Here is a 114,013-nt window from a genome sequence, read left to right on the forward strand (position 1 = left end):
TACAAATATGTACAACTTCTGATTTTTATTTCTACTAATCTTTATCACTATTTATGTTCGATCAAGTAAGAGAGGAAGAGGCAAAATGAGAGGTTTTACTCACAAAGTGAGGAGTTTTTGTACGGAGGTCAATGAGCGTTGAGTTTGGTCAGCTAACTGCTAATTTCCTACGTGGGGTTTATTTGATTGAATATTAGTTTCGTCATGTTTAGGTTGTTACGAATGCACTGATAGAAGTAAGTGGACGTAAGTGACATTTGGCCAATCTTGAAAAAACTACTATCTGGGAGTTGTTCCGGTTGTCATAGAGATGGATAGAGGACTCATCATGGATATAAACCTTCTTATTATGGACATTGCCATTGAGGGCGTCCACCATTTTAAAGTAGTCAACTGGGTGGGGATTCCCATAAATTGGGAGCAGTCAGCCAATGAAGAAAATTGACTAATTGTTTCACTGAATGTATAAATCTGAAGCATCCGGTTGGAATTTCCACTCACCACCAAATATGGTGATGAGAGGAAGTCCAGTGGCCAGCAGTGGGAGAAGATGCAGCCAGATGGATTTTGGCTGACATTCTGCTAATTTTCTCATCGATGGAACATTTGATTTCAATACAGTTTTCTGTTCCCAAAACTAGAATATGTTACGAACAGAGTGGGCTACGTTTTGTAGACTTTAGCCTTTGTCAACGTAAAAAAAAAATTGCGTTGTTTAGAAGGAGTGCAAGGGCGAATTGAGTTATTGCACACGGGGCTTCACAGGGAAGGCATTCCCTAACTGATATATGCAATACATGTTAGAACGCGCCAATAGGATCTCGCTAGTTCGTGCTTGGCTCTGCCCGCCCCCTTGCTTGTTCTGCTCACTGTGATTAATTTGCTTCCATTGGAAAAAACAGGATGTGGTCTATCTTGGGTTAATTATAAAAAATCTTTGGTATTAGCATGGGCAGGGCCATTGAGGGCGTCCACCATTTCAACGTAGTCAACTGGGTGGGACTTCCAACTTCATTGGCTGATCCTTCCTGGTGACCCTGTTGGAGTGATGTCCAAACGGGTCATCAAGAGGGATCAGCCAATCGTGAAGAAGAATATGTACTTCAACATGGCCCAGGCTGTCACAGATACAAAAATGAGTCCTCTATCTATCTCTATGGTTACAGTGCAGAAACTACCACATGTCCAGCCTCTAGTCCTGAAGAGAGCGTTCTCTTTGGATGTTCCAAGTATCACTCACGTCGTTTTTCATGGATCAGGAAGCACTTGACACGATGATTCGTAGATACAGCAGCAGCTTGTAGTGTAACGTTATGCGTGAAAGAAAAGCCTCATCTCACTGGCTGCTATGACCTAGCTAGTGAAGCGTTCTTTTCATATTGAGTTTAACCAACAAAAAAAATCAATTTTGGTATTTATTTAAGTAGTTATTTTACTTGTAACTGTTTATGGTTGCATTGTCGGGAGCCTATTATTTGCTAGCCAGCCACGCAGCGGCTAGCTGGCTAGTTGACCGACGTCTTGTGGATTGATATCTCAGCTCGCTGACGGTAACGTTAGTAGCGGGTAGCCGAGTCCAAGGCAAGGAACAGCTGCTTTTAATCTTAGTGTTTTAATCCCTGTTTTTACTTGTTAAAGAAGATGAAGATAACGGTGGAATTCGAGGAATGTCTCAAAGATTCTCCAAGATTCAGGTAGACCAAGTGTCCTCTATGCTTTGTTCCTACATGATCTAACAAGTTGGTCAATTTTAGCGAGCTAACATTACGCTATCTCATTTATTGTCAAAATAATTGGCTGGATAGCTAGCTAACGTTAGCTCAGGGGGTTCAGCTCTTGTCCCCTAGCTAGCTAAATTACCTAACCATTTATCTGTGAATGTGAGACGGAATAAAAAAACATAATGTCAATACAACGACTAGATTATTTGATTCTAGAGAGGAATGGTAGCTAGCTAAGTGAACACTGCCAGGGTCAACTCGGTTGTAGTTACCTGCATTGTAACCTCGATATCACAAGCACTTATTTTCTTTGGTTTGTTTGGGTCATGGGATGGGAGGATGTCATTCATGCTAATGACCAACATTAAAAATGAACATCCAGAGAGGTCTCAACTGGCAACCATATAGTTGCAAGTGTATTGCTGCTCATGATCCTACAGTAGTAGTAACGTTAGAGCTTGGTTCTAGGTTTTCAACAGTGCTGTCATTGACCTCATTACATTGTCTTGAGGAATATTAGGCTGTTAACAGCTCTAATATAATGCCCTGTGCTTGCTTTGAAGATGTACAAGATGCGTCACCCTGCCCTGCAGCCTATCAAAGGTTTGCCACCTTATGTAGTCAAATGTTTAGCCTTTGTTATCCAATTGTTATTTCATCGTATTCAGTAAAACTTGGGCTTGCCAAGCTTTGAGAAAGAGCCACCCCTTCCTCTCTGACTGCCCCCTCTCCCTCCCTCTGCGCTGAACAACATCCTCATCTCTTACAGAATGAGAAGCAGATGTTAGAAAGTTGTTGGCAGGAAATGTGGAAAGAGGCTTTTTTATGAGAACATTTCCTCAAGGATCAGCTTGGGGGATGAACGAAAAGCCTTCCAATCAGCTGAGCGTGAGACGATGACTGGCACTCTGGTTTGCACTGGTCGTGGTGGTGGCACCTGTGCATTCGTTTGGCTCCTTCACAAGACTTGTGATTCAAAATGCCTGCCATATCATAATTACATTTACATTTTCGTCATTTAGCAGACGCTCTTATCCAGAGCGACTTACAAATTGGTGCATTCTCCTTATATGATAGCCAGTGGGACAACCACTTTACAATAGTTTTTTAATTTTTTTGGGGGGTGGGGTAAGGGGGGGGGGGGGGGTAGAAGGATTACTTTATCCTATCCCAGGTATTCCTTAAAGAGGTGGGGTTTCAAGTGTCTCCGGAAGGTGGTGAGTGACTCCGCTGTCCTGGCGTCATGAGGGAGCTTGTTCCACCATTTGGGTGCCAGAGCAGCGAACAGTTTTGACTGGGCTGAGCGGGAACTGTGCTTCCGCAGAGGTAGGGGAGCCAGCAGGCCAGAGGTGGATGAACATAGTGCCCTCGTTTGGGTGTAGGGACTGATCAGAGCCTGAAGGTACGGAGGTGCCGTTCCCCTCACAGCTCCGTAGGCAAGCACCATGCTCTTGTAGCAGATGCGCGCTTCAACTGGAAGCCAGTGGAGTGTGCGGAGGAGCGGGGTGACGTGAGAGAAGTTGGGAAGGTCGAACACCAGACGGGCTGCGGCGTTCTGGATGAGTTGTAGGGGTTTAATGGCACAGGCAGGTAGCCCAGCCAACAGCGAGTTGCAGTAATCCAGACGGGAGATGATAAGTGCCTGGATTAGGACCTGTGCCGCTTCCTGTGTAAGGCAGGGTCGTACTCTCCGAATGTTGTAGAGCATGAACCTACAGGATCGGGTCACCGCCTTGATGTTAGCGGAGAACGACAGGGTGTTGTCCAGGGTCACGCCAAGGCTCTTTGCACTCTGGGAGGAGGACACAACGGAGTTGTCAACCGTGATGGCGAGATCATGGAACGGGCAGTCCTTCCCCGGGAGGAAGAGCAGCTCCGTCTTGCCGAGGTTCAGCTTGAGGTGGTGATCCGTCATCCACACTGATATGTCTGCCAGACATGCAGAGATGCGATTCGCCACCTGGTTATCAGAAGGGGGTATGGAGAAGATTAATTGTGTGTCGTCTGCGTAGCAATGATAGGAAAGGCCGTGTGAGGATATGACAGAGCCAAGTGACTTGGTGTATAGCGAGAATAGGAGAGGGCCTAGAACTGAGCCCTGGGAGACACCAGTGGTGAGAGCACGTGGTGCGGAGACAGATTCTCGCCACGCCACCTGGTAGGAGCGACCTGTCAGGTAGGACGCAATCCAAGAGTGAGCCGCGCCGGAGATGCCCAACTCGGAGAGGGTGGAGAGGAGGTCTAGAAGGACGAGCAGAGGAGAGGGAGTTAGCTTTAGCAGTGCGGAGAGCCTCCGTGACACAGAGAAGAGCAGTCTCAGTTGAATGACCAGTCTTGAAACCTGACTGGTTTGGATCAAGAAGGTCATTCTGAGAGAGATAGCAAGAGAGTTGGCTAAAGACGGCACGCTCAAGAGTTTTGGAGAGAAAAGAAAGAAGGGATACTGGTCTGTAGTTGTTGACATCGGAGGGTTCGAGTGTAGGTTTTTTGAGAAGGGGTGCAACTCTCGCTCTCTTGAAGACGGAAGGGACATAGCCAGCGGTCAAGGATGAGTTGATGAGCGAGGTGAGGTAAGGGAGAAGGTCTCCGGAGATGGTCTGGAGAAGAGAGGAGGGGATAGGGTCAAGCGGGCAGGTTGTTGTGCGGCCGGCCGTCACAAGTCGCAAGATTTCATCTGGAGAGAGAGGGGAGAAAGAAGTCAAAGCATAGGGTAGGGTAGTGTGAGCAGGACCAGCGGTGTCATTTGACTTAACAAACGAGGATCGGATGTCGTCAACCTTCTTTTCAAAATGGTTGACGAAGTCATCCACAGAGAGGGAGGAGGAGGGGGAGCAGGATTCAGCAGGGAGGAGAAGGTAGCAAAGAGCTTCCTAGGGTTAGAGGCAGATGCTTGGAATTTAGAGTGGTAGAAAGTGTCTTTAGCAGCAGAAACAGAGGAAGAAAATGTAGAGAGGAGGGGTGAAAAGATGCCAGATCCGCAGGGAGTCTAGTTTTCCTCCATTTCCGCTCGGCTGCCCGGAGCCCTGTTCTGTGAGCTCGCAATGAGTCGTCAAGCCACGGAGCAGGAGGGGAGGACCGAGCCGGCCGAGAGGATAGGGGACATAGAGAGTCAAAGGATGCAGAAAGGGAGGAGAGGAGGGTTGAGGAGGCAGAATCAGGAGATTGGAGGGAGAAGGATTGAGCAGAGGGAAGAGATGATAGGATGGAAGAGGAGAGAGTAGCGGGAGAGAGAGAGCGAAGGTTGCGACGGCGCATTACCATCTGAGTAGGGGCAGAGTGAGTAGTGTTGGAGGAGAGCGAGAGAGAAAAGGATACAAAGTAGTGGTCGGAGACATGGAGGGGAGTTGCAGGGAGATTAGTAGAAGAACAGCATCTAGTAAAGATGAGGTCAAGCGTATTGCCTGCCTTGTGAGTAGGGGGAGACGGTGTGAGGGTGAGGTCAAAAGAGGAGAGGAGTGGAAAGGAGGAGGCAGAGAGAAATGAGTCAAAGGTAGACGTAGGTAGGTTAAAGTCACCCAGAACTGTTAGGGGTGAGCCATCCTCAGGAAAGGAATTTATCAAGGCGTCAAGCTCATTGATGAACTCTCCAAGGGAACCTGGAGGGCGATAAATGATGTTAAGCTTGAATGGGCTAGTGACTGTGACAGCATGGAATTAAAATGAGGAGATAGACAGATGGGTCAGGGGAGAAAGCGAGAATGTCCACTGGGGAGAGATGAGGATTCCTGTGCCACCACCCCGCTGACCAGATGCTCTCGGGGTATGCGAGAACACATGGTCAGACGAGGAGAGAGCAGTAGGAGTAGCAGTGTTTTCTGTGGTAATCCATGTTTCCGTCAGCGCCAAGAAGTCGAGGGACTGGAGGGTAGCATAGGCTGAGATGAACTCTGCCTTGTTGGCCGCAGAACGGCAGTTCCAGAGGCTGCCGGAGACCTGGAAATCCACGTGGGTCGTGCATGCAGGGACCACCAGATTAGAGTGGCAGCAGCCACGCGGTGTGAGGCGTTTGTATAGCCTGTGCGGAGAGGAGAGAACAGGGATAGACAGACACATAGTTGACAGGCTACAGAAAATGGCTACAATAATGCAAAGGAGATCGGAATGAAATGAACTAAACATCTGGGAAAGCGAGAGAGCGGGGCCTCCCTCACTTACGTTTCACTGAAACACCCAAATATAACTCTCCCAACTTCCACCTCAGAAACTATAATTGTTGTAAACTACAGCGGTTCAATGTTTTCTAGAACTTAGTTTATTCAGCTAGCTAACTTGGTACAGTATTCTTCAGTGAAAACCGTCCAGGGCACCGAATCCTATGACGCCATAGCCAACTAGCATGCCAGCCTCCAACAACACGGTTTAGCACCAATACTCGGCCACAACAACCCACCAGTGTGTCAACACGCCAAGCAGATCATTCGTGTCCGTGTCTAAAGTTCTGGGTTAGTCCCGACAGCTTGAGCGAGTCCGTCGTCAACTTATTCAGCCAGTTAGTTAGCTAGAATAGTTAGCATACTAGCTAGCCATTGCTCTCTGCCAACGAAAAAAACTCCTCCCACGGCACGAACTCACAGAGAGAGCCAAGCTAACGTTAACTAGTCACCCATGTCCCGAATTCCCTTGAACGACTCTGGTTACCAGTAAGTAAAAACAAAACACAAATGTAGGTTATAACTTACCCCTAGCAGCTACTGTTAGCCAGCCAAGTGCAAAGCTAGCCACTGAATCGACTCACCCAGTTCGCGTCTGTTCGCTAGGTCGTTCCAGCTATTGTTTAGTTAGCTATCCAGGTAGCAACAAGCTAGCTACTAACTACCTAACGCCAACGCTTCAGACAATGAGGTTAGAAAAACAGCTGAATGGTAGGCAGCTAGCTGGCATAATTACAGGTACTCTCAAGCGTGAAACAACTATCCACAGTTGCTAATAGTTACCAGTAGCTACCTGCTAGTTAGTCCAGGTAGTGGGTTAGCTAGCCTCGTGCTTCACCGGGCTCAGCCGAATACAATAATTACATACAATAACCTACGATAACTACAATAACTACCTACAATACCTAACTACAATCTAAATACATGGTTTAAGCTTTACTCGACACCATATAAGCCACATAAGCCAAGCTTACCTCCCGCCAGAGAGAGAGACAACCTCACCCGACGACTCACAGCACCAATAATATGCCATTTAGCAGATGCATTTATCCAGAGCACCTTAGTCATGCGTGCATAATTTTTTTTACATATGGGTGGTCCTGGGAATCAGACCTATTATTTTGGGATTGCAAGCGCCATGCTCTACCAGCTGAGCTACAGAGGACGTTGTCATATCACACAGCCTAGTTTGCCTATGTGAATCAGGGTTCTCCCCAAACATTATGAGGTGCTGCTCTGCCTAGTGGACTGGCTGCGCCACTATTTTAAAAACTATTTGTTATCATATAAGGCATTTATTTTGCTCTTGATTGCAGGAAATGGCAGAGGTGTTCAAAAATGCCCCCCTCCGTGTCTCCCCCCGGCCGTACTCAGCAGCAAAACACGTTGTTAAAAAAATCCTGGGGAGAACCCTGTGAATGATGCCTACAGTCCCGCACAGACCCTCAAACAATATCTATAGTGATGATCTTTTCACCTCCATAGCGCCTGGTTAAAGGAAATACAATTATAAATAAATATTTCCATGCTGTAAACCGTCATCTGTCAGGAAGTTGGTTCATCTGTGAGCTTTCGTCAGACACCCACCAGCGCAGTCCACTGTGACAGGTAAACCTAAAGCCTAACAGCTGCCAGGTTTCTACTGACCCCTGCACTGTGGGGGGGGGGGGGGTCATCGCTTCCAGTCGCCTGACCCTAAGCACCGCTGGGGTTCAATCATTGTGGGTTAGAATTGACCAACATCCTTAAACAACAGACATTCTTTCCACTTTGACCACCATTACTTCACTCTGTTTTCCATGGTGTTTGATTTGGCAGAGAACAAAGAGAGAGCTGGAGAGTGATGGACAAAACAGGGATGCAGACCAGCAAGGAACAACTGTCTTTTGACATCTGTTTCCATTTGTGTGTGTCCACTTTCAATTCTGTACCAGTGAATGTGGAGTCCCCATACAGTGAGGGGAAAAAAGGATTTGATCCCCTGCTGATTTTGTACGTTTGCCCACTGACAAAGAAATGAGCAGTCTATAATTTTAATGGTAGGTTTATTTGAACAGTGAGAGACAGAATAACAACAACAAAATCCAGAAAAACGCATGTCAATAATGTTATAAATTGATTTGCATTTTAATGAGGGAAATAAGTATTTGACCCCCTCTCAATCAGAAAGATTTCTGGCTCCCAGGTGTCTTTTATACAGGTAACGAGCTAAGATTAGGAGCACACTCTTAAAGGGAGTGCTCCTAATCTCAGTTTGTTACCTGTATAAAAGACACCTGTCCACAGAAGCAATCAATCAATCAGATTCCAAACTCTCCACCATGGCCAAGACCAAAGAGCTCTCCGAGGATGTCAGGGACAAGATTGTAGATCTACACAAGGCTGGAATGGGCTACAAGACCATCGCCAAGCAGCTTGGTGAGAAGGTGACAACAATAACACACTACGCCGTGAAGGACTGAAATCCTGCAGTGCCCGCAAGGGCCCCCTGCTCAAGAAAGCACATATACAGGCCCATCTGAAGTTTGACAATGAACATCTGAATGATTCAGAGGAGAACTGGGTGAAAGTGTTGTGGTCAGATGAGACCAAAATCGAGCTCTTTGGCATCAACTCAACTCGCCGTGTTTGGAGGCGGAGGAATGCTGCCTATGACCCCAAAAACACCATCCCCACCGTCAAACATGGAGGTGGAAACATTATGCTTTAGAGGTGTTTTTCTGCTAAGGGGACAGGACAACTTCACCGCATCAAAGGGACGATGGACGGCGCCATGTACTGTCAAATCTTGGGTGAGAACCTCCTTCCCTCAGCCAGGGCATTGAACATGGGTCGTGGGTGGGTATTCCAGCATGACAATGACCCAAAACACACGGCCAAGGCATCAAAGGAGTGGCTCAAGAAGAAGCACATTAAGGTCGTGGAGTGGCCTAGCCAGTCTCCAGACCTTAATCCCATAGAAAATCTGTGGAGGGAGCTGAAGGTTCGAGTTGCCAAACGTCAGCATCGAAACCTTAATGACTTGGAGAAGATCTGCAAAGAGGAGTGGGACAAAATCCCTCCTGAGATGTGTGCAAACCTGGTGGTCAACTACAAGAAACGTCTGACATCTGCTATTGCCAACAAGGTTTTGCCACCAAGTACTAAGTCATGCTTTGCAGAGGGGTCAAATACTTATTTCCCTCATTAAAATGCAAATCAATTTATAACATTTTCGACATGTGTTTTTCTGATTTTTGTTGTTGTTATTCTGTCTCTCACTGTTCAAATAAACCTACCATTAAAATTATAGACTGATGTCTTTGTCAGTGGGCAAACGTACAAAATCAGCAGGGGATCAAATACTTTTTTCCCTCACTGTATGTGGGATGTTTTTTTCCCAAGTGGGTAGGCAACTGTCACGAGAATTGTTATCTCAATGGTTGAACTCAACTATCACTCAAGCTTTGAATAGTTCCCAGAGGGTGTAAGGCTCTGGTTTAATAATGAATTAAACAAAGTCCCGTTCTGCAATAGGTCAGTCTTTTTATTCATGAGAGCTCTGGCGCTAAAAACACACACACCCTTTTTATATACCTTCACACAAAGGAACTTTGCTCCGCCCACCTTTAGGCGACCTGTGACTTTCCACAGTATAGAATGTTTATGTCAGCAGTTTCTAGGTCCCCATTACTATGGAATGTTCGCCTCCAACAGTTTCTACCCATCTTCCCTGTTAGTGGTTTTATTGTCTTAAAACTCTAACACAGTTTACACATTTATACAGTATTGGGGTGGAAACACTTTAGTCGTTACTTTACACATTTTAGATGTAGCTAAAGTTATTAAATAAAATACAATTTTATTTGCCACATGCGCCGAATACAACAGGTGTAGACATTACCGTGAAATGCTTTCTTACAGTCCGGGACTCGGATGCCAAAAGGATGCAGATCCTGTACACCTTATTTGCAATATGTTATGAGATTGATTGCTGAAATATCTACTCTAGCTCACTGAAGGGTTTTCAGTACAGTTATACTTGCTCCTCTTCAAATATGCAATTTGAAATTCCCGGAAGAGTACCATAAGAATATTATTTTCTCTGATCTGTGGGATTAAGTTCACGTCTGCTTTTCAGATCCGGCTAAACCCAATGGAACTTTCCTACAGTCATTATTAACGTTTTCAGTGACAGTTAGGCCTAGACTAGGCAATATGTTGGTTATGACGAACTTTGAACCAAATGTAAGACTTTAAAGCTTGCGTCAAACACATTCTGCGGAGGGCTGAGTGTCTGCAGGTTTTCACTCTACCCTTGTACTTGATTAATTAAGCTCACTAATTAGTAAGGAACTCCCCTCACCTGGCTGTCTAGGGCTTAATTGAAAGGAAAAGCCAAAAATCCGCAGACAATTTCTTTTTTTGTGACAGTTTGGTTTTGCGCACAGTTGTTCGACCCATTCATTTCAGCTTACAGTATATCCAGGTTTGAGGAAGTTTGCCGTTTCATTTTGCAATTATGGATTGGCCTTATGTTCTCCTTCCTCCTCACCCTGTAACATTCTTGTAATTGAAAGTCGTGCAGAAACCGAGCTTGACTGAGTGTCATAGGCCGCTTGATAATGGTACCAATTTGACTTGCCACAGCTGACGCCTCAACACTAGCATTGATAATGCAGAGGACAGCGCCGGATACATTCACCACAGTTCAAGAACGTTGACGGTGGTCCGGCCAGACCCTGGGCTAACTTTAGTTAACCTTTTGTTAGTTTCTCACAGAAGTCAAGTGCTGGTTGTAAACAAACGTCTTTGCTTTCCTTCAGGTGAGGCCATTTGCACGCACGATGTAGCCTCAGCCTAATCTACGATTCCCTTGTGATTTTACGGGATCCCATTAACATTAGTAATGAACACACAGGACATGCTTGCTTAACAGACTATTGAGCAGCCGGGACTCTACTGGGTACAGTAGCGAATTCATCTTTATCACTGTCCTCTTTTTAAAATGGGTATGCTCAAGGTTGAGGTTTGTGGTTATAACTGACTTTTGGGTACGCCTTTTGGATCTAGCCTACAGTTGAGCAGAACACTTGAGACGTTTTCTATCAGCCGATTACACTGCAACAGAATAGTGGTATGGGGATCATCAGAAAGTTCTGGGTGAAGTCCGAGGACATGTGTTGATTGTGTTTCTCTCTTGATCTTGGTCCCTAGTTACTGTAACTGAATGACACAACCAATCACACACAAACACTTGCTTACACTCATTGAGTCCCTTAGCCTGCACCATCTGGGGGCATACTGTACTTTGCCTAAGATCCTTCATTTTAATTTGACCACCAAGGATTTCATCTTGTTTATGTTATTCCTGAGAGTTTGTGTGTAATGGTGGGTTTTTACCCCAGCGGGAACCCCCTCCCTCCAACACATCCCCCGCTCTCTAACAATTACAGGATATACGCCACGGCACGGGCTCGGCCCAGTGCTGTGGCGTTACAGAAAAGTATGAAGGAGACGTATCCATGTTGGGACTGTCATCCTTTCCCTCTCAAACCCCACTTTCTGCTTGTCTCGTAGGATCCTACAGGATATCGACGTCCCCACAAGTTGGCAGGAAGAGGCTGTGCGAGACGGCCTTTGATTTTGGGAGGTGTTTTTTTAAGTACTGCTCAGATCGGTGCCTCAGTTTCACTGTGTCGGGCCCCCTGAGAGGAGGCCATTGTGTTGAGGGGTGTGTCTGTGTGACTAACCAGTTTAAATGCCTCACTCCCACTCTAAGGCTAACACACAAACCCCTCATGGCCCACAGCCAGCAGAACACCTCTAAGTAGCCAGAGCCTGTCTCTGGCAACGCTCAATGAGTCATTGTTTAGAAACGATACAGGTCTATATCAGTGCTCCACCACCTCTATTATGGCCATTTTGATTCAGTCTGAGTCTTTTTTTGGTGTGGACATGGGTGAGAAGGTTGGCTAAGTGTAGCCTAAACAGAGTCCCCACTACTCTCCATCTTGACAAGCCCGTCCACACCCTCCCAGTTTTAGCACTGCGTTGTGAAACGGTAAAGCGGATGATGTGTGTCAGCCAGGGCGACATGACAGTGGTTTGGCCTAAAACCGGGGCGATATAGGGGAGTTGGTACTTCTTACAGATGAAGTAGGACCTACGTTGTTGGACTTCCAGATGGGCCCTGTTGATGTCAAAGCTTCCCCAAACACTGATCTAGAATCAGCTTTCTCTTCCCTAGTGAACTGAATCTAAACTACAGCAGCCTAACCCAAACATTACCTTGGACCAGTGCCTTGAGGCTGCTTCTACATCTTGGCCTAGACGGCCTCGCCTCTGCAATGCTGAGTTGGCCTCTCTGTTATTGATGTGGTTTCCCCAGACCTGATTGAAATTAGTCTTCATGGGCCTGTTTCAGGCTCCCTCACACAAGTCTGAATCTCAATCACACCCAAACTGCCCAAAAAATAGTTTTTCTCACTCTCGCAATACTTGCTTTTTCATACTGCAATAAAGGGCTATTAATCATGTGGTTTTTATTATCTCACCAGATTGTTCTGTTGTCTGGCCTCTTCTGAGAGGGAAATCTGTATACACATACTTTCGCACTGATTCAAATTAGAGGTTACTGAGTGTGCTGGTCTTGCTGGTCAGTCCCTGTCCTTTCTCCCAGAGTGGATTGGACCAGATTACCTCCTCTTCAGATGTCTGCCTTTTTGGCGGCAGCCGTCTTTATTTTTAGATGGCGAGAGACCGATACCTGCATTTTGGCCAGGATCCATTTGAGAGGAAGTAGGGACACCTCTATATGTTGCTTTTTATCACAGATCAGCTTGAGTTCTGGTGATGCAGGGATGGGAGCTGGACTTTTAAAGCCATTATGAAACGATGTGGTAATAACCAATGTATTACATCAAATCAAATGTTATTGGTCACATACACGTGTTTAGCAGATGTTACTGCGGGTGTAGCGAAGTGCTTCTAGCTCCGACAGTGCAGTAATATCTAACAATTTCACAACATATACCCAATACGCACAAATCTAAGTAAGGAATGAATATATACATATATGGACAAGCAATGTTAGAGTGAAATGAACTAAGATATTATAGAATACAGTATATACATATGAGATGAGTAATGCAAGATATGTAAACATTTATTAAAGGGGCTAGTGTTCCATTTCTTAAAGTGGCCAGTGATTTCTAGTCTATGTCTATAGGCAGCAGCCTCTAATGTGCTAGTGATGGCTGTTTAACAGTCTGATGGCCTGGAGATAGAAGCTGTTTTTCAGTCTCTCGGTCCCAGCTTTGATGTATCTGTACTGACCTCGCTTCTGGATGATAGCGGGGTGAACAGGCATTGGCTCGGTTGGTTGATGTCCTTGATGATCTTTTTAGCCTTCCTGTAACATCGGGTGCTGTAGGTGTCCTGGAGGGCGGGTAGTTTGCCCCCGGTAATGCGTTGTGCAGACCACACCACCCTCTGGAGAGCCCTGCGGTTGCGGGCGGTGCAGTTGCCGTACCAGGCGGTGATGCAGCCCAACAGGATGCTGTCAATTGTGCATCTGTAAAAGTTTGTGAGGGTTTTAGGTGCCAAGCCAAATTTCTTTAGCCTCCTGAGGTTGAAGAGGCTCTGTTGCGCCTTCTTCACCACACTGTCTGCGTGGGTGGACCATTTCAGTTTGTCAGGGATGTGTACGCCAAGGAACTTGAAGCTTTCCACCTTCTCCACTGCGGTCCCGTCGATGTGGATAGGGGGTTGCCCCCTCTGCTGTTTCCTGAAGTCCACGATCATCTCCTTTGTTTTGTTGACGTTGACTGAGAGGTTATTTAATTAAGATGTGTTGGGGCACAATCATCAGTCTGCTGCTGATTAACTACTGATCCTTATCAGTCTGCTGCTGATTAACTACTGATCCTTATTAATTAACAATATTCCTCAAGTGAGCGTCATTATTTCATTATTCAGCACCAACCTCGTAGTTTTCTTTCACATGCCTCCTATTTAAAGTCTAGCTTTAAAGACCCAAGTGTTGTGTCTGGTACTTTACCAATACATTGTAATGTTTGGAAATGCTGTGTGTGTGTGTGTGTGTACAGTGCCTTCGGAAAGTATTCAGACCCCTTCACTTTTTCCACATTTTGTTACGTTTACAGCCTTATTCTAAAATGGATTAAATTGTTTTTCCCCTCATCGATCTACACACCCCATAATGACAAAGCAAAAACAGGTTTTGCAAATGTATAAAAATAAATAAGAAATATCACATTTACATAAGTATTCAGACCCTTTACTCAGTACTTTGTTGAAGCACCTTTGGCAGCGATTACAGCCTCAAATCTTCTTGGGTGTGATGTTACAAGCTTGGCACCTGTATTTGGGGAGTTTCTCCCATTCTTCTCTGCAGATCCTCTCAAGCTCTGTCAGGTTGGATGGGGAGCGTCGCTGCACAGCTATTTTCAGGTCTCTCCAGAGATGTTAGATCGGGTTCAGGTCCGAGCTCTGGCTGGGCCACTCAAGGACATTCAGAGACTTGTCCCGAAGCCACTCCTGCGTTGTCTTGGCTGTGTGCTTAGGGTCATTGTCTTGTTGGAAGGTTAACCTTCGCCCCAGTCTGAGGCCCTGAGCGCTCTGGAGCAGGTTTTGATCAAGAATCTCTCTGTACTTTGCTCCGTTCATCTTTCCCTCAATCCTGACTAGTCTCCCTGCCACTGAAAAACATCTCCACAGCATGATGCTGCCACCACCATGCTTCACCGTAGGGATGGTGCCAGGTTTCCTCCAGACGTGGCTCTTAGTATTCAGGCCAAATAGTTCAATCTTGTTTTCATCAGACCAGAGAATCTAGTTGCTCATGGTCTGAGAGTTCTTTAGTTGCCTTTTGACAGCCCGCTTGGAGATTGCCATGTGCCTTTTCCTGAGGAGTGGCTTCCGTCTGGCCACTCTACCATAAAGGCCTGATTAGTGGAGTGCTGCAGAGATTTGTATTTTTTATGGATCCCCATTAGCTGCTGCCAAGGCAGCAGCTACTCTTCCTGGGGTCCAGCAAAATTTAAGGCAGTTATAGATTTTAAAAACATTTACAATACATTCACAACAGATTTCACAACATATTAAGTGTGTGCCCTCAGGCCCCAACTCTACTACCACATATCTACAACACAAAATCTATGTGTGTATAGTGCGTATGCTATCGTGTGTTTGTATGCATGTACCTATGTTTGTGTTGCTTCGCAGTCCCCGCTGTTCCATAAGGTGTATTTTTGTATTTTTTTAATCTAATTTTACTGCTGGCATGAGTTACTTGATGTGGAATAGAGTTCCATGTACAGCTCGGTGCATTCAACATGTCAATACCTCTCACAAATACAAGTAGTGATGAAGTCAATCTCTCCTCCACTTTGAGCTAGGAGAGATTGACATGCATATTATTTATGTTAGCTCTCTGTGTACATCCAAGGGCCAGCCGTGCTGCCCTGTTCTGAGCCAATTGCAATTTCCCTAAGTCCCTCTTTGTGGCACCTGACCACACAACTGAACAGTAGTCCAGGTGTGACAAAACTAGGACCTGTTGGACCTGCCTTGTTGATAGTGCTGTTAAGAATGCAGAGCAATGCTTTATTATGGACAGACTTCTCCCCATCCTAGCTACTGTTGTATCAATATGTTTTGACCATGACAGTTTACAATCCAGAGTTACTCCAAGCAATTTAGTCTCCTCAACTTGCTCAAATTCCATATTATTCATTACAAGATTTAGTTGAGGTTTAGGACCAGTTAATGATTTGTCCCAAATGCAACACTTTTCTCGTTTTTGAAATATTTAGGACTAACTTATTCCTTGCCATCCATTCCAAAACTAACTGCAGCTCTTTGTTAAGTGTTGCTGTCATTTCAGTTGCTGTAGTAGCTGACTTGTATAGTGTTGAGTCATCTGCATACATAGACACACTGACTTTACTCAAAGCCCGTGGCATGTTGTTAGTAAAGATTGAAAAAAGTAAGGGGCCTAGACAGCTGCCCTGGGGAATTCCTGATTCTACCTGGATTATGTTGGAGAGGCTTCCATTTTAAAGAACATTCTCTGTGTTCTGTTAGACCGGTAACTCTTTATCCAAAATATAGCAGGGGGTGTAAAGCCATAACACATACGTTTTTCCAGCAACAGACTATGATCGATAATGTCAAAAGCTGCACTGAAGTCTAACAAAACAGCCCCAAAACAAATGGTTGTCCTTCTGGAATGTTCTCCCATCTCCACAGAGGAACTCTGGAGCTCTGTAAGAGTGACCATCAGGTTCTTTGTCACCTCCCTGACCAAGGCCCTTCTCCCCCGATTGTTCAGTTTGGCCGGGTGGCCAGCTCTAGGAAGAGTCTTGGTGGTTCCAAACTTCTTCCATTTAAGAATGATTGAGCCCACTGTGTTTTTGGAACCTTCAATGCTGCAGACATTTTTTGGTACCTTTCCCAAGATCTGTGCCTCGACACAATCCTGTCTCGGAGTTCTACGGACAATTCCTTCAACCTCATGGCTTGGTTTTGCTCTGACATTCTCTGTCAACTGTGGGACCTTATATAAACCAAATCATGTCCAATCAATTGAAGAAACATCTCAAGGATGATCAATGGAAACAGGATGCACCTGAGCTCAATTTCGAGTCTCATAGCAAAGGGTCTGAATACTTACAGTACCAGTCAAAAGTTTGGACACACCTACTCATTCCAGGGTTTTTCTTTATTTTTACTATTGTTTACATTTTAGAATAATAGTGAAGACATCAAAACTATGAAATAACACCCATGGAATCATTTAGTAACCAAAAAAGTGTTAAACAAATCAAAATATATTTTAGATTCTTCAAAGTAGCCACCCTTTGCTTTAATGACAGCTTAGCACACTCTTTAAATTCTCTCAACCAGCTTCACCTGGAATGCTTTTCCAACAGTCTTGAAGGAGTTCCCACATATGCTGAGCACTTGTTGGCTGCTTTTCCTTCGCTTTGCGGTCCAACTCATCCCAAACCATCCCAATTGGGTTGAGGTCGGGGGATTATGGAGGCCAGGTCATCTGATGCAGCCCTCCATCACTCTCCTTCTTGGTAAAATAGCCTTTACACAGCCTGGAGGTGTTTTGGGTCATTGTCCTGTTGAAAAACAAATGATAGTCCCACTAAGCTCAAACCAGATGGGATGATGTATCGCTGCAGAATGCTGTGGTTGCCATGCTGGTTAAGTGTGCCTTGAATTCTAAATAAATCACCGACAGTGTCACCAGCAACGCACCATCACACCACCACCTCCATGCTTCACGGTGGGAACCACACATGCAGAGATAATCCGTTCACCCACACTGCATCTCACAAAGACACAGCGGTTTGAACCAAACATCTCCAATTTGGACTCCAGACCAAAATACAAATTTCCACCGGTCTAATGTCCATAGCTCGTCTCTTCTTCTTATTGGTGTCCTTTAGTAGTGGTTTCTTTGCAGCAATTCGACCATGAAGGCCTGATTCACACAGTCTCCTCTGAACAGTTGAACTCTGTGAAACATTTATTTGGGCTGCAATCTGAGGCTGGTAACTCTAATGAACTTATCCTCTGCGGTAGAGGTAACTTCCTTTCCTGTGGCGGTCCTCATGAGAGCCAGTTTCATCATAGCTCTTGATGGTTTGTGCGACCTGAAGTTGAAGAAACGTCCAAAGTTCTTGAAATGTTCCGTGTTGACTGACCTTCATGTCTTAAAGTAATGATGAACTGTCATTTCTCTTTGCTTATTTGAGCTGTTCTTGACATAATATGGACTTGGTCTTTTACCAACTAGGGCGATCTTCTGTATACCACCCCTAACTTGTCGCAACACAACTGATTGGCTCAAACACATTAAGAAGGAAAGAAATTGCACACATTAGCTTTCAACAAGGCACACCTGTTAATTGAAATGCATTCCAGGTGACTACCTCATGAAGCTGGTTGAGAGAATGCCAAGAGTGTGCAAAGCTGTCATCAAGGCAAAGGGTGGCTACTTTGAAGATTCTAAAATATATTTTGTTTTGTTTAACACTTTTTTGGTTACTACATGATTCCATATGTGTTATTTCATAGTTTTTATGTCTTCACTATTATTCTACAACGTGGAAAATAGTAAAAATAAAGAAAAACCCTTGAATGAGTAGGCGTGTCCAAACCTTTGACTGGTACTGTGTATATATATTATATTTTGTGGAGGCTATGGTTTAGCAGCGGTGGTGTGCAGCTGCTGAATGCATATAGGGGAAACACTGGCATTGCAGGTATTGCTATCGCTTCATTGGACCCACACATAAGTACAATACCCCATATTCCTCTAAGTATGCAGCTGGTGTTGCGAAAACAGCTGCAGTGTCTTGCTATGCTCTAACCTAAACAGTGAAGAAAATCAAATTTTCCCTCTCACAGATAGGCCTGCTTAACTATTGGCAAACGAAGCAATCCTAATGTTTTTGTTCATTATGTTGCCTTAACTCGATTCTCCGTACTGACTTGATTTAGACTCTTGGAGGTTGTTGATCTCTCAGAGCTCAGTATCATCCTGCTGTTGTTTTTCTTTCAAGCCACGCTTATAATGCACAGCCTGCTTATAATTCGACGCTATTCTATGACCTGTAGTTTGGTGCAGTAGCATAAGAGTAGCAGTAGTAACCCAAAGTCACTGACAACCGCAACGTAGCCAGCGTGTGGTGACCAGTACAGCTACTGAGTTTGTGGAAGCGGTATGTGGGTAGACTTAGCTAAAATTACTCACGCAGCAAATGTGCAGAATTAGCCTAGTAGGGTCGCTGCGTTTCCCCAGCTGTGGCAGTAGCCTAAATATATAAGCAGCAACATTTTAATGGTAGCTGTACATTTTTAGTAGTCTAGTGGTAACGGTAGCAGCAACATTAGTGGTAGGTAGCCGTTGTGATAGCTGGGCCTGTTTATTTTTTTTTATAGCTTTGTCAGTGAATTCCTGGTCTAAAGCGCTACCTTTTTGTCTCTGTGAACTTCCCTCGTTAGTGTGACTCGCTCTCTCTCTCTACTCGTTATACAGACATACAATGGAGGCCGTGGCTGTGAGACTACGTCCCAGAATCACACCTTTATTATCCTCTGTCAGCACGTTCACAAGTTCTCCCCCGAGGCAGAGTTTCATATGAAAAGAAAACATTCATTTTGTCTTGGCTAGAGAGAGCAGGAAAGTGGACAAATTCATTTAGATTTTAGTTAGATAGCAGCTATTGGGATTTTTCTAAGGAATTGACCAGAACAAACCACCATTAATTACCAGACTACTTAGCCCTAGATCTACATTATTATTCCCAGGGGGATATGAAGTTGGGCCTAACCTTTTTAAGTCTTATCCCTTAAAGTTGAATCAGGTCGAATATTGTTAGTTGTGTGAAAGTGGCCACTCAAACTTTGGATGTTGTCATCAGCGCAGGTGTGATTTAAACCCTTGTCATCTTCCATTGATATTTTCCAAGAGGCATAGTCATCCAACTTAACCTTTTATTATGAATGATAAATCAATGAAATGGCATTTGTCTGTGGCCTCCTAGACAGTCATTTTTATTTAACAGTGCTCTGTCATTGTGGAGAGCACATAGGGATAATTGAACCTGTTGAATCCATTTGTTCCTTTTCATTTAGTCCCAATCTATTCGTTTTTTTAAACAGAAGGGGGATGGTGGTCTAAGGCACTGCACGCAGTGCTTGAGGCATCTCTACAGACCCGTGTTCGATCCCAGGCTGTGTCGCAGCCGGCCGCGACCGGGAGACCCATGAGGTGGCGCACAATTGGCCCAGCGTCATCCGGGTTAGGGGAGGGTTTGGCCGGCTGGGAAGTCCTTGTGGCCAGTTGTACGGTGTTTCCTCCGACACATTGGTGCGGCTGGATTCCGGGTTAAACGAGCAGTGTGTCAAGAAGCAGTGCGGCTTGGCAGGGTCGTGTTTCGGAGGACACATGGCTCTCGACCTTCGCCTCTCCCGAGTCCGTAAGGGAGTTGCAGCGATGGGACAAGACTGTAACTACCAATTTGGATATCACGAAATTGGGGAGAATAAGGGGTAAAAAGGACCCAAAAAAACAAAAGGCGAATATCTAATGCTAAATAACTGGTATTTTGGGCAGGTGGGGTGGAATCAATGGCTTCAGCAGCTGGAGTGTGCAGTGTACCATCATTATCATATCTGACATCTGTCTATATTGCACATTGCAAGTAGGAATCAGTGGCAGCCCATATCAACCTAGAACATCCCATATTAACCTAGAACATCCCATATCATCCTAGAACATCCCATATCAACCTAGAACATCCCATATCATCCTAGAACATCCCATATCAACCTAGAACATCCCATATCATCCTAGAACATCCCATATCAACCTAGAACTGCCCATATCAACCTAGAACTGCCCAGCGGAATTGTGAAACAAACAACAAAGGAATGTAGCCTATGGAGTGACTTGGCTTCTTGTCTGAAATATAATGGGTGGCTGGAGTGACAGCTCAATCATAGCTCTTTGGCTTCAGCCAGCTCCTGATAAACAGATGTCATTTGGAAAGCTGTCAGACTGTGAGGATGCATTATGTCTGTAAAAAGGCTTTTACAACGCCCCACAGTTTGTTAGCTGTTAGTTCGGTGTAGGTGCATTGATAGGTTGTTCGGCTCCATTTTTGTGCCAGTAGCCAGACAACATTTATTTGATAACATAACTCCATTCTTACAATTTAGTGTAATTGCGATCTGTCTGTGCATATCTCCCACAAACACACACACACACACACAGCCCAACACCGACAGGCACACACACACAAAATCAGTGAGATAGAAAAAAGTTGTGTTCAAGGGGAGAGTTGGGGGCTCATCTTCAAAGCATCTTCTCACTGCTCTAAGTGTTTCGACAGCAACATGCTTGCGTCTTGTTATTCTCACTCCGCTGCCAGATGTTATGGCATGTCGGTGCCGTGCGGGACGTGGTAGCCATAGAAACAGCTGGAGGGGTTTTGGATGGGCCCTCCCGCCTGGTCCTCCCGGGGTGTCACTGTAATCCCAACGCCCCGCCACCCCCTCGCAACACCGTCCTCATTTCATTATGCCGGATGCACCAATGGCATCGCGTCAAACCCACAGGGGATTATTCCAACATCCCCAATCGCCACTACCACACTCTTATTCAGACTGTCACTGATCCCTATCGGTGGCTCATTATCTCCATGAGGAACCACGCTATGATGTTTGGAGGAAACAAGATAAGCTTTCACTGCAGTATGTGTTCACAGTACTGCGGAAAACCCCAGACTGTAACTCTGCACTCAGTAACATGCAGTGCATTCGGAGAGTATTTAGACCCCTTGACTTGTTCCACATTTTGTTATGTTACAGCCTTATTCTAAAATTGATTTTTTTTTAAATAAAAAATCGTCATCAGTCTACACACAATACACCATAATGAAGTAGTGAAAACAGGTTTTAGAACATTTTCAAAATGTATTAAAAACAAAAATCCCGGATACCTTATTTACATAAGTATTCAGACCCTTTGCTATGAGACTCGAAATTGATCTCAGGTGCATCCTGTTTCCGTTGATCACCCTTGAGATGTTTCTACAACTTGATTGGAGTCCACCTGTGGTAAATTCAATTGATTGGACATGATTTGGAAAGACACACACCTGTTTTATATAAGGTTTCACAGTTGACAGAGCAAAAACCAAACCATGAGGTCAAAGGAATTGTTCGTAGAGCTCCGAGACAGGATTGTGTCAAGGCACAGATCTGGGGAAGGGTACCAAAACATTTCTGCAGCGTTGAAGGTCCCCAGGAACACAGTGGCCTCCATCATTCTTAAATTGAAGCAGTTTGGAACCACCAAGACTCTTCCTAGAGCTGGCCGCCCGGCCAAACTGAGCAATCGGGGGAGAAGGGCCTTGGTCAGGGAAGTGACCAAAAACCTGATGGTCACTCTGACAGAGCTCCAGAGTTCCTCTGTGGAGATAGGAGAACCTTCCAGAAGGAAGGTTCTCTGCAGCACTCCACCAATCAGGCCTTTATGATGGGTTAATGTTGCATAGGCCCACGTTTTTTAAAGTCATGTAAAAAAAAAAAAAAAAAAAAAATGAACATTTACATTACATTTACGTCATTTAGCACACAAATTGGTGCATTCACCTTATCGGTAGATATCTGCTTGGATTTTGACTCTGTGATCTCGACTCCAAAAAAGGTTGGTGACCACTGTTCTGAAGTGACGCCTCTGTTCATCATTAAGTCTTCTTCCTCCCTGGTGGCATTCTGCCGCTGCTACTCCAAGGGTGTTGTTGCCGGGAAGGCCAAGCTGTGCTTTGTTACGTATTAGTTGAGCAAAATGCTAGATATAGGCCCATGGCGTTACCCAATGTGGCATCTCTCAATCTGGCCCCTCATGATGTGTGTTCCCTTTTCCTCCGCTTTTCGCTTCCTTTCTGCGTCAACCCTACACATAGCACCACCATCACGTGGAATGACTCGCCTTCCAGTGCAAAGCAATGCATCGACCGTCCATTTTCCCTTGTAGCCTATTTCTATTGACTGTTATCTGTTGAAATGAAGCTCCCCCTTCTACACGTAGAGTAACTGTGTCATGTTTTTCTTCTCTCAGGGCCACCATAGAGGAGGTGGAGGGGGATGTTGGGGAGTTGGAGTCCAAACTCGACAAGGTGAGTCCATATGATCCACATTTGGAGCAATGAACACAGTGATGGAACTCTTGTTGTTTGCATGATGAACCACTCCCTCGCCATAGTAACCCAGTGTCCCGGTCCCCTCTAACTGGCCTGAGATCAGAACGAGTTGACACCGAGTGAGGAGAGCGAGAGTCTCAAACTGGAATGCATGGTACATAAGAGGAGTGTGATGAAATTCCACTTGTAGTTCTATAAAGACCCTGCAGCCAGTCACCAGAGCATTTGTAATGGGTTTTTTTGGTGGAAGAGGTGGGATTTTACTTCATTCACTAATCCTGGATCTCCAGTGATTTGCGGCTGCATTGTTCTTAAGATTGTGTCTCCCACCCTTTGGCCATCATTTGACTCACACCATACCCTGTTGCGGAAGGATCTGCTGCAGGGGGGTGTGGTGTGACTGCAGGGTGGGGGATGCAGGGGGGCCTGGAAGAGGAGTTCAGGCTTTTCTTAGAAACTAGGCCTTGCCATTGAGAAAGAGAGCCCACCCACACAACCAAGATGAATCTTAAAACAACACAGGCTTTATTGTGATAATACTAAATCTCTTTTGAAGATCATTTCCCCATAACGTCGAATGACCGGTCATACAATCAAGGAAATCTAGTTTTTTTCTTTGGTGTGTTTTTCTTTCTCCAGTATTGAATCTGCTGAAAGACAAACATTTGATGTATCTAAATTAAAGATACTGCTGATTTAAAACACAGCACTGTTGATATTAAATACATGTTATTATTGTATAACTTGCCACAAGTTCAAGAACAGTTACACCACCTTACATTGAACCCAGTAGCAAAATGGATTCTTTTGAGGCTTTGTGAGCTCTTCTCGCCTACCTGGCTTGATCAATATACGGCTGCATTTCATTACAGAAAGTGTTTTCTGCTCTGCCCTTGTTGGCTCTCCTGCACTGATCTGAAATGGCTGGATGGGTAGCAGCGAATAGCTCCCCCGAGGCCTCTAGGAATACTGGTTGAGTTCTGCCACATTGCTTTCACCTATCCAGTCCCATCTCTAGTTTCGTGAGCAGCAGTCAACGATGGCAGTAAGGGAAGTGCGCAGCTTTCTTGGGGGTGGGGAGAGAAATGCGTCCTTAGCGAACCAGGGTTTTTTTCTGGATCAAAAAGGGACTTAGATGGTGGGCGTGGCAGGGGGAGTGGTCGGCCTGTCGGCGAGTGTGAATTTTAGAGAACATTTTAGAGGCCCCCATCGTGACGGCGTATAGGCATTTTTACATTTTGTAAGCCAATTCTCCTGCAATTCTACACATTTCTCCATGGAGCTGAGACATTTTTTCAGTTTTAAAGGGATACTTTGGGATGCTAAATTGTGCTAATGCTAGTTAGCATTGGTTCACGAAACTACCTCAAACTTCTTTCATACTGGACACAGAAACATACAAATGGAATCCACTAATTAATCTGTCTCTGGGGAGGTAGATAAAGGGCCTCATTGCCAACATCCCGAAGGATCCCTTTAAAGCACATGTCTTGTATTCTGCCATGGAGCTGAGATCAAATCTTTTCAGTTTGAAAGCTAATTTCCTGTAATTCTATGCATTTTGCCATGGCTAATGCTGTGTTCTTTTGCTCAAACATAATAACAATCTATACTGCTAAATTCATTTTTTAATTTTTCATTCTTTCTTCTTCCTGACTGTCTAGCTTTTATTTTGGTGATTTTAATAGTTCTCAAAGATTATATTATATAAAAAAAATAGGTACATCATCTTTTCTATATACTTTATATCTGGTTTTAGTCGTTTAAGCTAACACTGAAATGCTTTTTCCATCCCAAAAAACAAAACAATCAAAACATTTATATCCCTGGCGAAAGTATCACAAGTGTCCTTGACAATTTGGCATATAACCCGTCCAATTCCACCTGAAGCTACAGAATCTCTGCTGAAGGTTTTCACTTTTAGTCATACACCCTGTCGGATAGTGAGCCCATTTGTCATAAGCACTGAAGCGATCGGACAGACTACAGAGTAACATTCCGCTTCCCTGCTTACTCTTGTGTGAGAGTGCATGGATAAGGTCCAGGGTTTGTTTGTGACTTTACGTAACCTGGGATTATGTCTGCCCCTAATGAGTTAGAAAAAATAAAAAAATCTTAAATGTAGAGGGTTGCTTGTTAAGCTAATTACCGTTAGCTAGTTTCTGGTGATTATTATTATTTTATTTTTTGATTCTCAGCCTCTCTCCAAGATGTATTTATTTATCAAACGTCCAGTGTTTGAACATGGAACAGTGGCCTAAAGGGATGGTGTGGAAAGCAAGCACTATTTCATCCATTACTCACTTCTGTCATCCCTCTCACCTCTCTCTCTCTCTCTCTCTCTCTCTCTCTCTCTCTCTCTCTCTCTCTCTCTCTCTCCTCTCTCTCTCACCTCTCTCTCTCACCTCTCTCTCTCACCTCTCTCTCTCACCTCTCTCTCTCACCTCTCTCTCTCTCTCTCTCCTCTAGCTAGTGAAGCTGTGCATCGGGATGATCGACGCCGGCAAGGCCTACAACACGGCAAACAGACAGTTTGTCAACGGAATCCGCGAGCTCGCTGCGAGCTCCACCAAAGATGAGGTCATTGAGGTAAAAGACCTATAAGTAACCTAGCTCGAGCTTCTCAAGTCAAAACTGTCCGTTCATACTGTTAGAAAACCGCCAGTTTCCCCAACTTTCTCTCTTTAGTGGGACTCCTCTGTTTTTAATCTTCTCTCACATTTCTGCGTTGAGGCCTGCATTTCTGCTCCTTTTTTTTGTGTATATTTCCTTTACAGCTTCTCCCCTGGGTCTGAAGTTCAGCCAAAGTGCATTTTTTTTTGAAAGAATGCCCTGGCTGAAGAATTATCCCTGGAAGCACCCATTTATTGCTCAAGTTTCAAATGACCTAAAGCAGTGTAGCAGTACAGTAGAGGATTTCCTCTTACCCGTACCTCAGTCACTGTCAGGAGGTTCTACTAGTCTGGAATTCACTGTTTATACCCTTTCGCTCATACGTGTGTGTGTGTGTGTGTATGTGTTGTCTGCCGTGTGTGTTTCAGGGCTCCAGACTTAACATTTTCCCCCTGCTGCCACTTAATTTTACAGTTGGTCGCATCAGCCCATGATTTGGTCGTTACTAGAAAAAATCTGCGGCATCACGCAATAGATAAAAATAAGTAATTCCTTATAAAGCCATTCACAGTGCTTTATTAAGAGGTGCAATAGACTACTGGGATGGTATTCAATAAATATGTTGTATCTAACACGTCCATGCAGGAATGCATGATTCAAGATATTTTGACGCGCAATCTCCAGTGAGTGTCATGAATTTTGGGTTGACTATTAGGCTATTGTAATAATATTTGACAATTCAGATGCCCTATTTTAACAGTATTTTATTCAATATATATTATATTGCCTACGTCTTTATGTGCACTAATATCATAGGCTATTCTATTTGGAGCTAATTCACCACCTCAGTAAGTGGAAACTTACCTCTGGTAGGCATGTATTAATCTAACAGGAAGTTCAATGTCCTAAAAAAACAGATGCAGTTGTAGCCTACTACCCAATGAGGCCAATATGCACTCGCAATGGCCGATGCGCATTTCGCACACTCCCTATCTCAAAAGCCATATCAAATATCTTGGTTGTAAAATAGTTGTTATAGAGCGCAAATGAGAAATATAAATTATACCTACAGAAAGCTGAAAACCTCCTCTCTTTAAGTGTGTTTCTCCTGCAATTGGATTTTGAAATGTTATAGCATACAATCAGGACAAAACACTTTTCTTCTCCCAGTGCGCAGGGGGGAGAGGGAGGGAGGGAGGAGGGAGGGAGTGAGTGGCTTGCTCATCACAGCAGCAGGCCCCAGCGAAACGGGCAAAGTGGCAGGGCAGAGACTTTCTTTACAGGAATCGTGAGGATAACGCACATTTACTGTTTGACCAAATCATGGTTTTAGCCTCCTAAACGAAATTGGACGTTTGGAGTGAAGTGACCATGTAGAATTGGCAGCACACACCGACGAAACCAATTAAAAAATGTAACACACTGCCAAGTCAAAGGGTCGCAAAATGCGACTAAATGGTTGCAGCCTGGAGCCCTGTGTGTGTGGGACTATTTCATACAATAGCACTATTATCCATGGATGGATGGATGGATGGATGGATGGATGGATGGATGGGGATGGATGTAAAACATGTTTTTACATAGCACTGTTCTGTCCCATGTATCTGTACATACCGTCACAATACAGATAGATCTACAGACCTAGTATCTTATATACAGACCTAGTATCTTATATACAGACCTAGTGTCTTATATACAGACCTAGTGTCTTATATACAGACTTAGTGTCTTATATACAGACTTAGTGTCTTATATACAGACCTAGTGTCTTATATACAGACCTAGTGTCTTATATACAGACCTAGTGTCTTATATACAGACCTAGTGTCTTATATACAGACCTAGTGTCTTATATACAGACCTAGTGTCTTATGTACAGACCTAGTGTCTTATGTACAGACCTAGTGTCTTATGTACAGACCTAGTGTCTTATGTACAGACCTAGTGTCTTACGTACAGACCTAGTGTCTTATATACAGACCTAGTATCTTGTATACAGACCTAGTGTCTTATATACAGACCTAGTGTCTTATATACAGACCTAGTGTCTTATATACAGACCTAGTGTCTTATATACAGACCTAGTGTCTTACGCACAGACCAAGTGTCTTACGTACGGACCTAGTATCTTACGTACGGACCTAGTATCTTACGTACGGACCTAGTATCTTACGTATGGACCTAGTATCTTTGTGTTACACTCCTTTTTTTCTCCCACAGTCCAGTCTCACAACGTTTGCTGAGAGTCTGCAAGAGATGATCAACTATCACACGGTACGGCTGGCGACATTTTGATTTAAAACAGAACGTGGTTGTGATATACACCAGTTAAGTGCCAGTGGGTGGTTTTAACAGGAATGGGACCTTAAAATAGTCTGGGCTTTCATCACTCTGAAAAACAGAACTGCAAAACCCAAAAACATCTCATGATCATGCTTTAACCGCATGTAATAGGGAACAAGCATCCTGCCTGCTTAAATACATCCCTGGTCCCTTCTTTCAAGTGTGGGAGGACACTTCTTAATGTCCTACCCTCTCTATCAATACCCCCTAAACCCCATGGTGCCTCAGGGCAAGTTTTTTTTAGATGGTGACTTAACACTGGAGAGACCTCCCTAGTCCTGTCTTAGTGTCCTACCCCGTCCCCATACTCCCTAAACCCCAGGGTCTGAGACCAATGACTCAACACTGGAGACTGCAGTGAGATCAGCTGAATGATTTGTTAAAGTTTGCTACTCAGTGTTAACCCGAGCACATGATCCTTAAAGCACAGAGCCAAATCTGTTTTGTCACCGGAGCACGGCACTCCAGTCCAGTCCCAACCACACACTGGTCGTATTGTCTGGCCCCGCATCAGCAGGCTCAACACCGTGAGGCCTTCAGCTTTGGTGTCTTTGAGGCTAATTCTGCTGACCGTCCGTTTTGAAGGAAGTTAAAGTTCTACGAGTCGGTCTCTGACTAACTAGCGAGAATGAACACTGCATCACAGCATGTCATTATTGAGCGGATTGGGTTTTGAAACCCATAGGCTGTTGTGCATTAGAATATGCGCCTGAAAGGTACAGTCCGATCAATGCTGATTTTTGTCATGTTTTGTGAACTCACCTATAAAGTAGAGGGGTACACACCCTGGTTTGTTGAGGTGCCAACTTGCAGAACATACACCATTCCATGTAAAGAAATGAGTTTCACACGCTCCAGCTCGTAATATTTAAAATATAAAAAAGGTTGTGACTGTTACTCGGTTGCATAAAGTACTAATCAGTCGTGTTTCTCTGCTTAGATTTTGTTTGACCAGGCCCAGCGATCGATTAAGACGCAGCTTCTAACGTTTGTCAAAGAGTAAGTATCTCGACACATCACTGTTAAGAGTATTCTTCTTGTACACAATAACAATGGACATGATGTTATGAACAGTAGCAGTGCGGTCGTGTTTTCTGTAGTGTCCAGTTTTTTTTGTTTTTGTCTATTTTGTATATATTTCTCAATTTTACTTTTCATTCTTTAACTAAAATATTCTTTCCTGCAACCCGCCTCACCCAACGTGGAAAGGATTCTATTATTTCTTTATAACTTTTATCAAGAACCTTAAGCTGAAACTAGTCTAGCTGCAACCGAATGGCTACTTGCTATTAGCCACCGTTAGCATCTTCACCATTGTCTGTGGCCTGCACTGCCCACCAGCCAGCTCTAGCCTGGACAATTTTTCGGCCAGTCTGCACAGCGTGCTATCGACCCAGAGCATGCCTGAATCACTGGACCCTAGCGCCGGATCATCGCAACTAGCTAGCTGCAACCGAATGGCTGTTGTCGTTGGCTAATTACCATTGCCCCTTAGCAAGCATTTAGCATTGAGCTAGCCTCGAGCCATGCCCATCTCCCGGCTATCTACCTCTCTGTCAACCGGACGGGACCTCCTAGTGTTGACACGGAGCCCCGCCGATCCAACAAGACTGGTCTGCCGACGAAATTGTCTGATGTGGTTTCAACAGGCTTCCCGTTACGACGTCGACCACGAAGATCCATCTGCTAGCCCCGGCCCGCTAGCACACGCAAGCTGTGCCTCTTGCTCGCCAGTGCTGTAGCAGCCCCCGAACTACCTCCGAACTCTCCTATTGCTGTTCACCGGATCTTATGATAACTCAGCTATACAGCTGATGCCTGCTGGACTGTTCCTTTATACGGTACCGCATCCTGTTTATGTTTAGCCTCAGCCCAAACTTTGTCGCCATTACCAGCTGTTGTCTTAGCTCTCTCGAATAACACCTGTGATTGCTTTATGCCTCTCTCCCATGTCAATATGCCTTGCTTATTGCTGTTTAGGTTATTTCTTATTGTACTATTTCACTGTAGAGCCCCCAGTCCAGCTCAACCTGCCTTAGATAGCTCCTTGGTCCCACCCCCCATACACGCGGAGACCGACTCAATCGGTGCCTCCAGAGATGCTATCTCTTTCATCGTTACCCAACGCTTAGGTTTACACTACAATGTTACAAATACCTAGGTGTCTGGTTAGACTGTAAACTCTCCTTCCAGACTCACATTAAGCATCTCCAATCAAAAGTTAGATCTAGAATCGGCTTCCAATTTCGCAACAAAGCCTCCTTCACTCATGCTGCCAAACATGCCCTCATAAAACAGACTATCCTACCGATCCTTGACTTCGGCGATGTCATTTACAAAATAGCTTCCAACACTATTCAGCAAATTGGATGTAGTCTATCACAGTGCCATCCGTTTTGTCACCAAAGCCCCATATACTACCCACCATTGTGACCTGTACGCTCTTGTTGGCTGGCTCTTACTACATATTCATCGCCAAACCCACTGGCTCCAGGTCATCTATAAATCACTGCTAGGTAAATCGCCACCTTATCTTAGCTCATTGGTCACCATAGCAACACCCACCCGTAGTATGCGCTCCAGCAGGTATATCTCACTGGTCATCCCCAAAGCCAACACCTCCTTTGGCCGCCATTCCTTCCAGTTCTCTGCTGCCAATGACTGGAACGAATTGCAAAAATCTCTGAAGCTGGAGACTCTTATCTCCCTCACTAACTTTAAGCATCAGTTGTCAGAGCAGCTTACCGATCACTGCACCTGTACACAGCCATTCTGAAATTAGCCCACCCAACTACCTCATCCCTATATTGTTATTTATTTTGCTAATTTGCACCCCAGTATCTCTATTTGCACATCATGTTTTGCACATCTATCATTCCAGTGTTAATACGAAATTGTAATTATTTTGCACTATGGCCTATTTATTGCCTTACCTCCATAACTTACTACATTCGCACACACTGTATATTTTCTGTTGTATTTTTGACTTTATGTTTTGTTTACCCCAAATGTAACTCTGTGTTGTTGTTGTTTTTATCGCACTGCTTTGCTTTATCTTGGCCAGGTCGCAGTTGTAAATGAGAACTTGTTCTCAACTGGCTTACCTGGTTAAATAAAGGTTAAATTAAAAAAGTATATTTTGTATTCAACATCCAAATGGTTTCTGATAGATCATGGCCTAGGTCTAAAATAACTAAGGAAGCAAATGACATGGTGGAATTGAGCCGTGTAAAATAAATTCACACAGCACAACTGCTCAAAAGGAGGAAGCTCACGCACACAAACAGCACATCAACACGATGAAGAATGGGATGAGATGAAGTCCGGGATGCAATGTGGAATACTCGGTTATTTGTTCAGAATATTAGGTCCTGTTAAAGTAGTGTACAGCTTGTACATGTTTGCTAACCTACTAGCTAATGCACCCACATTTTCCCCAGACAGTTTGCGTAAGCGTTTAAGCCTGCGGGGAAACCTCATTTTATTTCATTATGCGGGATTAGCCAGCTGCCTTTGCCCAAACATGAGCTAAACTCCTACGTCAGTGTTTTTTTTTATTTTTAAGAATCACTCAAAACCATCTTACTGAACAATTACTCACTCCTCCTAAGCAGTCCAAGGTGACTTTGTTTCACTCAGACTCGAGCAGTACAAGCCAAAAAAAACAAGATTTTAGGACATTTTGAGTTGAAGTAGTGGCCTTTTGTCCTTCTGTTTAAGAGTAAATAGTGTCCTCATATCTGTGCCAATTCATTCTAAATGTACAATTCACACTGCACACACTAGCAAATGATTTCAAGCTTTAACATAGAGTTCCAATTGGAAGTTGTCAGGGTGCATGTGAGGCTAATATCAGAATAGTCATTAATTGCTTCGTCAAATACTTAACTGGAGTAATATGACATGTCACCCTGAAGACAGTAGACTCATTTGTACTCACAGGAAGGGAGAGAAATTAGATGTTTAGGGCCATTTGCTTCCCTTAAAAATATTACAGACCTAGAATATAGAATATATACTTTTTCCTCTAATGATTTAGCTAGGCCGCTTGTTAATAATTATTTTCAATGTCTCACATTTTCTTATTTTCGCCAGAGAATCTCACTAGCTCTGGATGTTTTTGAAACCAGAGTATCTCACTGCCTTCTCCAAAACATGGCTGCAAAGAATCGGTGGTCTCAAAAATAAAATGAACAATTGAATGCCAATGAATGAAAGAAAAAGGCCTATATTCCTGGAAATGAAGTACAATTTGACTAGATTGACAAACATTTAGCCGAGATGAGGCTTCCTCAGTGTCATTTCTTGCCTGTGTTTCACCCCGCCGCCCTTAGGGACCTGCGTAAGTTCAAAGAGGCCAAGAAGCAGTTTGACAAGGTGAGTGAGGAGAAGGAGGCGGCGTTGACCAAGAATGCCCAGGCGCCGCGCAACAAGCAGCACGAGGTGGAGGAGGCCACCAACATCCTGACGGCCACACGCCAGTGCTTCCGCCACATCGTCCTTGACTACGTCCTCCAGGTACAGACCAAGGATCAGTTTGCCTTAAATCCTTAACTTAACCTTCAGGGGTAAGTAAACCTGCTTAGACTGACCTTATATCAGTTTTTAAAATTCATATTACTATGAAGTAGCATAGACATGGGTTCACCAAGCCCTGTCCTGGAGCGCAACATGAAGGTGTGCAGGCTTTAGTTCCAGCCCAGCACTTGCACACAGCAGACGATCGGCTGAATCAGATTCAGGATTGTACTCTTAAGGGCAAAACTTAGCAAAATCGCTTTGCACTGGAAAACGAAAATTAGTGTTTCTTATTGGACTAGTTCAGTCCCTCAGTTTCCGTCAGTTTTCTGTTTAGTGTCAAATTAATAAGGTTCAGGTGTGACGGTGTTAGGCTGGAACAATAGAGCCCCACAGTGGAGGTATCATAATACCCATAAAACCTAGAGGTAAAACAGGATGATGGCTCCAATTGTTTTTCCACCATACATTTTTCCCATAGGGGATTTTAGAAACACTTAAAATAAGGGCTGTGTTTCATGTAGGCTTACCCTGGTGTGATGTTTTGATAACCGTGTAAATCTCTCTTGGACAAATCAACTGAAATATGACATTTACATAAGTATTCAGACCCTTTACTCAGTACTTTGTTGAAGCACCTTTGGCAGCGATTACAGCCTCAAATCTTCTTGGGTGTGATGTTACAAGCTTGGCACACCTGTATTTGGGGAGTTTCTCCCATTCTTCTCTGCAGATCCTCTCAAGCTTTGTCAGGTTGGATGGGGAGCGTCGCTGCACAGCTATTTTCAGGTCTCTCCAGAGATGTTCGATTGGGTTCAAGTCCGTGCTCTGGCTGGGCCACTCAAGGACATTCAGAGACTTGTCCCGAAGCCATGCCTGTGTTGTCTTGGCTGTGTGCTTAGGGTCGTTGTCCTGTTGGAAGGTTAACCTTCGCCCCAGTCTAAGATCCTGAGCACTCTGGAGCAGGTTTTCATCAAGGATCTCTCTGTACTTTGCTCTGTTCATGTTTCCCTCGATCCTGGCTAGTCTCCCAGTCCCTGCCGCTGAAAAACATCCCCACAGCATGATGCTGCCACCACTATGCTTCACCGTAGGGATGGCATTGGCCATGTGATGAGTGGTGCCTGGTTTCCAGACGTGACGCTTGGCATTCAGGCCAAAGAGTTCAATCTTGGTTTCATCAGACCTGAGAATCTTGTTTCTCATGGTCTGAGAGTCCTTTAGGTGCCTTTTGGCAAACTTTTGCTCTGACATGAACTTATAATAATAATAATAATAATAATAATAATAATAATATACATGAACTGTCAACTGTGGGACCTTATATAGACAGGTGTGTGCCTTTGCAAATCATGTCCAATCAATTGAATTTACCACAGGTGGACTCCAAGTTGTAGAAACATCTCAAGGATGATCAATGGAAACAGGATGCACCTGAGCTCAATTTCGAGTCTCATAGCAAAGGGTCTGAATACTTATGTAAATAAGGTATTTCTGTTTTTTTTATTTGTAATACATTTGCGACCCTCTTTAGCAGCTGTAGTGGAATAGTGAGACATTTTCCAATTGACTCTGTGCTTTACATTGCTCAATATCCTCTCAACTGCCCAGTGGGAAAACCAACCAGCACCCTAGAACCTTCCACTAGACTTTAACCCTTCAGCAGATATCAAGTAGAAGCAATATGGTGATAGCCCTCCACCTATCCTGTTCCTATCGCCTGCTTCCACCGATCCAATTCCTACACACACACACACACACACACACACACACTACAATATCTATTCGTCCGCGTAAGCCCAGATGAAGAAAAGCCCCTGTCTGTTTAATGACCGACCTATAGCTCCTCCGGCTTTATTGAAATGAACCTGATTTGACCTGCAGACTGCAGCGGATGCTGTGTGGGACGTTAATTAGCTCTGTCTAAAGGGTGAAGAGGCCATAACAGCAGTCTGTGTACAGTGCAGCTGGGCATATGAGATCACAGGACACATCACACTGACTACAGCATCTCTCTGCTAGAGGGAGGCGGGGCTCCCCCTGATGTCAAAGAGGGGGATAGCCATCTGTTCAATCTAGAGTGGCGTAATTCTTGCTAATTATATGCTAGTCATGATGCCTGTTTTAATGGGAATATACTAATTTTAAATACATTTAAAGTTAATTGGTGGGAACTAGGAAGAGTATTTGATTCCATAATTTCACTAGTACAGTGCTCTCTTTTTCTCAAAGACACAATCTAACCCTGAGCTTTCCTTTCCGCCCACAGATCAATGTACTACAGTCCAAGAGAAGATCGGAAATCCTCAAATCGGTAAATATTGTTTCCCGAGGACTTTCTCTGAAAATAGCCATATAAACTTAAGTTACCAGTATGTTGATCGTACATCTCTTGCCTCGTATGCGACATCTCTGATTGGTCCGTTCCTCTCCGCAGATGCTGTCCTTCATGTACGCCCACCTGACCTTCTTCCACCAGGGTTACGACCTTTTCAGTGAACTGCAACCGCTCATGAAACAGCTGGGGGGTCAGGTAGGCCTTAACCCTATTTCCTCCTGTTGTTCTGTAACTGTACCCCCACCTTGCCCATCCAAACACATTGCCACAGCCCTGGGACTCATCATAATAATAATATGCCATTTAGCAGACACTTTTATCCAATGCGACTTACAGTCATGTGCGCATACATTTTTACGTATGGGTGGTCCCGGGGATCGAACCCACTACCCTGGCGTTACAAGCGCCATGCTCTACCAATTGAGCTACAGAGGACCACAACATGCCTTATAGCAGTGTTTCTCAAACCTCTCCTCGGGGACCCCAAGACGTTTCACAATTGTATTGTAGCCCTGAACTATCTCACCTGATTGACCTAGTCAAGGTGTTTATGATTAGTCAACATGTTGAATCAGGTGTGCTAGATCTGGAATATATCAAACACATGGAACGGCAGGGCGTCCCCGAGGAGAGGTTTGAGAACCTCTGTCATAGCATTGCTCTCGATACAGAAGGGTATAGCCATGATGCAAATCAACACTTTTCCTCCCTGCTTAGGAGTTGAGCTAGGGTGAAAAGTAATTGCTTCTGCCTATAAACAGTTCTCTTTTCTGGGTGCACAAGTGTTCCCTAGTTAACAGTGGCACTAGGTGGGGTTTTTGGCCAGAGATTATGCACTTTCGTGTGTGAGCTTGTGTGTGAATGTTTGTGTCAGGTAAACCAGTAGATTCCTTCTTGGCCAGGGGAGGTTTAAACAGGGAAAATGTGACCAAGCTGCTGTTCCTCCTCCTGCTGCTGTTCCTCCTCCTGCTGCTGTTCCTCCTCCTGCTGCTGTTCCTCCTCCTGCTGCTGTTCCTCCTCCTGCTGCTGTTCCTCCTCCTGCTGCTGTTCCTCTTCCTCCTGCTGTTCCTCCTCCTGCTGCTGTTCCTCCTCCTGCTGCTGTTCCTCCTCCTCCTGCTGCTCCTCCTCCTGCTGCCTCCTCCTGCTGCTCCTCCTCCTGCTGCTGTTCCTCCTCCTGCTGTTCCTCCTCCTCCTGCTGCTGTTCCTCCTCCTGCTGCTGTTCCTCCTCCTCCTCCTGCTGTTCCTCCTCCTGCTGTTCCTCCTCCTGCTGCTGTTCCTCCTGCTGCTGTTCCTCCTGCTGCTGTTCCTCCTGCTGCTGCTGTTCCTGCTCCTGCTGCTGTTACTCCTCCTGCTGCTGTTCCTCCTGCTGCTGCTGTTACTCCTCCTGCTGCTGTTCCTCCTGCTGCTGTTCCTCCTGCTGCTGCTGTTACTCCTCCTGCTGCTGTTACTCCTCCTCCTGCTGTTCCTCCTCCTGCTCCTGCTGCTGTTCCTCCTCCTGCTGCTGTTCCTCCTCCTCCTGCTGCTGTTCCTCCTCCTCCTGCTGCTGTTCCTCCTCCTCCTGCTGCTGTTCCTCCTGCGATGATTATTATCTTGGTAGAGCAGAGTGGGAATGAGGAAGCTGGAGGAGGAATGACAGGGTATTCCCACCCTGGGACTCAGGCTGCTGCAAGTCACACTGAACCTGGGCTTATCAGAGGAGAGGAGCATAGAGGAGAGGAGGAGCATAGAGGAGAGGAGCATAGAGGAGAGGAGGAGCATAGAGGAGAGGAGGAGCATAGAGGAGAGGAGGAGCATAGAGGAGAGGAGGAGCATAGAGGAGAGGAGGAGCATAGAGGAGAGGAGGAGCATAGAGGAGAGGAGGAGCATAGAGGAGAGGAGCAGCATAGAGGAGGGAGCATAGAGGAGAGGAGGAGCATAGAGGGAGAGGAGGAGCATAGAGGAGAGGAGGAGCATGGGAGAGGAGGAGCATAGAGAGGAGGGGCAAGAGGGAGAGGAGGAGCATAGAGGAGAGGAGGAGCATAGAGGAGAGGAGGAGCATAGAGGAGAGGAGGAGCACAGAGGAGAGGAGGAGCACAGAGGAGAGGAGCAGAGGAGAGGGGAGAGGAGAGGGGGAGCAGAGGAGAGGAGGAGCAGAGGAGAGGAGGAGCAGAGGAGAGGAGAGGAGGAGCAGAGGAGAAAGAGAGGGGCCAGTTTGGAGGACTGTGCCACGGTGGGAAAGGTAGACCGGGCGTGAAGGAAGACGGGAGGCGTCGTGTGACAGACGGAAGGAGAGAGAAAGGAGGGAACAGTGGTGGACAGACGGCGGAGGAGGAGTGTAATGGTAGACAGGGCTTGAAATTAACTTTTTTTTTTTGCCATTTGACCTTCAGACAAGTAGGAAAGATGTTTTGGTTGTCCAAAAGCTCAAGTCACTTGTCTAAAAATGTGAAATGGTCTATTTACATCGTTGTAAGATGCAGAGAACCATTTTACAAACAATACAGTATATTTTTTACCTTAGAGAATCAGACAAAGGCAGGCTACAATGCCTATTGGCTTCTTTGCATATTCAAGCTATTGATTTATACACTTCCAGTCAAAAGTTTGGACACACCTATTCATTCAAGGGTTTTTCTTTATTTTTTAAAACTATTTTCTACATTGTAGAATAATAGTGAAGACATCAAAACTATGAAATAACACACATGGAATCATATAGTAACCAAAAAAGTGTTAAACAAGTCAAAATATATGTTATATTTGAGATTCTTCCAAGTAGCCACCCTTTGCCTTGATGACAGCTTTGCACACTCTAGGCATTAGAGCATCAGAAGTGTTTAGTAAATCATTTCCTCCACATTTCTATGGTCTTATTTTGGGCTAGGCTACTTTGAAACAAGGGAAGACGTGCTTCATAAAATAAATGTTATGGTTAAATAGTTTCCAAATGCTGACCGCCTCCACTCGGATTCAAGGTGGGTGATGTGCTGTGTGCAACAGGCACTGTCCTTCACTCTCCAGTCTAGTGACCATTTGATCTGAACAAACTGTGCCTCCAGTATGTCGACAGAATCAAGCCTTTCGACGTTAATGTTAATTATCCTCCATTGTATTTGTCGAACATGACTGGTGTTTAGCCTATATTTTTGTATCCTAATTAAGTCTCATTAAAAGTTTGGCTACATTTTCTGGTGCCTCCCTCATGTCAGCATCGGTTTGATATGGATATCACCTACACTCTTATTTATGCGCATGAAAAATGTATTTGAATATTTTTCCAATGTTGTTTTTTATATATATATATATATATATATATAATTTTTTTTTACTTGTCGATTTGGACAACTTAAATCTATATTCTTCTTGTCCACATTTATTAAAACTGTCGAGCCCTGGTAGACAACCAGCGCTGGAGTCTTAACTCCATCATGAAGCTGAAGAAGGTGGAGAGGCTGTGCAGGGAGGTATGGAGGAACTGCCAACAGGTCTGAGACCAGCGCTTAACGACAACATGACCAGTTGGTGGAGCTGCCAACAGGTCTTAGACCAGCGTTTTAACGACAACATGACCAGTTGGTGGAGCTGCCAACAGGTCTTAGACCAGCGTTTTAACGACAACATGACCAGTTGGTGGAGCTGCCAACAGGTCTTAGACCAGCGTTTTAACGACAACATGACCAGTTGGTGGAGCTGCCAACAGGTCTTAGACCAGCGTTTTAACGACAACATGACCAGTTTGATATCAATAGGAAGAGGGCATGACTTACAAGGGTTTAGGTTTTGCTCTTTATTTGACCCAGGGCAGACCACAGTGGTGGCCAATGCTGAGTTGAAGTCTACGTTGATGAGAGGTCAAGGAAGCAGGTCTGATGTTGACTTGAGGGACTTTACGCTGGGAGCCTAGTACACACATTATGTTTAGGACTAGACTACGATAATGTTTTGTATGAAAATACCTGCAGTAGTTTACCACTAGACATTGTCATTTGTGATCGATTGTCTAAAGATGTCCATTCTTGCTTTCAGATACTGTTTGTTTCAGAAATAACAACCATATCAGGAACTGAAAGATTGGAAGTGATTTTGTCTTTCCAAGCCACTTGAAGTCTTAGGCTGAATAAAGTTAAATGGAACAGAAAGATACACGCCCACTGCCGTAGTGAAGTGAGACGTTTTGTGGTCTGGAGTGAGACGTTTTGTGGTCTGGAGTGAGAAGTGGATGAGTCAGAATCACAAGGCCTACTTCTGAATGAACCAGCAACAGGGATGTAGCCTACACAGAGAAATAGAACGGCCAGATGGGACTAATTATCTTTCTATGGATATACAGTCACACCGTACAGTCCTTGGTACTGGAAGCGTACAGTCTATAGTGGATTTTATCATGCTGGTTATGGACAAGGGGGAAAACATTTCCCATCTTATCTGGACGACCGCCCACTTCCTGCTAAAACAAAACAAAAACCGTCCCGAAATATGTATCTCGTGTCACCTCCGGGGGCCCCAAGTATTGGACTATAGTGGAGTGTTTACTGTGGGTAGAATTGAATCCCGATTTAAGGCTCCCTACAATAAATTTCTTCCGTAGTATAGGCTATGTCTTGTACGAATGATGAATTTAAGCCTATGCTGTGCTGAATTAATGGCCAATCTATGCTATAATTGTGCTATTGTGTTTCAATAATGCCCTCCAGATGGCCTCTGAAGACTGTTTCAATTAAAAAAATCTATAACGTTACTTATAAATAAATAAATAAATAATATGCCATTTAGCAGACGCTTTTATCCAAAGCGACTTACAGTCATGCGTGCATACATTTTTTTTTTTTTTTGTGTATTGGGTGTAATGTAGTATAGATTCTGTGGATTGTTAGCTAGTGACCCTCAGTGTATTCATTCATAAGGATTTTTTATAAGTTGTCAGTGATGTTGGTTATGCCTTCATTTACAGACCCGGGGTATGTTCAGTATGACAGAACGGTGTTTAAAACGTTTAATTCAAGGGAAACGGTACTGTGCTGAACCACCAGTTGAAGAACGGCGTGATTATGGTGGCCCAGAGGCATTTGTGTATGGTTTAAGTAACCCTTGTCTGAGCCAGAATGGCCCATAGTGGCAGGAGCCCATCTTCTGTTTCTGGATGTACAAGTACACCCCCAGACAGGACGCTAGACTGTGACTGGGCCTTGCCTCCAATCTATCTCCTTAATGCTAAGTATGGTGTGCTGCACAAGTTTAGCTATTTTCAAATGGTCACACCCATATTGATCAGGCCACACCCATATTGATCAGGCCACGCCCACCAAATGGGAGAAAACATACCTCTAATGCTGTTGAAGGACGGTGTGCACCATTTTGGGGAGACGTGTCATTCACTACAAACTGTCACACAGCGTAGAAAACACTGAACTGAACGCACCCCTGTTATTTTGACGTCACATGAAAAATGTTATTACCAATTGACTACGTACTTTTTTTTTTTTCTTTGTGGTTCATTGGAACTCTAAGCCTAAGGAAAAGGTAGTGTCTCAGTTAATACCAGGGCTGAAACAGGACTGTTAAATATCCCATAGTTCCTTTAGGTTAGATAGTTACAGTAGGTTGTGATGATACAGGAGTTTAATTGGACACACTCGCTGCATCCTGCCTCCTTTCTCTCCCAATGACATCTCTCTCCAGATGGTGTTTCCTCTCTCTCCAGATGGTGTTTCCTCTCTCTCCAGATGGTGTTTCCTCTCTCTCCAGATGGTGTTTCCTCTCTCACCAGATGGTGTTTCCTCTCTCACCAGATGGTGTTTCCTCTCTCTCCAGATGGTGTTTCCTCTCTCTCCAGATGGTGTTTCCTCTCTCTCCAGATGGTGTTTCCTCTCTCTCCAGATGGTGTTTCCTCTCTCTCCAGATGGTGTTTCCTCTCTCTCCAGATGGTGTTTCCTCTCTCTCCAGATGGTGTTTCCTCTCTCTCCAGATGGTGTTTCCTCTCTCTCCAGATGGTGTTTCCTCTCTCTCCAGATGGTGTTTCCTCTCTCTCCAGATAGTGTTTCCTCTCTCTCCAGATAGTGTTTCCTCTCTCTCCAGATGGTGTTTCCTCTCTCTCCAGATGGTGTTTCCTCTCTCTCCAGATGGTATTTCCTCTCTCACCAGATAGTTTCCTCTCTCTCCAGATAGTTTCCTCTCTCTCCAGATAGTTTCCTCTCTCTCCAGATAGTTTCCTCTCTCTCCAGATGGTGTTTCTTTCCTCTCTCTCCAGATAGTATTTCCTCTCTCACCAGATAGTTTCCTCTCTCTCCAGATAGTTTCCTCTCTCTCCAGATGGTGTTTCTTTCCTCTCTCACCAGATGGTGTTTCCTCTCTCACCAGATGGTGTTTCCTCTCTCACCAGATGGTGTTTCCTCTCTCTCCAGATGGTGTTTCTTTCCTCTCTCACCAGATGGTGTTTCCTCTCTCTCCAGATGGTGTTTCCTCTCTCACCAGATGGTGTTTCCTCTCTCACCAGATGGTGTTTCCTCTCTCACCAGATGGTGTTTCCTCTCTCACCAGATGGTGTTTCCTCTCTCTCCAGATGGTGTTTCCTTTGTCTGTGAGATGAGTTATCCTAGATGCTGATTTAGACTAGAATTACACTGAAGTAGGAAACAAGCTCTGGGGTCATCCAATTACCTAATTACAGTCTAATACATTTTATTTTGTGTGTGTGGTACTAACCAGGAAGGAGAGAATCAATCTCCCCACAATCCAATTTCACACATGATAAAGCATCGATGGCCCAGTCCATTTTGTTCAAGGAGGAGAGCTCATCTCTTAGAGGAGCAGTTGTTTATCCACGGGACACTGACATGTCTATAGGCTAGATTGAAAAGGAGCACGCAGACTTTTCTCTCTAGCTACATCAAAGGGAAGTTCAAGTTCGTAGCCTAGTTTGGGGTCTCTGGTTGCTAGTTGGTTTTCAGTTTCTCCTACAAATGGAGTCTTCCTCTCCTCGTCTCGCGTCCTTCATCAGCACTGTTCTGAAAACACTAGATCCCCCATAATCAACTGGTGGACCGCGGCCCAGACCCAGAACACTAGATCCCCCATAATCAACTGGCGGACCGGACCCAGAACGGGGTCAATACAGACCACAGGTCCTGACTATAAAACTGTTGGGTCTTCGACCCCTGGTATCGTAAAAACACACGTAAGACATGGAAAATGAGTAGAATTGCAGGAAATGAATGAGAACAATGAGAAATCTGCCCACATGGAAATGTGGGGAATTAGCTTTAAAAGGGCATTTTCTCTTCGCCAACAAGAGGGGTGTGAACAGTTTGGGGTCGCATGGGTTGCAAGGTGGGGGTTTGTTACTACGCCGATAAATGACAATATCCATCTGGACCTTTGCCACCTACGAGATTTGTGTGCCTTGACCTTCTCAAATACAAATAGTACCTGGATACCCTTGCACTGGATGCATTAAAGAAGTATTGCTGGGGCCTACTGGGGATTGTGGGGAACAGAGCTGGATCGTGTTCATTAGGCACCAGACAAAAGAAAGCGACGGATTTCCTGAATTTGTCCAAAAAAATACTGTCATATTAGATTTTTGTTGCAAAAAAAAAAAGTGTTGCATGCCCCAATGAACACAACCCTGTTGAGGTGAAGAAAGCCTCTTTAGATGACTGGTGGGGTACTTAAGGTGAGCAAAACCATGCAACCTACCTAAAAACATGACACACACACTTAATGGTTTCCACACTCTGCTATGTTTCAGCTGGACCAGCTGGTGGTGGATGCAGCCAAGGAGAAGAGGGACATGGAGCAGAAACACTCCACCATTCAACAGAAGGTAACACACTCCCCCTCCCTCCCTGTCCCTAGCCTTGGAGAGCTCTATGAGCCTCTGCACTGGTCTAAAGCGGTGATGTGATGGGAGTGGATCCCTCAGCCGTTTCTTATTGTACGCCCTGAAACTCCAATATACCCCCCAGTTACTCCACCACTTTTGCCCTTACTCAATCCAATGCATACACACATAGAAAAACAATTTACATTTTACATTTACATTTTTAGTCATTTAGCAGACGCTCTTATCCAGAGCGACTTACAGTTAGTGAATACATATTTTTTTTATACTGGCCCCCCGTGGGAATCAAACCCACAACCCTGGCATTGCAAACGCCATGCTCTACCAACTGAGCTACATCCCTGCCGGCCATTCCCTCCCCTACCCTGGACGACGCTGGGCCGGCTACGACAGAGCCTGGATTCGAACCAGGATCTCTAGTGGCACAGCTAGCACTGCGATGCAGTGCCTTAGACCACTGCGCCACTGTATACAGTATATTGTTATGAATTAAGTCATTATTAATGACTATCTATGATTTAATTTGGTCCCCACCCCCTTAGCCAATCATTTGTGTACCTACCTACTCACACTAATGCTCACACTATCGTTCTATTGAGCTACAGTTTATATTTCCATGCATACAGTATGGATTGTGATTTAAGGATTTCATAAATGGCGACACTTGATGGTTAATTTGGTTGCGGAACACTAGAAGACTAGAGGAGTTATTGGGCAGGCTTGGGTAGCTCAGTTGGTAGAGCATGGCGCTTGCAACGCCAGGGTTGTGCGTTCGATTCCCACGGGGGGCCAGTATGAATAAAAAAATAAAATGTATGCACTCACTAACTGTAAGTGGCTCTGGATAAGAGTGTCTGCTAAATGACTAAAAATGTAAATGTAAAATGTAATGGGATCTCACAGGCTGTGTTCTAAATGGCACCGTATTCCCTACGGGTCCTGGTCAAAAGCAGTGCACTAGATAGGGAATAGGGTGCTGTTTGGGATGCAGCCTTAGGGTGATCTCATGCAGCCGTCACGGACACAGTCACACACCATGCATTATTCAAGTGGGTCGGAAGCTCCGGGGCTCACTTACCAAACAACACGGATGCATTTCACCGCCGTCATGTCACCCATCACAGCCCTCAAATGCCACGGTGTTGGGTGGTAGATGTCCTCTGTAGCTCAGCTGGTAGAGCACGGCGCTTGTAACGCCAAGGTAGTGGGTTCGATCCCCGGGACCACCCATACACAAAAATGTATGCATGCATGACTGTAAGTCGCTTTGGATAAAAGCGTCTGCTAAATGGAATATTTATTATTATTATTATTATTATTATGTAAACTAGGCCTAAGTCGCCAACTAAATTAAAATGTGTGCATGCAGGGATCCATTGCGAAAGAGACCTTGGTCTCAATGGAACTCCCTGTTAAATAAAGGTAAAATAAATCAAATTCCTTTTGTATTGGTAGGTAATGTAAGTCCAAGACTCTCGGGACAAGTCTAACTGAAACCTGTTTTTGTGCATGGGGGAGTTTGGTGTGTGTCTGAGTGTGTTTGTCTGTCTGGCCTCTTACAGCGCATCAGGCGGTCTGTCTTCATGAGTGTGTCTGTCTGGCCTCTTATAGCGCGTCAGGCAGTCTGTCTTCATGAGTGTGTCTGTCTGGCCTCTTATAGCGCGTCAGGCAGTCTGTCTTCATGAGTGTGTCTGTCTGGCCTCTTATAGCGCGTCAGGCAGTCTGTCTTCATGGAAATATCTTTCTCGCTCCATTTTTTCCTCCTGTCTGTTTTGTGTGTGTCTGTGTGTGCGTGCGGCATGCGGGGAGCAGCAGCTGGCTCTCCAGCCTAAGCACCACTTCCAGCCAGGACCCCTCTCATAGGCAGCCCGTGCCAGCTTCCGCTCGTCCTTGAGCGCCTTGCTTCCCAGGGCCCTCCCTCTCCAATCCCCTCCCTTTCAGTAGATGCTATTTATATATTGTCTCGCTCCCTCCATCTCTCTCTGCCTCTCTCCTACACTCCCTCTTTCCCCCTCTCTCTGCCTCTCTACACTCTCTTTCCCTCTCTCTCGCTCTTCCTCTCTCTCGTTCTTCCAGTATGTATCAGCAGATCTAATTTCTGTTTTCCTCTTCTCTCCACTCTTTCCCAGGCTGCACTGCAGGTAAGCCTTTTCCCTCTCCTGTTCCTGTTATTTCTTTCTGCATGCTGACTGTCTGAAGCCCCTGGCAGTGATTTAGTCATATTCAGTAGACCACTAGAGCAAAACCGACCAGTCGTTCATGTAGTAGACGGAGTAGGCTAGTCACCATTATATATTATTGACACATAAATGACGTGACCGGGTTAAGACATGCATGACGTGACCGGGTTAAGACATGCATGACGTGACCGGGTTAAGACCACACTTGCTCCGGGTCGTGTGTGTCCGTTGAAATCCATGGCCATGTCGGCTGTGGTAAATGCCAATCATTCATTCACCTTTATGTATTGTTGATACAGCATATTATTTTACTCTCTAGTCATTAAGCCTTGGTGCAAAGTGAATGGGTGAGAGATTCTGTTCAAAGGTTGATACATCTAGAACTATAACCTTATTGCTATAGGTGGGTAGTTGACTTTCTGATGTCCAGAAGCTCTTTTCGGTCATAAGAGACGGTAGCAGAAACATTATGTACAAAATAAGTTACAAACAATGTGAAAAAAAAAACGAAAAAAAAAACGGCATGGTTGTCTAGACTTATGTGCATTTTAGTTTGCCTTAAATCTGCCTGTGTCAATTACTAATACCCAGAGGGCACCATCGTGTCACAGCCTCATTGGGCGGAGGGGGCTTGAAGTTTGTACATGCTGCAGAGAAACGTGTCTAACGTTAGACAGGCGTACAGTGTGACAGAGGGGGAAGTGGAGTACACGGCTCTCAAACAGAAGCTGGATAAATGTTTCATGCCGGAGCTACTCTGTATGGAGTTCGGTTGGTTATTCTAACCCCATAGCACCAGCCAGCATCTACCTACCTACACACACACACACACACACTCTCACATCCCAGTGACCTTCGCATGCCGCTGTGGTCTTAGCGGAAGGGGGAGGGGCCAAGCTCAGCCAGCAGCGGTGACAAGCGTTTGATGACGGCCACACGCACACCGGGAAGGAAGGAAGGGAGGGCGGCAGCTAGCCTGCGAGTGTGACAGGGCTGTCACTAGAGATGCTGCGAGGGGACAGGTGAAGGTAGCTAACGCTAGCTAGCCATCGTCACGGTGACTGGGGCACACACACACACTGACCTGTCACAGACATGAAGATGAAGATGAAGATCTTCAGCAGGTTCCACTATGTGTGGTATCTGGTGAGTGCGCTGGAAGAATGGGGTAAAACGTGTGTTTTACTTTCAGCTTGACATGGCTCTGTGCTATGGCCATTCTCTCTCTCTGTGTGTGTTAACTATCTCCAATTGTATGTCAGGGAAACAAGTGTCCTCTTTCTCAGTTTCTGTGTTTCTCAGCCCTTCCTCATTCTTCCGGTGTGAGTCTTTTAGGAGGTGACAGAGGTTGACCCTTTACCCGATGGCCGCAGCTTTTGCGCATGGAGATCCTCCGTATGTAATAATTAATTTAAATTTGATATTTGGTTTCCATTGACCCCCCCCCCCCCCACCCAACCAACCAACCCCCTCCTCTCCTGCCTGTATAACCGGAGTGATGAGTGATTTGCATTCATGTAGATTTTGCTGACGCGTGTGGTTTTCTCATTCTAAAGTATGGCTCCAACTGTTTTTTCCTTCTCACTACAAAGCATTAGCCTGGTCCCAGATCAGTTTTTACTGCCATGCCAACTCCTTGTCACTCATTGTCCAGTTAGCAAGACAGGTTGCTGTCATTACTTGGGCCCTGTTTGAAACATTTACTTCCCCTTCTCCTTGAAGCAATACCTGATCGGACATGGATGGATTGGTGGAAGCTCTGTGGTGCAACCCCTGCCTTCACCTCTCCAATCCCGTTAGATCGCTGATTACTCCAAGGAAGGAGAGAAGGATTAATAAAATATTACTTTTCAAGCAGGGCGACGGTTTGCCCACACAATCCATTATTGCCTTGGCTTTTGATTGGTTGGGGATTGGATTCTATGTCGCTGTCTGTCGTGAGCCCTTGCTGAACGGCTGGTTTGCGGTATGGCTTTGTGTCTGCAGAGGGATGACATGTTTTTACCGCTTCCCAAAATGAACAACTATTTAATTCCTTCAGGGTATATGCTGGGACAGAGTCCTTGAATAATACATACATACAGCCCAAAAAGACCTTCTGAAGAGTCTGTTTGAGTAGACTACACACTAGTACACGGGGGGCCAGTATGAAAATGTATGCACTCACTAACTGTAAGTCGCTCTGGATAAGAGCGTCTGCTAAATGACTAAAATGTCAAATGTAGTGAGGCTACACTGTACAACCAGGCTACACTGTACAACCAGGCTACACTGTACAACCAGGCTACACTGTACAACCAGGCTACACTGTACAACCAGGCTACACTGTACAACCAGGCTACACTGTACAACCAGGCTACACTGTACAACCAGGCTACACTGTACAACCAGGCTCACTGTACAACCAGGCTACACACTAGTGAGGCTACACTGTACAACCAGGCAACACTATACACTGTACAACCAGGCTACACACTAGTGAGGTTACACTGTACAACCAGGCTACACTGAGGCTACAACCAGGCTACACTGTACAACCAGGCTACACTGTACAACCAGGCTACACTGTACAACCAGGCTACACACTAGTGAGGTTACACTGTACCTGTACAACCAGGCTACACACTAGTGAGGTTACACTGTACCTGTACAACCAGGCTACACTGTACAACCAGGCTACACTGTACAACCAGGCTACACTGTACAACCAGGCTACACTGTACAACCAGGCTACACTGTACAACCAGGCTACACACTAGTGAGGCTACACTGTACAACCAGGCTACACTGTACAACCAGGCTACACACTAGTGAGGCTACACTGTACAACCAGGCTACACACTAGTGAGGCTACACTGTACAACCAGGCTACACACTAGTGAGGCTACACTGTACAACCAGGCTACACTGTACAACCAGGCTACACACTAGTGAGGCTACACTGTACAACCAGGCTACACACTAGTGAGGCTACACTGTACAACCAGGCTACACTGTACAACCAGGCTACACACTAGTGAGGTTACACTGTACAACCAGGCTACACACTAGTGAGGCTACACTGTACAACCAGGCTACACACTAGTGAGGCTACACTGTACAACCAGGCTACACACTAGTGAGGCTACACTGTACAACACTGCGAAAACATAGAGGCTACACTGTACAACCAGGCTACACACTAGTGAGGTTACACTGTACAACCAGGCTACACACTAGTGAGGCTACACTGTACAACCAGGCTACACACTAGTGAGGCTACACTGTACAACCAGGCTACACTGTACAACCAGGCTACACTGTACAACCAGGCTACACACTAGTGAGGTTACACTGTACAACCAGGCTACACACTAGTGAGGCTACACTGTACAACCAGGCTACACTGTACAACCAGGCTAACACACTAGTGAGGCTACACTTACAACCAGGCTACACTGTACAACCAGGCTACACACTAGTGAGGTTACACTGTACAACCAGGGCTACACACTAGTGAGGCTACACTGTACAACCAGGCTACACTGTACAACCAGGCTACACACTAGTGAGGTTACACTGTACAACCAGGCTACACACTAGTGAGGTTACACTGTACAACCAGGCTACACACTAGTGAGGCTACACTGTACAACCAGGCTTGGCTACACTGTACAACCAGGCTACACTGCACAGCCAGGCTACACTGTACAAGCAGGCTACACTGTACAACCAGGGCTACACTGTACAACCAGGCTACACACTAGTGAGGCTACACTGTACAACCAGGCTAACAGGCTACACTGTACAACCAGGCTACACTGTACAACCAGGCTACACGTACTAACGAGGCTACACTGTACAACCAGGCTACACTGTACAACCAGGCTACACACTAGTGAGGCTACACTGTACAACCAGGCCCCAGGAGGCTACACTGTACAACCAGGCTACACACTAGTGAGGCTACACTGTACAACCAGGCTACACACTAGTGAGGCTACACTGTACAACCAGGCTACACACTAGTGAGGCTACACTGTACAACCAGGCTACACACTAGTGAGGCTACACTGTACAACCAGGCTACACACTAGTGAGGCTACACTGTACAACCAGGCTACACTGTACAACCAGGCTACACACTAGTGAGGCTACACTGTACAACCAGGCTACACTGTACAACCAGGCTACACTGTACAACCAGGCTACACTGTACAACCAGGCTACACTGTACAACCAGGCTACACTGTACAACCAGGCTACACTGTACAACCAGGCTACACTGTACAACCAGGCTACACTGTACAACCAGGCTACACTGTACAACCAGGCTACACACTAGTGAGGCTACACTGTACAACCAGGCTACACACTAGTGAGGCTACACTGTACAACCAGGCTACACTGTACAACCAGGCTACACTGTACAACCAGGCTACACTGTACAACCAGGCTACACTGTACAACCAGGCTACACTGTACAACCAGGCTACACTGTACAACCAGGCTACACTGTACAACCAGGCTACACACTAGTGAGGCTACACTGTACAACCAGGCTACACACTAGTCAGGCTACACTGTACAACCAGGCTACACTGTACAACCAGGCTACACACTAGTGAGGCTACACTGTACAACCAGGCTACACACTAGTGAGGCTACACTGTACAACCAGGCTACACTGTACAACCAGGCTACACACTAGTGAGGTTACACTGTACAACCAGGCTACACACTAGTGAGGTTACACTGTACAACCAGGCTACACACTAGTGAGGCTACACTGTACAACCAGGCTACACGACAGTACAAGAGGCTACACTGTACAACCAGGCTACACTGTACAACCAGGCTACACACTAGTGAGGCTACACTGTACAACCAGGCTACACTGTACAACCAGGCTACACTGTACAACCAGGCTACACTGTACAACCAGGCTACACACTAGTGAGGCTACACTGTACAACCAGGCTACACACTAGTGAGGCTACACTGTACAACCAGGCTACACTGTACAACCAGACTACACACTAGTGAGGTACACTGTACAACCAGGCTACACTGTACAACCAGGCTACACACTAGTGAGGTTACACTGTACAACCAGGCTACACTGTACAACCAGGCTACACACTAGTGAGGTTACACTGTACAACCAGGCTACACTGTACAACCAGGCTACACACTAGTGAGGCTACACTGTACAACCAGGCTACACACTAGTGAGGCTACACTGTACAACCAGGCTACACACTAGTGAGGCTACACTGTACAACCAGGCTACACACTAGTGAGGCTACACTGTACAACCAGGCTACACTGTACAACCAGGCTACACTGTACAACCAGGCTACACACTAGTGAGGCTACACTGTACAACCAGGCTACACACTAGTGAGGCTACACTGTACAACCAGGCTACACACTAGTGAGGCTACACTGTACAACCAGGCTACGCACTAGTGAGGCTACACTGTACAACCAGGCTACACTACTAGCGAGGCTACACTGTACAACCAGGCTACACACAACCAGGCTAACACTGTACAACCAGGCTACACTGTACAACCAGGCTACACACTACAACCAGGCTACACTGTACAACCAGGCTACACACTAGTAAACCAGGCTACACTGTACAACCAGGCTACACTGTACAACCAGGCTACACTGTACAACCAGGCTACACTCTACGACCAGGCTACACTGTACAACCAGGCTACACACAACCAGGCTACACTGTACAACCAGGCTACACTGTACAACCAGGCTACACTGTACAACCAGGCTACACTGTACAACCAGGCTACACTCTACAACCAGGCTACACTGTACAACCAGGCTACACTGTACAACCAGGCTACACACTAGTCAGGCTACACTGTACAACCAGGCTACACACAGTGAGCACCTGTACAACCAGGCTACACACTAGTGAGGTTACACTGTACAACCAGGCTACACTGTACAACCAGGCTACACACTAGTGAGGTTACACTGTACAACCAGGCTAACACTGTACAACCAGGCTACACACTAGTGAGGTTACACTGTACAACCAGGCTACACTGTACAACCAGGCTACACACTAGTGAGGGTTAACTGTAAACCAGGCTACACACTAGTGAGGCTACACTGTACAACCAGGCTACACACTAGTCAGGCTACACTGTACAACCAGACTACACACTAGTGAGGCTACACTGTACAACCAGGCTACACACTAGTGAGGCTACACTGTACAACCAGGCTACACACTAGTGAGGCTACACTGTACAACCAGGCTACACTGTACAACCAGGCTACACTGTACAACCAGGCTACACACTAGTGAGGCTACACTGTACAACCAGGCTACACTGTACAACCAGGCTACACTGTACAACCAGGCTACACACTAGTGAGACTACACTCTACAACCAGGCTACACTGTACAACCAGGCTACACACTAGTGAGGCTACACTGTACAACCAGGCTACACTGTACAACCAGGCTACACACTAGTGAGGCTACACTGTACAACCAGGCTACACACTAGTGAGGCTACACTGTACAACCAGGCTACACTGTACAACCAGGCTACACTCTACAACCAGGCTACACTGTACAACCAGGCTACACTGTACAACCAGGCTACACTGTACAACCAGGCTACACTCTACAACCAGGCTACACTGTACAACCAGGCTACACTCTACAACCAGGCTACACTGTACAACCAGGCTACACTGTACAACCAGGCTACACTGTACAACCAGGCTACACTGTACAACCAGGCTACACTCTACAACCAGGCTACACTCTACAACCAGGCTACACTGTACAACCAGGCTACACTCTACAACCAGGCTACACTGTACAACCAGGCTACACTGTACAACCAGGCTACACTGTACAACCAGGCTACACTCTACAACCAGGCTACACTGTACAACAGGCTACACTGTACAACCAGGCTACACTCTACAACCAGGCTACACTGTACAACCAGGCTACACTGTACAACCAGGCTACACTGTACAACCAGGCTACACTCTACAACCAGGCTACACACTAGTGAGGCTACACTGTACAACCAGGCTACACTGTACAACCAGGCTACACTGTACAACCAGGCTACACTGTACAACCAGGCTACACTGTACAACCAGGCTACACACTAGTGAGGCTACACTGTACAACCAGGCTACACACTAGTGAGGCTACACTGTACAACCAGGCTCTGTCTCCATCCGTACGTTAGTTTGTACGTTAGTTCGTACGTTAGTCATACGCGATATCACAGACGGCACTGGCCCGATTTTGACACATCTTAGGTGAATGATGCGTCTTGCCATAGAGATCCGGCATTTACTAAATTACACTGATTGGCCCAAGGGGGGATCTATAGTAATTAACTGGAATGTGTGAGTCACACCAGAGAGGAAGAGGCGATGCCAGAGCGATAACTGGGCCCAAAATCTGTCTTCTCCAGCAGGTAACTTCTTTTTCAGTCACCAAGCAAGGAGTTTAGTATGGAGGTCAATTAGTGTCGAATTTGGTTAACAGAAAATGTAATAGCTTATTTGCTACGTGTGGCTTATTTGATCGAATAGTTGTTTCGTAGTGCTTAGGTTGTTACGAGTCTACTGATAAGTAGCACACGTGACATCCCGGCAACTTTGAGAAAAAACACTTTATATCAGAGTTGTGCCTGTTGTTCACACATGTATCTGCCCTCTCATTGGTTAGAATGGTCCCACCTGATCTTGGCCCCTTCTGAGTACCGCCCTTTAGCTAACGTTCCACTCCTTGTCATTGCCAAAGAGACTGGCCTTTCGGCAATCTCAAAGTTCAATATGCGCTGGATTTAGTGGATTTTCTCTTTGGTTGTTGGAAATAACATGAATTTCCATGACTAGATGTGGAGCCTCAAATATAATTTTGTTTTATAACAAAGTCAAAAACAAACATTTAGCTGTTAGCTAGGAATGTTGTATTTTGAGGCTTAAAATCAAAACTAAGGCGTTTTGTGGTTGGAATTGCAGTATGTATTTAGTTTGAGAATTTAGACATGCGCTAGCAACTTTTGACGGACTGGTTTAGTATGGACAAACAAATTGTTGATTAGCAACCGGATACCGTCGTCATAACCCGGAGGCTTGCCAAACAGACCAAACAGACCAGGCCGAGGTTTGAGAAGTCAATGAGAGAAATTAGAAATTCTTCGTTAGTAGGTAATTTTCTCGAACTCTAAAGGCACAACCTAGATTTGAGCCAATGTCTTAAGTAGTTAAATATGTTATTATTCCAACCTTGTGAAAGTGACTAACTGACACGTTTTCATTTTCGTAAAAAAAACAACAACTTTATATCGAAGGAGGGCCTATGATTTGAAGGCCTGCACATGCGCAGTCCGGCACAAGACGACAGTTTAGCTAGCCAATGTCGCCATGGCATTGGAAACGCAATTTCTGCCAACCTTCATACTGTACTGTCTTCGCCGACATGTTCTGTGGAGAAAAAAAGTCGAGTTCCAATTTAATCATTGTGGTTGGAGGATAGCTGTGAGGGTGATCGAATCAGGAGCAAATCCTCTGTTTTCTTCTACTCGTTATGATAGAATGTTCATATTTGAAGACTGCGTAAAGCCCAGTCTCTTTGGCACATGACATGGAGTACAGGGAGGGGATTAGCTAAAGAGACTGGTACCCAGGCTAACTGTCTTCCATTTTGAATACATTATTTTTCATTTGTTAGAGCGGCCACTTGTTTCGGGTCAATATATTGGATAATCTGTGGACGCACCCAGTAATTGAAATTTGTTAGTCACACGCGATATCTCAATTGGCCCAAGGGGGGCGCTGCATCATTCCTGGGGGAAGACATGTTTACTGTTGCCTTGTTTGATCATGGTTAGTGATACACGCAGCAGTCATACGAGACAGAATTTACCAAGCTCTCTCTCTCTCAAGACTGATTGGAGAGGTTGAGTGGAGGACTCTGTCCGTTTTCTAAAGCTTATTTCTTGTTTCTATTTTCACAGTGGATGGCTAAAACATCATTATTTTCCCCCACGATGAAATCGGAGCGGGGACTATGGTCTGGTTCTGTCTCAGTTAATGTGTTAGTCACATGCAATATCTCACACCACTGGCCTGATATTTTTATTAACAGCAGTACAACAATACATTTTAAAACCGTGACAATCTCTAGTGATATTTACTGGTAGTAAGAGTTGTTGCATTTAGTAGTCACCCTCTCTAGGATTGAAGGGCTTCATTTAGTAGTCACCCTCTCTAGGATTGAAGGGGTTCATTTAGTAGTCACCCTCTCTAGGATTGAAGGGCTTCATTTAGTAGTCACCCTCTCTAGGATTGAAGGGGTTCATTTAGTAGTCACCCTCTCTAGGATTGAAGGGGTTCATTTAGTAGTCACCCTCTCTAGGATTGAAGGGCTTCATTTAGTAGTCACCCTCTCTAGGATTGAAGGGGTTCATTTAGTAGTCACCCTCTCTAGGATTGAAGGGCTTCATTTAGTAGTCACCCTCTCTAGGATTGAAGGGCTTCATTTAGTAGTCACCCTCTCTAGGATTGAAGGGCTTCATTTAGTAGTCACCCTCTCTAGGATTGAAGGGCTTCATTTAGTAGTCACCCTCTCTAGGATTGAAGGGCTTCATTTAGTAGTCACCCTCTCTAGGATTGAAGGGCTTCATTTAGTAGTCACCCTCTCTAGGATTGAAGGGCTTCATTTAGTAGTCACCCTCTCTAGGATTGAAGGGCTTCATTTAGTAGTCACCCTCTCTAGGATTGAAGGGCTTCATTTAGTAGTCACCCTCTCTAGGATTGAAGGGGTTCATTTTGTAGTCACCCTCTCTAAAATTGAAGGGCTTCATTTAGTAGTCACCCTCTCTAGGATTGAAGGGCTTCATTTAGTAGTCACCCTCTCTAGGATTGAAGGGGTTCATTTTGTGATGGGAGTCTTGTATTGACACAGTTGGGCGTCTTCGTACAGCCAGTTTCCGTTCCCCCCTCCATTTATCTGCCTGGCATTGACTACATTCTGTACTGTACCCCCCCCCATCTAAAAATAACCTCTGTTGTCCTACAGTGTAATGGTGGAAGTGTGTGTGTCAAACCAGGGGATTGCTAGGCTGAGGTGTTTAGCTCCAGGCCCCTTTGCTCAGGTTTCAGTGCAGAATGCAATCTGGTCACGAGTACACACACACACACACACACACACACACACACACCCGCATCCTGCTAGCTGTAAGTAGATGCTGAAGGAGTTGACAGCGCCGGAGAAGATGGCTGCCGTTTTACAGCCCTCTAACCAATTGTACTATTATGTGTGTTTTTCCGCGTTATTTGTAATTTATTTTGTACATAATGTTTATGCCATCGTCTCTTATAACCAAAAAGAGCTTCTGGATATCAGGACAGCGATTACTCACCTCGCATTGGACGAAGACTTTTTCTTCAACGAGTCGGACGCGAAGGATATTCTACAGACACCCGGCAAGGCCCAGATCCCCGTCATTCGCCTGAGGAAGAGACGGAGATATCGTGGACGTGGGTCGGGGGTGCCTTATGAGATCCGACGGCGAGCGAGTAAACTGCCTCTCCCATCAATACTATTAGCCAACGTTCAATCTTTTGAGAATAAAATTGACGATTTAAGATTACGGTTATCCTACCAACGGGACATTAAAAACTGTAATATCTTATGTTTCACGGAGTCGTGGCTGAACGACAACAATGATACCATTCAGCTAGCAGGCTACACGCTACATCGGCAGGACAGAACGGCTGGCTCCGGTAAGACAAAGGGTGGCGGTCTCTGTATATTTGTAAACAACAGCTGGTGTACAAAATCAAATACTAAGGAAGTCTCGAGGTTTTGCTCGCCTGAGGTAGAGTATCTTATGATAAGCTGTAGACCACACTATTTACCAAGAGAGTTTTCAGCTATATTTTTCATAGCTGTCTATTTACCACCACAAACCAATGCTGGCATTAAGATTGCACTGAACGAGTTGTACAAGGCCATTAATCAACAGGAAAACGCTCATCCAGATGCAGCGCTCCTAGTGGCCGGGGACTTTAATGCAGGGAAACTTAAATCCGTTCTACCTAATTTCTACCAGCATGTCAAATGTGCAACCAGAGGGAAAAAAAACTCTAGACCACCTTTACTCCACACACAGAGACGCATACAAAGCTCTCCCTGCGCCCTCCATTTGGCAAATCTGACCATAACTCTATCCTCCTGATTCCTGCTTATAAGCAAAAACTGAAGCAGGAAGCACCAGTGATTCGGTTAATAAAAAAGTGGTCAGATGACGCAGATGCCAAGCTACAGGACTGTTTTGCTAGCACAGACTGGAACATGTTCGGGATTCTTCAGACAGCATTGAGGAGTACACCACATCAGTCACTGGCTTCATCAATAAGTGCATCGATGATGTCGTCCCCACAGTGACCGTACGTACATACCCCAACCAGAAGCCATGGATTACAGGCAACATCCGCACTGAGCTAAAGGGTAGAGCTGCCGCTTTCAAGGAACGGGACTCTAACCCGGAAGCTTATAAGAAATCCCGCTATGACCTCCGACGAACCATCAAACAGGCAAAGAGTCAATACAGGTCTAAGATTGAATCATACTACACTGGCTCTGACGCTCGTCGGATGTGGCAAGGCTTGAAAACTATTACAGACTACAAAGGGAAGCACAGCCGCGAGCTGCCCAGTGACACAAGCCTACCAGACAAGCTAAACCACTTCTATGCTCGGCTCGAGGCAAAGCAACACTGAAGCATGCATGAGAGCACCAGCTGTTCCGGACGACTATGTGATCACGCTCTCCGTAGCCGATGTGAGTAAGACTTTTAAGCAAGTCAACATTCACAAGGCCGCTGGGCCAGACGGATTACCAGGGCGTGTACTCCGAGGCATGTGCTGACCAACTGGCAAGTGTCTTCACTGACATTTTCAACATGTCCCTGACCGAGTCTGTAATACCAACATGTTTCAAGCAGACCACCATAGTCCCCGTGCCCAAGAACTCTAAGATAACCTGCCTAAATGACTACCGACCCGTGGCACTGACGTCTGTAGCCATGAAGTGCTTTGAAAGACTGGTCATGGCTCACATCAACAGCATAATCCCAGAAACCCTAGACCCACTCCAATTTGCATACCGCCCCAACAGATCCACAGATGATGCAATCTCTATCGCACTCCACACTGCCCTTTCCCACCTGGACAAGAGGAACACCTACGTGAGAATGCTATTCATTGACTACAGCTCAGCATTCAACACCATAGTGCCCTCTAAGCTCATCACTAAGCTAAGGATCCTGGGACTAAACACCTCCCTCTGCAACTGGATCCTGGACTTCCTGACGGGCCGCCCCCAGGTGGTAAGGGTAGGTAACAACACATCTGCCACACTGATCCTCAACACGGGGGGCCCCTCAGGGGTGCGTGCTCAGTCCCCCTCCTGTACTCTCTGTTCACCCATGACTGCATGGCCAGGCACGACTCCAACACCATCATTAAGTTTGCCGACGACACAACAGTGGTAGGCCTGATCACCGACAACGATGAGACAGCCTATAGGGAGGAGGTCAGAGATCTGGCCGTGTGGTGCCAGGACAACAACCTCTCCCTCAACGTGACCAAGACAAAGGAGATGATTGTGGACTACAGGAAAAAAAAAGAGGACTGAGCACGCCCCCATTCTCATCGACGGGGCTGTAGTGGAACAGGTTGAGAGCTTCAAGTTCCTTGGTGTCCACATCACCAACGAACTATCATGGTCCAAGCACACCAAGACAGTCGTGAAGAGGGCACGACAAAGCCTATTCCCCCTCAGGAGACTAAAAGATTTGGCATGGGTCCTCAGATCCTCAAAAAATTCTACAGCTGCACCATCGAGCATCCTGACTGGTTGCATCACCGCCTGGTATGGCAACTGCTTGGCCTCTGACCGCAAGGCACTACAGAGGGTAGTGCGTACGGCCCAGTACATCACTGGGGCAAAGCTCCCTGCCATCCAAGACCTCTATACCAGGCGGTGTCAGAGGAAGGCCCTCAAAATTGTCAAAGACTCCAGCCACCCTAGTCATAGACTGTTCTCTCTGCTACCGCATGAGGCAAGCGGTACCGGAGTGCCAAGTCTAGGTCCAAAGACTTCTCAACAGCTTCTACCCACAAGCCATAAGACTCCTGAACAGCTAATCATGGCTACCCGGACTATTTGCACTGCCCCCCACCCCATCCTTTTTACGCTGCTGCTACTCTGTTAAGTATTTATGCATAGTCACTTTAACTCTACCCACATGTACATATTACCTCAACTACCTCAACTAGCGGTGCCCCCGCACATTGACTCTGCACCGTTACCCCCTGTATATATAGCCTCCCTACTGTCACTTTATTTTACTTCTGCTCTTTGTTTTTCTCAACACTTTTTTTTGTTGTTGTTTTATTCTTACTTTTTTTTTTTGTTTAAAATAAACGCACTGTTGGTTAAGGGCTGTAAGTAAGCATTTCACTGTAATGTCTGCACTTGTTGTATTCGGCGCATGTGACCAATAAAATTTGATTTGATTTGGTCAAACTCCTATTACACACAGATCAACCAACGGCGTCTTGCAGACCTTACTGGGACGAATACAGGCTAATGGAACCCAGATCTGACAGGAAGGTTCTGATGCCGTGGTGCTTTGGGTTCTCAATATCGTGTGCTAGTAGTCATTTGGAACTGAGAGGATTACTGTCATCGTTTTCCACTTGGATGTTTATTATCTTACAATTTTAAAGCCGTATCTTTCCTATCACAGATGATCTGCTTCGAGGACTGTTTCATTAAATCCTATATCCCATTCAAGTTAATGATGCTGTAATGGGTGGATTGGCAGCCGTTTTAAGAGATTCTATGGTCACTGCAACGTCCATATGTGTGCCCCCTGGGCCTGTATCTCCCCTGGGCCTGTATCTCCCCTGGGCCTGTATCTCCCCTGGGCCTGTATCTCCCCTGGGCCTGTATCTCCCCTGGGCCTGTATCTCCCCTGGGCCTGTATCTCCCCTGGGCCTGTATCTCCCCTGGGCCTGTATCTCCCCTGGGCCTGTATCTCCCCTGGGCCTGTATCTCTAGTACATGTATATTTCCAAGGATAGGCATGTTCAGTAGGCACTAAATAGGAAAATGTCTCGTTTGTGTGAGCCTACCTCATCCGTTTACAAAAAAGAATTCTCCCTTTGCATTTTGATCAAACCCACATATTTAACCCACATCTTCTCAAAGTACCCCTCTCTTCCTGTCCCAACTCCATAGAAATGCCATTACTATGTACGTTGTATAATTAGCCACTACTTTTATAGAAACATATTGCTCTTGTCTAGTGTTTGTTACCTACTGAATTGTCCCTTTTGTAAGGTCAACAGGGTTGTGTTCATTAACGCCCACCGTAGTTCAGTGGTTTTCTTCCTTTTTATGGCTAGTGAACACGACCCCAAATGTGTGGCTCAATGGCACAGTGCCGAGTCCCTCCTCACCTGGCCGCCCACAGTGAATCAGGATCAGACTGTTTTTTTGCCCGCCTCACTGACTGAACGTCTGTATGCCTCAAGCCTGTTTGTGTGCTGTGTATTCGATGTACAAAACCAAGCGCTACCAACACAAAATGCCATTGTCTATTTTCTCTCCCGCTCTCTCTCCCTCTCTCTGTTCTCCTACCTCTGGTCTCTCTCTCTCTCTCTCCCTCTCTCTGTTCTCCTACCTCTGGTCTCTCTCTCTCTCTCTCCCTCTCTCTGTTCTCCTACCTCTGGTCTCTCCTGCTCTCTCTCCCTCTCTCTGTTCTCCTACCTCTGGTCTCTCTCTCTCCCTCTCTCTGTTCTCCTACCTCTGGTCTCTCTCTCTCTCTCTCCCTCTCTCTGTTCTCCTACCTCTGGTCTCTCTCTCTCCCTCTCTCTGTTCTCCTACCTCTGGTCTCTCTCTCTCCCTCTCTCTGTTCTCCTACCTCTGGTCTCTCTCTCTCTCTCTCTCCCTCTCTCTGTTCTCCTACCTCTGGTCTCTCTCTCTCTCTCTCTCTCTCTCTCTCTGTTCTCCTACCTCTGGTCTCTCTCGCTCCCTCTCTCTGTTCTCCTACCTCTCGTCTCTCTCTCTCTCCTCCTACCTCTCGTCTCTCTCTCTCTCTCACCCTCTCTCTGTTCTCCTACCTCTGGTCTCTCTCACCATCTCTCTGTTCTCCTACCTCTGGTCTCTCTCTCCCTCTCTCTGTTCTCCTACCTCTGGTCTCTCTCTCTCTCTGTTCTCCTACCTCTGGTCTCTCTCTCTCTCTCTCTCTCTCTCTCTCTCTCTCTCTCTCTCTCTCTCTCTCTCTCTCTCTCTCTCTCTGTTCTCCTACCTCTGGTCTCTCTCTCTCTCCCCCTCTCTCTGTTCTCCTACCTCTGGTCTCTCCCGCTCTTTCTCTCTCTCTCTCTCACTCTCTCACTCTCTCTCTCTCTCTCTCTCTCTCTTTCAGGACTTCTCGAATGACGACACCAAGCTGGAGTACAATGTGGATGCAGACAATGGCATTGCGATGGAGGGCTACCTGTTTAAGAGGGCCAGCAACGCCTTCAAAACATGGAACAGGTAAGACATGATGCACCTCTCTCGCCTTCTCCCCCCTCGCGCTCTCTCTCCTTCTCCCCCCTCGCGCTCTCTCTCCTTCTCCCCCCTCACGCTCTCTCTCCTTCTCCCCCTCGCTCTCTCTCCTTCTCCCCCTTCTCTCTCTCGCCTTCTCCCCCTCTCTCTCTCCTTCTCCCCCTCACGCTCTCTCTCCTTCTCCCCCCTCACGCTCTCTCTCCTTCTCCCCCCTCGCGCTCTCTCTCCTTCTGCCCCCTCGCTCTCTCTTTCCTTCTCCCCCCTCACGCTCTCTCTCCTTCTCCCCCCTCGCGCTCTCTCTCCTTCTCCCCCCTCGCGCTCTCTCTCCTTCTCCCCCCTCTCTCTCTCGCCTTCTCCCCCCTCTCTCTCTCCTTCTCCCCCCTCACGCTCTCTCTCCTTCTCCCCCCTCGCGCTCTCTCTCCTTCTCCCCCCTCACGCTCTCTCTCCTTCTCCCCCCTTGCGCTCTCTCTCCTTCTCCCCCCTCTCTCTCTCGCCTTCTCCCCCCTCTCTCTCTCCTTCTCCCCCCTCACGCTCTCTCTCCTTCTCCCCCTCACGCTCTCTCTCCTTCTCCCCCCTCACGCTCTCTCTCCTTCTCCCCCCTCGCGCTCTCTCTCCTTCTGCCCCCTCGCTCTCTCTTTCCTTCTCCCCCTCTTTCTCTCTCTCCTTCTCCCCCCTTTCTCTCTCTCCTTCTCCCCCCTCTTTCTCTCTCCCCTTCTCCCCCCTTGCTCTCTCTCCTTCTCCCCCCTCTTTCTCTCTCTCCTTCTCCCCCTTTTCTCTCTCCTTCTCCCCCCTCTTTCTCTCTCCTTCTCCCCCTATTTCTCTCTCCTTCTCCCCCTCTTTCTCTCTCCTTCTCCCCCTCTTTCTCTCTCCTTCTCCCCCCTCTTTCTCTCTCCTTCTCCCCCCTCTTTCTCTCTCCTTCTCCCCCCTTTCTCTCTCATTCTCCCCCCTCTCTCTCTCCTCCCCCCTCTCTCTCTCCTCCCCCCTCTCTCTCCTCCTCCCCCCTCTTTCTCTCTCTCCTTCTCCCCCCTCTTTCTCTCTCTCCTTCTCCCCCCTCTTTCTCTCTCTCCTTCTCCCCCCTCTTTCTCTCTCTCTCCTTCTCCCCCCTCTTTCTCTCTCTCCTTCTCCCCCCTCTTTCTCTCGCTCTCCTTCTCCCCCTCTTTCTCTCTCCTTCTCCCCCCTCTTTCTCTCTCTCTCCTTCTCCCCCCTCTTTCTCCTTCTCCCCCCTCTCTCTCCTTCTCCCCCCTCTTTTCTCTCTCTCTCCTTCTCCCCCCTCTTTCTCTCTCTCTCTCCTTCTCCCCCCTCTTTCTCTCTCTCTCTCCTTCTCCCCCTCTTTCTCTCTCTCTCTCCTTCTCCCCCCTCTTTCTCTCTCTCTCTCCTTCTCCCCCCTCTTTCTCTCTCCTTCCTCTCCCTCCCCCATCTCTCTCTCTCTCCTTTTCCCCCCTCCTTTGCTCTCCTTCCTCTCCTCTCCCCGCCTCCCCCTCTCTTCCTCCTCCTCTCCTCCGCCTCCCATTTCTCTCTCTCCCCCCTCTATCAGTCTCTCTATCCCTCTCTCTCTAGCTGTGCCCTGAAACGGCTTCACCATTGCACTAAACACCACGATGTCCAGTAGGTAGAACATTCCTGGTAGTGGTAATCTTTCTGTGTCCTCTAACCTTGTGGTGATTAGTTATTAGCTGGGTGGGGAGGTGATAAATCACAGTTTAGTATGCAATCATCCAGGGTCAGTCAGGAGGGAGGGAGGTAGTGACGTAGCGTAGTCATCTGACACCTGGGAGAGCGCAGCCTGAATGGCAATGGTGCAGGGCTCCGTGAGCTGCATGGCGTTAGCAAGAAGAGCTCCAACTCTTTATTGTCCTGCAGCCTCAGAATACATTCCCTGTACTGCAAGATGGAGGTCTCTGGAACCATGCTGACTGAGAATGACTTGTGTTACCTATTCACTTGTTTCTCAGACAAACAATTGGGTTTCAAAAGTTCAATATTACGGTGCAGAAAAGCTTTTTTTCCCGACATTATCTGTCAAACCAACAAACGGCTACGTTTTCTACCTAGCTATTCTCCCACGATAATATCAGATTATTATTTTTTAGTCAATTTATTTGTCCTTCATTAAATCTCTATCCATTTCAATTGACTATATTAAATGCTTTAAATTGTCGTGAACGTGATGTGAACGCTCTTGTGATCTCCTTTCAGGCGCTGGTTCTCCATTCAAAACAATCAGCTAGTTTACCAGAAGAAATTCAAGGTAAATCAGATTACACCAGCCGTGTCCTAAATTGGTACCCTGTTCCCTATAAATAGTGTACTACTTTTGACCAAAACCCTATGGGTAGTGTACTGTATAGGGAGAAGGGTGCCATTTGGGATGGAACCTCCAGCTGCTACGCACAACATCAAATATAAACTTCCAGCCCAAATATTCCCCTTGCATTTTAATATGAGGTAGCGTTGAATTTGAAGCACAGTTAACACAACATATTCACTTTGCTCAAGGTTACCAGGTTACAATATGGAATTAAATTAACACCTGTGTTGTGTATACCTCTGAAGAAATTACATTTGCGTGTGTGCACGCGCGCTTGCGCATGCAATTTGTAAATGAGTGTGTATGTGTATATTGCATTGTTTCTGCGTGTGTGTGTGTGTGTTACTGAAGCTGTGTTCCCCTTTCCCAGGATAATCCCACAGTGGTGGTGGAGGACTTGCGGCTATGTACAGTCAAACACTGTGAGGATATCGAACGCCGCTTCTGCTTTGAAGTGGTGTCCCCCACCAAGTAAGTACACACACACATACTATAATGCACATCTATACACTAGATATACAAAAGTATGTGGACAACCCTTCAAATGAGTGGATTCGGCTATTTCAGCAACACCCGTTGCTGACAGGTTTATAAAATCGAGCACACAGCCTATGGAGATTGCATGGCTAACATTGGCAGTAGAATGTCCTCAGTGACTTTCAACGTGGCACTGTCATAGGATGGCACCTTTCCAACAAGTCAGTTCGTCATATTTCTAGCCTGCTAAAGCTTCCCCGGTCAACTGTAAGTGCTGTTATTGTGAAGTGGAAACGTCTAGGAGCAACAACGGCTCAGCCGGGAAGTGGTAGGCCACACAAGCTCACAGAATCTGTCCTCAGTTGTAACACTCAATACCGACTTCCAAACTGCCTCTGGAAGTAACGCCAGCACAAGAACTGTTCGTCGGGAGCTTCATTAAATGGGTTTCCATGGCCGAGCAGCCGCACACAAGCCTAAGATCACCATGCGCGATGCCAAGCGTCGGCTGGAGTGCTGTAAAGCTCGCAGCAATTGGACTCTGGAGCAGTGGAAACACGTTCTCTGGATTGATGAATCACGTGTCACCATCTGGCAGTCCAATGGATGAATCTGGGTTTGGCGGATGCCAGGAGAACGCTACCTGCCCCAATGCATAGTGCCAACTGTAAAGGTGGAGGAGGAATAATGGTCTGGTGCTGTTTTTCATGGTTTGGGCTAGGGCCCTTAGTTCCAGTGAAAGGAAATCTTAACACTACAGCATACAATGACATTCTAGATGATTCTGTGCTTCCAACTTTGTGGCAACAGTTTGGGAACGCCCTTTCTTGTTTCAGCATGACAATGTCCCCGCGCACAAAGCGAGGTCCATACAGAAATGGTTTGTCGAGATTGGTGTGGAAGAACTTGACTGGCCTGCACAGAGCCCTGATCTCAACCCCATCGAACACCTTTGGGATGAATTGGAACGCCGACTATGAGCCAGGCCTAATCGCCCGACATCAGTGCCCGACCTCACTAATGCTCTTGTGGCTGAATGGAAGCAAGTCCCCGCAGCAATGTTCCAACATCTAGTGGAAAGCCTTCCCAGAAGAGTGGAGGCTGTTATAGCAGCAAAGAGGGGACCAACTCCAGGTGCAGGTGTCCACATACTTTTGGTCATGTAGGCCAGGCAGCAGGCTGACGTCCCAGTGTCCCCCCCCACTCCAGGAGCTGTATGATGCAGGCTGACTCTGAGAAGTTGAGGCAGGCCTGGATCAAAGCTGTCCAGAACAGCATTGCCACTGCCTTCAGGGAGCAGGGAGAGGACGCTGAGGTGAGTCACCCACACACTAGCATAACTAATGACCTCAATACATTTCTCCATGTTATTTATTGCTATTTGTTTCCATTTTGTCAATGTCAGGATGAAAATAATCAGATGTACCTCTTAGACAAAAGATGTGAACAAAAATAAAGGATTTCCCTCTAGTGTGTGCGTGTGTGTGCGTGTGTGTGCGTGTGTGTGTGTGTGTGTGTGTGTAGTCGGTTGGTCTGTACCAATAGACAACGAAGTATCGTTCTTCTTCTAGTGTTGTATCTTGTGTATAACCTCATGTTCATGGCCCTCCATGCCAGAAGCTGGACCGGAAGTCTTCCACGTCCACAGGCAGCCTGGACTCGGGCGGCGAGCCCAAAGAGAGGTCACTAAAGGGGGAGAGCGCCCTCCAGAGGGTCATAGTCATTGGGGGCAACGCCTGCTGCTGTGACTGTGGCCAGCCTGACCCACGCTGGGCCAGCATCAACCTGGGCATCACCCTCTGCATCCAGTGCTCTGGGATACACAGGTATACTACATACTGAAGTACTGGTACTACACTGAACAAAAATATCAAACGCAACATGTAAAGTATTGGTCACATGTTTCATGAGCTGCATTAAAAAATCCCTGATATTTTCCATACGCACAAAAATCTTATTTCTCTCAAATGTTGTGCACACATTTGTTTACATCCCTGTTAGTGAGCATTTCTCCTTTGCCAAGATAATCCATTCACCTGACAGGTGTGGCATATCAAGAAGCTGATTAAATTGCATGATCATTACACAGGTGCACCTTGTGCTGGGGACAATAAAAGGCCACTTTAAAATGTGTGGTTTTGTCACACAACACAATGCCACAGGGAGCGTGCAATTGGCATGCTGACTGCAGGAATGTCCATCAGAGCAGTTGCCAGAGAATTTAATGTTCAGTTCTCTACCATAAGCTGCATCCAGTGTCTTTTTAGAGAATTTGGCATTACGTCCAACCGGCCTCACAACCGCAGACCATGTGTAACCACGCCAGCCCAGGACCTCAACATCCAGCTTCTTCACCTGCGGGATTGTCTGAGGGAGGGGGTGCTGAGGAGTATTTCTGTCTGTAATAAAGCCCTTTTGTGTGGAAAAACTAATTCTGATTGGTTGGGCCTGGCTCCCCAGTGGTTGGCTATGGCTCCTCCCAGCCCCACCCATGGCTCCACCCCTGCCCAGTCATGTGAAATCCATAGATAAGGGCCTAATGAATTTATTTAAATTGACTGATTTCCTTATGAACTGTAGCTCAGTAAAGTCTTTGAAATTGTTTGCGTTTTTATATTTTTGTTCAGTGTATATATATATATATATATATATATATATCACCCTCTGCATCCAGTGCTCCGGGGATACACAGTACATTCCTATCACTGCAGATACTACACATCAAGGTACTACTGACTTCATATGTATTCATAGGCGTCAAACCCCAATTACTTTTATTAGGCTACTAGCCACTTAGCCATTTTATGAAGATGGCTTTAGCTAGCCCAGATAGGTTCCCAACCTCATAACTAGCTACCCAGGAGCCATTTCAGGCTATCGATCACGTTCGAGTCGCAAGCTTGTCTAACTATCTTAGCTGGCATGCATGCTGGCATGATTGGTAAGACTTTAGAAAAGCAAGCAACAACTAAATGTACTGAATAAGACTCGCATTCCTTTCAATATTTAGCCCAGATTTTAGCAGAAATGTAGAGAAGCATATTTAGTTTCTTTAAACAAAGAACCACCAGTCAGGAGGAGACAGAGAGCTTAAGAGGTGTGCTTAGATATGCAGAAAAAATATACATATTTTTTTTTACATAGAATTAAGCGTAATGATTATGGCTCTAGATTGCAGGAAAAAGCTGTTTCGGGTGTTTGAAAAATGCAAAATTCTCCAACGTACGGATGGTGGGCCACCCCCCCCAAGCCATCCTCACGTACTTTGTACCCCCTCAGATTTTGGGGGTGCGTGACGCCCCTGTATGTCTTCAAGGTATAACACCGAAGTACTTTACCAATATTGCACCTTCTTTCTATGTGACACACTGAGATTAATCCAAAGTGTTATCTTAACATGGTAACATAAAGCTGCTGTACAACAAGATACTGGACAGACTGGTGCTGTACAACAACATACTGGACAGAATGGTGCTATACAACACGATACTGGACAGAATGGTGCTATACTGGACAGACTGGTGCTATACAACACGATACTGGACAGAATGGTCCTGTACAACAAGATACTGGACAGACTGGTGCTGTACAACACGATACTGGACAGAATGGTACTATACTGGACAGACTGGTGTCAACTGGACAGAATGGTGCTGTACAACACGATACTGGACAGACTGGTGCTATACAACAACATACTGGACAGACTGGTGCTGTACAACAACATACTGGACAGACTGGTGCTATACAACACGATACTGGACAGAATGGTATTGTACAACACGATACTGGACAGAATGGTGCTGTACAACACGATACTGGACAGACTGGTGCTATACTGGACAGACTGGTGCTATACTGGACAGACTGGTGCTATACAACACGATACTGGACAGAATGGTATTGTACAACAAGATACTGGACAGAATGGTGCTATACAACACAATACTGGACAGACTGGTGCTATACTGGACAGACTGGTGCTGTACAACAACATACTGGACAGACTGGTGCTATATAACACAATACTGGACATAATGGTGCTATACTGGACAGACTGGTGCTGTACAACACGATACTGGACAGACTGGTGCTGTACAACAACATACTGGACAGAATGGTGCTATACTGGACAGAATGGTGCTGTACAACAAGATACTGGACAGACTGGTGCTGTACAACAAGATACTGGACAGAATGGTGCTATACAACACGATACTGGACAGACTGGTGCTATACTGGACAGACTGGTACTATACAACAAGATACTGGACAGAATGGTGCTGTACAACAACATTTTTAATAGATGGGAATAAAACAAAAATCAAAGGCTCAGTAAATCTGTCCCCAAGTGCATTTTTGACTGTTTACTTTCTCTGTTACTAACTGCATACTCCCACCTTCTGGCCACAGTACAAACTACACCCTCGGTTGAACAGCATGTTCCTGTGATTAAAATGTTATTTTTTTAGACAATCTCTTTGATGTATGGGTTGATAAGACTCTCACCATCTGCAGGAGTCTGGGGGTCCATTTCTCCAAAGTGCGCTCGCTCACCCTGGACTCCTGGGAACCGGAACTACTCAAGGTGAGAGAGAGGGGGGAGAGGAGGGAGGGGCAGAGGGAGGGAGGGGCAGAGGAGGGAGGGAGGGGCAGAGGAGGGAGGGAGGGGCAGAGGAGGGAGGGAGGGGCAGAGGAGGGAGGGGCAGAGGAGGGAGGGAGGGGCAGAGGGAGGGGAAAGGAGGGAGGGGCAGAAGAGGGAGGGGCAGAGGAGAAGCGGGAGGGGCAGAGGAGAAGAGGGAGCGGGAGAGGAGAGAAGGGAAGGGGCAGGGAGGGTAAAGGAGGGAAGGGGGAGAGAGGGAGGGAGGGAGGGGCAGAGGAGGGAAGGGGAGAGAGAGAGAGGTAGGGAGAGGAGAGAGGGGGAGGGAGGGTGGGCCAGAGGGGGGAGGGAGGGGCAGAGAGAGGGGGAGGGGGTGGGGCAGAGAGAGGGGGGGGAGGGTGGGCCAGAGGGGGAGGGAGGGAGGGGCAGAGCGAGGAGAGGGGGGAGGGAGGGGCAGAGCGAGGAGAGGAGAGGGAGGGGAGGGGGTAGAGCGAGGAGAGGGAGGGGCGAGGGAGAGGGGGAGGGAGGGGAGAGGGGGAGGGAGGGGCGAGGGGAGGGGAGGGGCAGAGGAGGGGAGGGGCAGACGGAGGGGCGGGGGGAGGGGCAGAGCGAGGAGAGGGGGGAGGGGCAGAGGGGGGAGAGGGAGGGGGAGAGGGGGGAGGGGCAGAGCAGGGGGAGGGAGGGGCAGAGCGGGGGGAGGAGAGAAAGGATAAGGGAGGGAAAGGGAGGGGACAGAAAGAGAGAGGCAGGAGACTTTCACGCTCACATACTCCCTCTCTTGCATTCACTAGTGACAGATCAATGCGAAAATGTAATGGTTACAGATTACAGCTGTCTTTAATGTCAAGAATTTACATGAATGACATGCTGTCCTCAGAGTGTGCTGGTTAATTTAGTCATAGTAACTTTATTGTGTGTGTGGTGTGTTGTATACAGCTGATGTGTGAGCTGGGTAATGGGGTCATCAACCAGATCTACGAGGCTCGGAGAGAGGAGCTGGGAGCCAGGAAGCCAAAGCCGGCAGACCCTAGGTACTACCTCCATGTTCTACCTCCATGTTCTATAGCTACCGCTATGTTTAGCTACCTCCATGTTTTATAGCTACCGCTATGTTTTATAGCTACCGCCATGTTTTATAGCTACCGCCATGTTTTATAGCTACCGCTATGTTTAGCTACCTCCATGTTTTATAGCTACCGCTATGTTTTATAGCTACCGCCATGTTTTATAGCTACCTCCATGTTTTATAGCGACCTCCATGTTTTATAGCTACCTCCATGTTTTATAGCTACCGCCATGTTTAGCTACCTCCATGTTTTATAGCTACTTCCATGTTTTTTTATAGCTACCTCCATGTTCTACCTCTATGTTCTATAGCTACCTCCATGTTTTATAGCTACCTCCATGTTTTTTATAGCTACCTCCATGTTTTATAGCTACCTCCATGTTTTATAGCTACCTCCATGTTTTATAGCTACCACCATGTTTTATAGCTACCACCATGTTTTATAGCTACCTCCATGTTTTATAGCTACCTCCATGTTTTATAGCTACCTCCATATTTTATAGCTACCTCCATGTTTTATAGCTACCTCCATGTTTTATAGCTACCTCCATGTTTTATAGCTACCTACATGTTTTATAGCTACCTCCATGTTTTATAGCTACCTCCATGTTTTATAGCTACCTCCATATTTTATAGCTACCTCCATGTTTTATAGCTACCTCCATGTTTTATAGCTACCTCCATGTTTTATAGCTACCTCCATGTTTTATAGCTACCACCAATGTTTTATAGCTACCACCATGTTTTATAGCTACCTCCATGTTTTATAGCTACCTACATGTTTTATAGCTACCTCCATGTTTTATAGCTACCACCATGTTTTATAGCTACCACCATGTTTTATAGCTACCTCCATGTTCTACCTCCATGTTCTATAGCTACCTCCATGTTTTATAGCTACCTCCATGTTTTATAGCTACCTCCATGTTTTATAGCTACCTCCATATTTTATAGCTACCTCCATGTTTTATAGCTACCTCCATGTTTTATAGCTACCTCCATGTTTTATAGCTACCTCCATGTTTTATAGCTACCTACATGTTTTATAGCTACCTACATGTTTTATAGCTACCACCATGTTTTATAGCTACCACCATGTTTTATAGCTACCTCCATGTTTTATAGCTACCACCATGTTTTATAGCTTCCTCCATGTTTTATAGCTTCCTCCATGTTTTATAGCTACCTCCATGTTTTATAGCTACCTCCATGTTTTATAGCTACCTCCATGTTTTATAGCTACCTCCATGTTTTATAGCTACCTCCATATTTTATAGCTACCACCATGTTTTATAGCTACCTCCATGTTTTATAGCTACCACCATGTTTAGCTACCTCCATGTTTTATAGCTACCTCCATGTTTTATAGCTACCACCATGTTTTATAGCTACCTCCATGTTTTATAGCTACCTCCATGTTTTATAGCTACCTCCATGTTTTATAGCTACCACCATGTTTTATAGCTTCCTCCATGTTTTATAGCTACCTCCATGTTTTATAGCTACCTCCATGTTTTATAGCTACCTCCATGTTTTATAGCTACCTCCATGTTTTATAGCTACCTCCATGTTTTATAGCTACCTCCATGTTTTATAGCTACCTCCATGTTTTATAGCTACCTACATGTTTTATAGCTACCACCATGTTTTATAGCTACCTCCATGTTTTATAGCTACCTCCATGTTTTATAGCTACCTCCATGTTTTATAGCTACCTCCATGTTTTATAGCTACCTCCATGTTTTATAGCTACCTCCATGTTTTATAGCTACCTCCATGTTTTATAGCTACCTACATGTTTTATAGCGACCTCCATGTTTTATAGCGACCTACATGTTTTATAGCTACCTCCATGTTTTATAGCTACCTCCATATTTTATAGCTACCTCCATGTTTTATAGCTACCTCCATGTTTTATAGCTACCTCCATGTTTTATAGCTACCTCCATGTTTTATAGCTACCTCCATGTTTTATAGCTACCTCCATGTTTTATAGCTACCGCCATGTTTTATAGCTACCTCCATGTTTTATAGCTACCTCCATGTTTTATAGCTACCTCCATGTTTTATAGCTACCTACATGTTTTATAGCTACCTACATGTTTTATAGCTACCTCCATGTTTTATAGCTACCACCATGTTTTATAGCTACCTCCATGTTTTATAGCTACCTCCATGTTTTATAGCTACCTCCATGTTTTATAGCTACCTCCATGTTTTATAGCTACCACCATGTTTTATAGCTACCTCCATGTTCTACCTCCATGTTTTATAGCTACTTCCATGTTTTTTATAGCTACCTCCATGTTCTACCTCCATGTTCTATAACTACCTCCATGTTTTATAGCTACCTCCATATTTTATAGCTACCTCCATGTTTTATAGCTACCGCCATGTTTTATAGCTACCTCCATGTTTTATAGCTACCTCCATGTTCTACCTCCATGTTTTATAGCTACTTCCATGTTTTTTATAGCTACCTCCATGTTCTACCTCCATGTTCTATAGCTACCTCCATGTTTTATAGCTACCTCCATGTTTTATAGCTACCTCCATGTTTTATAGCTACCTCCATGTTCTACCTCCATGTTTTATAGCTACCTCCATGTTTTATAGCTACCTCCATGTTTTATAGCTACCTACATGTTTTATAGCTACCTACATGTTTTATAGCTACCACCATGTTTTATAGCGACCTACATGTTTTATAGCTACCTCCATGTTTTATAGCTACCTCCATGTTTTATAGCTACCGCCATGTTTTATAGCTACCTCCATGTTTTATAGCTACCTCCATGTTTTATAGCTACCGCCATGTTTTATAGCTACCGCCATGTTTTATAGCTACCTCCATGTTTTATAGCTACCTCCATGTTTTATAGCTACCTACATGTTTTATAGCTACCGCCATGTTTTATAGCTACCACCATGTTTTATAGCTACCACCATGTTTTATAGCTACCTCCATGTTCTACCTCCATGTTCTATAGCTACCGCTATGTTTAGCTACCTCCATGTTTTATAGCTACTTCCATGTTTTTTATAGCTACCTCCATGTTCTACCTCCATGTTCTATAGCTACCTCCATGTTTTATAGCTACCTCCATGTTTTATAGCTACCACCATGTTTTATAGCTACCACCATGTTTTATAGCTACCACCATGTTTTATAGCTACCTCCATGTTCTACCTCCATGTTCTATAGCTACCGCTATGTTTAGCTACCTCCATGTTTTATAGCTACTTCCATGTTTTTTATAGCTACCTCCATGTTCTACCTCCATGTTCTATAGCTACCTCCATGTTTTATAGCTACCGCCATGTTTTATAGCTACCTCCATGTTTTATAGCTACCGCTATGTTTTATAGCTACCGCTATGTTTTATAGCTACCTCCATGTTTTATAGCTACCTCCATGTTTTATAGCTACCTCCATGTTTTATAGCTACCGCCATGTTTTATAGCTACCACCATGTTTTATAGCTACCACCATGTTTTATAGCGACCTCCATGTTTTATAGCTACCTCCATGTTTTATAGCTACCTCCATGTTCTATAGCTACCACCATGTTTTATAGCTACCGCCATGTTTTATAGCTACCACCATGTTTAGCTACCTCCATGTTTTATAGCTACCACTATGTTTAGCTACCTCCATATTTTATAGCTACCGCCATGTTTTATAGCTACCGCCATGTTTTATAGCTACCTCCATGTTTTATAGCTACCTCCATGTTTTATAGCTACCTCCATGTTTTATAGCTACCACCATGTTTTATAGCTACCGCCATGTTTTATAGCTACCGCTATGTTTTATAGCGACCTCCATGTTTTATAGCTACCGCCATGTTTTATAGCTACCACCATGTTTTATAGCTACCTACATGTTTTATAGCTACCTCCCATGTTTTATAGCTACCACCATGTTTAGCTACCTCCATGTTTTATAGCTACCTCCATGTTTTATAGCTACCTCCATGTTTTATAGCTACCTCCATGTTTTATAGCTACCACCCTGTTTAGCTACCTACATGTTTTATAGCTACCTCCCATGTTTTATAGCTACCACCATGTTTAGCTACCTCCATGTTTTATAGCTACCTCCATGTTTTATAGCTACCTCCATGTTTTATAGCTACCTCCATGTTTTATAGCTACCACCCTGTTTAGCTACCTACATGTTTTATAGCTACCTCTATGTTTTATAGCTACCACCATGTTTAGCTACCTCCATGTTTTATAGCTACCTCCATGTTTTATAGCTACCTCCATGTTTTATAGCTACCTCCATGTTTTATAGCTACCTCCATGTTTTATAGCTACCTCCATGTTTTATAGCTACCTCCATGTTTTATAGCTACCACCCTGTTTAGCTACCTACATGTTTTATAGCTACCTCTATGTTTTATAGCTACCTCCATGTTTTATAGCTACCACCATGTTTTATAGCTACCTCCATGTTTTATAGCTACCTCCATGTTTTATAGCTACCACCATGTTTTATAGCTACCGCCATGTTTTATAGCTACCGCTATGTTTTATAGCGACCTCCATGTTTTATAGCTACCGCCATGTTTTATAGCTACCACCATGTTTTATAGCTACCTACATGTTTTATAGCTACCTCCCATGTTTTATAGCTACCACCATGTTTAGCTACCTCCATGTTTTATAGCTACCTCCATGTTTTATAGCTACCTCCATGTTTTATAGCTACCTCCATGTTTTATAGCTACCACCCTGTTTAGCTACCTACATGTTTTATAGCTACCTCTATGTTTTATAGCTACCACCATGTTTAGCTACCTCCATGTTTTATAGCTACCTCCATGTTTTATAGCTACCTCCATGTTTTATAGCTACCTCCATGTTTTATAGCTACCACCCTGTTTACCTACCTACATGTTTTATAGCTACCTCTATGTTTTATAGCTACCGCCATGTTTTATAGCTACCGCCATGTTTTATAGCTACCGCCATGTTTTATAGCTACCGCCATGTTTTATAGCTACCGCCATGTTTTATAGCTACCGCCATGTTTTATAGCTACCGCCATGTTTTATAGCTACCGCCATGTTTTATAGCTACCGCCATGTTTTATAGCTACCGCTATGTTTTATAGCGACCTCCATGTTTTATAGCTACCGCCATGTTTTATAGCTACCACCATGTTTAGCTACCACCATGTTTTATAGCTACCACCATGTTTTATAGCTACCACCATGTTTTATAGCTACCACCATGTTTTATAGCTACCGCCATGTTTTATAGCTACCGCCATGTTTTATAGCTACCGCCATGTTTTATAGCTACCACCATGTTTTATAGCGACCTACATGTTTTATAGCTACCTCCATGTTTTATAGCGACCTACATGTTTTATAGCTACCTCTGTTTTATAGCTACCACTATGTTTAGCTACCTCCATGTTTTATAGCTACCACCATGTTTAGCTACCACCATGTTTTATAGCTACCTCCATGTTTTATAGCTACCTCCATGTTTTATAGCTACCTCCATGTTTTATAGCTACCTCCATGTTTTATAGCTACCTCCCATGTTTTATAGCTACCACCATGTTTAGCTACCTCCATGTTTTATAGCTACCTCCATGTTTTATAGCTACCTCCATGTTTTATAGCTACCTCCATGTTTTATAGCTACCACCCTGTTTAGCTACCTCCATGTTTTATAGCTACCTCCATGTTTTATAGCTACCTCCATGTTTTATAGCTACCTCCATGTTTTATAGCTACCTCCATGTTTTATAGCTACCACCATGTTTAGCTACCTCCATGTTTTATAGCTACCTCCATGTTTTATAGCTACCTCCATGTTTTATAGCTACCTCCATGTTTTATAGCTACCGCCATGTTTTATAGCTACCGCCATGTTTTATAGCGACCTCCATGTTTTATAGCGACCTCCATGTTTTATAGCTACCTCCATGTTTTATAGCGACCACCATGTTTTATAGCGACCTCCATGTTTTATAGCGACCTACATGTTTTATAGCTACCGCCATGTTTTATAGCTACCGCCATGTTTTATAGCGACCTACATGTTTTATAGCTACCTCTGTTTTATAGCTACCTCCATGTTTTATAGCTACCTCTATGTTTTATAGCTACCGCTATGTTTTATAGCTACCACCATGTTTTATAGCTACCGCTATGTTTTATAGCTACCACCATGTTTTATAGTCTCCTGAGTGGTGCAGTGGTCTAAGGCACTGCATCGCAGTGCTAACTGTGCCACTAGATCCTGGTTCGAATTCAGGCTCTGTCGCAGCCGGCCGTGACCGGGAGACTCATGGGCGGCGCAGCGCTGTCTCAATTGGCCCAGCGTTGTCCAGGGTAGGGGAGGGAATGGCCGGCAGGGATGTAGCTCAGTTGATAGAGCATGGGTTGTGGGTTCGATTCCCACGGGGGGCCAGTATAAAAAAAATATGTATTCACTAACTGTAAGTCGCTCTGGATAAGAGCGTCTGCTAAATGACTAAAATGTAAATGTCAATAGCTACCACCATGTTTTATAGCTACCTCCATGTTTTATAGCTACCACCATGTTTTATAGCTACCTCCATGTTTTATAGCTACCACCATGGGAACTGTTTGAGGACAGTGGTTCATCTTAACCATTTGGTTCCACCAGTGATTGATTGAGTAATAATAATAATAATAAAATAATAATAATAATAATAATAATAATAATAATAATATAATAATAATATAATATTGAGTGATGTTGATTGTCCTTCAAGAGACAATTCATGGTGCTTGCCCAACATCAGAGTTGTCGGTGTGTCTTTCCCCAGGCAGGAGATCGAAGCCTACATCAGGGCTAAGTACGTGGACCGGCGTTTCGTGCAGCGCCTGTCCAATGAAGAGTTGCGCTCCAAGGTGGTATCCCTGTCCAGGCAGGAGAAGAGGCTGAGCAGCAGCACGGAACACCTGCCCCCCCGGCCGCCCCCGTCCACGCCCAAACTCCGTCCCGCCTCCAACGCCTCAGGTCAGTCCGGTAGGTGTGAACCCGTCCCAGATCCAGTTTCTTGAAGGTGCGCTCTGGAGCTCTTCCTCCTCTGTTTGGTAGTATTACGAATGAATGTACACTGTGTAGGCTAACTATACATAAACATGGTTCTAACCATGCAAATTCACCAAAAATGCCAATCATAGCGCCTGTTCCTGTTCCGTTTTGATTTTACACTTGCACAAAAAACCTCCCACTCAGTCCTTCAAAACAAACAAGCAGTAGGGCCTGTTACTGTTGACCAGGAATACAGTACAAGCTACGGAGAGTGCCTTTTTTAAAACAGAATTGCGCTACTGCTCAGGACACACAACGGAAGGCACCCTCTCTCTCCCATCTTCTCTCTCGCTTTGTCTCTCTCTTTTCGTTGTAGCCTAGCCTGTAGTCTAACAGCTGTGCTCCTCTCCTCTCCTCTCCTCTCCTCTCCTCTCCTCTCCTCTCCATCCCCCTCTTCTCCACCCTCCTCCGGCTGCTTTGTGCTTCTGGACTAACCCCATTCCCCTCGCTGCTTTTTATTCCTTCCTACCCCTCCATCTCGTGCCCTTTGCTCTCTGACCCCATCCACTGCCCTTGCCTAGCTGCAGCCAAGGGCTTGGAGGCGCGCCGCGACTCTCTCTTCTGTCCCGACGAGCTTGACTCGCTCTTCTTCTACTTTGACACCTCTGCCAAGCTCAGGAGCAGTAAGTATAGCTCTGTGTGTTTTGCTCTCCACCTCCTTTCCTCCCTCCCTCCTCCTGTCCTTCCCTCCTTCCCTCCATCCATCTGTACTCACCGCTCTGGCTGTAGACTAATACCCATTCCACACCCCTCATCTTGCAACATGAGCCGTGCCGTCATGTTGAGGGTGTCGGTGCGGAGCGTACCATGTGTTCCTCTCAGGTGACTCATCACGTGGTTGTGGTCAGTGTCTTGTCTATGGGTTTCATCTGTCTTATTGTGGCTGTGGGGTCAGCCGGGAAATGGCCTCACTGGGTGGTGCGGTGACTAACCACTTGGTTGAAGTTGGTGAATGTGTGTGCGCTGGTGTGTAGTGACTGAGGGATTGACTGTTTGGTCCCCCGCAGTAAGAAGTGCAGACAGTGGTATCCAGAACAGTGCTGATGGGAGTAGAGAGATGCTGGCCAAGAACCCCTCCACCAACAACCTGGCTGAAGCAGGTGATTCACTCTCACTCACTCACTCACTCACTCACTCACTCACTCACTCACTCACTCACACACACACACAACTAGGGCTGTGATGACATTTTGGATGATTGTTATTGGTCAGCCAAATGATTGCATTCACTGTTATAATCGTTTTAATAGCGCACAAAAAATACTTAAAATAACAACAAAATATTAAACGGTTTTGATCCATAATCGTCAGTTACACGATTATACAGTAATTGTGCCAGCCCTAACACGCCCACACACACGCACCCAATGAGTCTCACTCCTATCCAGCTTATATTCAAATAAAGTTATTCAATAACCCCACACACGAGAACGCATTGAAACTACAACTACCTTACTTCAATTCCTATATTTAAATATCCACCGGATTGCCCCTTTAACTCCCTCTCTCCCTCCACCCAGAAGCTGCCGAGGCGCCCCCCATGGCCATGCCTGCCACCCTGCCCCCTCCATCGCCCTGTAAGGAGCTGGTGGTGTTCACGGAGCCCAAGGAGTACTCCCCGGGGCTGCAGCTGTACTGGGCCTCGCGTGCCCGCAGCCTGCCCGACATGGCCGAGGCCCTGGCGCACGGAGCAGAGGTCAACTGGGTCAACACCGACGACGACAAGAGGACCCCGCTCATCATGGCTGTGCAGGGGGTGAGGATACTTGAGTGTTGTGGACAGGCTTGGGAGTGTGTGTGTGTGTGTGGATTTGGTCGTGTGTGTGTGTGGATTTGGTCGTGTGTGTGGATTTGGTCGTGTGTGTGTGTGTGTGTGTGTGTGTGTGGATTTGGTCGTGTGTGTGTGTGGATCTGGTCGTGTGTGTGTGTGGATCTGGTCGTGTGTGTGTGTGGATCTGGTCGTGTGTGTGTGTGTGTGTGGATTTGGTCGTGTGTGTGTGTGGATTTGGTCGTGTGTGTGTGGATTTGGTCGTGTGTGTGTGGATCTGGTCGTGTGTGTGTGTGTGTGTGTGTGTGTGTGTGTTAAATGGACTGTTCCTTTTCTATTCTTCCAGGGCTCGTTGGTGACCTGTGAGTTCCTGCTCCAGAACGCGGGAAACGTGAACCAGCAGGACGCACTGGGCCGAGGACCCCTCCACCATGCCACCATCCTGGGACACACCGGGTCCGTTCCCCCCCTACACACACACACCATCTACCACAACCTCCGATCTGTCGTTTAACAGGCCCGTTAAAGACCCTATGACCACGACTGCTCTCATAGATAAGACATTAGAGGCCTGTAGTAAAGCAACTGTAGCATATAGATGATCTCACCTGGCTTAGTAATACACGCCAGACTGTTCTGGTTTAGATTAAAGCCTTTATGGCAAGCCTCGGCTAAGCCTTTTTGTAAATTATATCGTAATAGACGAGGGTAGTATTTGAGGTTAATTAGTGTTTGAGGTTAATTGTGGTAACCCAAGTTGACAAAGGGGAACTTAAGTCTATGATCTTAGTTCATGTTAGGGTATTACAATTGATTGTTTCCTTTTTAATTTTTTTTCTCTCCAATTCAGTCAAGTGTGTTTATTCCTGAAAAGAGGAGCCAATCAGAATGCGGCAGACATTGAAGCGAAAACGCCCCTATCCATGGCGGTGGACGCAGCCAACGCAGACATAGTCACATTGTGAGTGCAAAGCCGTTTGGCCTTTTTTGAATATAATATACTGAACAAAAATATAAACGCAACATGTGAAGTGTTGGTCTGATGTTTCATGAGCTGAAATAAAAGATCTCATACATGTTCAATACGCACAAAAAGCTTATTTCTCTCAATCTGTGCACCAATTTGTTTACATCCCTGTTAGTGAGCATTTTTCCTTTGCCAAGATAATCCATCCACCTGACATGTGTGGCATATCAAGAAGCTGATTATACAGCATGATCATTACACAGGTGCACCTTGTACTGGGGACAATAAAAGGCCATTAAAATGTGCAGTTGTGTCACACAACACATTGCCACAGATGTCAAGTTTTGAGGGAGCGTGCAATTGCCATGCTGACTGCAGGAATGCCCACCAGAGCTGTTGCCAGAGAATGAATGTTCATTTCTCTACCATAAGCCGCCTCCAACGTTGAATTTGGCATTACGTCCAACCGGCCTCAAAACCGCAGACCACGTGTATGGCACCGTGTTAGCGAGCGGTTTGCTGATGTCAATGTTGTGAACAGAGTGCCCCATGGTGGCGGTGGGGTTATGGTATGGGCAGGCATAAGCTATGGACAACGAACTCAATTGCATTTTATCAATGACAATTTGAATACACAGAGATACCGTGATGAGATCCTGAGGCCCATTGTCGTGCCATTAATCCAACGCCATCACCTCAAGTTTCATGTTTCTGCATGTATTGTTGTGAATTGTTCGATATTACTGCACTGTTGGAGCTAGGAACACAAGCGTTTCGCTACACCCGCAATAACATCTGCTAAATATGTGTATGCGACCAATAACATTTGATTTGATTATATGATTTGATGATAACGCACGGCCCCATGTCGCAAGGATCTGTACACAATTCCTGGAAGCTGAAAATGTCCCAGTTCTTCCATTGCCTGCAGACTCACCAGACATGTCACCCATTGAGCATGTTTGGGATGCTCTGGATATGTGTATGACAGCGTTTTCCAGTTCCCGCCAATATCCAGCAACTTCGCACAGCCATTGAGGAGGAGTGGGACAACATTCCACAGGCCACAATCAACAGCCTGATCAACTCTATGCAAAGGAGATGTCAAGCCAGTATGAAAATGTATGCACTCACTAACTGTAAGTCGCTCTGGATAAGAGCGTCTGCTAAATGACTAAAATGTAAATGGAATGTGTCGCGCTGCATGAGGCAAATGGTGGTCTCAACATTTTCTGATCCATGCCCCTACAATTTTTTTAAAGATATCTGTGACTAACAGATGCATATCTGTATTCCCAGTCATGTGAAATCCATAGATTAGTGCCTAATGAATTTATTTAAATTGACTGATTTCCTTATATGAACTGTAACTCAGTAAAATCTTTGAAATTGTTGCATGTTGGTTTATATTTTTGTTCAGTATACAGAAATAATAGATACATAAAGTGCATTTACTTTTTATGGTAAAACAATTTGCCTTATATTTGTCAATTGATCTCAAATTCAAAATGGTGGAGTATTGAGGCAACATTTTATTTTACCTTACAACGTCCCAATTCATGTTTTGGGGTACTTTTTACCCCTTTTTCTCCCCAATTTCGTGATATCCAATTGGTAGTTACAGTCTTGTCCCATCGCTGCAACTCCCGTACGGACTCGGGAGAGGCGAAGGTCGAGAGCCATGCGTCCTCCGAAACACGACCCTGCCAAGCCGCACTGCTTCTTGACACACTGCTCGTTTAACCCGGAAGCCAGCCGCACCAATGTGTCGGAGGAAACACCGTACAACTGGAGACCAAAGTCGGCCAAACCCTCCCCTAACCCGGACGACGCTGGGCCAATTGTGCGCCGCCTCATGGGTCTCCCGGTCGCGGCCGGCTGCGACCACAGCCTGGGATCGAACCCGGGTCTACAGTGACACCTCTCGGGAGGCCCTGCTTCTATATGTCGAAAGGTGGGTTGGATAAAGATGACTAAATGAATGTCTCCCCGCTCTCCTTTCCCCAGACTGCGATTGGCCAAGATGAACGAGGAGATGCGGGAGGCGGAGGGGCCCTACATGCAGTCAGGTCAATATTCTACCAACAGCCCCACAGAGATGCAATACAGGAAGTGCATGCAGGAGTTCATTTGCCTGCAGTTGGCTGAGCCTTAGAGATCATAGAGCCCCAATACACAGACAGGAGAAGCAACATACCTTTATTAAGCAGGCATTTGGCCCTGCGATGTCCTGTGTTGTTCAATACCCACTTTATTAAGCAGGCATTTGGCCCTGCGATGTCCTGTGTTGTTCAATACCCACTTTATTAAGCAGGCATTTGGCCCTGCGATGTCCTGTGTTCAATACCAGCCAGGTGGTGAGCGAAGCTGCATTTTGTGTTTAGAGAGAGGTGCTAGACTTTTATTTATGTGACCAACCGGGGTCAAAGACAGCCGTAGAGCCATTGTTTTGACTATTGAACAGCTGTGACATAAACAGTCGCTGGTCCTCTGAAGTCATGGCTGTTGTTTCGTCTGTTCCGACTTTTGTCTTTTCCAACTTTCAAACAATAGCCACGTCTTTATTAGCTGTGATGTCGAAGAGCGCTTTGCAACAGAGGTTGTCATTATATCGAACAGCAATGCTACGTCAGTCTTGACTAACAGGAAGTAATCCTGACTTTGGAATGCCAGTTTTCACCATCAGGCTGTTGAGTGGCTAGCCGTGTGTTGCCATGCACCAGGTGTGATGATTAGTGATTTACCTGAGGGAATATTTATGCACATTCCTGGGATGCTTATGCAATATTTCAGTGTGTTACATGTTTGGTTTCCACAGTGAGTCTTCACCTCCCCCTTTTTAAAATACCTTTTCTTCCTCTCTTGTTTGAACTGTTTACCGTTACAATGATGAAGTATCAATCTTGGTACATGTTATGTAGGCATTTTACTTTTGTGGGGGAAGACATATTTTTGAAAACAGTTGCTTTTTTAAAAATAACAATTGGAACCATATAATCGTAAGATGTCATTGTAAATGATGTGTTGTACATAAATATACATACATTTCTATATCATATACAGTATAAGCAGAATAGGAAGTAAAGTTGAGGGAGATTCTCTGAAGGCGTAAGGCGACTGTGCTTGCATCCTTGTCTTTGTGTGTTTCTGTATTGTGTTGTATTTTCTACACCTGTTTTTAAGAGTATTAAGCTTTGATTGATTGTTAGTCTACCTGGCTACGGTATAGAACATTTACCCCCTCTGGGAATCCTGTTCTTTGTCTGACATTTGACATTGAGACCACCCTTAAAGGGATACTTCTGAGACCACCCTTAAAGGGATACTTTGGGATTTTAGCAGAGGCCCTTCATCTACTTCCAGAGTCAGATGAACTTGTGGATACCATTTTTTATGTCTCTGTGTCCAGTATGAAGGAAGTTGGAGGTAGTTTTGCAAGCCAATGCTTACTAGCGTTAGTGCAATGACTGGAAGTCTATGGTTATCTGCTAGCATGCGAAGTATTCCTTTTAATGTTAGCTGAGACTGGTAAGGGTGTGAATTTTAAGTTTAGACAAGGGATATCATGGTGGTAGAGGGTACCAAAAAGGAAGGACAATAGTATAGAAAAGTATCTACAGCATTTTACCACATAGTTATATAATTAACTTAAACCTATTGGATAAAAAAAAAAAAAAGAGACTTTCTCTAAGAATGTGAATATAGGACAGCGTGAAGCTCACTCAAGTATTGTTGGTAAATAATGAATGAAATGTACCCCTCTTCATCCTTTATGCTTTCATCTTCTCCATCGCACAGTCTGTGCCCCTGGAAATGCGCCTGGGCCTGATGGGTAATTTAAATGGGCACAAAAAGCACTTTTTATAGTTACTGACGTATCAAAGCTGTTTCTAGAAGTCCATACAAGCCAAGATGCCCCCTAGTGCTTCCTGGGTATCGGTGTTACATGACACTGGCTATGTGGCCAAAGGGGATGGATATCAGCTGAAAGAGAACACGCTGGCCCGATCGCAAATCGACCCCTACACCCTGTGCACTTGTGAAGATCTGAGAGGATTTGATTGGTGTAAGCAATATGCTAAACATAGGATTTGGGTTTGGGCCAGAGACTCCATGTCTCCAGTCAGCCATCTTACTGTATGTTGAGCCAGTTGGACAGTTCAGAGGCAAGACATTGGTTGTTCATATTATGTCAATGGTGGTCTCATGGACCATGGAGACCAGCCAATGGTGATGCACGGAGGAGATTTGGATATCAGTTTAAATATAGAGATTTTAATGAATAGTGCTGTTCCTGAAAAGTCTTGTCTAAGGCTAGTTTGTAATAGGTCTGACAGGGTGAGGAAACAACTAGTTTATAGTGGGTCTGATAGGGTGAGGAAACAACTAGTTTATAGTGGGTCTGATAGGGTGAGGAAACAACTAGTTTATAGTGGGTCTGACAGGGTGAGGAAACAACTAGTTTATAGTGGGTCTGACAGTGAGGAAACAACTAGTTTATAGTGGGTCTGACAGGGTGAGGAAACAACTAGTTTATAGTGGGTCTGACAGGGTGAGGAAACAACTAGTTTATAGTGGGTCTGACAGTGAGGAAACAACTAGTTTATAGTGGGTCTGACAGGGTGAGGAAACAACTAGTTTATAGTGGGTCTGACAGTGAGGAAACAACTAGTTTATAGTGGGTCTGACAGGGTGAGGAAACAACTAGTTTATAGTGGGTCTGACAGGGTGAGGAAACAACTAGTTTATAGTGGGTCTGACAGGGTGAGGAAACAACTAGTTTATAGTGGGTCTGACAGTGAGGAAACAACTAGTTTATAGTGGGTCTGACAGGGTGAGGAAACAACTAGTTTATAGTGGGTCTGATAGGGTGAGGAAACAACTAGTTTATAGTGGGTCTGACAGGGTGAGGAAACAACTAGTTTATAGTGGGTCTGATAGGGTGAGGAAACAACTAGTTTATAGTGGGTCTGACAGGGTGAGGAAACGACTAGTTTATAGTGGGTCTGACAGGGTGAGGAAACAACTAGTTTATAGTGGGTCTGACAGGGTGAGGAAACGACTAGTTTATAGTGGGTCTGACAGGGTGAGGAAACAACTAGTTTATAGTGGGTCTGACAGTGAGGAAACGACTAGTTTAGTGGGTCTGACAGGGTGAGGAAACAACTAGTTTATAGTGGGTCTGACAGGGTGAGGAAACAACTAGTTTATAGTGGGTCTGACAGTGAGGAAACAACTAGTTTATAGTGGGTCTGACAGGGGTGAGGGAAACAACTAGTTTATAGTGGGTCTGACAGTGAGGAAACAACTAGTTTATAGTGGGTCTGACAGGGTGAGGAAACAACTAGTTTATAGTGGGTCTGACAGGGTGAGGAAACAACTAGTTTATAGTGGGTCTGACAGGGTGAGGAAACAACTAGTTTATAGTGGGTCTGACAGGGTGAGGAAACCACTAGTTTATAGTGGGTCTGACAGGGTGAGGAAACAACTAGTTTATAGTGGGTCTGACAGTGAGGAAACAACTAGTTTATAGTGGGTCTGACAGGGTGAGGAAACAACTAGTTTATAGTGGGTCTGACAGGGTGAGGAAACAACTAGTTTATAGTGGGTCTGACAGTGAGGAAACAACTAGTTTATAGTGGGTCTGACAGGGTGAGGAAACAACTAGTTTATAGTGGGTCTGACAGTGAGGAAACAACTAGTTTATAGTGGGTCTGACAGGGTGAGGAAACCACTAGTTTATAGGGGGTCTGACAGGGTGAGGAAACAACTAGTTTATAGTGGGTCTGACAGTGAGGAAACAACTAGTTTATAGTGGGTCTGACAGGGTGAGGAAACAACTAGTTTATAGTGGGTCTGACAGGGTGAGGAAACAACTAGTTTATAGTGGGTCTGACAGTGAGGAAACAACTAGTTTATAGTGGGTCTGACAGGGTGAGGAAACAACTAGTTTATAGTGGGTCTGACAGTGAGGAAACAACTAGTTTATAGTGGGTCTGACAGGGTGAGGAAACAACTAGTTTATAGTGGGTCTGACAGGGTGAGGAAACAACTAGTTTATAGTGGGTCTGACAGTGAGGAAACAACTAGTTTATAGTGGGTCTGACAGTGAGGAAACAACTAGTTTATAGTGGGTCTGACAGTGAGGAAACAACTAGTTTATAGTGGGTCTGACAGGGTGAGGAAACAACTAGTTTATAGTGGGTCTGACAGGGTGAGGAAACAACTAGTTAATAGTGGGTCTGACAGTGAGGAAACAACTAGTTTATAGTGGGTCTGACAGGGTGAGGAAACAACTAGTTAATAGTGGGTCTGACAGTGAGGAAACAACTAGTTTATAGTGGGTCTGACAGGGTGAGGAAACAACTAGTTTATAGTGGGTCTGACAGGGTGAGGAAACGACTTGTGCAATTACCTCTTGTGGCCACTGGAGAGAGTGCTGGATTTAGAAATCCCCCAATTCACTCTGAGTGAGTGGAATATACAGAGGGATAACTGTTGCGTTTGAGAGGGAGTCTTGCCCATTCACCCTATGAATGGCACACATACACAATCCATATCTCAATTGTCTCAAGGCTTAAAAATCCTTCTTTAACCTGTCTCCTCCCCTTCATCTACACTGATTTGAAGTGAATTTAACAAGTCACATCAATAAGGGATCATAGCTTTCACCTGGTCAGTGTGTCATGGAAAGAGCATGATTTTGTATACTCCGTGTAGATTCAGTCAATGACCATAGATTCTTGGACCTGTAACGAGAAGGATACTTGATTGAATACGACTGTTCATGTACCATTTTCTGTCATGATTTAAATCCAATGTGAGCGATATTTGTTATTACCTTGAAGTCAACAGCAGACGGTCGTAGTAGTGGGGATACAGTAGTGTTGTCTACAAAGACAATGTTTTACACTTTGTTAGTGTACGAATGTGTTGTAGAGATGGGATCCAATTGAAGTGTAGGACGACACTGTTTTGTCAAGCTCTCTGCTCAGTTACTTGTTGGTCTTATTGTCTCTCCCTCTCTCATTGCTTGTCTCTCTACATCTCTCTCATTGCTTGTCTCTCTCCCTCTCTCATTGCTTGTCTCTCTCCCTCTCTCATTGCTTGTCTCTCTCCCTCTCTCATTGCTTGTCTCTCTCCCTCTCTCATTGCTTGTCTCTCTCCCTCTCTCATTGCTTGTCTCTCTCCCTCTCTCATTGCTTGTCTCTCTCCCGCTCTCTCATTGCTTGTCTCTCTCCCTCTCTCATTGCTTGTCTCTCTCCCTCTCTCATTGCTTGTCTCTCTCCCGCTCTCTCATTGCTTGTCTCTCTCCTGCTCTCATTGCTTGTCTCTCTACATCTCTCTCATTGCTTGTCTCTCTACATCTCTCTCATTGCTTGTCTCTCTACATCTCTCTCATTGCTTGTCTCTCTACATCTCTCTCATTGCTTGTCTCTCTCCCTCTCTCATTGCTTGTCTCTCTACATCTCTCTCATTGCTTGTCTCTCTACATCTCTCTCATTGCTTGTCTCTCTACATCTCTCTCATTGCTTGTCTCTCTCCCTCTCTCATTGCTTGTCTCTCTACATCTCTCTCATTGCTTGTCTCTCTACATCTCTCATTGCTTGTCTCTCTCCCTCTCTCATTGCTTGTCTCTCTCCCTCTCTCATTGCTTGTCTCTCTCCCTCTCTCATTGCTTGTCTCTCTCCCTCTCTCATTGCTTGTCTCTCTCCCTCTCTCATTGCTTGTCTCTCTACATCTCTCATTGCTTGTCTCTCTCCCTCTCTCATTGCTTGTCTCTCTCCCTCTCTCATTGCTTGTCTCTCTCCCTCTCTCATTGCTTGTCTCTCTCCCTCTCTCATTGCTTGTCTCTCTCCCTCTCTCATTGCTTGTCTCTCCCTCTATCATTGCTTGTCTCTCCCTCTATCATTGCTTGTCTCTCCCTCTCTCATTGCTTGTCTCTCTACATCTCTCTCATTGCTTGTCTCTCTACATCTCTCATTGCTTGTCTCTCTCCCTCTCTCTCATTGCTTGTCTCTCTCCCTCTCTCATTGCTTGTCTCTCTACATCTCTCTCATTGCTTGTCTCTCTCCCTCTCTCATTGCTTGTCTCTCCCTCTCTCATTGCTTGTCTCTCTCCCTCTCTCATTGCTTGTCTCTCTACATCTCTCTCATTGCTTGTCTCTCTACATCTCTCTCATTGCTTGTCTCTCTACATCTCTCTCATTGCTTGTCTCTCTACATCTCTCTCATTGCTTGTCTCTCTACATCTCTCTCATTGCTCGTCTCTCTCCCTCTCTCATTGCTTGTCTCTCTACATCTCTCTCATTGCTTGTCTCTCTCCCTCTCTCATTGCTTGTCTCTCTCCCTCTCTCATTGCTTGTCTCTCTCCCTCTCTCATTGCTTGTCTCTCTCCCTCTCTCATTGCTTGTCTCTCTCCCTCTCTCATTGCTTGTCTCTCTCCCTCTCTCATTGCTTGTCTCTCTCCCTCTCATTGCTTGTCTCTCTACATCTCTCTCATTGCTTGTCTCTCTACATCTCTCTCATTGCTTGTCTCTCTACATCTCTCTCATTGCTTGTCTCTCTACATCTCTCTCATTGCTTGTCTCTCTACATCTCTCTCATTGCTTGTCTCTCTCCCTCTCTCATTGCTTGTCTCTCTCCCTCTCTCATTGCTTGTCTCTCTCCCTCTCTCATTGCTTGTCTCTCTCCCTCTCTCATTGCTTGTCTCTCTCCCGCTCTCATTGCTTGTCTCTCCCTCTCTCATTGCTTGTCTCTCTCCCTCTCTCATTGCTTGTCTCTCTACATCTCTCTCATTGCTTGTCTCTCTACATCTCTCTCATTGCTTGTCTCTCTACATCTCTCTCATTGCTTGTCTCTCTACATCTCTCTCATTGCTCGTCTCTCTCCATCTCTCTCATTGCTTGTCTCTCTCCCTCTCTCATTGCTTGTCTCTCTCCCTCTCTCATTGCTTGTCTCTCTCCCTCTCTCATTGCTTGTCTCTCTCCCTCTCTCATTGCTTGTCTCTCTACATCTCTCTCATTGCTTGTCTCTCTCCCGCTCTCATTGCTTGTCTCTCTACATCTCTCTCATTGCTTGTCTCTCTACATCTCTCTCATTGCTTGTCTCTCTACATCTCTCTCATTGCTTGTCTCTCTACATCTCTCTCATTGCTTGTCTCTCTACATCTCTCTCATTGCTTGTCTCTCTCCCTCTCTCATTGCTTGTCTCTCTCCCTCTCTCATTGCTTGTCTCTCTCCCTCTCTCATTGCTTGTCTCTCTCCCTCTCATTGCTTGTCTCTCTACATCTCTCTCATTGCTTGTCTCTCTACATCTCTCTCATTGCTTGTCTCTCTACATCTCTCTCATTGCTTGTCTCTCTACATCTCTCTCATTGCTTGTCTCTCTCTCTCTGTCTAACATCACTTTGTTCTATACTGTTTCTCTCTCTCTCTCCCCGGAGTTTGTGCCTTTCCTCTGTTTTCATGTTTCTTTGGGGTGCTGAGGCCAACACAGCTGTATTTTTGTACATAAACCCTGCACTTTAAATACAATACAGTTGGTATCAAAACTCATCTTGTGGGCTTCTTTCTTTCCACATCACAATTCACTGCAAAGAAAGGGCTCCTTGCCTTAGTACTGTTTTAGACCTGCACACTCCTCAAACATTGGTGCTTCCTCTTTCATTCTGACACCTCTTCCTCTGCATAATGCTGTTTCTCCACTGCGCCGCAGTGATGCTTTAAGGTATGGCCAACTTTCTATATTTCTTTCACTCGCTCTTCAAACTTTTCATGTGGCAATAAAAAAAATAAAACATCTTATCTTACCTGTGTTATGTGCATGCGTGTCTGTGACAAAAGTCTGAGCTCTCGAAAGCCTTCGTTTTGCAGGCTTGCATTTTATTATACAATACCAACTTGTTTTCTTCTCTAAGTCTCTGCTAGTGTCTCTGCTAGTATCACGCCTAGTGTCTCTGAGTTGTACTTACACTGTAATGGTTTACTTTGTCCTTGCAGGAGACGAAACCTACCAAGACATTTTCCAGGATTTTTCCCAGATGGCTTCAAACGATCCGGAGAAGCTGAACCGCTACCAGCAGTACGACTCGCAGCAGAGGCCATGAGGGAGGGAGACGACCTGGAAGTCTGGGAAACGGTCTGGGGTTTTTCCTGGTCAGTGTAGTGCTCAGCACCAATATTGGAGCGTCTGTTTCACCAGGACCTCAATGCCGACGGCATCTGTCGTATATCACTTTCTATTGGTTTTAATGGTCTAGAATTTTACATCTAAAGTAAAACATTTATACATTTCATTGAGGCTGGAGAGCTGTGAACTTAAACAATGGTTTATGGGACTCTGGACTGGAGCCCAGTTTGTAATACAGTTCACATTAGGACCTGAATGGTACAGTGTTATGGTTTTTATATAATGTGACAGTTTGGTTCAAAACATAACCATAAACAAAATCAAGTCAAGTCATAATTGTCTATTCTGAATGCATGTAAACCAAATAGACCACTCATCGTACCTTTTGAAGTTTAGTATGCTTTTTACAAGTAGATAATGTTTTTACTATATAGAATAATCTGAATTTATTTGTGCTATCAATTTGCTAAAATCATCCCATTTCAATGTGTTGTTTTGTTGTTGGTCCATAAGCAGCTTTTTGCGATTTTGGCTATGGTAACTTGTTTTATATAGCATTGGTCTGTTGTATATTAAAATGCAAATGAGACTCATTATGTCAAGATGTTAAAAATGAAGGTTAATGTTAATGTTCAACCCCAGGTAGTTGACATATCCTGCCACCTTAATTATTTGCACAAAGTCCCACTTTTCCTCGTCAACACTGTTAAACAACGTTTGTATGGGGAAACTTTGACGTGTGAGTTAATGTACAGTTGGTGTAGAGTGTACATTTTCGCTGAAGTATAGGGTTTGTCACTCTTCCGTTAATGTTGAAAAGCCCTTAATGTGGCTCATGCTTAGATGTTGATAGTGGGTATTTTGGTGTTTTAATTTTTTTGATGAGGCAATACTTTTGTTTTGTGTGATTTTTAGGGGTATAAATGAAATGGTCAGATTCTCCATGTTTGACACCAGGCTAGTTCTTTGTTTGTGAAGGGGGTAATCATATTTTTATTTTTTTGTATAACTTTTTTTTGAGTGAGGAAGACGAGCCTTATGTTGTTTTGGAGTATTTCATATTCAATTTTATTTTAGACGGGAAACAATGACTGTTAAAAGGAGAACAGATTGCATGTTAGGCTCTTTCTGTACATGCATGTTAGGCCCTTTCTGTACATGCATGTTAGGTCCTTTCTGTACATGCATGTTTGAATTTAGGTCCCCATATTGTAGCGTCTGCCTTTTCTGACATGTCTCACTATTTTATTTCAAACATCCTGTTCATTGGATGGCAAAAAACGACTTTACTTCTATAAAAATATACCTTGTTTATTAGTATAGCAGTGTATTAGACACACTAACAAGCATGTACCACCTGACTGGATACATACTACTGTGGCACTGCATTGCAATTACAATATGAGGAGCTCTCTTAAGCCCTGGTTATACCTGGTGCTAACATGTGCCCTTTGTCTTGATCTTGTCCACATTCTGATTGTGTCCACATTTTTAGATCGGTGTAGACGATTAAAGCGACTGATTGTGATCAGATCCTCCTTACTACTTCTGGAGGTGGTCTGGAACGTATTGTATCTGGATATCTAACAAGTGTAAACAGATCTGGATTATCAAACCATTTAAATCGTCCCTCATCATTCACAGGGGGGCACCATTTGACTAAAGGCATCAATATTTAGTGATTGACAGATAGTGATTGTGATCTGATCAAGCTGATTCAAAAATCACATGTAAATGGAAGGGTTAACTAGGGATTTACTTTTCTTGATTTTTATTTGACTCTCACCTGTAAACTCTACCCACTGACCTGTCACCAAGCTCAGCCCACTGACCTGTCACCAAGCTCAGCCCACTGACCTGTCACCAAGCTCAGCCCACTGACCTGTCACCAAGCTCAGCCCACTGACCTGTCACCAAGCTCAGCCCACTGACCTGTCACCAAGCTCAGCCCACTGATCTTTCATCCAACCAATCAATTTGTCCCGACTGCTTCCGGAGGTGGTCAGGAAGATCTGATCAATCTTTTTTGTTTTATCTACACCGGTCTAAAAATGTGGGCAGGATCAGGACAGACGACATGTTAGCACCAGGTATAAACGGGGCTATTCTTAAATACAACATGGGATACAGATCTTGTACAGCTTTTGAATATGCTTAAGAAGTTACATCTAAAGTATAGTACTTGAATCATTAAATAAGCTCTTGTAAATGCTGATAAAATTACAAGATAAAATGGTCTGCCTATACCACTCAGATATGCATATTATCCATGTAATTAAGGACTATTACATTTACTGCAAATCATGGACTGAATTTCTTGCTGAACGTTGAACTGTTTGCTTTGTCGTATTGATTTTATGAAGCAATTTTTCGTTCTGATTGTCTGTTTATTACTGTAATTGTTGTTGAAATTAAATTAATTAAAAGGGATACTTCAGGAACTTAGGCAATGATACCATTTTTGTCTGCATCCAGTATGAAGGAAGTTAGAGGTAGTTTCGCGAGCCAATGCTAACTAGCGTTAGCCGCAATGACTGGAAGTCTATGGCATCTACTAGGATGCTAGCAGTTACCATAGACTTCGTCATTGCGCCAACGCTAGTTAACAACTTCCTTCAAACTGGATGCAGAGACATAAATGGAATCCACGAGTTCGTCTGACTCTGGGAAGGCAGATAAAGGACTTCATTACCAAAGTCCTGAAGTATCCCTTTAAAGGGCTTTACTCTTATACACAAAATGTTGCTTGGCTTCCATATTAAATATCCTGTCCTCATTTCATCCCTGAAGCATAGATGTTATCGGATCCTTCTGAGAAATGTTGCCCCCTCTTCCATGCAGAGTGCTTACCTCATGAAGGATTGCTGTTTCTACTTCATGGAAGTCTGGCAAATATACTGAACAAAAATGTAAACGCAACATGCAACAATTTCAACGATTTTACTGAGTTACAGTTCATAGAAGGAAATCAGTCTATTGAAATAAATTCATTAGGCCCTAATCTATGGTTTTCACATCTGGTCAGGGGCGCAGCCATGGGTGGGCCTTGGAGGGCGCAGGCCCACCCACTTGGGAGGCAGGCCCACCCAATGGGGAGCCAGGCCCAGCCAATCTGAATTATTTTTTCCCCACAAAAGGGGTTTATTACAGACTGAAATACTCCTCATCAATCATTCAACCAAAATGTATCTTCAGCATTTAACCTGTTGTGGAAATTCTACACAGGGATACTCTAAGTCAAACTGAAATGAATAATTCTTTATTAACAGCATGCTGGAGAGGTCACAGTCAAACTTAGATGCATAAAGTCTGAAGTGAGCTTTTCTGGGGCAGTCCCGTTAGTTCTCTTATATACTGCAGACAAGTTATATTTGCATGATTTAACTTATTCATCATTCATAATTAATTCATCATTAACGTTTGCTTCATTCATCTGACAGACCAATACCTCACGAGGCTTCTTCTCTCTAAGCTGAGACATCTTACGTTCTCAAAACAAGGGTCTGGGCGTATGGCCAAATTACAGATACTGATAGTGAGGATTTGTTCAATCAGTCACTTGCATGAACACAGAAATTGGTTATTAGAAAAGCACAGACATAAAATGTTCCAGCACAAATCCAACCCCTCTGAATCAGAGAGGTGTGGGGGGCTGTCTTAATCGACCTTCACGTCATCGGCGCACAGGGAGCAGTTGTTGTAGGGGGTTATCTGCCTTGCTTAAGGGCAGAACGTCAGATTTTTCCTCCTTGCCGGCTCAGGGATTCAAACCAGCAGTTATGTGACCATGTTTCAAAGCATTGTCCTGGGCCACCACAATACTCCTACCCTGGTCACATAACTGCAATTGGCAATGGAAAACATCTGGCGTGTATGCCTGAATCTGCTATTTAAGATCCTGTAGACTCGGACTCAGCCTGTACCTGTCGAGGTCCAGACTGGTCGTGGTGGTAAGGCCCCAACTGTCCAGTCTGTACCCAGCCACAGGGCCTGGATCCTGGGCTTTTTTCTGGGAAGTCTGTGGTGGGCTCCCCTGCAGAGAGGCGGAGGGCCGCTGCTGGAGACGTTTCCCCTCCATAAAAGCGCAAACGCAAAGAGGCCAAGCTCCATTAATGTCACTCGCCGCAACGTCCAAGGGTCTCGGTACACTGAGCCTGCCAGGACTACATCTAATTCCCCCTCCAGGGACTACATCTATCCCAGAGACTGAAAGGACGTGCCCACCCCTTTTCATTTGACAGTGGCTGGTATAGATCTGAGGACCTCAAAACTGATGGGTCCCAAAAAATATTCAATAAGTGTAGAGGGGCTAGGTTACTATATTTATACCTCCCAGTTAACAGAAGTGATCAATTAACCACCTTACTAAATGACAACGATCCAGACAACAGTATTGTATCGTGGTGTCTGTTTAATAAGGTCTTAGGAACAGTCCTCTAGTTATGTTATTAGTTTTTTTTTAATAATGATATTGTAATCATATACAACACTGCAGACACCTAAGCTTACTTTTGCTCTTAAAAACATCCAAGAAATGAAGATCCTAAGCCATCAGGAGAACGCCAACAGTCGCAAGACAAGGTAATAACTTTATCTACTGGAAAAAGAGGCCGAGACTGAGGCCACATAGACAATGGCTTGGCAGGATACAACCGTTCCTCCCTCTCAGACCTTGATGCATCCACCTCATTAGCGGGTCGTTTTGGCATCGCCTCGAACTCTCCAGTCCCACAGCTCAGCGAGCTAACGGCACTAAGCGGGTTGACCGCTCAGGAGTTCACTCTGAAAGAATGGCTAGGGGTTTCATATTTTTGGAACTACTTGTGCAGGGAATCCAAACAGTCCTGCCTGTATTTTTCTAAATGCTGATGATGAAAGAATGGCTAGGGGTTTCATATTTTTGGAACTACTTGTGCAGGGAATCCAAACAGTCCTGCCTGTATTTTCTAAATGCTGATGATGAATGGATGGCCAGGATGAATAGGTGCAGTGTTACGGGCATTCTTTTACACCGTAAATCCTCCGTCCTCCTCCTCCGTCCTCCTCCACACACCCAGACAATAAGGGGGGGAGTGGAGGATGTGTAACATACTATACCATCCTTCCACCCCCCCTCTCTCTTACGTGCTAGTTCATGCTGTTTGTCTCCAGCCCTGGTTCCCAGAAAGGTCTAGCCCTGTAGCCCCTCCTTTAGAGCATACCTAGCGGGCGCCCCGGAGGCCTGTCCTCCACACCCCGGTGAGCAGCCAGCGGTCAGCCTTTCCAGCGGGACGCCCCGTCTAGGAAAATGAAGTCCTCACCATCACAGGTCTGGCCTCCAGCTGTTCAGAGGGCCACAGAACGCCCCTCTCTGCCAGGTGTGAGGAACCCAAGCTGGAGAGAGGATGGCTAGTCTAGCCCTAGGGACATCCCTCCTTTGGGTCAATTAGCTTTTACCATTCAACTTTTATGGAAGTATATATGATATTATGGCTTCCGTACTTCTGTAAGATTTGGAATTCAAGCTTCAGGCTTGTTGTCCGAGGGGGCCACAGTACCCAAACTACTGGCGAAAAGCAAGTGGATAAATGGCAGTATGCACTGTAGTCGGGGCTTGTCCCCGGGGGTTCAGGGTTCAGGGTTCAGGATTCAAAGGATTACATAACCCTTCAGCCAATGTTTAGATATCAGTTCCCGTTAACAGCCTTTGGACTGTGGTCACAGGGCAGGGCAAGGTTGGCTAAACACAACGCATGTGGCGCTAACTGATGGAACTCTCTGCGCCGCCTAGTCTGCTCTAAGGGGTGTGGAAGGCGGGGGCGGGGGGGGGATAACCTCCGGTGGTAACCCTGCCATAGCTATTACACAACCCAGTTCACCCAGACAGTCTCTCTAATTCTGTCCTTGAGCTGTTCTTGTCTATTAATGTTCTGTATTATGTCATGTCTTGTGTGGACCCCAGGAAGAGTAGCTGCTGCTTTCGCAATAGCTAATGGGGATCCTAATAAAATACCCATAGACAGCCTCTCATCTTCCACACTAGCCTTGGTGGTTGTGCCAGCCATCCGAGAGCTGAAACCCAATATGTCTGTGAGGTCGAAAGAAGAGGACAAGCTTTGAGAGTCCAAAAACCTTGCTGAACAGAACCTAACCACCTGCAAAAGCAACAGGGCTCCTGTTGCGGCGGGTGACTGGAATCAAACATACAGTTAGCCATTCATGTAAACACGAGAAAGCTAGCTCGCGTGAGCGCAGCTACTCTTGTGATGCAAACTAGACGGTCATGTCATGGGTACAGTATTTCTCTGCGATGTACTATAGACATTATTTTTTTAATATAGACAAACGTGTTGTCCACCCTCCAACGCAAACGTAATGGATTAAGGAAGGGTTCTGAACTCAGCTGCACTAGTTGATTGTAACTGGAGGAACGGAAGGACACATGGCTCAATTTAGTATTTTTGAAAATAACATTTGTCAAGTACTTTAGAAGAAATGACAATGGAGGAATGCAAACAAACCACAGCATATTCATCATATCACGACACAATAGATCATATCTTCATATTTCTCTAGACGATGGGAGGTCTGACTGATGTATCCTGCCCTTTAGTTTTCAGAGATACTAGGATTTTGGACATCAGCCAAGATCCACAACATCCCACCCGTTAGATCTCAAGTCTCATTGAGAGGAGTCAAAACAGTCTGCCCTGTCCAGAGTCCCATGGACCGCCTGCATGTCACTCGCTGGCCTATAAATCAAGCGAACATGCTGGGGCCTTGACCCTGCCTTCAGCCCCATAGCCACCCCCTCCTCTCCGATGACTACTGGCCCATCCTGACCCGGGGGACTGCTTGTTAAACAACATGAGAGCTGTTGAGCCGCCATCTTTTCATCGCCGCTTACTCACCAACGCTCCCAACAGACGGTGACTCCACGGGCGAGAACGCCAAAGGTATGCTCGCTCCTTCCCCCCCCCTTCTTTCCGTTTCACTTCTCTCATTCGTTCACCAGTTTGCTGAAAAGGCACTGGAGGCGCCAGTCTACCGCCTGCCCATAACTGCTCCCCAGGGTTCACGGCTTGGCCTGGCTGGATGCCACCTCAGGAGGATCTTTTCGCCTTGTATGGCGTTGTGCATGTCCCCGTTGGGAAATGACGCTGAGGATTTTTGATCACTCTAACACCAAGTACACCACAGCCCACCAATTTTAGAACTGACTGATGTTGCTCCGGGATATTGATTCATAAAAAAAGACAAGTTCCTGTTTTAGAACTTGTTAAGGTTACAGGACAGGTTCAGGACGTGACAGAACAAGGCCATGGTTAGAGCGGGTTAACTATAGAATTATTCCATGTGGCAGTACTGGGGTCATTAAAAGCACCATTGCTGCTGATGATGGAAAGGGTTTGCGTGCCTACATCCCATTACTCTGTTGAATTACTTGGTCAGATAAGTGAGTGCCAAGGATGGGATGGTTGGAGGAAGAAGACAAAAGTCAATGTGAACTATTTAAGATTTACAAGGTTCTTCCAGGAATTTAGATTTTCCACTTCTTTTTTTTTTCTTCTCCAGAAATCTGCAATATCCCACCCGCGTAGAACAGACATTACGGGAAGTGAAACATTGGCGGTCATCTCATCTCCTTTGGGAAACAGGGTGGAGAGAAGGGAGGCTCAGAGTGTGACTAAACATTTCTGCCTGTCAGTTGGGGAGTACAGGCTGTTTGAATCTGAGCTTCCTGGGCGTTAGAGGAGACACGTCATACTCATCGTCGACATCTCTAACACACAGATATAGGGGCAAGTTTGGGTACAGTGCATTCGGAAAGTATCCAGAACCCTTGACTTTTTCCACATTTTGTTATGTTACAGCCTTATTCTAAAATGGGTTAAATAAAAATCCTCATCAATCTACACACAAGACCCAATAATGACAAAGTGAACAGGTTTAGACATTTTTTGCAAATGTATTAAAAAATAAAAAACTGAAATACCTCATTTACATAAGTATTCAGACCCTTTGCTATGAGACTCGAAATTGAGCTCAGGTGCATCCTGTTTCCATTGATCATCCTTGAGATGTTTCTACAACTTGATTGGAGTCCACCTGTGGTAAATTCAATTGATTGGACATGATTTGGAAAGACACACCTGTCTATATAAGCTCCAAGACAGGATTGTGTTGAGGCACAGATCTGGGGAAGGGTACCAAAAAATGTCTGCAGCATTGAAGGTCACCAAGAACACAGTGGCCTCCATCATTCTTAAATGGAAGAAGTTTGGAACCACCAAGACTCTTCCTAGAGCTGGCCACCCGGCCAAACTGAGCAATCGGAGGAGAAGGACCTTGGTCAGGGAGGTGACCAAGAACCCGATTGTCACTCTGACAGAGCTCCAGAGTTCCTCTGTGGAGATGGGAGAACCTTCCAGAAGGACAACCATCTCTGCAGCACTCCACCAATCAGGCCTTTATGGTAGAGTGGCCAGACAGAAGTCACTCCTCAGTAAAAGGCACATGACAGCCCGCTTGGAGTTTGCCAAAAGGCACCTAAAGGACTCAGACCATGAGAAACAAGATTCTCTGGTCTGATAAAACCAAGGTTGAACTCTTTGGCCTGAATGCCAAGTGTCACGTCTGGAGGAAACCTGGCACCATCCCTACGGTGAAGCATGGTGGTGGCAGCATCATGCTGTGGGGATGTTTTGCAGCGGCAGGGAGACTAGTCAGGATTGAGGGAAAGATGAACGGAGCAAAGTACAGAGAGATCCTTGATGAAAATCTGCTCCAGAGAGCTCAGGACCTCAGACTGGGGGCGAAGATTCACCTTCCAACAGGACAACGACCCTAAGCACACAGCCAAGACAACACAGGCATGGCTTCGGGACAAGTCTCTGAATGTCCTTGAGTGGCCTAGCCAGAGCCCGATCTAACATCTCTGGAGAGACCTGAAAATAGCTGTACAGCGACGCTCCCCATCCAACCTGACAGAGCTTGAGAGGATCTGCAGAGAAGAATGGGAGAAACTCCCCAAATACAGGTGTGCGAAGCTTCTAGCATCATACCCAAGAAGACTCGAGGCTGTAATCGCTGCTAAAGGTACTTCAACAAAGTACTGAGTAAAGGGTCTGAATACTTATGTAAATGTGATATTACAGTTTTTTGTTACATTACATTTCTAAAAACCTGTTTTTGCTTTGTCATTATGGGGTATTGTGTGTAGATTGATGAGGGGGGAAAAAAACGATTTAAATCAATTTTAGAATAAGGCTGTAACATAACAATGTGGAAAAAGTCAACGGGTCTGAATACTTTCCGAATGCACTGTATTTTGTTTTGCCCATATAAAGCACAAGTTTTAAATCAGCAAGAGATTCCTGCATAGGTATAAAATGTGACTGTAGTTGACACAGTCAGAACAACAGTCAGAGCAATAGCATACATAATAGTATCATCTGCATATAGGATGAAGTTTATCATTTTTAACAGATTGACCAATGGTGTTTATATGAAATAGTGAGGAGAACAGGTCCCAACATCGACTCCTGTGGTACACCTTTATGTACATCAAGAAATGCAGACTTAACCCCATCAATCACAATGGCCTGGAGTTCTGTCACTAAGATAATCATGAAACCATGAAAAGGCGTCAGAGCTCAGGCCTATCGAGGACAACTTATTCAATAAAATAGCACGATCAACAGTATCAAAAGCTTTTTTTTTCAGGTCCACAAACAAAGCAGCACATTTCATTTGACGTTGTCGTGTATTGGGATTATGTCTTTGTTAAATGGTTTTTTAAGTGGAACTGAAAGAATGTTGATTTTAGTATCAAGAGGGAATGTTTTAGTGTAACGCCACATACAACAGACAGGAAGTGTGTTGTAGACAGGGGAGACTGGTGATTGGCCAGAAGAGGGAGCCCATCTTTTTGCATTGTTTATAAGTAAGGGGCTAGACAAATAGAGGCAGAACGGCCATGGCAATCTGGGACGCCGTTCTCCGGACACCGCGGGTCTGTAACTTATGCTGTAACCTCGTGATTTTAATAAAAGCCTCTAACACGGTGCAGCTTGAGCGGACTCTTTGTTGACAGCAATAATTGCCACCATTCACCCGATACGACAAATGGCGCCCAACGTGGGGCTGGTCTGCACCTCTCCTTTGCTCATTCGTAGCCGCCAGGCTAACTCAAGCTAACTCGCTTTGAAGCATGGCCAGACAAGGGTGAGTTTTTCTTACCGCTTTGGAGCTTGTTAGATTGGATACGACTTGTGTACACTGGAGAGATGTACCATACGACCGTGCCTCGGGTGGCGTTGTTGCTGTCGACTAGGAGGCTGCCTAAAATGTTATTCCATTGTAAACGGCAGGTAATTGGAATTTTAGAGCATAAAACGGTAGGAATTAAGTATTGAAGGTGTACAATTAAAACAGATATGCGCATTCATTAGGGCACTGTACCGCTTAAGACCCCGAGGGGGCCATTTAGAAAATGATGGGCCGACAAATCCGTTTGCACGATAGAATGTGCAGTCGGTGGGTTTTAAAGAACTCGGTTTGATGGGGTTTATCTGATTGTGATTATGGTTCGACTTTCGTCCGACGGGGTGTCTGATTGGGTCTAATTTCTCGGTGAAATGGTCATTCATCCACGGTAGCAAAAACGGTAGGATAAATATGTTAAAAGGAATAAGGGCAGTGCAGGATATTTATTTGTGTGGTAGGCCGCAGTTAGCTAAAGGCTAATTCTAAATGCTTGATTGTGTTTCAGGCCACATGGTACATAGCGGCTAAGGCTAATTCTAAATGCTGGAGTGTGGGTCATGCTACATGGTACATAGCGGCTAATGATAATGCTAATGCTAATTGTGTTGCGTGCTACATGCTAACGGATATCCTTAGAGACCCCATTGCGATGGATTAAAGTCTCTTAAACTTGTCTCTGTGTGTGTAAGTCAGGTTATATGTTTTGTGAGCGCTGTTAAATGTTGTTTGACTATGAGGGGGAAAAGGAGTTACAGCCGGACTGTTAACCGTCTATTTGGGGATTGGGGAGAGATCTAAGAATCTCCCTTCCACGGTGAAAAAGTATTTTTGAATGTATCGCGCATGCGTGGGATTTTACTAGACTGGGCTGCAGGGGGAGACAGGGAGACACAGACGTGGGAACAAAGAGGAGAGATTTTAACACGAATCTTATAGTTTAAAGCGGCTGCGGTTTGAACATGAAACTATTTGTTGAGATGTAGTGAATTTATACATTAAATATATGTTGACGGAGTATAATGAATTAAATTAAATGACGGATTAAAATAAAATAAAAAAGTTTTTGAGCGATCTATTTAGTTCTGAGTTTAGTCTTAGAGTGAATAATGTAGAACGAACGAATATTGAATGGTTGGAAATACTCAGTGATTGCATTAACTACTAAAATGTTATTCTGTGTCTTTGTTCTTCTGTCATATGAGAGGAACGATAAGCAAGAGGAGAGAGGAGATACAGGAAGTGCTGACGTAACATCACGTGACGCGGCAGAGGATCAAGTCAAAAAAAAAAAAGTTTTGAGATGACAATTTCACATAGGCTTGGCAAACTGATTCATTAAAAATTGCATTTTGGAGGCTATGTGCATCACTGGGGTTGATTGGAGTTGTGTTGGGAATCAAGGACTGACATTATTCTGTAAATTTAAGATAATTAGGGGTTATAGAGCAAGGGGTTACAGGCTTTGTTTTTGGGATTGCTTTGAAGTTGACTAACTTACATTTACTTGCATTTGATGGGTTGTGGTAAGATAGCCAACACTAATTGATAAATTGGTGACATAGGATATAGGAATAAAAATTGGTTTTAATTATTCATGATTTTTAATTGATTTATTTAAATAAATAAAATAAATAAATTATATTAATAATTAGAGGGGGGAAGCCATAGGCTATACAGTCTAAAATAAAATAATTCACGATAAAGGAATATAAAAGGGTTGTTACAATGGGGAGAAAACGACATCAAGGCTATAAAAGTCATTACACCGGTTGATATAGTACAAAATGGTAATCCTTTAACTAAAGTATTGCTAGGTTATCCGGCAAATGAAACAAATGTTGACCTTCATTCTCAAACCAAAACTGATAAAAGATTCCAGCGATAAGATAAACAAAGCTATAGAGATAAGGCTAAGGGAAGTAGAGCTTAGGGATGTTTATCCTCAGCTTCCGGTGATCATCCAGGAGGGTGATTGTTGCATCAGAGATGAAGACGAATAATAGATAGAGGACAAGCAGAAACGACGATCACAGAAGAAAAGTAAGAAGATGATGGAAGATGATATTTCGAGGACAGAACTTAGAATATAAGCTGTTGAAGAATACTGATATGTCAGCAAGAAAGAACAGGATCAAGAAACTCTCAGAGAACTCAATCATACAACTGGTGGAGAAGAGAAGCTTTGGTTAGGAAGAATCAGAGTGAACCAAATCAACAATCACTGTTACAGCTTCAACTGAACAATATCAAATGCAATTGTACCAGCCAAGGTGGGTACCAAATGTTCCATATCCACAGCCAGTTTCTGGACAGACACAGAATTGGAGAGGAAGAGGACGAGAAGGCTTAGAAGGAGGAGGAAGATTTCAGCTACACTTCCAGCAACTTTCAGAAGACTGTTATAATTGTGGACAGATTGGTTACTTTACCTGTGAGTGCAACAAGTCAGGAGGAAACACAGAGAACATTTTTAAGGAAGATACAGGGGCAGTCGAGATCACCTGTTAGTGCCTAGAAGATACGAAGGGGGGTGTCAGCTGATAGCATCGATTAGAGAAGAAGAGAAAATAGCTAACAATTGAAGTAAAACCAGAGGACTATGAGAAGTGATAGTGAATAGTGTAAAAACGTATCTGTGTTGAGCCTAAAGAGGTTAAACATCTCACTATGTAAAATTAACTAATTAGGATAGGGATTTGAGGTAGTAAAACAGTTAATTACTCTTAAGATACTAATATTAGAGCATATACCTATTGCATTGTTGGGAAGAGATGCATTGTTTAAATTGAACTGTACAATAAGATGTACACTAAACGGCTGTCTGGTAGAGGATTTTAAAAAGTAGGGTTTTTGGGAATCATATTTGCTTAAAAAGATAATATCATAGGAAGGATGATAATCTATTAGACTGCCTATTAGACAATCTGTCTGAAAAATAAAGTTAAAAGGGGTGACTGTTATTCTGGGTTACATTCTTACACCAAGGGATTTCAGGCTAGGCTAAAAGGTGTTTAGTCGTTTGCCAAGTCTGTGTGTAAAAAAAGTCAGAAGCAGGTGGGGACTTTCCCAATCACATATTCTAAAAATTTGGTGGTAAAGGGATTTTGTGAATAAATCAGTGGAAAAGGTTTTTAAAGGTTAGGAGAAAAGATTAGATTAAAATAAATTAGGAGAACTAGGTTGAAGGAACTCTAAGACAGTAAGCTAAGTTTCAAAGTTAGTAGTAAAAGAGAGAGAACAATGGTGAAGGACATTTTAGAGTAGGAAGATCAAGGTAATTATAGGTGTATTTTTATAATCAAAAGTTTGAAAGTTAGGGATTAGAGATAGGACTGAGAGTTGGGAAAAAGTGACACTAGTGGTGATAGATGGAAGTACAAGCAAAGACAACTTTTCTTTGGGGAAAATGGATGAAGCAACAATAAGGACATTAACACTTCAGTCTATTAAAACAACAGTGAGAAGCAATTTAACTCTTTCAACATTGATAGTTATTAAAGCCATGAATATATCGCATTTGATTATAAGGGAACCAATAGCTCCAGCACCAATTTTAGGGGGAAAAAATACTTATTAGGGTTAGGATGGGGACGTTCCTCCCACATGGAGAGATAATTATGGAGAAGAAGTATACTTATCTAGTGCAAGCATTAGAATTTGTTCTGGTTAAGAATTATTGGTTAAAAAGGCTATGTAATTCATAAAGTAACGCTTATAATGGAAGAGTTGAGGTCTGTTGTAGCCTCCACAGTCATTAAGGGAGTTCAGGAGGAGTAGATTACAGTAGCCACTCCAACAGTAGATAATACACAGAGGATAACGGGAACTTTCGCACTAGAAGTAATTAAGGTTGATACATCAACTAAATCAACTACTTTAATGGTAACTTTGGAAGGGATTAATGATACGATGGCAATAGCAAATGTAGGAAGTATGACACCGACAACAACTTTTCTGAAATTAAAGGGGTAGCAAGAAGGACTTAAAATAGGAGAGCAGATAGTGGTAGAGACAATATAGATTCATCTGAAATAGTGAAGGAAACTATCATGGAAGTACAGGATGAGGTCTTTGATTTTAATGACAGACAAGGAGAGGTATCTGATCAGTACCGCTCGTTAGGGAAGAGAGAAACTATATGCATGTGGTTTGATTCTTCTGTTGTGAAAGTTAAAGATAAATGGGCAGGTAGGAATCTTTGGTTCCAGCAGTTAACTCATTCTGTAATATCAGTGAGGAATCTTGAGGGTCCATGTCTGGTTAGAATTCCACCAAACATGTTAGAGACGGTCGTTCGACCTCTATCAAGTATGTGTCAATTTTATGCGTTGTCATGACTGTGGTATCAGCAACAGTCAGTAACAGATAAAATAATGTAATTGTCAAAACATTTGTTTAAGCCTAGGGTTAGGTGGTATTGGGTTAAGTGAATTAACTTGTGTGCATTTGTTAGATGGGAAGAAAAATCAGGTAACAGCAAACCCTGAAGCATTTGAGGTGTAACCATTGAGGGCTAAAAGTTGTTTTTGTTCTAATAAAACATATGAGGTAAGGGGTATGTTTATGGGAATATCAGATTGTGATGTTATATGATAACTTTGGGTATGCATGACCTTAAGGGTAGTAATGACAAATATAATGTAACTTTTTATGTTCCAGTTAGTAAGAAGAGCAGGACTTTGATGGTTAAAAGATTAGCTTTTGCCTGACAATGTGACTATGGGGAATTTTAGAGATATTTAGAGGGTTTGTGGTGATAAAGCATATATATTCTTACCCTATGGATAGACAGGATGTTGTTACATGTCAACGTTGAAGCTTCCATATGAGGTTTTTACCATTATAAGAGGGGTAGCACCGGACACAGAAATCTGAAGCTAGGTTTGAAATTGGATGAAAAGAGACATGGCTACATGTCATAGTCTTCAAGCCTATCATTGAAGGATAAATCTAAGGGAGAAGGGGGGACTTTTTCCATGGTATGGTGTAACATTTGGGAAGATCATATTGATAATATTAGGTATACTTTGAGTCCAGATAGTTCCGATAATATCACGAGTGTTATAGATGCGTTGAAGAATATAAGGGATGCGTTTGGGAGATCTGAGAAGACTTGGTTGCAAGATCAGGTAGGCCAGTAGGGGCAGTGATGGGTTACATTTAATGGCAGCTTTGATAACACTGTGTGATGTTTGTAATTTGTTACTGACCTTTGAGAAAGCTATGATATTGAGATAGGTTGGAGAGTGATGCCTGGAGACAACACTCAGATGCCGGTGTTGACTGTTCCTGATCTGGATGAAGATGGACAAGTGGAACTGAATGGATAAATATCATTTTTGATGTTTTGATCATTTAAAAAAAAAAAAAAAATCAATATTGGGGTGATTTTAGTATGATTTTATGAATCAAGGGGGGGAAGAGGATAATGTGATTCATATATCATTTATATAGCATTTTTATATTCTTAGTTGATATTGATGTTTAATTTGAAAGTGTTGTTTTGCAAAAGATACTGTTTGGTTTTTTCTTTTCTTCCAGAAGCATTTGGGGGAACATGGGAAGGGACAATATGACTGGAGGAGATGAAACAAGGAGGGTGTGGCCGATTCCATCATCAACAAATCCATTGGAAGTCGAGACTACGGGGAGATGAAGTGTAGTGGACTACATTCCAGTGTCTGCAATGAAATATAGACATGTGTAATACATAATTGTGTCATATTCTTAGGTATTAATTTTTGTAGAATGATATTTGATGTTATTGAATACATGTGAGGATCTTAGATGTTTTTGTTTATTTCGGTGATGTTTAGGGACAGGGAATTTAGGCAGGGAGAGCTCCACTTTAGGGTCCAATGGGTTGACCAGCCTTAGAGTGGATATTTTTTGGATAGGATTTTGTTTGCAGGGGCTTACATGTGTATTTAATTGCATCATAGTTTCAAATGCATTTACATTGTTTATGGGTTTATTTGGAGTACCGTGGTGGTTGCCTGGGGCAGAGGGACCGTGAGAGAATTTTACTGTCTTGATTGATGGATGGATATCTGAAAAGATGGCTGCCGGACAGTTTTTCGCTCTTACACTCCATAAAGATTTGTTCATATTTCATAGTAATGTATTCACACTTCATAAACAGTTATTTCATAGAAAGGTATTTACACTCTAGAGAAGAATGTTTTTGGTTTAATGTTAAAGATACTCAATAAGATAAATTGTTACTTGTCATAATCCTATTCTGTTTGTTTTCGAGACTGTTCGTCTCGAAGGGGGGATATGTCGTGTATTGGGATTATGTCTTTGTTAAATGTTTTTTAAGTGGAACTGAAAGAATGTTGATTTTAGTATCAAGAGGGAATGTTTTAGTGTAACGCCACATACAACAGACAGGAAGTGTGTTGTAGACAGGGGAGACTGGTGATTGGCCAGAAGAGGGAGCCCATCTTTTTGCATTGTTTATAAGTAAGGGGCTAGACAAATAGAGGCAGAACGGCCATGGCAATCTGGGACGCCGTTCTCCAGGCACCGCGGGTCTGTAACTTATGCTGTAACCTCGTGATTTTAATAAAAGCCTCTAACACGGTGCAGCTTGAGCGGACTCTTTGTTGACAGCAATAATTGCCACCATTCACCCGATACGACAACGTTAAAAAAAATGTATGCACACATGACTGTAAGTCGCTTTGGATAAAAGCGTCTGCTAAATGGCATATTATTATTATATTATTTTAGTGTCTAAAGCGTTGACAAGATCATTAACAACTAAAGTGGTTGCTGTAATAATGTAATGCCCAGGCCTAAACCCTGATTGGTTTACATTCAAAATACATCTCAGATTAAAAAAATAGCAAAGTTGTACATTTACTAAGGATTCAAGAATCTTAGCTAGACAAGGAAGCCTTGAAATGGGCCGATTTAATTATTAAGATCACTACTATCCCTGCTCTTGTGGAGTGGCAGCGCAAGAGCTGATTTCCATACTTTTGGAATATTTCCTGATAACAATATTAAATAAAAAAATGTGGGTTATTAAACCAACAATGAAGGACGCTGCACACTTAAGCAGACTGGGATCCAATTGGATGGCCCCTGTGGGTTTCTTTTCCAATGCTAGCAAAGCATCCAGGACTTATTTTTCTGTAAATAGCCTAAAAAGAAAAGCTTTGACTATAATTTATCTGATAATTCAGCAAGTTTCCCCTATCAGCATTCAGCCAAATATCATTGTGAATTGGCTTAGAAGTTATTTCAAAGAGATAGCCCGCTGAAATAAAATGGTGTTTAAATGCATCAATGATGGCATTTTTTTTCCCGTAATGAGGCCAGCGGTTACATAATAATCCGATTTAGCCTTCCTGATTTGTCTTACACAATGATTCCTCAGTTGCTTAAAAGCTTGCCAGTCCGGGCCTAAACCCGTGTTCCTGGCCTTGACCCAAGCATCATCTCGTTCATAAATGACTTCTGATATATTCTGGATTGTACCAGGCATTCGATCTACCTTTAAACCTTAAGGTTTTTGAAGGGAGCATGATTATCCACAATATTATTGAAGACATCGGGAAAAAAGGCTCAATGCTAGATCAGGTTCAGGGATAGCTGAAATACAACCAATGTCACTAAAATAAAGATCATGTAAAAAAAAGCCTGTTAACGGAAGTTTGTAAAGTTCCTCTTTGTGATGACAAGACTTGGATTTGTGTATTCTCACATTTCTAACAATAACAACTGGGCAACAGTCACTAATATCTTGGGCGAAGACCCCAATAGAAACATATTTCTCTGGTGTTTTTGTTAGAATAAGATTCATCCGAGATGACTTTGAAGGATCTTTTGGGTTGGGTCGTGTAGGCTTTTTCACCAGCTGGAACTGTACAAAATAGGTGCAACTCCTACATGGGATGAAACGTTCACCATAGTCTCTGAAGGTGGTAGCCGCTAATCTGGAAAAATTCTGTTTTCCCCGTATGGCAGAAAGTGGTGGACACCATTTTGGAAAGAGTCAGTTAACCTCTACGGGATCGGTGTCCCGTATATGGGACTGTTGAGCTAACGTGCGCTAATGTGATTAGCATGACTGTTGTAGGTAACAGCAAACTTTCCAGGACATAGACATGTCTTATATGGGCAGAAAGCTTAAATTCTTGTTAATCTAACTGCACTGTCCAATTTACAGTAGCTATTACAGTGAAAAAATACCATGCTATTGTTTGAGGAGAGTGCACAACAACAGAAAACTTATCACGGCAACTGGTTTGATACATTCACCTCTGAAAGTAAATCATGTACTTACATTCAGTAATCTTGCTCTGATTTGTCATCCTAAGGGTCCCAGAGATAAAATGTAGCATATTGTTTTGATAAAAATCAATTTTTATATTAAAATGTAGGAACTGGGTTCTACAGTTTGAACCCCTGCTGTCTCTGGCTCAACAGCCACCCCGCCCGGCCTGGCCATCTAGATGTGTGAAAGTTAGTGTATAAGCTAATGATCCATCATGTATGACATTCCTGGGAGTGTGTAAACTTACATTTTGTATTACCATATCATTTTTGTATGTTCTCTATAGTTATGTACTTGAAAATGTATAAATTGACCAATTCGGCACATTTGGGCAGACTTGATACAAAATAGTCCAGCATTGCAATGCTTCACTTGATCAATCTGAAACTTTGCACACACACACTGCTGCCATCTAGTGGCCAACATCTATAATGCGCCTAAACTGCAATATTATATTGTGGCCTTTCTCTTGCATTTCAAAGATGGAACAAAAAAAATAGAAAACGCATGATCTTTTGTTTGTATTATCTTTTACCAGATCTATTGTGTTACATTCTCTTACATTCATTTCACATTTCCACAAACTTCAAAGTGTTTCCTTTCAAATGGTATCAAGAATATATATATCCTTGCTTCAGGTCCTGAGCTACAGGCAGTTAGATTTGGGGATGTCATTTTAGGCGAAACTTGAACAAAAGGGTCAGATCCTTCAGAGGTTAAAATCCACGCAAATAAAATAGGTTTCAGCTAGAAGTCAATCAATCAATCCACACAGTGTGATAGTTAGTTAGATTGAATCACAGTTTGTAAGATTACCACAGTTACAGGCAGCAAGCCAGAACCCAACCTCAGACTACAATCCCAGCCAGCACTAGGACCCACAATAAACACAACCAAGGCACAAATCTAGCCAGCATAACACCAGCAAGGGGAGCGGTGACTTGCGATTAAATGCGAGGGCCCATCAAAACAGCAACGCTACGGAGGCCGTGTTACCAGTATGATAGCCAGGAGAGAAGCACCTTGGCGGGGATGTCGTTTCTGGTACAGGCTGGTGGAAAGCCGGTAGGGAGGCAAGCGCTACACTGGGAGAGTCAAAGAGTAAATCCAAGTAGGCTAAACCAAGTGGAGTTCAGGTTTGGCAGCGATTGTACATGTTTGTCTTATTGTACATGTTCTAATTATCAGTGGTGTAAAGTACTTTAAAGTATTTTTACTTAAGTCGTTTTTTATTTACTACACTGAACAAAAATATGAACGCAACATGTAAAGTGTAGGTCCCATGTCTCATTAGCTGAAATAACAGATGCCAGAAAGGTTCCATACGCATATTTCTCTCAAATGTTGTGCACAAATGTGTTTATATCCCTGTTAGTGGAACTGGAACACGCTGTCATACACTAAATCCAGAGCATCCCAAACATGCTCAATGGGTGACATGTCTGGTGAGTATGCAGGCCATGGAAGAACTGGGAGATGTTCAGCTTCCAGGAATTGTGTACAGATCCTTGTGACATGGGGCTGTGTATTATCATGCTGAAACATGAGGTGATGGCGGCGGATTAATGGCACGACAATGGGCCTCAGGATCTCATCACGGTGTCTCTGTGCATTTAAAATGCAAATTGTGTTAGTTGTCCGTAGCTTATGCCTGCCCATACCATAACCCCACCACGGGGCACTCTTTTCACAACGTTGACATCCGCTCGCCCACACGCTCGTCCATCTGCCCGGTACAGTTGAAACTTCATCCGTGAAGAGCACACTTCAACGTGCCAGTGGCCATCGAAGGTGAGCATTTGCCCACTGAAGTCGGTTACGGCGCCGAACTGCAGTCAGGTCAAGACCCTGGTGAGGACAATGAGCACACAGATGAGCTTCCCTGAGATAGTTTCGGACAGTTGGTGCAGAAATTATTCGGTTGTGCAAACCCAAAGTTTCATCAGCTGTCTGGGTGGCTGGTCTGAGATGATCCCGCTGGATGAGGTGGTCCTGGGCTGGCGTGGTTACAAGTGGTCTGCGGTTGTGAGGCCGGTTGGACGTACTGACAAATTCTCTAAAACGACGTTGGAGGCGGCTTATGGTAGAGAAATTAACATACAATTATCTGGCAACAGCTCTGGTGGACATTCCTGTAGTCAGCATGCCAAATGCATGCTCCCTCAAAACTTGAGACATCTGTGGCATTGTGTTGTGTGACAAAACTGCACATTTTAGAGAGGCCTTTTATTGTCCCCAGCACAAGTTGTACCTGTGTAATGATCATGCTGTTTAATCAGCTTCTTGATATGCCACACCTGTCAAGTGGATGGATTATCTTGGCAAAGGAGAAACGCTCACCTAACAAATTTGTGCACAAAATTAGAGAGAAATAACTTTTCTGGCATCTTATTTCAATTAATGAAACATGGGACCATCACTTTACATGTTGCGTTTACATTTTTGTTCAGTGTAGTAAAAAACAACAACGACTTAAGTAAAAATACTTTAAAGTACTACTTAAGAACTTTACACCACTGATAATTAGAACATGTACAATCAGACATCAATCTCTTCAAAGCAGGATATCACTGTCCATTAGTCAAGGGAGGCATTTACAATCTCATTAGTTGTGTATGATGGTGATGTAAGATAGCTACTGTACTTAAAAACAGCTGTTGACTGCCCAGTCAGTCTTTTGGTAACTAGTTCTTTCCATCTGTATAGACCTGAATGGAGACCGGATTCACATGAGTAAAGATTTAGGAATGAGGAACTCTCACTCTCAATAAACGACTGTTACGAAGACATCCATGACTCAATATCTGAAGGTGAAAGTAGTGGGCCAAAAATATACCGGTAATATTACTGACACGCCAGTTAATTGATGGGACTGGACAGCAACAAAACATTTCTGACAAGCAATTACCGAGTAGCACCAGGCTTTTCCACTCATTTTCTATGGATACAAAATAGCATTATGTTTATCCCCAGAGATCCATATACCAAATCATGCAGAAATCAATTGTCCATTATTATAGTTTCCCAAAAGCCCAACATTCCCTCCATAATAAACGTGTAGTCAAGGTGACTATAAACTATAGCCCACTATAGGTCAGAGAGGCCACATAAAGTAGACAGAACCCTTGCGACAGAGCTTAGATATCTTGCAACAACCTGTATTATTTTAGACCACGGTTATATACAGTGCATTCAGAAAGTATTCAGACCACTTCCCCTTTTCCACATTTTGTTACGTTACAGCCTTATTCTAAAATGGATTAAATACATGGTTTTCCTCAATCTACACACAATACCCTATAATGACAAAGCGAAAACAGGTTTTTAGATTATTATTTTTTTTGCACATTTATAAAAAAAACTTTAAAAAAAACGTATTTACATAAGTATTCAGACCCTTTGCTACGAGACTCGAAATTGAGCTCAGGTGCATCCTGTTTCCATTGATAGTCCTTGAGATGTTCCTACAACTTCATTGGAGTCCACCTGTGGTAAATTCAATTGATTGGACATGATTTGGAAAGGCACACACCTGTCTATATAAAGGTCCCACAGTTGACAGTGCATGTCAGAGCAAACACCAAGCCGTGAGGTCAAAGGAATTGTCCATAGAGCTCTGAGACAGGATTGTGTTGAGGCACAGATCTGGGGAAGGGTACCAAAAAATGTCTGCAGCATTGAAGGTCACTAAGAACACAGTGGTTTCCATCATTCTTAAATGGAAATAGTTTGGAACCACCAAGACTCTTCCTAGAGCTGAGCAATCGGGGGAGAAGGGCCTTGGTCAGGGAGGTGAACAAGAATCTGATTGTCACTCTGACAGAGCTCCAGAATTGCTCTGTGGAGATGGGAGAAAATTCTAGAAGGACAACCATATCTGCAGGTCTCCACCAAATCAGGCCTTTATGGTAGAGTGACCAGATGGAAGCCACTCCTCGGTAAAAGGCACATGACAGCCCGCTTAGTTTGCCAAAAGGCACCTAAAGGACTCTCAGACCATGAGAAACAAGATTCTCTGGTCTGATGAAACCAAGATTGAACTCTTTGGCCTGAATGCCAAGCGAGGAAACCTGGCACCATGAAGCATGGTTGTGGCAGAGTCATGCTGTGAGGATCTTTTTCAGCAGCAGGGACTGGGAGACTAGTCAGGATCGAGGGAAAGATGAACGGAGCAAGGTACAGAGAGATCCTTCATGAAAACCTGCTCCAGAGCGCTCAGGGCCTCAGACTGGACAACAACCCTAAGCACACAGCCAAGACAACACAGGAGTGGCTTCGGGACAAGTCTCTGAATGTCCTTGAGTGGCCCAGCCAGAGCCCGGACTTGAGCCCGATCTCTGGAGAGACCTGAAAATAGCTGTGCAGCGACGCTCCCCATCCAACCTGACAGAGCTTGAGAGGATCTGCAGAGAAGAATGGGGGAAACTCCCCAAATATAGGAGTGCCAAGCTTGTAGCAACATACTCAAGAAGACTCGAGGCTGTAAGCGCTGCCAAAAGGTGCTTCAACAAAGTACTGAGTAAAGGGTCTGAATACTTATGTAAATGTGATATTTAAGTGTTTTTAGTTTTTATAAATTAGCAAACATTTCTAAAAACCTGTTTTTGCTTCATCATTATGGGGTATAGTGTGGGGGGGGAAACAATTTAATCAATTTTAGATTAAGGCTGTAACGTAACAAAATTTGGAAACAGTTAAGGGGTCTGAATACTTTGCGAAGGCACTGTAGATCAACATTTTCTGCACGCACTCAATGATACAGTAGCAAAAGCACATAGCAGCAGCTGGTTCATATAACATAAAGGAATGAAAAATATTAATTCAAAGTTTAATTTGATTAGGAGCATTAAAATGCTTCCATGACAAGCAGGAAGATCTGAGTTAAATTGTTTGTTTAGTTTTTCCATTGTAGGGGCATCACATAGGAAAGAAAGCTAGGAATCAGGTGCACAGTAGACTTAACCAACCAGGGTTGTATTTCTTTAACCTTGCTTGACACATTAGGCTCTGTCGTAGCCGGCCGCGACCGGGAGACCCATGGGGCAGCGCGCAATTGGCCCAGTGTCGTCCAGGGTAGGTGAGGGAATGGCCGGCAGGGATGTAGCTCAGGTGGTAGAGCATGGCGTTTGCAACGCCAGGGTTGTGAGTTCGATTCCCACGGGGGGCCAGTATGAAAAATAAAATAAAATAATGTATGCACTCACTAACTGTAATTCGCTCTGGATAAGAGCTTCTGCTAAATGACTAAAATGTAAATGTATTAATACGACACACACCACAGCTACAGTGAGGGACAAAAAGTATTTGATCCCCTGCTGATTTTGTACGTTTGCCCACTGACAAAGAAATTATCAGTCTATAATTTTAATGGTAGGTTTATTTGAACAGTGAGAGACAGAATAACAACAAAAAAATCCAGAAAAATGCATGTCAAAAATGTTATATATTGATTTGCATTTTAATGAGGGAAATAAGTATTTGACCCCCTCTCAATCAGAAAGATTTCTGGCTCCCAGGTGTCTTTTATACAGGTAACTAGCTGAGATTAGGAGCACACTCTTAAAGGGAGTGCTCCTAATCTCAGTTTGTTACCTGTATAAAAGACACCTGTCCACAGAAGCAATCAATCAATCAGATTCCAAACTCTCCACCATGGCCAAGACCAAAGAGCTCTCCAAGGATGTCAGGGACAAGATTGTAGATCTACACAAGGCTGGAATGGCCTACAAGACCATCGCCAAGCAGCTTGGTGAGAAGATGACAACAGTTGGTGCGATTATTCACAAATGGAAGAAACACAAAATAACTGCAATGATCATGAGAACGGTGAGGAATCAGCCCAGAACTACACGGGAGGATCTTGTCAATGATCTCAAGGCAGCTGGGACCATAGTCACCAAGAAAACAATTGGTAACACACTACGCCGTGAAGGACTGAAATCCTGCAGCGCCCGCAAGGTCCCACTGCTCAAGAAAGCACATATACAGGCCCGTCTGAAGTTTGCCAATGAACATCTGAATGATTCAGAGGAGAACTGGGTGAAAGTGTTGTGGTCAGAAATGGAGCTCTTTGGCATCAACTCAACTCGCCGTGTTTGGAGGAGGAGGAATGCTGCCTATGACCCCAAGAACACCATCCCCACCGTCAAACATGGAGGTGGAAACATTATGCTTTGGGGGTGTTTTTCTGCTAAGGGGACAGGACAACATCAACGCGACGATTGACGGGGCCATGTACCGTCAAATTTCCTCAGCCAGGGCATTGAAAATGGGTCGTGGATGGGTATTCCAGCATGGCAATGACCCAAAACACACTGTCAAGGCAACAAAGGAGTGGCTCAAGAAGAAGCACATTAAGGTCCTGGAGTGGCCTAGCCAGTCTCCAGACCTTAATCCCATAGAAAATCTGTGGAGGGAGCTGAAGGTCCGAGTTGCCAAACGTCAGCCTCGAAAACTTAATGACTTGGAGAAGATCTGCAAAGAGGAGTGGAACAAAATCCCTCCTGAGATGTGTGCAAACCTGGTGGCCAACTACAAGAAACGTCTGACCTCTGTGATTGCCAACAACGGTTTTGCCACCAAGTACTAAGTCATGTTTTGCAGAGGGGTCAAATACTTATTTCCCTCATTAAAATGCAAATCAATTTATAACATTTTCGACATGCGTTTTTCTGAATTTTGTTGTTGTTATTCTGTCTCTCACTGTTCAAATAAACCTACCATTAAAATTATAGACTGATCATGTCTTTGTCAGTGGGCAAACGTACAAAATCTGCAGGGGATCAAATACTTTTTTCCCTCACTATACATGGGTTAGTGTTACTAAATAGCTGAGGTAGAAAGGACTAGTGAGGAGGAATAACTATTGATTGTTTTCAAGCAGTGAAGCACACTTCTCTCCCCAAAATAACTGAGGTCAAACATTTGTAGCTACATAAAATGAACTAAGTTAATTGTTTTCTGACATGCAACACATTCTATGGCAGCTTCATGTCACCACACTTGCTTCCTTCATTCTTGCCCAGCAGCATT

The 114,013-nt window shown here is 44.6% G+C and overlaps 1 protein-coding gene across 11 annotated transcripts; it reads left to right on the plus strand.

Annotated features, from left to right (window-relative positions):
• The first annotated feature begins 1,233 nt into the window (after positions 1-1,233).
• Positions 1,234-91,227, plus strand: LOC121576511 (arf-GAP with coiled-coil, ANK repeat and PH domain-containing protein 2). 11 transcript variants are annotated; one of them, XR_006661557.1, is made up of 26 exons: positions 1,234-1,694; positions 22,524-22,581; positions 25,075-25,194; positions 27,439-27,492; positions 28,502-28,560; positions 31,896-32,079; positions 34,349-34,393; positions 34,517-34,612; positions 42,144-42,218; positions 44,366-44,377; positions 45,752-45,811; positions 59,917-60,029; positions 62,238-62,289; positions 62,720-62,820; positions 64,036-64,141; positions 64,444-64,652; positions 67,345-67,414; positions 68,363-68,457; positions 75,310-75,512; positions 76,103-76,204; positions 76,589-76,681; positions 77,102-77,337; positions 77,696-77,805; positions 78,200-78,310; positions 80,324-83,577; positions 83,614-84,902. XR_006661557.1 is itself a non-coding variant. In XM_041889703.2 (26 exons), the coding sequence occupies exons 1-26, from the start codon at positions 1,642-1,644 to the stop codon at positions 88,421-88,423; spliced, it is 2,583 nt and encodes an 860-aa protein (XP_041745637.2). In that variant the 5' UTR covers positions 1,234-1,641; the 3' UTR covers positions 88,424-91,227. The 11 variants fall into 11 exon arrangements, 10 of the variants coding, with proteins under 10 accessions (XP_041745637.2, XP_041745638.2, XP_041745636.2 ...); XM_041889703.2 differs by lacking the exon at positions 83,614-84,902 and adding an exon at positions 88,317-91,227 and having other exon boundaries at positions 77,105-77,337; positions 80,324-80,385; XM_041889704.2 differs by lacking the exon at positions 83,614-84,902 and adding an exon at positions 88,317-91,227 and having other exon boundaries at positions 64,447-64,652; positions 80,324-80,385.
• Positions 91,228-114,013: the final 22,786 nt, after the last annotated feature.

The sequence above is a fragment of the Coregonus clupeaformis genome, chromosome 11 (genome assembly GCF_020615455.1).
Source record: "Coregonus clupeaformis isolate EN_2021a chromosome 11, ASM2061545v1, whole genome shotgun sequence".
Lineage (NCBI taxonomy): Eukaryota > Metazoa > Chordata > Actinopteri > Salmoniformes > Salmonidae > Coregonus > Coregonus clupeaformis.

Bases quoted from the DNA above. Each gene is read 5' to 3' on its own strand.
- LOC121576511 (XM_041889702.2), top strand. From the start codon at position 1,642: ATGAAGATAACGGTGGAATTCGAGGAATGTCTCAAAGATTCTCCAAGA. The intron at 76,205-76,588 runs GTAAGTATAGCT...GGTCCCCCGCAG, and splicing joins CTCTGCCAAGCTCAGGAGCA to TAAGAAGTGCAGACAGTGGT. The intron at 77,338-77,695 runs GTGAGGATACTT...CTATTCTTCCAG, and splicing joins TCATCATGGCTGTGCAGGGG to GGCTCGTTGGTGACCTGTGA.